At 42.9% G+C, this 144,179-nt stretch overlaps 3 protein-coding genes across 6 annotated transcripts; 1 reads left to right on the top strand and 2 right to left on the bottom strand.

Annotated features, from left to right (window-relative positions):
* Positions 1-33,470: 33,470 nt before the first annotated feature.
* LOC144672017 (uncharacterized) lies at positions 33,471-44,620 on the top strand. 3 transcript variants are annotated; one of them, XM_078533958.1, is made up of 4 exons: positions 33,471-33,549; positions 38,203-38,320; positions 38,420-41,077; positions 41,359-44,620. In XM_078533958.1, exon 3 carries the CDS (start codon positions 38,799-38,801, stop codon positions 39,939-39,941), a length of 1,143 nt encoding a protein of 380 aa, XP_078390084.1. In that variant the 5' UTR covers positions 33,471-33,549; positions 38,203-38,320; positions 38,420-38,798; the 3' UTR covers positions 39,942-41,077; positions 41,359-44,620. The 3 variants fall into 3 exon arrangements, 2 of the variants coding, with proteins under 2 accessions (XP_078390084.1, XP_078390083.1); XR_013574055.1 differs by lacking the exon at positions 38,420-41,077; XM_078533957.1 differs by lacking the exon at positions 38,203-38,320 and having other exon boundaries at positions 33,491-33,549.
* Positions 44,621-45,631: 1,011 nt separating this feature from the next.
* LOC144672018 (uncharacterized) lies at positions 45,632-49,889 on the bottom strand. 2 transcript variants are annotated; one of them, XM_078533959.1, is made up of 2 exons: positions 49,815-49,889; positions 45,632-47,113 (listed from the first exon to the last, which is right to left on the bottom strand). In XM_078533959.1, the coding sequence occupies exon 2, from the start codon at positions 46,764-46,766 to the stop codon at positions 45,657-45,659; it is 1,110 nt and encodes a 369-aa protein (XP_078390085.1). In that variant the 5' UTR covers positions 46,767-47,113; positions 49,815-49,889; the 3' UTR covers positions 45,632-45,656. The 2 variants fall into 2 exon arrangements, with proteins under 2 accessions (XP_078390085.1, XP_078390086.1); XM_078533960.1 differs by having other exon boundaries at positions 49,717-49,861.
* A 7,480-nt stretch (positions 49,890-57,369) lies between these two features.
* LOC144671996 (NACHT, LRR and PYD domains-containing protein 3-like) lies at positions 57,370-103,588 on the bottom strand. Its single transcript, XM_078533931.1, has 11 exons — positions 103,436-103,588; positions 98,714-98,885; positions 98,541-98,606; positions 90,335-92,075; positions 88,225-88,395; positions 87,800-87,970; positions 83,134-83,304; positions 82,743-82,913; positions 82,437-82,607; positions 82,121-82,181; positions 57,370-57,456 (listed from the first exon to the last, which is right to left on the bottom strand). Exons 1-11 carry the CDS (start codon positions 103,586-103,588, stop codon positions 57,370-57,372), a joined length of 3,135 nt encoding a protein of 1,044 aa, XP_078390057.1.
* Positions 103,589-144,179: the final 40,591 nt, after the last annotated feature.

Genomic DNA, 144,179 nt, shown 5'->3' with positions numbered 1-144,179 from the left:
GGCTAGATGGGCTGAAGGGAATATTGTGGATAGGTGGAACGTCAGGCTTAAGAAAAAAGGCGTTGAGGCCCTGCTGAGAGATTGCATAGTGCGGAGGTGCTGGTGAGAGACTGAGTTGCTGGTGAGGGGCTCACGTGCTGGTGAGGCGGCAGTGCTCGTTGGACAGCTGTCTTCCTCATATGGAAGATGGACCACAGGAGGAAGATCAAGAAATCGAGTGAAGAGTTTCCTAACACTTTGAGTAGAGAGCGGAATGCTGTTATCACAAGCTGTTACGTATACATTTATCTGTCTCATTAGTTAAAATATCATATCTAAACTGTTGCTTCTTAATAAACTCAATAACCTATCTTAAAGTTACATACGAGTAATCGATTGCTTATTTAGGTATCTGTGGTCCCGAATTCAGAAAAAAAAATACAACACTTATGACAGGCTGAAGGGAAAACTGAGGATAGATGGCACGACAGGCTGAAGCTAATACTATGGATCTAGATTAACCGATGATCCTCTCCTGCCTGAAGCCACTATGATGTTTTGTCGCCAATTGCGATGTATGCATCCTGTTAAATCTGTTCCCAGGACAGCCTCTGACCAAATTAATTGTCTAGGACTTTTGCTGCTTTCCTCCTCAGACTCTAATTTTGAAACATGTCATTGACTTTAATGAACTATCATCATTTTGAACAGGCAGTGGTTATTTGGCATTATATATGTCAAACGTTTTAATTTAAATGTGTGCTTAGGATATGGTTGATATAGTCAAGGCTACATTTATTACCCATCACTCATTGCCGGACAACATCTGTTGTTTATTCTTTAATTGTTGCAGCGGTTAAAGCTGTGGTGCTGAAAAAGTCCTGTTTGAAACGATGTCCGGAGGTTTGACTGGAGATGATGAATGAACAACAATGACGCATAACCATGTCAAAATAGTTTCTGGCTTGAAAAGAAATACTCAACTGAATTTTGAAAAGCAAAGACCACCGTCAACACTCCCACTGCACCCCCACCCCTCACCATCCCACCCCACAAATTAGTTGTTCATATATCTGCATGTACAGCACCTGTTTCCGAGAAGGAGCTGAGGGGCGTGTATGCTCAGTTAATCATATATGTATTGCTGACTACACATCTTTATTTTTTTTATTTTCTGAAGGAATGTAAGAACAAAATCGTCATCATTTTATTTGGACTATATATTTCTTTCTCCTTGACTGTTTGTTAAATAACTGTAACTAATATTGTTTACTATGTAACCAGTGCAATTGCCTCACCGGAGAGTTCCCTCGAATATAAATAGCGGCTTTGTCGAACATGCAATGTTAATTGATCAGACGGAGTCCCCATTATACTTACCTCACAGAAAATGGAATTTCCATTAATCTTTCAGATAGAAAGAATCTTCTACCCTGTTCTTGCAGCTGTTGGCGTTACTGGTAAGGCTTTGAAACCAGTATTAATGGTGCTAAGCAATGTTAAAGAGTTACTATTTTTTTCTCCCTGCCTTGTACAGGAGCTTACTCAGATTGCTCTGTCTGTTATAAAGTCACAAATTCAATGTTACCAGATTAGGCAAGAGTAGTTTTATTGTTTGCTATGGGAGGATAATTTAGAGAAGTGCTTTATTATCTTCTGTGTTCGATACAGTTATTGTTGCTGGCATCTTTCCTTTTATTGACACTTGTACAGTCTCATCTTCAGAGCAAGTGCAACTGTCCGAGTCTAGGTATTTAATAAATGCCATTTTAAATTATTACATAATGTTCAGTATATTGAATATTCAAACCAGGTCAATGAACTTCCTATTTTGGTTATATTCTTTTGTCAAATTTTTATTTTTAGTGAATGCTATCAATTAACGTTTAATTTGTATTTTTTTAATTCATTCGCGGCATATGGGCTTCGCTGGCTTGGCCAGGATTTATTGCCGATCCCTACTTGCCCTTGAGAAGGTGATGGTGAGCTGCCTTCTTGAACCTCTGCAGTCCATATCGTGTCAGTGCACCCAGAGTGCTGTTAGGAAGGGAGTTCCAGGATTTTGAGCCAAGGACAGTGAAGGAACGACGATACATTTCCAAGTCAAGATAATGAGTGGCTTGCAGGGGAACCTCCGGTGGTGGTGTTCCCATCTACCTGCTGCCCTTGTCCTTCTAGATGGTGGTGAACGTGGGTTTAGAAGGCGCTGTCTAAGGAGACTTTGTGAACTATTGCATTGCATCTTGTAGATGGTACACACTACTGCTGCTATAGGTCGGTGGTGCGGGGGAGTGAATGTTTGTGGATGTGGTGCCAATCAAGCAGACTGCTTTGTCCTGGATGGTGTCCAGGTTCTTCAGTGCTGTAGGAGCTGCACTCATCCAGGCAAGTGGGGAGTATTCCATCAAACTCCTGTCTTGTGCCTTCCAGATTTTGGACAGGCTTTGGGGACTCACAAATTGAGACACTCATCGCATGATCCCTAGCCTCTGACCTGCTCTTGTAGCCATGGTTATTATATTATATGGCTATTCCAATTTGGTTTCTGGTCAATGGTAAACCCCAGGATATTGATAGTAGGGGATTCAGTGATGGTAACGACATTGAACATCAAGGGGCGATAGTTGGATTCTCTCTTGTTGGAGGCAGTCATTGCCTGAAACTTGTGTGGCGTGAATGTTACTTGCCAATTGTCTGCTCAAGCCTGGATATTGTCCAGCTCTGGCTGCATTTGGATATGGGCTGCTTCAGTACCTGAGGAGTTGCGAATGATGCTGAACATTGTGCAATCATCAGCGAACATCTGGTGAGGTGTGATTGTGGACTTCCTCTCATTTGTCGTGGTGTGATTGATTTAATTCTTTGAGCACTGAAAGTAAAATAATACAATAGTATATGGTGTCATCCTACTGTGTAACACATAGGAATTTAATGTCACTATTAACTTAGCGATGAGAACTAGCATGTTAGTATTTCCAGTCGTATTCATGAGATATGTTATGTTATTTCATATGAAATGTTATAATCCATATTTTCTATTACTATGTGTTGTGTAATTTCAAACCTTGAGGGATAGAAATTCATCTCAGAAAGTAAGGCAAAAGGGACGGTATTGGATCAGCCGGCTGCCATATTCAGCATCTGATGTTTAGGACCAATACAGTTAATGTAATTAAATGCCAAGCATTGCTTATAATGGGCGACTGACACGATATAGCTCATTTTGTGCTGCTGTTCGAGATGGTTTTCTACCCCACATTGTTTAACACAACATAAAAATGTATCTGTTCTTGTTCAAATAGAGGCAAGGCAAGTCAAGTGCAAATTAAGTAAATAAAGTTATTTAAGTCTGTATAGTATACCTTGTCTGTAAACACAGTAGAATCCAAAAGTATTGTGTACATTACAGAGCAGAATACTGTACACAACCACTCTTAATGTTGGTTAATGGCTACAAGTCAACTTAAGGTAAGACCTGGAGTAAGTTGTTTATCATCAAACTCTCAGTGTTATACCTAACTATTGAGATGGATGTGCATTTCATGTCTCCATCGTTTCCCTCTACTGCTTATATTGCAGATAAGAAGTTTGCCCCAGAAACTAATTGAGTCTTACTTCAGCACCTTAGTCACATCAGGAGAAATCTGCACCTTGAAAGTTTCCGTTCCATTTTAATACCAGACCTAACACTTGCCACCACACCTGACCTCATGTTCTCAGCGCCATGGATGGACCCTTTGAATAATTAGCTGAAATTGTTTCATTAGGAAACACTATTACTGTAAATAGTGCAATAAAATGTGTCATCTCTATCTCAGTTGGTAGCACTGTCGCCTTTGTGTCAGAAGGTTACCTATTGAAGTCTGACTCCAGCTCCTGGGCACAGATATAATGGCCCAAACTTCAGTGAAGTATTGAGGGATCGTTACACTGTCTTTCGGATGAATCGGAAAATGGAGTCTCCTTCAGCTCTGTCAATATGTTGTTCAAGATACCATGACAATATTTCATAAACAAGGAGGGTTACCCAGATGCTCATGATGGTAGTTCAGGGTGATTCTGAGGAGTTTAAAAATGAGCAAAGATTAACACATTAAACCACTGGAATGTACCATTCCCGGCATTGTCTAAGCATTCCAAACAAGCCAGTACAAAGGATAGTAGCCAAGGCATTTGTACCAAACAGCTATGGACAAAGGCAGAGCTATTTTTGACTCCTGATCTCCAAAATTGCGCTAATAGTTCGACGTTACCTGTTCATAGCAAATTGGGTTTCAATAAGGGGCCTCGTTAGGTGAATAATTTGATTTGAAACCACCCTTTCACATAGTCGTGACTCAAAATGTTTGAATTGCTTTAATTATACAGTTTTTGGATTCCATCTGTGGTCTCTGTTTAACATGAAAATAGAATTAGGATTCCGGCTTGCAGCCTGCCTCTGTCTACCATTTACCACCTAAAAGGTAGAAACAGAAAGAGCTGCCCAGTTTAGAATTGCCTGGTCCTCGTCTACACTGTGTACCACTGGAACATCTGAACTTCTGCATGAGACTAATACGTCCCTTCTCCCATTGTGGAAGTCATACCACCTGGAAAATCTCTGCTACAGTTTCAGCCTACTCACTTCTGAAGAAATTCACCATTAGGCTTTTGGATTCTGATTCTAGACTCTATGGAAAACATAATTCTTATTTTTGTCTGTGGTCTAGGCCCGAAACCCTTTCCTTCCATGATCCCCCTTTTGCTCTATGAATGCAAAGGTGAGGAACGTTGTGAACTCGCTTCCTGCATTTTGACTGTGTGTGTAAAAGAAAGTAACCCTCTGGTTTTACTCGATCTCATTTTTTGGGGGGGTTGTTAATAGAGGATTGGATCACTCCACAACTTAAGAGTTTGGGAGAAAATATGCCACCACTTGACAAGGGGGAAATAAAAAAAAATCAAAGACACCTTTCTGTCTGTGGGCAAGTTGTGAGTACGGAAATTAGGCTTGATTCAATTAATCCCCCTCCTGTCAGTAACAACAGTTTACTTGACTCACAACGAAATTCCTATTCACCATATCACTTCCCCTTTTATGTCATGAATTTCGATTTTGAGAACAGTAGTTATTTTTAAATGAAATTCAAATTATCTAACTACCATTCAAGCTTGGACTAGCCCCACAATATTATCTCCACACTACTGTATCTATTATCATACACCACATATCCCTAATCGTCTAACGTAATACCTCTCGTATGCACCTCTCGTTCCCAAATCCCTTATCCATTCCCTGCCAGCAATGTTTCTTTTTCCCCTGGCAGTCCACGAGCAATGGATGGAAAAGGAATAAAAGGGGAGGGGAGGAGAGAGACAGGGGGTAGGTTTGTGATGTAGTGGAACGGGTGAGAGAATAAATGACGATAGGGATGACGGATCAAGTTGAAGAAACAGTTGCTGTTGATGCCATTTCCATTCACACGTCTTCTAGTCCCATCCTTTATTCTTCACTTATACCCTTATCATCTGCTTCTAATGAACACCTTCATTCCCTTAGTCATCTAATCTCTCCTATACTTTATTGTGTTTATCTCCGCTCATCACTTCCCCTGCCCCTATAGTTGCTTAAAACCTGTTGCATTTCTAATTAGGTTCAGAAGAGGAGAATTTCTCCTCTCAGAGGGCCGTTAGTCTTTGGAATCTTCTTCCCGGAGAACAGTGGAGGCTGGGTCATTGAATAGATTCAAGGCTGAGTTAGATAGATTTTCGATTGAAAAGGCCGTTCGGAGGGTCAGGCAGGAAAGTGGAGCGACAGCCACAGTCTTGTTGAATGGTGGAGCAGGTTTACTCATTCTCCTATTTCTTATGTTCTTATGTTAATCCAGTTCTAATGAAAGTCCATAGACTTTCGGCTACTGATAACATGTTTGAGGCTGTCAGTTCAGATGAGACGACAGTTCCTTGCCCTGAGGATATACTGAAGCAGTTTTATTTTTATGTCATGCTGTCAGTATCCAAGATTTTGCCTGGTTCCACTTCACACATGAGCAGCTTTATTGAATTTAGTTTTACAGCTTGAGATTTGAAATCATAACTTTTGACTTGTGAATTATTCTGTGATGTCATCCTCCATCCAAAACCTTTAACTTCGTTACAGATCATTGTTATTCTTCACCTCCGCATTCAAATTTCTCTGTTCACTATTAACATTTGTCATTAATCGAAAAGCTGTTCCATTCATTTAATTGAATTTTTGTACACTTTGCATAATGGCATCTTAATGTAGCATTGTATTGTTATGTGGAATGACAATAGCTGTGTTGCAGTTTGTGCATAATTGTAACTTTTACAGTAAATCCTGTTGAACTGATATCATTTTTGTCTGGAATTTCCGACTGAGATCGTGTTGTTTAATTCTATTTCCTGCAGTTAACTTTGCGGCGATTGTGATCCTGAAACGAGGGAAGTGTGGCCTCTCCAAATGTATCACTCAGTACCTAATGGCAATGACAACAGCAGATCTTCTGCTCGTCATCATTGATGTCATACTGAATCGAATTAATAATATTTATTTCCCAATTAATTTCTTATTCATTACTCCAGTGTGTAGGCTGAAAATAGTTCTGTTTCTTGCAGCCGTGAATTGTTCTGTCTGGTTCACAGTAGCTTTTACCTTTGATCGGTTTGTAGCCATTTCTTGTCAAAAGCTAACAGCAAGATATTGCACCAAGAGAACTGCAACTGTGGTTATAGTAATTGTAAGCATTGTTAGCTGTGTGAGGTCCATTCCCTGGTACTTTGCCTTTGTTCCTTCAAAAATTATCGGTAATGTACCGTGGTTTTGCATTGAAACAGAAGAGTATTATACTTCACCCTTTTGGATAGTGTGTGAGCGGATTGACAGTATACTAACACCGTTGCTCCCAATTGTTTTGATTTTGGTGTTCAACTCTCTGACGGCGAGGAACATTATTATTGTCAATCGTCTACGGAGGGCTCTCCGGGGCCAAGGCAAAGCAGAGAATCATAGTGACCCCGAAATGGAGAACCGAAAGAAATCCATCATTTTACTTTTTACTTTGTCCATCAATTTTATACTGTTGTGGATTACATATGTTGTACACTCGTTAAACTGGCAAATTGTAAACTACAATTATACAGACAAAAGTTTTAGCAATCCAATATATGTCGCGCAACAATTTGGATATATGCTACGGCTTCTGAGCTCGTGCACCAACACCTGCATTTATGCACTAACCCAGAGAAAATTTAGAGAAGAGGTAAAGAACGGGCTTAAATATCCATTTATTCAAATTGTTAAATTCTTTGAACGGCAATGTAAATTGGAACATCATTAACAGTTGCATTTCTAGCGTTACAACTCAGTCCTCCTTCAAATTTCATCCCACACTGACACTGTAGAGTCAATATGACATATTCTATAACAACTGTGACGACGGTAAACTTCCATTATCCTCCTGCACAACTTTGCAGGCTTCCAAGCCATTAACACACAATCCATCTGAAATATCACTTTTCCATTGACCAGCTGAGTGAGGCGGCACTCACCTGGTTCCATTCTTACATATAAAGTTATAAAAAGAACACATCCACCGATAGCTTCTCGCCTCGTCCTTGCACTGTTAACTGTGGTTTCATCCAATTATCTTTACTTGGAGCCCTCCTCTTTCTCATCTGCGTGATGCAACTAGGTGATATCATCCCAATTGATGGGAGCAGATACAGCTATATGCCGACACCATCTTTCGGAGCATGAATTGCCTTTGGATTGTCGAGTTGCCTGTATGATATTGAATACTGGATGTAATTCAATCTCTTCTAGTTAAACATTGAAGAGACGACAGCTATCAGTCTTGGCTGCTGCTACAAACTCAGAACCCTTGCCGCTGATTCTGTCCTGCTCCATGGTCACTGCCTCATGCTGCCCCACACTGTTTACAATGCTGACATCCTGAATGTCAGTCCACTGAGGTCCTGGTCTTCATATCCTCTTCATGGCATAGACAATCCCCTTTCTCGTCTGTAACATGGCCTGTCCCTGTGTTAGTCCATCTGCTGCTGAAACACTTTTCCTTGGAGGTGTTACTTGTAGATGCATCTATTCCAATGCTCTCCCAGTCATACGTTTCATGAACCAAGATGCAGTCACAAATCATTTCTAATATTGCTGATCTGCATTAACATCCAGTTCCCACAGTGTGTCCACTTACTAACTCCCAACATTGTGTTTAGTTTGCTCCATGGCCTTGTCCCTTCCTAAGCCTGTAACCTGCTCCAGTCTTAGAGCCCCTACCCCCACTCTAAGAACTCGCTGTTCCTCTACCTTTAGCCTATTTTCTCTTGCCGCCGTCCTTTGCTCACTATTTCCAGGCATGTCTCCAATCACGTGGCCAAGAATCTGGAAACTTCTCTATAAACCCCTATCCTCTCAATCTATCTCGCTTCCTTTTAAAAAAAAACATCCTTTAAACTCATTTGTTCAAACCAGTTTCTTGTTTGACAACTCTGCTAACACAACTTCCTTTGACTTGGCATTCAGTTATGTGGGATCATGACTCTGAAGTTTCATGGGATGTTGGGATTTATTTTCTACATTAAAAACGACATATTAATGCATGTTCTTTTATTATTATGTTTCATTTCATACATCTAAAACTTTACAGCACAGAAGGAAGTTATTTACCCACTGTGCTGGTTCCCTGAAGAAATAACATGGTACAAATTGTGTTTGTTTTATGCCTGAGCAACACTCTGAATGAAAATAGCTGTTCTTACATTCTTTTGCTGAGAATGTTAAATTTATACTCTCTAGTTTTGGCCTCCACAGATATTGGAAATTACCCGATTCACTTCTTCAAAAACATTTACAACATTAAACAATTTCACACCATCGCAAAATTGTTACGGTGTAGAAAGAGGCCATTCTGCTCATCGTGTCTGCACTGGTTGTCCGAGTATTTTAAATTAGTCCCAATCTCCTGCCTTTTCCCCATAACCCTGCAGAAGTTTTCTAGTTAAAAAAATCGTTGAATGTCCTCCTGAATGCCTCAATTAAACCTGCCTTCACCACACTTCCAGGCAGTGCATTTCACCTCGCATTTGCTTCTTTTGTGCAACACTTTACAACTGTACCCTTTTGTTCTCGATCTGTTTACGGACAGAACGGTATATCCCTACCTACCCTGTCCAAACCCCTCATGATTTTGTAAACTTGTATCAAGTCTCTTCTTAGTCTTCTCCTCTCCAAGGAAAAGAGACCCAATTTCTCCAATCTTTCCTCATAACTAAAGTGTCTCATTCCTGGAGCCATTCTCGCAATCCTTTTTTCTTAGCAAGTTAGCAAATTTTAGCAGATCACGTCTTAGTTCTAAAGAAAGGATTGACAGTAACATCACAGTTTTGCAGATCAGTGCAGTTAGTCATGTTACTTCTTATCTTTGTGTGAGTGCTGCTGGAAAGGCCAGCATTGATGCATATCTAGTTACTCTGAGAAGATCGTGTTGTAACTCTGCAGTCCGTGTGATGATGCTGATGCTACTGCCATAGCGTTGATAGGGACAGAAATCCAACATGTTGGCTAATATATATATATATATATATATATAAATAAATAAATAATATATATATATATCTGTTACTTGGAAATGAACTTGTGAGACAACTTGGAGGTGACGTTTTCCCATCGTATTTCCAGTCTTGATCATAGTGCTTGCAAGGCAGTGGTGGTGGTGTTGATGGTGGGGGATGGGGGTGGGAAGGTGGCGCTGGTGGGTACTGCTGAAGCCAACTCGTTGACTTGCTGCAGTGCGTCCTGTCATTTCTCCATACTCCACAGTCAGTACTCTGGTGATGGAACATGGCTGTTTGTTCAGACTGGTGACAGGGGTGTCAATCGAGCAAACTGCCCTTTCCTGAATTGAGCGGAGCTTCTTGACTGTACTCATCCAGGTTATTGATGAGTGCTCCATCACAGCCCTAACCTGAGCCTTGTATGTGTTGGATAGGCTTTGAAGGGGTCAGGTGACGAAGCAATCTATGCAGAATACCTGGCATAACTTGATGTTCAAGGAATTCGCCCTGAGGGGAGATTGTCTGAGTATAGTGTACAAACATATTACTGTATCAAGTAGCTTGATGTAGTGGCAAGATTCATCTTACCAAGAGTACTTGCTGGTTCCACAGGCTGTCCTTCACCATCCCCTCATGATGGCTAATCTCCCGCATATACTTGTAGGATGTCTCTGGACAAAATCTTCAATGCCATCGACAATCTCTCATGTTTTGGCAGCGTTCACTTTTTGGGAGCTGGGCAATGAAAATCTGATTTTATGACCCCACTAACTCTGTTGGAGGCTCTTTCAAAGCCGGTGATTGGGTCTTTGGTCTGCATCTGCTACCTGCTCCGGCCCTCAATGCTGTCAGTCACCTTCAATGCTGATCTGCTGCTGTGTATTTCGGGGGTCAACCTTCTGGGTTGATGTCTCCAAAAATGGATTGGTAATCGTGTAACATGTATCAGAGTGCTGGTTATGGTATCACCACAACATTGCAAGGGGTTGCTCACTGACAAAGCCAGAACTGATATGACCAACCCTGGAGCCAAGGAAGACCTTGGAAATAGGTATACAAAGTTAAGAAAGAACTTAGACTGAGAGTGCAAAACTAGAGAGGAAATAAAATCATATGGGTAGCTGCTGTTGTATGACATCCTCAGAATCATAGAAAACTTACAGTGCAGAAAGAGGCCACTTAGCACAGCATATTTATGCCGGCCAGAAAAAGGTGAAAAAATAAACTAGCTGCTCATTCTAATCCCACTTTCCAGCACCTGATCCATTGCCTTGTAGGTTACAGTGCTTCGGATGCAGGTCCAAGTAACTTTTGAATGAGTTGAGTGTTTCAGCCTCAACCACCAATTTAGCCAGTGAATTCCAGACACCCACCACCCTCTAGGTGAAAAGGTTTTTCCCCATGTCTCCTGTGATCCGGCTACCAATCACCTTAAATCAATGTCCCACGGTAATTTATGCCTTGGCTACAGGAAACAAGTCTGCTTTGTCTACCCTATCTATGCTCTTCATAATTTTGTACACCTCAATTATGTCATGCCACGGCCTCCTCTGTCCTAAGGAAAACGACCCCAGCCTATCCAATCTTTCCTCATAGCTGCAATATTCAAGCCCTGGCAGCATTCTTGTAAATCTTCCTTGTACTCTTTCCAGAGCAATTGTGTCCTTCATGTCATTAGATGACCAAAACTACACAAAATCCTTGCTGTGGCCTAACCAGGGTTTTATACAGTGCCACCATTGCATCCCTGCTTTTGAATTCAATACCTCATCCAATAAAGGAAAGCATTCCATGTGCTTTGTTTAGCACCTTGTCCACCTATCCTGCAACCTTCAGGAATCTGTGGACATGCACTCCAACGTCTCCCACCTCCTCATCCTCTCTCAATATCATCCCGTTTATTGAGTATCCCCTTGCTTTGCTTGCCCTCGCCAATGCATTACCTTGCACTTTTCTGGATTGAATTCCATTTGCCACTTTTCTGCCCACTCAACCAAACCATTGATATAATTCTGAAGACAACAGCTATCCTCTTCACTATAAACTACACGTGTTATTTGCAAATTTCCAAATTATTCCTCCCACATTTATGTCTAAATAATTAATATATACACCAAAGAGCAAGGGCCTCAACACTGACTCCTGTGCAACACAACTGGAAAGCGTTTTCCATTCACAAAGACATCCCTGGACCCTATGTTTCCTGTCGCTGATCCCCTGTATCCCACGGGATCTCACATTTCAGACCAGCCTGCAAGTGGGACCTTGTCAAATGCCTTACTAAAAATCATGTGGACAGCAACCACTGCACTACCCTCATCAATTATCCTTGTTACTCCCTCAAAAAAATCTAAGTTAGGAAGACACGACATTGCCCTGCAGAAGCATGCTGACTGTTACTGATCAACCCGTGCTTTTCTAAGTGATGGTTTACCCTGTCTTTTGAATTGATTCCAGTAACATGCCCATCACTGAAGTCAGCCTGTCCAGCCTACAATTTTCTGGCCTATCCCTTGCACTCTTTTTAAAATAATAGCGCTACATTTACAGACCTCCAATCCTCTGGTTCCTCTCCTATACATAGTGAGAATTGGAAAATGATCCTGAGAGCTTCCACAATTTCTTTGCTGGCTTTCTTTAACAACCTGGGATACAATCCACCCAGCCCTGATGACGTATCCACATTCAAGGATGTCACTCACTCCAGTACTTCATCCCTCACCATGCTTAAAATGTCTAATGTTTCACACTCCTCATTAACTAGAATGTCTGCATCATCTCTCTCCATAATGAAGACGGAGACAGAGTGCTCATTAAGAAACCCCACCCGCATCTTGATCACCAATGCACAAGTTGCCATTTACATCTCTCAGACAGGATGCTAGTTTGCAGTGTTCTGGAAGGGGCTTTAGAATACAACGCTGTGCTGTCATTGATTTCTACTTTGCAACTTATAGCCTCCTTCCAGTTGTTTCATGGCCTTCTGGAAGTGTTTGAGTTCATCGCTCAATGCTTGGCTCCTCTATTACAGGGACCCTTCTTTGACGATGTTATGGCTTCTGCTGTAAGGATGAAACAAATTCTATGGTCAGCAGTGCCACAGACCAGCAGACTTTCAGGAAAATGCTAAACAATGCCGATTTGGAGGGTTATAAACTATTGAGATGCAACCAGCAATCTGTTCTTTGGTGGAAAGCATGGCCAGTCTGTGCCCTACTTTTCCACTTCTCATAAGGTGAATCAACTTCTTCCATGTACATACAGCACTCTCATTGGGCATAGGGATAGAGGGACGCCCTATGTCTATTCCTCTATTCAAGCAATTCATGCTCGCTCTACACTTGGGCAGTTCTGTTTCATTTGTTCTCTGGATGTGGGTGTGACCGACAATTTTAATTGAATTTTTCTGCTCCTACTACCCTGAGAAGGTAGTAATCGAACTCATGCTTGAATGATTCTGCCACAATGGTGTTAGGGAGAAATAGCCCAATTCCAGTATATTGGTCCAGTGATCATGGATAAAGAGTGAAATTTGTCCACGTTAGTGTTTGTGACTAGGAATGGGACTTGAATGCGGTTGTATTTCCACATATTGTATGTCCTTCTCCGGGTTAGAAGTCACAGGACAAGAGGATGCTAGTAAATGAGCTGTGGTGAGTTGCTGCAGTCCGGCCTGTAGTAATGGGAGCAGAAATTTTACAAAAGATGGGTCTAGGACAGACGTTCCCAAGCTTTACCTGTTGTGTCATCATTTGTTCAGTAAATTGGATTCTGAAGCATAACAACATTTTTTTCTGCACTCCAGAATGACATGAACAAAAGTATGGTTAACCCTCGGCACTTGACAACCCCCCCACTCCAACCACCCCCCACCACTCACCACACCCCACCCCCCCCTCCAAACCAAACTCATGAATATTCTACTTGGTCCGTCATCACTGTGCTGGTTTTCTGAAGGAGCAAATCGCTAACATCACTCCCCAGCCTTTTCCCCGACCCCCTGCACATTCTTACTTTTCAGGGCTTCTCTTTGTTTGTATTCTCTTGAATATAGAAGAATGAAGAGTGATCTGATTAAGGTTTCTGTCCATTAAAATGAGTTCCCTCCCAGGGTTAAAGTAGCAGGAAATGTGCGGAAATGGATTCTGTCTGTATATTGAACCCTCATGTTATTTCACATTGTTACACTGAAAAAAAAATAGCCTATTTTTAATAATAATAATAAAACGTTTTCCTATATTGCTTGGATATTTGCAAATTTTCCCAGTGACATTTTACTCCAGGTTGAGCAGGATTTTAGTCTGATTTCTCGGGATATGATTTCCATTGCTTCAAACAAAACATTAAACTTCAGAAGCCCCCTTTTAACTTTGGGTGTCCTTAAGGTCCGGTAACCGCTTGACATCACACCACCGCCACCACCCCACAACCCCGGCCTCGCCCCTGGCACCCCAACCCTCGTGTCCCCGTCGTGTCCACTGCAGCTTCTGGCACTGCAGGTTATAGAGAGCTGCTGGCCAATCAGATTGCCCAATAGCTCTCCGAGGCAGGACTTCCTCCCAAGCGAGGGGCAGAATCCTTGCCTGCAGCCAGTGGTTGTTCATTAGAGCCTGAAATGGCTGCAGGGGAGGCAGAGTTGGCGGTGTTGTGTTCCCTGCTGGCTGTTCCAATGGCGAGATGGGGAACCCCACCATCCTAAAAATCCTGGCCTATGAGGGGCACAGATAGTATAGATAGGAAGGACACATTTCATAAACAGAGATGTTAATAACTAGGAGCATAGATTTGAACACTTAGTGGAAGGATTCAAGAAGAGTTGAGGATTTTTTTCACCCACTTGTGCTTCAGCAGATTCATTTTGCTTTTAAATCTCTGCTCACAGATCTCTGAAAGTGTTTCTTGCCAGTGTGAACAAGTTGATGTGTATTGAGATGGGATAACTGAGTGAATCTATTACCACACATGGAACAGGTGAATGGTCTCTCACCAATGTGGACCCTGAGTTCACATGATAATCTGAATCCAGTCCCACAGTGAGAGCTCCTGAATTGTCCCTTGTCAATGTGAACATGCTAATGGCACGTCAGCTCCACAGAACACTTCACGCAATCCAGAAACTTTAAATATCTTCCACTAGTCTGAATCTGCTGGTAGGTCAACATGTTGAATGAATGAGTGAATCCTTTCCCACACATGGAGCAGGTGAATGACTTCTCCCCAGTGTGAGCTCGCTGGTGTTGCTGCAGGATGGGCAATCACTTGAGCCTCTTCCCGCAGTGAGATCCTATGAAAGGAGTGAAACTGGACAGAATGCACTGGTGCACCATCAGCCAATTTGACTTTTTAAAGCTCTTGCCACAGTCTCAGTTTCTAAACCCTCTCCCTCGAGTACAAACTCGCTGGTGTGCATGGAGGCTGGATGGAGAAAGATGTGGTTTCAGGGTTGAGACATGGGGGATCTTCAGGGGCAATTTGGCCTGTAGGCTAGTGGAAGGGAGGGAAGCAGAAGAGGCAGCTGATGCAACTCTCTCTATCTTAGTGACAAAGAAGCTCCATGAGCTCCTCACACTTGTTGGAAGCGCAAATGGAGGAGAAAGGGGAGAGGTAGAGCCCTTCAGAAGGAACAAATTAGAGGTGTTAAAAAGTCTCAATGGACAGTATTTAATTTAATTTAGTTAACTTTTATCCAGAATATTAACTGAGCTATAACTGAGCTGGTGCGTATTAACATTGGCAGAAACGGACCCGAAAGAACATAGTTCAGTCAGAGATGTGATTAACGGCAAAATACAATTACTGGAGCCATTCGCTCATGTATCAGCAGGTTGAAAGAATGCGTGAAACCCTTCTCACACTCTGAGCAGGTGAATTGTCTCGTCCCAGTGTGAACTCGCTGGTGCCCAGTGGGGTGAGATGATTGCCTGAACCCAGTCCCACAGTGAGAGCACCTGAACGGTCTCTTGTCAGTGTGAACACGCTGATGGGACATCAGGTGTGCAGTGAGGGCAGATGATGCCTTGCGCCCAATGCCACAGTGACGGCATCTGAACAGTCTCTCATCAGTGTGACTACCTTGATGGTGCATCAGTTCCCCACAACTTTTAGACCACTTCCCACAGCCTGCAAATTTAAAAGGCCTCTCATCAGTGTGAACTTGCTGATCTCTCAGGAGGGTGGATGACTGACGTAATCCCTTCCCACATTGGGAGCAGGTGAACGGCCTCACCCTATTGTGAACTCACCGATGTCTCAGCAGGCTGGATAAGTGAGGGAATCCTTTCCCATATTTGGGGCAGATGAATGGCCTGTCCCTAGTGTGACAGCGCCGATAAGTTTCTGGTTCAGATGGGTAATTTAGTCCCTTCCCATCGTCCTCACATTTGAATATCCCGTGAAATCGATTAAAAACTAAATAATAAAGAGAGAGAGAGAGTGAGAGGGAGAGAGTTTTATGCCTTGAGCAAACTTGGAAATTCTACATTTGGTTCCCTCACCCGAATCATTGAAATGTATTGTGAATGGCTGGAGTACAAGCACTGATCCCTGCGGTATGCCACTAGTTACCACCTGCCACGCCAAAAAGGAGCCAATTATTACTGCTGTCTGTTTCCTGTCTCCTAACCAATTCTCAATCCACACCAATACATTACTTCCAAACCCATGTGTTTCAATTCTACACACGAAGTATTGGTGGTGGCACAGTGGTATTCTCACTGACTAGTATTCCAGAGAGCTGAGCTCCACAGACCAGCGTTCAAATCCCACCATAACAGATGGTGAAATTTGAATCCAATTTAAAAATCGGAAATCAGTCAAATAATGATCATGAAACCATTGCCAATTGTCTTAAAAACCCATCCGGTTCACTAATGCCCCTTTAGGGAAGGAAATCTGCTGCCCTTACCTGAATACGGCCTAAATATGACTCCAGAGCTCAGGATGGGCAATAAATTTCACATTTGGTTCCCTAACCCGAATCACTGAAATATATTGTGAATAGCTGGGGCACAAGCACTGATTCCTGCGGTACCCCACTAGTAAACGCCTGCCACTCTGAAAAGCATAGCCTAGTCAACGATCCCACATCGCATGAATGAATAAAAATAACGCCATCAAAAGCTTTCCGAAAATCCACATACATTGGTTCTCCCTCATCTATTCTGGTTTCAAGGTTTGTCAAACACATGGTTTGTCCCAAAACAAAAACAGAAATACCTGGAAAAACTCAGCAGGTCTGGCAGCATTGGCAGAGAAGAGCAAAGTTGACGTTTCGAGTCCTCATGACCGTTCAACAGTTGAAGGGTCACGAGGACTCGAAACGTCAACTTTGCTCTTCTCAGCTGATGCTACCAGACCTGCTGAGTTTTTCCAGGTATTTCTGTTTTTGTTTTTTACACCTGGTTTGTCCCTTTCATTTATCCATGTTGACTTTGTCTAAACCCATTGATATTTTCTATATGTCCCGTTACTACATCCTTTATTATAGACTCTAGCATTTTCCCTACTACTGATATTATGCTAACCGATCTGTAATTCGCTGTTTTTTCTCTCCCTCCTTGTTTAAATAGTGTGGTTACATTTACCACCCTCCAATCTGCCGGGGCTGTTCCAGAATCTACAGAAGGTTTGACAATGACAACTTGGCCACCTTTAGTACCCTGGGATGTAGATTATCGGGCCCTGGGGATTTATCGGCTTTCAGTCGCATTAATTTCTACAGCACTATTTTTTTAGCAATACTAATTTCCTTCAATTCCTCCTTCTCACTAGGCCCTTGGCCCTTAGTATTTCTGGGTAGTTATTTGTATCTCCCTCTGTGAACACAGAACTAAAGTAGTTTTTCAATTGCTTTGTCATTTCCTTGTTCTTTTCGATAAATTCACCTGGTTTGGACTGTGAGGGAACTTCATTTGTCCACTAATCTTTTTCTTTTTACATACTTATACAAGCTTTTACAGTCCACTTTTTTGTTATTTGCAAGTTTACTTATACTCTATTTTTACCCTCTTAATGAATCTCTTCGTCCTGCTTTGCTGAATTGTAAACTGCTCCCAACCCTCAGGCTTGCTACGTTTTCCAGCAACTTTATGTGACTCCTTAATTCCTTTTGTTAGGTATGGTTAGGCCACTTTTCCTGATCTGCTTTTGTGCCTGAAAGGAATGTATAGCTGTTGCAATGCATACATTCATTCCTTAAATATTAACTATTGCCTATCCACCATCATGCCTTTTAATCAAGTTCCCCAATCTATCTTAGCCAACTCATGCCTCATACTTTCATAGTTTCCTTTGTTTAGATTTAGGTCTCTAGTTTCACCTAGTGAAGGATTCTTTCGTGTTAAGGCCACTGTTCACTAAAGGAGCCCACATAACAAGATTATTAATCAACCCTTTCTCATTGCACAATACCAAATCTAGGATAGCCTGTTTCTTAGTCGCTTCCTCGAAATACTGATCTAAATAAAATCTCATACATACTCCAGGAATTCATCCATCACAGTATTCCTGTTAATTTTGTTTTCCCACTCTATATGTAGATTAAAGTCAGCCATGATTACTGTAGTATATTATTACATGCATCATAGGTTTGCACAGTTTAAAACAGTGAGAGGAGAGTCGGGAGTTTCACAGTTTAAAACAACAAGAGGAGAAACAAGATTATTACAGGTTAAAACAGCAAGGGGAGAGCTGGGAGTTTCACAGTTTAAAATAGCGAGAGGAGGGTTGGATTTTCACAGTTTAAAACAGCGAGAGGAGAGCCGGGAGTTTCACAGTTTAAAACAGCAAGAGTAGTGCCGGGGGTTTCACAGTTTAAAACAGTGAGAGGAGAGCCTGGAGCTTCACAGTTTAAAAGAGCGAGAGGAGTGCCAGGAGTTTAACAATTTAAAACAGCGAGAGGAGATCCGTGGTTTTCATAGTTTAAAAGAGTGAGAGAGGGAACCGGGAGTTTCACAGTTTAAAACAGTGAGTGGAGAGCAGGGAGTTTCACAGTCTAAAGCAGCGAGAGGTGAGCCGGGGGTTTAACAGTTTAAAACAGTGAGAGGGTGGCCAGGATTTTCACAGTTTAAATAAGCGAGAGGAGAGCCGGAAGCACATGGAGAGCGGACCTGCATGAGAAGCGCAGTGGCGACGGGAGATAAAAACCGATGGCAGAGAGGGAGGCCCAGCACATGGAGCGTGGACCAACGGGAGAAGGGCAGTTGTAGCAGAAAGCCCCTTCAACCTGTTTTTACCTCTCAGGGACGAAGTGTGACGCCACAGGGAAACAGGTAGGTGATTGGTGGGTATCTGTACCGTATCACTTTTCATTGGCCAGTTGGTTTAAATCAGGAGATATTATGACAGTTGTAGAGTACAGTTAAGAAATTCATTTTTAAAGTACTTAACATCCAATTTAATTAATTAAATAGAATAGGGCTTGCTGGGCAGGCGATGTGTTGCAGCTGTAGTATGTTGGTTCTTGTGGACGACAGTGTGATCCACGGTGACCACATCTGCAGCAAGTGTTGGCTGCTCGAGGTACTTTGGCTCAGAGTTGATGAGCTGGAGTCCGAGCTGTGGACATTGTGACACATGAGGGAGGGGGAGAGTTATCTGGACATTGTGTTTCAGGAGGTAGTCATGCCCTTAGGTTAATTACATCAAATTTGGTACGTGGTCAGGGGCAGGAGGGTGTGACTGAGAGTGAGGCAGGTATGGGGATCCACAATTTCGCTTTGGAGGTGGCTCAACCAGTGCCCTTGTCCAATACGTGCAAAGTTCTTGCTCCCAGTGCGGATGAGGGCACAGGCTGCAGGGGGGTAGAGCGAACTGACCACAGCATGTTGGTACACTGCACAGTTCCAGTGCGGGGGAGAAAAGGAAAATGTAGTAGTAATAGGGGATAACATAGTTAAGGGAATAGGTACTGTTCTCTGCAACAAAGACAAAGTGACTCAGAGGCTGTGTTGTCTACCTGGTGCCAAGGTTAGGGACATCTCTTCTGGGCTGCAGAGGGACTTGGAGTGGGAGGGGAATGGTCCAGTTGTCGTGGCACACATAAGTACTAATGACACAACGACATAGGTGGGATTAGGAAAGAGCTCCTGCTGAGGGGCTACGAGCAGCTCGGTGCTAAATTAAAAAGCAGAACCAGAAAGGTAATCATCTCCGGATTACTACCTGAGCCAAGTGCAAATTGGTGAAGGTAAATAAAATGAGAGAGGTAAATGCATGGCTAAAAGATTGGTGTGGGGGTAATGTGTTCTGATTCATGGGGTACTGGGGAAGGAGAGAGCTGTTCCGTTGGGATGGGCTTCATTTCAACCATGCTGGGACCAGTGTCCTGCGATTTGCATAACTAGTGTTATAAATGAGGTTTTAAACTAATTAGTGGGGGGGTTGGGGTGGGGGGGGGGGTGGGGGGGGGGTGAGGTTCAATTGAGGGGGAGTTTAGAAAATCAAAAATAAATGAGAGAGCAGAAGTGCAGGGTAGTGAAGAGGTGAACGATAATCAAAGTATGACAGGAAGGAGCAGAAAATATAAGCATAAGAATGCAGCAGAAATTAGGACCAGAATGAGTGATAATGGTAAAAAGTCAATGCTTAAGGTTCTTTATCTGAATGCACGCAGCATTTTTAACAAGATAGATGAGTTGGCGGCACAAATAGAAATAAATTAACATGACTTGATAGCTATTACAGAGATGTGGTTGCAGGGTGACTAAGACTGGGAACTCAATATTCAAGGGTATTTGATGTTCCAAAAAAATGGGCAAAAATTATAAGGAGGTCGGGTAGCTTTGTTAACAAAGGAAGGTATCAGAGCGGTGGTGTGTAGTGATTTGGTTGCAATAGATTGGATGTGGAATCAGTTTGGGTGGAAATAAGGAATAGCAAGGGAAATAAGTCACAGGTGGGAGTCGTCTGTAGGCCCTGAAAGAATTTCTTCAATCTAGGACAAAGTATGAATCAGGAAATAATGGAGGCGTGTAAGAAGGGCGCTATAATGGTCATGGGTGATTTTAATCTGCATATTGACTGGACAACTCAAATCGGCAGCGGTAACATGGAAGGCAAATTTGTCGAGTGCATCAGGGATTGTTCCTTAGAGCAAGACGTTGCAGAACATACCCGGGAACAAGCTATTTTAGGTCTAGTAATGTGTAATAAGGTAGGATTAATAAGAGATCTCATAGTTAAGGATCCTCTAGGGGGTAGAACATGGTAGAATTTCAAATTCAGTTTGAGGGTGAGCAACTCGGATTTCAAACCAGTGTCCTCAGCTTAAATAAGGGCAATTACAGAGATATGAAGAAAGAGCTGCCTAAAGCGAGCTGGGAAAATAGACTAAAGGGGCAGTCAGTGGATGAGCAGTGGCAGACATTTAAGCAGATATTTCTTAATGCTCAGCAAAATTTATCCCGGTTAAAAAGGACTCGATGAGAAGGATGAACCACCCATAGTTAGCAAAGGAGGACAAGGAGAGTATCCAGTCAAAAACTAAGGCATACAAAGTGGCGAAAACTATTGGTAGGCCAGAGGATTGGGATTTTTTTAGGAACCAACAGCGGTTGACTAAAAAGCTAATAAAGAGGGAGAAAGTTGATTATGAAAGTAATTGGCAAGAGATACAAAAGCAAACAGCAAGAGCTTCTACGGGTATACAAAAAGCAAGAGCGTAGCTAAAGTGAGTGTGGGACCCTTGGACGATGTGACTGGAGACTTGATAACAGGGAACAAGGGAATGGCAGATAATTTAAACCAATATTTTGCATCTGTCTTCACAGTGGAGGACCCTATAAACATTCCAAAGATATCAGGTAAGCAAGGAGCTAATGGGAGGAAAGGTCTTGTAACAGTCTCTATCACAAGGGACAAAATATTTGACAAACTAAAGGGACTAAAGGCAGACAAGGCACCAGGACCTGATGGCCTGCATCCAAGATTTTAAAAGGAAGTGGCTGCAGAGATAGTGGGGCCATTAATAGAAATATTCCAGAACTCACTGGATTCCAGGAGGATCCCAGTGGACTGGAAAACCACTAATGTGACACCCCTGTTCAAGAAAGAAGGAAGTCAAAAAGCAGGAAACTATGGGCCAGTCAGCCTACAATCTGCTGTTGGGAAAACGCTGGACTCCATTATTAAAGAAGAAATAGGACATTTAGAAAAGGTGAACGGATTCAAGCAGAGTCAACATGGTTTCGTGAAAGGGAAGTCATGTTTGACAAATTTGCTAGAGGAAATAACAAGCAGAGTTGGTAAAGGGGAACCAGTAGATGTTGTATATCTAGATTTCCAGAAGGCATTCGATAAGGTGCCAGATAAAAGATTATTGAACAAGATAAGAGCTCATAGTATTGGGGGTAATATATTAGTATGGATTGAGGATTGGTTAACACACAGAAGACAGCGAGTCAGGGTTAATGAGTCTTTTTCAGGTTGGAAAGACATAACTAGTGAAGTGCCATGAGAATCAGGTCTAGGGCCTCAATTATTTACTATCTATATTAATAACTTAGAGGAGGGGGCAGAGTGTAATGTATCCAAATTTGCTGACATTACAAAAATAGGTGGCGGGGGGGCATGTTGTGATGAGGACATAAGGAACTTGCAAGGGTTTATAGACAGGTTGAGTGAGTGGGCATAAACTTGGCAGATGGAGTTTAATGTAGGAAAGTGTGAGGTCATGCACTTTGGTAGGAAAAATCAAAAGACAGGCTATTATTTAAATGGAGAGAGACTCCAAGAAGGTGCAGCACAGAGGGATCTCGGTGTTCTTGTGCATGGAACACAACAAAGTTAGCATGCAGATGCAGCAAGTAATTAAGATGGCAAATTGAAGTTTGAACTGTATTGCTAGGGGGTTGGAGTTTAAAAATAGAATAGTCTTGTTCCAACTGTACAGGGTGTTAGTGGGGCTGCACCTGGAGTACTGTGCACAGTTTTGGTCCCTGTATTTAAGAAAGGATATACTGGCATTGGAGGCAGTTCAAAAGAGATTCACTAGGCTGATTACAGGGATGAAGGGGTTGACTTATCAAGAACGGCTAAACAGGTTAGGCCTTTATCCATTAGAGTTTAGAAGATGAGGGGTAATCTCATCGAAACGTACAAGATTCTGAGGGGTAAAAACAAAAAACTACTGCGGATGCTGGAAATCCAAAACAAAAACAGAATTACCTGGAAAAACTCAGCAGGTCTGGCAGCATCGGCGGAGAAGAAAAGAGTTGACGTTTTGAGTCCTCATGACCCTTCAGCAGAACTGAGTTCTGCTGAAGGGTCATGAGGACTTGAAACGTCAACTCTTTTCTTCTCCACCGATGCTGCCAGACCTGCTGAGTTTTTCCAAGATTCTGAGGGGGTTTGACAGGATAGACATTGTGAAGGCATTTCCACTAGTGGGGGAATTTTGAACTAAGGGACATAGTTACCGAACAGGGGGACACTCTCAAAACAGAGATGCAAAGGAATTTATTATCTCAGAGGGTAGTGAATGTCTGGAATTCTCTACCTCAGTGAGTTGTGGAGGCTATATCACTGAAAGTGTTTAAAGAGGAGGTAGATAGATTTTTGAAATATTGTGGAGTTAAGGGCTAGGAGGAGCTGGCACAAAAGAGGAGTTGAGGCCTGGGACAGAGCAGCCATGATCTTATTGAATGGCAGGGTAGGCTTGAGGGGAAAAATGGCCTACGCTTGCTCCTATTTCTTATGTTCTTACGTTCTTATATTTAATTTCCTATTTAATGTCGTCCCCTACCTTAGCAATAATGTTTGGAGGCTTATAGACAACTCCCACTAATATTTGGAAAAATTCAGCAGGTCTGACAGCATCTGCGGAGAGGAATACAGTTGACATTTCGAGTCCGTGTGACTCTTCATCAGGCTCTGATGAAGAGTTATACGGTCTCGAAACATCAACTGTATTCTTCTCTGTAGATGCTGTCTGACCGGCTGAGTTTTTCCAGGTATTTTTGTTTTTGTTTCAGATTTCCAGCATCCGCAGTATTTTGCTTTTATCCCACTAATGTTTTCTGTCCCTTGTTGCTTCTTAGCTCCACCCAGACTGATTCTGCATCTAGATTTTCTCAGCCAATACTCTCTCTCACTATTGCACTAATTTCACCCTTAACTAGCAAAGTCACACCACCTCCTTTTCCTTTTTGTCCGTCCTTCCGAAAAATTGAATACCCTTGCATATTCAGTTCCCAGTCTTGGTTACCTGCAGCCTTGTCCCCGTAATCACAATTAAATTGTACCCTTTTACATCAATTTGCACTGTTAATTTGTCTACCTTATTTTGAATGCTCCATGCATTTAGATACAGTGCTTTTAGAATTGTCTTTTTAACATTCTTAAACATTTTATTTTTACTATGGCCTTATTAGTTCTAACCCTTGTTTCCTCTGCCTTCCAGTTTTGCTTTCTACTTTCTGTCTTTCATTTCTATCTTTGTTTCCCTCTCTTGCATTGCCCGCTTGGGTCCCCATCCCCCTGACAATGTAATTTAAACCCTCCTCCACAGCACTAGCAAAAACACCTGCGAGGATATTGGTCCCAGTCCTGCTGGGGTGCAACCCGTCCAGCTCGTACAGGTCTCATCTTCCCCAGAGTCAGTCCCAATGCCTCAGAAATCTAAATTTCTCCCTCTTGCACCATCTCTCCAACCACGCATTCATTAGGCTTACTCTCCTATTCCTGATCTCACTAGCATATGGCACTGGGAGCAATCCTGAGATTACTACCTTTGAGGTCCTGATATTTAATTTATTTCCCAGCACCCTACATTCTGCTTAAAGGACCTCATCCCTCTTTTTACTTATGTCGTTGGTGCCGATATGGACCACGACCTCTGACTGTTCACTCTCCCCCTTCAGAATGTCCGGCAGTTGCTCAGTGAAATCCTTGACCCTGGCACCAGGAAGGTAACATACCATCCTGGTGTCATGTCTGTAGCCACAGAAACGTCTATCTATTCCCCTTCCGATAGAATCCCTTATCACTATTGCTCTTCCTCACTTTTTCTCCCGCACCCTGACTCTCCCCACCTTTTCCCATGCAGCTGAGCCACTTGTGGTGCCACGGACTTGGCTCTTGCTGTAGTCCCATCTATCCCAGCATGATCCAAAATGGAAAATCTGTTAGAGAGGGAGGTGGAACCAGGGCTCCAGCACTATCTGCCTGGCGGTCAGCAATTCCCTTTCTGCCTGTGCACTCTTTATCTGCGGTGTGACCACCGCACTATACTTGCTATCCACTAAGACCTCATCCTTCTGGCTGCTCCAGAGTGATTCCAGCCGCAGCTCCAGCTCCAAAACGTGGATTTCAAGTCGCTGCAGCTGGAGACACTTCCTGCACACGTGGTCACCCCGGACACTGAAAGTGCCCCAGACTTCCCACATCGCATAGGGGGAGCATTCCACTCGGCCGAGCTGCCCTTAAGTTACTCCCTTTAACTTACTTCCTCTAGTTTGGAGAATATTAAGGACAGGAGAAATAATCACCAGCTCCTACTTACCAAGGCAGCCGCTATTCATACTGAGGGAAGGTAGAAAATGAAAGGATCCTTCCTTTCCCTTCCCTTTTCATGGAACTCCCTCTCTCACCAAACTCCAGCTTAAGCACTCTAATGAAGACAAAAGCAGCACTGTAGATGGCTTGCTTTTATGCTGTCTGAATCAAGCTTCTGGAAACCTGTTCAAGCAAGTTAGCTAATTAGCTAGCTTCAGCTACAAGCAGAGCCTGTATAAACCCTGTTTTAAAGCTGGACTAAAACTCATATGAACAAGGAGCAGGAGTAGGCCATTCAGGCCCTCGAGCCTGCTCCACCATTTAATACGGTCATGGCTGATCTGATAGTAACCTCAAACCTGCATCCCACCTAACTCCAATAACCTATCAGTCTCTTGCTTAACAAGGATCTATCCACCTCGCCCTTAGAAATATTCAAAGACTCTGCTTCTACTGCCTTTTCAGGAAGGGAGTTCAGAACCCTCTGACAGAGAAAAAAAATGTCTCATCTCTTTTTTAAATGGGCGACCCATATTTTTAAACAGCAACCCCTAGTCTAGTGTCTCACAGAAGGGGAAACATCCTCTCCACATCCAGCCTGTCAATATCACTCAAGATCTTATATGTTTCAATCAAATCATCTCTAACTTTTCTAAACTCCAGCGGATACAAGCCTAGCCTGTCCAACCTTTCCTCATAAGACGACCCGCCCATTTCAGGTATTAGTCTGGTAAATATTCTCTGAACTGTTTCCAATACATTTACATTCTTCCTCAAATAAGGTGACCAATACTCACCTTCTCCCAGCCCAAAAAGCAGCTTTAGTAGCTAAATTAAAGAAAGATTTGACATTTGATAGAAATTAACAATTAAAAGTTCCTCTCTCACCAAACTGCAACATTAGTTGGGATAGACATAGTGTTAAGGGCTTGGATGAAGTAGATTTCTTGAAATGTGTCCAGGAGAACTTTTCAGGTCAATATGTAGAGGGCCCAGCAAGGGAAGGCACAGAGCTGGACCTAATTCTGGGGAATGAAGCCAGCCAGGTGGCTGAGGTGGTGGTGGGGGAGCATTTTAGTGATAGCGACCACAACATGGTACAATTTAAGCTTGCTATGAACAAAGAAATAGACAAATTGCAAAAAAAACTGTTTTGGATTGGGGGAGAGTGGATTTTAGTAAAATAAGGCAGGATCTGGCCAAAGTAGACTGGGAACAGCTACTTGTGGAGAAATCTACAGAGGAGCAGTGGTGGGTGTTCAAAATGGAAATGGGGAGGGTACAGGCTCAAAGTGTCCCCTCTAGGGTGATAGGAAGGAGTAACAAGCCCAGAGAACCATGGATGACCGGGGATATTCAGGATACGATGAGAAAGAAAAAAGAGGCTTTTAGGAGGTACAAGTACAAATCAGTGGAGGCATTAGTGGAGTACAGAAAGTGCAGGCTGGAGCTTAAGAAAGTAATTATGAGAGCAAAAAGGGGATATGAGGAATCTCTGGCTGGTAAAAGTAGAGAAAATCCCAAGATATTCTATAAGTATATTAACGGGAACAGGATAACCAGGGAAAGGGCAGGGCCCATGAGGGACCAAGGGGGCAATCTATGGGTGGAGCCAGAGTACATCGGTAGAGTGTTGAATGAATACTTCACATCCTTCTTCACCCAAGAGAATGAGGATGAAGGTATCGAACTTGGGGAGAGAGACTGTGAGGTTCTTGAGCAAAGTGATTTAGGGAATGACAAGGTATTGGAAGTGTTGGCAGCTTAAAAGTGGACATATCTCCAGGTCCGGATGATTTGTGTCCCAGACTGCTGAGGGAGGCAAGGGAGGAGATCGCAGGGGCTCTGACTCAAATTTTAAATTCCTCCTTGGCCACGGGGGAGGTGCCAGAGGACTGGAGAACAACTAATATGGTTCCCCTATTCAAGAAGGGTTGTAGAGGTAGGCCAAGGAACCACAGGCCAGTGAGTCTCACGTCAGTGGTAGGGAAAGTATTGGAGAAAATTCTGAAGGAGAGAATCTATCTCCACTTGGAGAGGCAAGGTTTGATCAGGTATCATCAGCATGGCTTTGTCAGAGGGAGGTCATGCCTAACAAATTTGATTGAATTTTTTGAGGAGGTGACCAGGTGTATAGATGAGGGTAGTGCAGTTGATGTAGTTTATATGGATTTCAGCAAAGCCTATGATAAGGTTCCACATGGGAATCATATAAAGAAGGAAAATGCACATGGGACACAGGGTAATTTGATAAGGTGGATTCAAAATTGGCTTAGTTGTAGGAGACAAAGGGTGCTGGCAGAAGGATGCTTTAGTGACTGGAAGCCAGCGTCCAGTGGCATACCACAGTGATCTGTGCTGGGTCCCCTATTATTCGTCATTTATATAAACGACATAGGTGACTATGTGGGGGGTAGGATTATTAAGTTTGCGGATGACACAAAGATTGGCCGGGTGGTTAACAATGAGGTGGAGTGTCTTGGGCTGCAGGAAGATATAGAAGGGATAGGCAAATGGGCAGATAAGTGGCAGATGGAATTTAAACCTGAAAGGGGTGAGGTGATACACTTTGAAGGAGTAATTTGGCAAGGAAGTATTCAATGAACGGCATGACACTGGGAAGTTCTGAGGAACAAGGGAACTTGGTGTGTGTGTCCACACATCTCTGAAGGCAGAGGGGCATGTTAGTGGGGTGGTGAAAGAAGCATAGGGGACACTTGCCTTTATCAATCGAGGCATAGATTACAAAAGTAGGGAGGTCATGGAGTCGTATAGAACATTGGTGAGGCCACAGCTGGAGTGCTGTGTGCAGTTCTGGTCGCCACATTATAGGAAGGATGTGATTGCACTGGAGGGGCACCAGAGGAGATTCGCCAGGATGTTGCCTGGGATGAAACATTTAAGCTATGAAGAGAGGTTGGATAGACTTGGGCTGTTTTCGTTGGAGCAGAGAAGACTGAGGCGTGACCTGATCAAGGTGTACAAGATTGAGGGGCATGGGCAGGGTGGATAGGGAGCAGCTGCTCCCCTTAGTTGAAGCGTCAGTCACGAGTGGACACAAGTTCAAGGTGAGGAGCAGGACGTTTCGGGGGGGATGTGTGGAAAAGCTTTTTTACCCAGAGGGTGGTGACGGTCTGGAATGCAGGTTGCCTCACATCCTTTAAAAAGTCCCTGGATGAGCACTTAGCACATCATAACATTCAAGGCTATGGGCCAAGTGCTGGTAAATGGGATTAGGTCGGTGGGTTAGGTGTTTCTCACGTGTTGGTGCAGACTCGAATGGGCCGAAGGGCCTCTTCTGCAGTGTATGATTCTGTGAAGCAATAATGCACCCCAAAGCAGCAGTCCAGTGCAGAGGGGGATGTTACATATCTACAGCTCAGCCAGAAACCTGACAAAATATCCCAAACCCCCAAACTCTACCACTTAGAAAGACGAGGGTACCAGGTGTATGTGAACACCATCACTTCTAAGTCACACTCCATTCCGACTTGTCTGACATTCAATAATGGATAAGCAAAATTTTCCTCCATTTATATATTTAGAAGACCCTGAAGCCATTGTCTTCAGTCCCTGCTATAATCTCAACTCCCTAGAGACTGACCCCATCTCTCCTTCCTGGAAACTGACTGAGGTTGTTTACAAAGAAAAAGGCAAAATGCTGCAGATGCTGGAAATCTGAAACAAAAACAAAAAATGCTGGAAAAACTCAGCAGGTCTGACAGCATCTGTGGAGAGAAAGACAGAGTTAACATTTCGAGTCTGTATGGCTCTTCTTCAGAGCTAAAGAGAAGTACAAAAGTGGTGAACTGTATACTGTTTCAGTGGGGTGGAACAGGTGAAGCTGGACAGAAGGCCAGCGACAGGTGGAGGCAAAGGAGAGATTACAAAAGATGTCATAAACAAAAGGTCAACTGGGTATTAATGGTGGTGGTACTGCCTAAAGGAGGTGTTAATGGTGACATTAAGAGTATAAAGCACAATGTGATAATAGCCAGATCAGGGTAAACACTCTGGAAAGGACAACATGAGCAAGTGACAGATGGCCCTTGTGGGGTGGGGTAGGGGGAGGGGACATGGTGGGAAAAAAGATTGAAAATAGGCTCAAAGATGGGGATGAAACAATGAATAAAAATGGAAATGAAGCTCAACGCAAACTGGGGGAACAGCACCTCATCTACCGATTAGGCACTTCACAGCCTTCTGGACTTAACATTGAGTTCAACATCTTCAGGCCATGAACTCTCTCCTCCATCCCCACCTCTTTTTGATCCCCTTTTTTCAATACTTATTTTTATTTATTATTTTAATTTATTTTTTCCACTTATTTTTATTGTTATTTTTAAAATATATTTCCATTCTTGTTCATTGTTTTATCCCCACCTTTTAGCCTGTTTTTGATCTAATCCTTATTTTACAATTCCTTCACGGCACCTCTCCTTCTCTGTAATACCCTCCTGCCTCACAACCCTCCCACTTATCTGCACTCCTCTAATTCTGGCCTCCCGAGCATTCCTAATTTAAAACTCCTGGAAAAGGAGTTTCCAACTTCCATCACTGTCAGTACAGGATAGAGATTCACAATATTCTCTCCTCCTGCAACCTTGGACAGTGATAAACGCGCATGCGCCCTGATGCACATTACCTGCTTTAAACGTGGCGGCCGTTAATCCGGCCCTTTCATTTGCAGAAACGCCAATTGCCATCCCGACTGGTGCAAACTCAGGACCGAAAGTTTGTTCTGGATTTGAGGACTACACTGGGTGTTTATAAATTATTTCTGCCCACCCGCGCTCTCTCGAACACGCCGTAACCTTACCCGCTGCAGACCCAGGTGACTAACAAATGGGTCCCCCACCTCATCGTATGCGCTGCGCATACTCCAAACACTGGTCGATACTGCGCCTGCGCAGTGCTCCCCTGTGGCCTGGATAGGGGACATTCGCCAACGCATTGAATACTGGGTAAAGTACCTGCCATCGAAGATGACAAATGGTTATTCGGGATTTCTTTGCAGTTCTCGCCTGAAATCTGAAGCTGGAGGACCATTAATAACATTAACAATGTATATCAAAACCCATGTGCATGGAACACTATACGCTCGAGAGAAGGAAAATGGGTAAAAGCAAAATATTGTGGATACTGGAAACCTGAAACAAGAACGGAAAATGCTGGATAAACTCATGCGCACTCGAAACGTTAACTCTATGTCCTTGCTCTCCACAGATGCTTTAGACCTGCTGAGTTTTTCCAGCACTTTCTGTTTTTGTTTCAGATGGAGAATGGGTATTGGATGGAAATCAAGAGTCCTCCCAAAAATAGAAACAATAACGGAATCCATCCTCTATAATCAAATCCCTTATGATATAACATGATTTATCACCAGGTGAGATGAGCAAGTGAACCCCTTCTCACACATAAGAATTGCACAGCCTCTCTCCAGTAAGAATGTGCTGATCATGAACAAAACCCTTGATAGCATTAAACTAGGTTGTGCACAATTGTAAACACAGCTAAATACTTTCGCTTATGTTAAATAATTAAACAGTCTCTCTCTTTAGTGTGAATGTGCTGCTCTCTCGCTAAGTGAGATAACCGAGTGAATCTGTTCCCATTTTTAGCTGCTGAGCGGTCAATCTCCGGTATCCATGAGTTTCCAGCTCAGACAGGGAACTCAGTCCATCGCACGGTCAACAACTTATATTTATATGGCACCTTAATATAATTAAAAATGACCCAAAGCCCTTCACAGGAGTGTTAATATTCCCCACATTTTCCTGACATCTCTGTACATGTGTCTTCATTTTCATCCCCAAAACACTGCTGTAACTTCCATACAATAAAAACATTGTACAGATTTTACCAAAATAAATCACTGGCTCTGAAAAATGCTCTGTAGCATTGCATAACATCCCTATGGTTGTAAAACCACAGATCCTCTTGCTACATATAATCCATGCCTTGATTGATGTACTAAAATATGAAATAAATGGGAACTATTTGTCCTTTTCATGTTTGTTACATCACACACATTTGCAGTTGATTGTCTCCCAGATACATTTATTCCAGAGACCATAAAGTGTGTTCTTCTCCCCATTTTGTTTCGACTGCTCCCATAGTCAGCCATTCTCATTCTTATTTTTCTGGACCCTACTCACTCGTGTTTTCTCTGTTAGTTTCTTCTCTGTACTGTTTCTAAATCCGCTTCCCTTCTGCTATATGTTTCTCGACTCTTCATTGTTCCCAGAATTGGTAAGGATGTAAGATGTACCAAGCAGCATGGTATATACTACATTTTATCTGCTATGTGTCTGCCATTTTCATCGCCTCTCTATATTATATTAATATCCTGAAGTATATTACTATACTCCTCACTGTTTCATGTTTTTTTCTGAGTATTATATCATATACAAATTTTGAAATTCTGCCCTGTATATCTAAGGAATGTTATGAGTCTCAAAGTTGCTGACAAGACTATTGTGTGGTACTGTATGAAAAACCATTTGAATGTCCATATTCAAGGCAGCAACTCCTTTACCCTCATACACACTCACCCTCAGAAATTTAGCCAAACACGATTTGCTTTTAACAAATCAATTCTGGTTATGGCATATTAATCCATACTTTTCCAAGTGCTAACTGGTTTTGTCCCGAATTATTGGCTCAAATATTTCCAATCATGTTAAAATTATTGCCCTGTAATTAGTGTGTTTTGAATAGGCGTGTAAAATTTGCAATCTTTCAGTCCTTTGGCATCACTACGATATAGGGAGGAATGTGACCAGAGCTTTTACATGTTCCATCTGATGGGTCCTTTCTATCACAGGGCAGCAGTCCGTCAATGTCATGCTGGGGAGTCAGCCTAGTTAACGTGCTCAGGCTTATTAATATTTCCTGTTGCTAATCCAGTGGATAATTAAGACACAGAGGACTCACATGATGTCATATAATCCTGGTGTGGTGATGTTGTGAAGACTATTAAATTATAGTGGAGCCTTAATGGAAAAAATATTTTTGTACGAGATGGCAGCAAGCCAATTGCTTATAGATCTGTAAATGAAATTAATGGCTAAGAAAACGAGGCAGCACATGAACATCATGAATAGTGTTGTAAATTATGATAATGTCAATGGTACCTGCTGGGTATGGTGCAATAGATGCCCAAGATATTTGAACAACAATGATCAAAGTCAGGTGAATATTCTACTACAGAGTCAAAACAGCATTATATTATTTCTCCTTGCAATCTGTCTTGTAATTTTCTTTATCAACTAGATGAGAGGATTCGACCTTTTCTGTAATTCCAAGAGGAAGGTTAGTGGCAATAATTATCCTGGGATTATGCCCTGTATTGCATACTATCTTCCACCAGAGTTGGTAATCCTGGGCATCAACAGATCACTCAATCTTCATGTCTTGTTGTTGTCTCTGTCCTAGATGTTGTTCAGTGTAGATTTAAGGTTCAGAGAAAGAGGTGGAATTGGATGATCCTAACTGTCCATAGTCTTTGAAGGATAATGTTTCCTTGAATTTTTCGATTTCATTGTGGCCCTAATATTTTATCCCCAGTATTAATCAGTTTGTTTGGTGTTAGCCAACCGATAGGGCAGGAAGTGTCCCCTGTGTGTCTGTTTGTGGGCATGTTGGTGCGTCCATGACTGTTTGTGTGTGTGCCTGTGTATGTATCTGTTGGTGTGGGAGTGTATGTATGTGTGTGTGTCTACATGTTAGCGTGCGTGTGGCTGTGTCTGTGCATGTGACATACAATGTGTGTGTGTGTGGGTATCTGTGTATGCTGTTTCTCATTAGCTGTAACACTAATCTTCCTATCCAAGCAGACAATGGGACTCCCAAGAAACCCATCAAATAATTTGAATGGTACAAGTGGGAGATTCTTCCACCAGCTGAACGTGTGCTGTGTAAAAGCGAAATACTGAGGATGCTGGAAATTTGAAACAAAAACAAAAATAGCTGGAAAAACTCAGCAGGTCTGACAGATTGCCTGATATAGAAAACATACTTTAAACCTGATTTAGCACACCCCCTTCACACAAACTACAACAGTAGTTTGAGATCGGTTGATCCTTTATAGCTAGTGTTGTTCTGAATAATAGCAATATTAACCTTCTCCCTAACATGCATAAAACCTTCTGTCGATTCATTCATTGAAACCAAGGATTTTCCTTGTTATAATTGTGACCTTCCCTGTCAGAGTTTGATCTGTTCAAAGTCACAAACCAAAGGTCCAGTTTTCCCCTGGAGTTTGAATCAAATCAGCATTCCAAAACGGTGTCTGATTTCCGCCAATGAGGGAGATCCAGGCTAAGCCCCGCCTCTCATTTACTCCGATTGGTGGGAGGACCAGCAGCTTCAATTCAGTCATCCAGTCTCCCCCTCTTCCAATTGGTACGCAGCTACCGTCAATCACATAGGCATTCTGAGTTGGAGCATGCGCAATACGTGTATGCAGCTGGCCTGAGACGTTTGAGTGGAAACGCGGAACGGGTGAGAAACTGGCGGGCGATTCGGGAGGGACAGAGCCGGCGGGCGGATCAGAGGCTTTTTAAATGTACTGTAAAGGCCTTAGTTCCCGAATAAGGAGCTACGAGCCCGGGGTTTGACGGGTGGCAGCTACCGCGCCTTGCTCCGGAGTCAGGCCCGTGGTAACGCCATCGTATCAGAGGCAATGGGCGCCAACGCGCATGTGCAAACAGGGAAATCCTGGACCAGTCCTGCCGCTCATCGTATGAGGGTGAAATATTGGCATGGATAGAAGATTGGCTAGTTAACAGGAAACAGGGTATGCACAGATGGATCATTGCTGGTTGGCAAGATATAATAATAATGTGTGCCACAGGGTCAGTGCTGGGGCCTCAGCTTTTTACAATTTATATAAATGACTTGGATGAAGGGACTGAAGGTATGGTTGCTAAATTTGCTGATGATGCAAAGATAGTAGGTAAGTAAGTTGTGAAGAGGACACGAGGAGGCTACAAAGGGATATAGATAGTGTTAAGTGAGTTAAAAGCAAAATACTGTGGATGCTGGAAATCTGAAACAAAAACAAAAATACCTGGAAAATCTCAGCAGGTCTGACAGCATCTGCGGAGAGGAATACAGTTGACGTTTTGAGTTTGTATGACTCTTCATCAGAACGCTCTGATGAGTCATACGGACTCAAAACATCAACTGTATTCCTCTCCCCAGATGCTGTCCGACCTGCTGAGTTTTTCCAGGTATTTTTGTTTAGGTTAAGTGAGTATCTGGCAAATGGAGTATAATCTGGGAAAATGTCAAATTGTCTATTTTGGCAGGAACATACAAACCAGGAGCAGGAGTAGGCCATGTGTTCCCTTGAGCCTGCTCTGCCATTTAATAAGCTCATAGCTGAACTGATAGTAACCTGAAATCTGCATCCCACCTACCTATCATCCCCTTGCTTGCCAAGAATCTGTCCACCTCTGCCTTAAAAATATTCAAAGACTCTGCTTCCACACCTTTTCAGGAAGAGAGTTCCAAAGATTCTCGACCCTCTGAATGGGAAAAAAAATCACCTCATCTCTGTTTTAAATGGGCAACCGCTTATTTTTAAACAGAGAACCCTAGTTCTAAATTCTTCCACAAGAGGAAACATCCTCTCCACATCCGCCCTGTCAAGACCCCTCAGGATCTTGTATGTTTCAATTCTCTCTTACTCTTCTAAGCTCCAGCGGATACAAGCCCAGCCTGCCCAACCTTTCCTCATAAGACAACCCATCTATTCCAGCTATTAGTTTAGTAAACCTCTCTGAACTGCTTTCAATGCATTTACATGCTTCCTTAAATAAGGTGACTATACTGTAAACAGTACTCCAAATGTGGTCTTGGTAGTGCCCTGTACAACTGAAGCATAACCTCCCTACTTTTATATTGAATTCCCCTTGCAATAAATGATAACATTATATTACCTTTCCTAATTACTTGCTGTACTTGCATACTAGCCTTTTGTGATTCATGCACCAGGACACCCAGATCCCTCTGCACCTCAGAGCTCTGCAATCTCACACCTTTTAGATAATATGCTTCTCTTTTATTCTTCTTGCCAAAATGGACAATTTCACATTTTCCCACATCATACTTTATTTGCTGAATATTTGCCCACTCACTTAACCTATCTATCTATAAGTGTTTCTCACCTCCTTCCATCCTCTTCACAACTTAATTTCCTACCTATCTTTGTGTCATCAGCAAATTTGGCAACCATCCCTTCACCCAAGTCATTTATAAAAATTGTAAACAGTTGAGGTCCCAGCACTGATCCCTGTGGCACACCACTCGTTACACCTTGCCAACCTGAAAAAGATCAATTTATACCTACTCTCTGCTTCCTGTTAGCCATGCCAATATGTTACCCCCTATACCATGAGCTTTTATTTTCCACAATAATCTTTCATGTGGCACTTTATCAAATGCCTTATGGAAATCTTAAGTACACTACATTCACCAGTTTCCCTTTATCCACAGCACGTTACTTCCTCAAAGAACTCCAATAAGTTGGTTAAACACAATTTCCCTTTCACAAAACCATGTTAATTCTTTCTGACAACCTTGAGCTTATCCAAGTGCCCTGCTATAACTCCTTTATTAATAGCTTCTAACGTTTTCCCTATGACAAATGTTAAGCTAACTGGCCTGTAGTTTCCCACTTTCTGTCTCTCTCCCTTTCTGAATAATGGAGATACATTTGCTATCTTCCAATTTAATGGGACGTTCCCAGAATCTAAAGAGTTTTGGAAAATTAAAACCAATGCATCAACTATCTCAGTAGGTGCATTTAAGAACCTAGGATGAAGTCCATCAGGACCCGGGCTCTTGTCAGTCCGCAGCTCCAACAAGTTGCTCAGTACCACTTCTCTGGCGACTGTAACTTTCCCGACCTCCTTCCGCACTTCTGTTTCCTGGTTTATAGCTGCTTCTGGGATGTTACTTGTATCCTCTACAGTGAAAACTGATGGACAATTTCAATTCATCTGCCATCTCCTTGTTTTCCATTAACAATTCTCCAGACTAACTTTCTATCGGACCAACACTGACTTTGTTGACTATTTTCCCTTTTTAAATATTGATATAAACTCTTATGATCTGGTTTTATATTTCTGGCTTGCTTTCTCTCATGTTCTATTTTTTCCCTCCTTATTAGTCTTTTAGTCATTTTTTGTTCCTCATATATCCAACCTTCTGACCTGCCACCTGTCTTTGCACAATTATCTGCTTTTTCTTTAAGTTTGATATTACCTCTAACCTTTCTAGTTAACCACAGCTGGTGCGTCCATCCCTTGGAATTTTTCATACTTGTTGGAATGTATCTATTCTGTGCATTCTGAAATATCCCCTTAAATAATAGCCACTGCATTTCTATTGACCTATCCCTTAACCTAATTTTCCAATTTACTTTAGCCAGCTCAACTTCCATGCCCTCATAATTGCCCTTATTTAAATTTAAAAACTTAGTCTCAGAACCACTGCTCTCTCTCTCAAACTGAATGTAAAATTCAATCATATTATGTCACTGCTACCTTCACTATAAGATCATTAATTACTCCGATCTCATTGCACAATGCCAGGTCTATTGTAGCCTGCTCTCTGGTTGGCTCCAGAACATAATGTTCTAAGAAACTATCCCAAAAACACTCAACTTACTCCTCATCTAGACTATCTTTGCCCATCTGACTTTTCCAGTCTATATGTAAATTAAAATCTACCATGATTATTGCCGTGCCATTCTGACAAGCTCCAATTATTTCTTCCTTTATGCTCGACCTTACCATGTGGGGACGGTTAGGGGGCATGTACACAATTCCAAAAAAGTATATAATCTGAATGGTGACAGATTGCAGAGCTCTGAGATGCAGAAAGATCCAGGTGTCTTAGGCCATAAATAGCAAAAGTTAGTATGCAGGTATGGCAAGTAATTGGGAAGCTAATGGAATGTTATCATTTATTGCAAGGGGAATTGAATATAAAGGTAGAGTTCAGTTATACAGGACATTGGTGAGACCACGTCTGCAGTTTTGGCAGTATTGGTCTCCTTATTTAAAGATGTAAATGCATTGAAAGCAGTTCTGAGAATGTTTACTAGGCTAATACCTGGAATAGGTGGGCCATCTTATGAATTAAAGTTGGACAGGCTGGGCTTGTATCCACTGCAGTTTAGAAGAATAAGGGGTGACTTGATTGAAACATATAAGATCCAGAGGGGTCTTGACAGGGTGGATGTGGAAAGGATGTTTCATCTTGTGGGATAATCTAGAGCGAGGGATCACTGTTTAAAAATAAGGGGTCATCTATTTAAGACAGAAATGAGGAGATTGTTTTTTCTCTCAGAGGGTTGAGAGTATTTGGAACTCTTCCTTAAAAGGTGGTGGAAGTAGAGTCTCTGAATATTTTTAATGAAAAGCTACATAGATTCTTGATAAGTAAGATGGTGAAAGGTTATGTATGGGGATAGGTGGGAATGTAGAGAAATGAGATCAGCCATGATATTGAGTGGTGGAGCAGGCTCGAGGGGCCATGTGGCCGCCTCCTGCTCCTAACCTGTATGTTCCTTTCTACATCAATTGCTTGAAGGACCAGCGATTCCACTTGGTCCTCCAGCCCTGTCCCTGCTTCCTGTTAGTCTGGAGGTGCCATTAATCATCCCATGAGCATTTTAAACTTAGCATGTGCAATGGTGGTGATGGAGAGTCGCTTTTATCGCATCTGCAGCCAATAGAGGGAGTGATGGAGCCGGAGGATGGATGGGGAGGATTTGTAAACAATCTGTGGAGGACGCAAACCCTTAGTAATAACTGTCAGCTCCCTAGCTTGCAGCTGTAGGGCTTCTCCTTCATGGGAACAGGCCCAGGTTAAGGTTACCCATCGTGTTCAGCAAGTGGAGGATGGTTCATACCAGAGGAAGGAGGGAAACCCTGGGAGGTGGGCAGGGTGGATTCAGAAATACCACCCAGAGGCCGCAAACCTCAAATAAGAAACTGCAGAACCCGTGTTTGCAGTTCCGGGGCTTTTTGCCTTATGTGTGGCCATCTTGGTTGAGCCAACAGAGGGGGGTGGGCCTTCAGGATTCCAGTGACCAGGAAAGAAAATAATTGATTCATTGATTAATTATCACTCTGCACACAGGGGCTTGAGAACTGAACCCAGGCAGAGGTGAAGGAGGGACAAAACTGGAAGTGGAGGAAGGAAATGGTGGAGATGGTGCAAGTGGTTTGGATTTCAGCACAAAGAAGAGGGACAGTGTGTAAGCCAAGGATTTAAAGTTTTGGGGGAACAAGGGAGGAAAAAAACATTCCGTGAAATCTAGTATTGTTTGTTCTGAATTTCTATCTTGTACTTACAGTGAACACTTTGGTGGACTCCTTATACAGGGTATTAGAAGGGAAGGATTTTCACATGCAAAACTGAAACCAAACATCATGGTTGATCACCTGATTATTCAGATCTGAATATCATCAGACTTTGAATGTGGAAGAAGAAATGTTTGTCCTTTCTGTCCGTGGGAAGAGATTTCAAACATCACTGTGACTGGAAAAGCACCGAGACACACACACTCAAGTGAGAGTGTTCCAATGCACTGACAGGGGAAAGAGCTTTAACCATTTACACAGCCTGAAAAAACATCACACCGGGGGAGGGGGGAGAAACTATACATGTGTCGTGTGCGTGGACGAGGTTTCAATTAATTGTCCAACCTGGAAAGACACAAAGACATTGGCACCATGGAGAAGCCGTGGAAATGTGAGGACTGTGGGAAGGGATTCAATTATCCATCCCTGTTGGAAATCCATCGACGTATTCACACTAGGCAGAAACCGTGGAAATGTGAGGATTGTGGTAAAGGCTTTAATTATCCTGAGCAACTGGAAAACCATCGACGCAGTCACACTGGGGAGAAACCATGGAAGTGTGAGGATTGTGGCAAAGGATTCAATTATCCTTCCCTCCTGAGAAACCATCAACGCTGTCACATTGGAGCCAACACCACGGAGAAACCATGGAAATGTGAGGAGTGTGGTAAAGGATTTGACTATCCGTCCCTGCTGAGAAACCATCAACGCAGTCACACTGGGGAGAGGCCATGGAAATGTGAGGACTGTGGGAAAAGATTCAATTATAGACATCTGCTGGAAGTCCACCGACGGAGCCACACGGGGGAGAAGCCATTCATCTGTTCTGTGTGTGGGAAGGGGTTTATTAAGTCATCCTGCCTCATGTTACACCAGCGAATTCACACTGAGGAGAAGCCCTTCAGCTGCCCTTCCTGTGGAAAGAGGTTCAGGCAGTCATCAAAGCTCAATGCACATCAGCAAGTTCATACTGGGGAGAGACTGTTCACCTGCTCGGTGTGTGGGAAGGGATTCAGTCGGTCAGCGTATCTCATGATACACGAGCGAATTCACACTGAGGAGAAGCCCTTCAGCTGCACTTCCTGTGGAAAGAAGTTCAGGCAGTCAGCCAACCTCGTTACACATCAGCGAATTCACACTGGGGAGAGACCGTTCAGCTGCACTTACTGTGGAAAGGGTTTCAGGAGGTCTTCCAGTCTGAGCACACACCAGCGAGTTCACACTGGGGAGAGACCGTTCGCTTGTTCTGTGTGTGGGAAGGGATTCACTCAGTCGGCCAGCCTCGTGTCACACAAGCGAATTCACACCGAGGAGAAGCCCTTCAGCTGCACTTCCTGTGGAAAGAGATTTAGGCATCCTTCCACCCTCACTGCACACCAACGTACTCACACTGGGGAGAGGCCATTCCCCTGCTCCGTGTGTGGAAAGGGATTCACTCAGTCACGATATCTGCTGAAACACCAGCAGGTTCACAAGCAGGGGTTGGATTCTAATATTAAACATGTCCAGAACTGACAGTCTGAAAATATTAGGTTTGTTTCAGCTGATGTTAGCACCCCTACGACGAACTTATGAACTTTTACTTCAATCTTGCAGTGACCTTTGGTGCAAAATCTACAATTCAGGGTCTGAAAGGTTCCACTGATTAACATCTCCAATTAGAAAGTGCTGATAATTCCTACTGACTTACACATTATAGAATTAAATTATCAAGGAACATTAGCTAAAAGAATAAAAATATTTTACAGGCACATGAATAAAAGCTTCATCAATCAACACTGATATTGATGAAGCTTGGAAGTCACTGAGTTCAATTATTTGTGACACAGCAGCAGCAATATTTAGAAAAGGTGGCACCCACCACAAGATTGGTTTAAGACCGACTCAGCAGAGATGAGATCTGCAAAAAGCAACATAAACCCAACAACTAGTACACTGTCTTGGCTACTTTCAAATTATGTAGTTGTGCAAAAGACGGGGAGATACTGCGTAAATAAACACTGGAACAGCCTACATCAAGAAATCCAAATTTCCTGTAATAACAGAAATCCATGTGCTCTGTGCAATATCAAGAGGACACTTGGTCCAACCATCACCAAAGTTACCCCCTGAAATGTGAAGTACTCACCGACAGAGGTAAATAAATGTTGCACTGGATTGAACACCTGTGAGGCGGACATCTCCCAATCTCCGTTTGACGCTCTCTTGCAGCTTCCTGTCATGGTTGAAATGCACGAGGAACCCTCATCACCTGAGCTTGAAAAGGACGTTGATTGCTTAGCAAGCAGGCTCCCAACAAAGATGAAATTCCAGCTGAACTGCTCAAGCACGGAAAGTATCATCCACTGCCACACCTTCATGATGTCCTTCTCCTCTGTTGGAAGATGTGATCTGAGGATTATCAGATCATTGAATGGCGGAGCAGACTCGATGGTCCGAATGGACTACTTCTGCTCCTACGTCTTATGGTAGGGTCCATTCCACTGGATATGTGTGATGCAAAGATCATATAACCAAGCTGACGCCTTCGCTAGGCTCATACTTGAAAGAGCTCATCTACTTGCAGACTGAATGTACGCAGAAGCACAGTAGGATGTCTGTGCTAATCATCTACAGTGGACGTGATGTTCTCCATATGCCAGCTACAAGAGGTGCACAATTGGTATTTAATTTAAAATGCTGTCAGCTTCTCCTAAGAAAAATGAAGCATTATAATTATTGGCTGAAAGTAAACCTTTTTGTAAGAATTATAATGCACTTGTACAATTGTAAAGGCATTGGAAAGTTTGATCCCCTGAAGATAAGCTTCAGCCTTGAAGTTATGATCTGGAGCTCAAAAGCTGCGGGAAGCTTCATCCTCTTAAACTCTTTTTCTCTATGCAGGTTGAAGTTTCTGTAAAAGCTAACTTTTTTTTGTTTTTTGTCCCTTCAGTTTTATTACAGTCATGTGGAAAGGTGCCTGAAGGAAAGTGAAAAAACCCCATAACAATTGGGCAAAGCTGAGAAAAATGTCAGAAGAATTGGAAAAGCAAAGTTTAAAACAGTGTTTGGTTCATCTTTGATCTGAAAATAAAATTTATGTGAAGTTGACAAAATTGTGCACATTTAAGAATGTTTAGTCTACTCTTCTGCAAATAGGCAGAGAAGTTAACCCTTTCCACTGACAGCATTGTGACGATTTGAACTAAAGATTTTGCCTTTTAAAGATTTGACTTTCTCCCATTTGTTATCTTTCAAGACCAAGTCCATGAGAACAGGAGATATGGGAGTTATCTCAAAACTGACTGCAAGTACATGTGTCTCTTAGCTGAAAATACAATTGGCCAATTAAGTTCCTCTAGCACATATGAAGAGATAGAATGGTAATTAACGGCACTTAGAATAACAGAGAAAATCACAGCAGCAGGCGGGAATTAGAATAACTCGCCCTGGGGATAGTTCAATAAAACATATCAACCTGCATGTACATTCTAGTGAAGGTCAGGAAAGTGTAGCAGACAATACCAAATTGATAGCTTTCTCTTGGAGAAGATTGTTTCCTTCTTAATTTTTTAGGAAAACTGCATTTGATATTTTCTGGTCACTCCCTGCAGCGTTGGAACCCACGAAGGGGGAGAAAGATCTTCAGACACTGCCCTGATCTTTTGGTAAGATCATCTGAATGTCCAAGACTGGCTTGCATCAGATGACACATGTGGTTTGATGTTGGGATACCAGTGTGTGTGTGCAGATGTGATTTCTTACTGAAGTACATGCGGAAACACATTGTGAAGCGCCATTGAAGACCGAGTCCCAGACATGCTCAGCTACTTGTCAACAAAACAACATGATGTAATTGAGGTGGTCAGTGGAGTGAGACAACATTTTACATCTTCCGAGGCATTCACATAGAAAAACTGACTTTGAGACAGTCAGGATAGAATTAAACACACTGTGGTAATAAATGGGTCTTTTACGGAGTGACAGGCAGTGAGTAGTGGGGTAACGCAGGGATCAGTGCTTGGGCCTCAGCTATTCACAATGTATATCAATGATTTGGATATGGGAACCAAATATAATATTTGCAAGTTTGCTGACAATACGAAATTTGGTGGGAATGTGAGAGATATGGGTGTTAAGAGGCTTCAAGGTGATTTAGACAAGTGGGCAAATACATGGCAGATGCAGCAAAACGTAGATAAGTGTGAAGTTATTCACTTTGGTAGGAAAAACAGAATGGCAGAATATTATTCAAATGGTGATAGATTGGGAAATGTTGATGTACAAAGGGACATGGGTGTCCTTGTACATCAGTTACTGAAAGCAAGCAGGCGGATGCAGCAAGCAGTTAAGAAGGCAAATGGTATGTTTGCCTTCATTGCAAGAAAACTTTGAGCGTATAGGAGCAAAGATGTCTTACTGCAGCTGTACAGGGCCTTGGTGAGACCAAACCTGAAGTATTGCGTGCAGTTTTGATCTTACCTAAGAAAGGATATACTTGCCATAGAGGAAGTGCAATGAAGGTTCACCAGACGGATTCCTGGGATGGTAGGATTGGCATATCAGGGGAGTTTGGGTCGACTAGGCCTTTATTCACTGGAATTTAGAAGAATGATAGGGGATCTCATTGAAACGTCCAAAATTCTGACACGGCTTGGACAGACGGGATGCGGGGATGATGTTTCCTCTGGTTGGGGCGGGTGGTCTAGAACAAGGGATCACAGTCTCAGGATATGGGGTAAGCCATTTAGGACTGAGATGAGGAGAAATTTCTTCACTCAGATGATAGCGAACCTGTGGAATTCTCTCCCACAGAAGGCTGTGGAGGCCATGTTACTGAATATATTTAAGAAGGAAATAGATTGATTTCTAGACTTTAAAGGTATCAAGGAGCATGGGGAGAGTGCGGGAGAATGGTGTTGGGGTAGAGGATCAGCCATAATTATATTGAATGGCGGAGGAGGCTCGAAGGGCCGAATGACCTACTCTCGGTCCTATTTTCAATGTTTCACGCTGGTATCTATTAGAGGGAGTATAATTAAAGTAAAGAGGGGTTATAAAATCTGGATTTAGAAAATATCCACAAGGTGGATGCAGGTGAACAGAGAGGAGAATCTTTAAAGCACATGTTTGAACTGTAGGTATTTACAATATGCCAATAATTTAGAATTGTGTAAGATGATCTGCAGGTGGGAAGGATGAATCTAAGTCAAAAGTTATCACTTTTTCCTGGCACGTTTTTTGCAAATATTCTTGGTGCAGTTCAAAGGTTTGTGTTGCTGCTTCTGATAATTCTGGTAGCTTTAGTATGTTATCTATGGAATGTAATCAAGAAAATAGGAAAACACGCTCATAGCTGGGTTAGCCAGAAATCAGTTCATGAGAAATCAGTAGGCATGTTTATTTTTTAAGGTTTGGAGATCTGTAAGAGATAAGGTCCAATAACCTTACAAAATCTTCAGAACTTTTACTGGATATTATGGAAATATCTCTCACTCTTATAAAGAAACCTCCCGGGTTGATAAACACAGGACAGTGTAGGCCTGTTACCTCTGCCAAGGACATGTCTCCAACACAGACTCTGAAATAAGATGAACTTGATAGGTTGGGAGATCTCATGACTCATATGTAACCAACTGTCTGAGTAAAGGTTAAACAGGATATCCTAGAAAGTGCTGAACCAGGAAACTAATTCATGGACTGCCGATGGAAATAAAGGGGTTTCTTTGAATATCTGTCCCTTGCTAATTGACAATTGAATAAGTGATTAACGTAACACCCCCAGAAATAAGGTGTATTGACGGGCTTTCAAGAGGGAAAATCATTTCAGACAAATATATTCTCTCAGTGATATATGCTGGCTTCGGCCAAATACTTTGGCTCAAGTAGACTGAGAAAAGATGAAACTGCCATGTCCAGCCATGGAGATCAGATTTGTCCCTCCGTTTTTCTGATCTGGGGAGGATAAACCATTTCGGGGAGGCTACCACCCCCATCCATGGAGATCAACATCCCCCTGATCCGGTACCAGTGAACCATTCTGAGGAGACTGCAACCTCCAGTCATGGAGATGGGCATCGCCCTCTCTTAAACCATTTGTCCAATCTGGGACCAGTGAACTGTTCTCACCCATTACAGGGTGCATGTCTTTTCTGCCTATTTAGCTTATGTATCATATCAACATTGTTGCTTCTTAATAAAATGGTTTAAAATCACCTTTGACTTTGAACACCTTTTTGGGTAATCCGTGACTCCCAGTCTAAAATCCTACACTTGTCCATGGATTAACCGTACGCATGAGAACTGAAATAGTCCAGAGTAATGATGAGGTGTTAGTTGTGGCTCAGTGGTTGCATTCTTATTTCTGTGTTAGGAGGTTGTGGGTTGAAACACACATCCAATAACATAAGCATTAAGTCCAGATTGCAATTTTGATGCAGTACCGAGGGAGCACTGCATTATTGGAGGTCCTGTCTTCTAGACCAGACCTTCAACGGTAGCTCACCTGCCCTTTCAGTTGGTGTAAAAGTTCCCATGAGGTTATTCCAAAGGGCAGGGGAGTTCTCCCCAGTGTAATGATAAATATTTATTCCTCAACAAACATCACTGAACACATTATCTGGTCATTCATATTTCCATTCGTGGGATCTTGTTGTGCACAGTTTGATTACTGCAATTCCTACATTACAACAGCGACTACATTCCAAAAGAATTTCATTGGCTGCAAAGCACTTTGGGACATCCTGAAGTTGCAAAATGCGCTATATAAATACGAGTCTTCCATTAACAAAGGAGAAAAGGCCCAAAAATGGAACAGTCGGTGACAGAACATCAATCAGACTCCTCTTAGACACAAACTGATTTCACTAACAGTCAGAATGAATATGGTTCAGTCCTGGCTGTCATTAACAGCAGCAAAAACAGCAGAATCAAAGCTGTAGTCACTTGTGAATATGCTGGTGTCTCAGCAGGGCGAATGATAGATTAAATCACTTTACACACAGAGAGCGGGTAAACAGCCTGTCCCCAGTGTGAGTACATAGGTGTTTCAGCAGATAATACTTGTGCATTTAAAGCCCTTCTCATAGTTCAGACAATTAAATGGTCTCTTATCAGCGTGAACAAGTTGATGTTTACTGGGTTGCGATGACTGAGTGAATCCCTTTCTACACACACAAAGGTGAACAGCCTCTCCCCAGTATGAATGCAGCAGACCCCTTGCGGTTTTAAATCTCTTCTCAGTCCGAATATTCAAACCGTCTCTTTATCACTGTGAACCAGTTGATGTGAAATGAGGGTGCTTAACCGAGCAAACCCCTTGCCACACACACAGCAGCTGAACGGCCTCTCCCCAGTATGAGTGGGTTGGTGTCTCAGCAGATTCCCTGTGCTTTTAAAACTCTTCCCACAGTCAGAGCATTCAAATGGTCTCTTATCAGTGTGAACAAGTTGATGTTTGCTGAGTTGCGATGACTGAGTAAATCCCTTCCCACACACAGAGCAGCTGAACGGTCTCTCCCCAGTGTGAATACGCTGGTGTTTCATCAGTTCATTTCTACTTTTAAACCTCTTCCCACAGTTTGAACATTTACATGGTCTCTCATCAGAGTGAACAATTTTGTGTCTCCTGAGATAGGATAAGCATGTGAATCCCTTCCCACACACGGAGCAGGTAAAAGGTTTCTCCCCGGTGTGAATACCCTGGTGTTCACTGAGGTGAGATGAAGTGCTGAATCCCTTCCCACACATGGAGCAAGTGAACGGTCTCTCTCCAGTGTGAATACGTTGGTGTCTAAGAAGGTGTGATGATTTAACAAATCCTTTCCCACAAACGTTGCAAACAAACGGTCTCTCTCCAGTATGAACACGCTTATGTTCTGTGAGGGTGGAATACTGCCTGAACTTTTTCCCGCACTGAGAGCAATTGAATGGTCTCTCCCCTGTGTGAACACGCTTGTGTTCAGTGAGGTGCGAAGCACAAGTGAATCCTTTCCCACACACGGAGCAGGTGAAGGGCCTCTCCCCCGTGTGAACACGTAGATGTTCAGTGAGGTGAGATATTTGCCTGAACTTCTTCCCACACTGAGAGCAACTGAATGGTTTCTCCCCAGTGTGAACTCGTTGGTGTTGAATTAAACCTTCAGAGCTCTTAAAGCTCTTCCCACAGTCAGAGCATGGAAAAGGTCTCTCCTCAGTGTGAACTCGTTGGTGTGACACTAGGCTAAATGATTGAGCAAATCCTTTACCACACACAGAGCAGGTGAATGGCCTCTCCCCAGTGTGAGTGCGTCGATGAATTTCCAACTGAGACGGGGATCTGAATCCCTTCCCACAGTCCCCACATTTCCACGGTTTCTCCATGGTGTGGGTGTCCTTGTGTCTCTCCAGGTTGGGCGATCAGTTGAATCCTTGTCCACACAGAGAACATGCGTATGGTTTCTCCCCACCGTGAATGTTGTAATGGTTTTCAGGCTGTGTAACTGGTTAAAGCTCTTTCTGTGCACTCAGTCAGGCATGTGTGTCTCGGTGCTTTTCCAGTCACACTGATGTTGGAAAACTTTTCTCACAGACAGAACAGGCAAAAAAATTCTCTTTCCACATTCAAAGGCTGATGATATTCAGGTCCTGATGAATTGAGTGACTCTGTCAGGTCTTCATGTTATACTTGGTTTGAGTTTCCCACCTGGAACTCCTCACCTTCCAAAAACCTGGAAAGGAAGTTCACAGAAGTTATCACTCTAAGTCCAGGATAGAAATTCAGAACAGACAATTTGAGTTCATACAGGACATTTTTTCCCCAAACATGTGGTTCCCCAAACAAAAAGGAACAAAACTCAGCAACAAAGCCCAAACAAAAGCAAAGGGGACTTTTCCAACTAAACATAAATGTTCACAGTGTCTATGTGACACTCTCTACCCTGAGGTGTCCTCTGGTCATGGAATGTATCAACTGTTCCGGTTGACACCGTATGCTCAGAGCCACACAGGCACAGACGTGACCACAAAAGTGAGGCTAGCAACCAGAATGACACCTAGCCCCCTCCCCTGCCATGGATTCCATTCACCATGGATCTACAAATTCCTGTTCTAACCAGGCCCATGAACTGGGCCAGAGGATCGTCATCCAACCTATCCACTGCCATTCCACTCCACCACCCCTCACCCCCACCACTACCACATTGGCAGCCAAAGATTAGGAGCCTGGGGCTGAAATATGACTATACGGTGAGCAGCAGACCCTTCAAGTGTACAAGGGTTGCAACACTCACACTGAATATATACATGACCGATGGACACCTCTGGGTTGTAAACTTCACCTGCAGCCTGGAAGCAAGTGACGCTGCTTAAAAACCTGTTGCACATGATACCCAAGGAAGGACGGGGGGGGGGGGGGGGGGGGGGGGGTGGATTTAGGAAAACAGCGGGGGAAATGTCAAGGCTCTAGAGCACTTTGCGTGAAAATAAGCAGAGACGGTGGAAGAGTAACAAAGGGGATACAGCATTAGTGACAAAGGTGATGCCAGAGATAATTAGAAAAATGTCAAAGCTAAAGGCACCAGATCTAAATGTATGAAGTATTCACAACAAACGAGATGAAACAAAGCGCTGATAGAAATTAATAGGTTTCATTAAATAGCTATTATGGAGACATGGCTGGAATGTGGCCAATGTTGGGAACGAAATCTTATAGGATGTTTATCTTTTCGAAGAGGCAGGCAGAATGGAAAAGGGGGGAGTAGCTCTGATTAGAAAATATGGGATAAAGGCAGTCGAGGGAAAGGATCTTAGCTCAGAAAATCAAGAAGAAGGATTAATTTGGATGGAGCTAAGAAACCACAAGAAGCAGAAAATATTGGGGGCAGTTGTTTATTGCCTCCCCCGAACCCCCAACCCCCCCAAACAGAGGGTGTAGTGTATATGGGATCAAATAGATCTGACAAGAATGAGGAACAAGAACACAGAACAAAGAAAAGTACAGCACAGGAACAGGCCCTTCGGCCCACCAAGCCTGCGCCGATCATATTGCCCGTCAAAAACATTTTGCGCTTCCGGGGTCCGTATTCCTCTATTCCCATCCTATTCATGTATTTGTCAAGCTGCCTCTTAAACACCACAATCGTACCTGCTTCCACCACCTCCTCTGGCAGCGAATTCCAGACACTCACTACCCTCTGCGTAAAAAAACTTGCCCCGCACACCTCCTCCATAGTTTTCTCCTCTCACCTTAAATCTATGTCCCCTAGTAATTGACTCTTCCATCCTGGGAAAAAGCTTCTGACTATCTACTCAGTCCATGCCACTCATAATTTTGTAAACTTCTATCAAGTCGCCCCTCAATCTCCGTCGCTCTAGTGAGAACAATCCAAGTTTCTCCAACCTCTCCTCATAGCTAATAACCTCCAGACCAGGCAGCATCCTGGTAAACCTCCTCTGCAGCCACTCCAATTCCTCCATATCCTTCTGCTAATGTAGCGACCAGAATTGCACGCAATATCCCAAGTGTGGCCTAACCAAGGTTCTATACAGCTGCAGCATGACTTCCCAGCTTTTATACTCAATACCCCTGCTAATGAAGGCAAGCATGCCATATGCCTTCCTGACTACCTTATCCACCTGCCTTGCCACTTTCAGTGACCTGTGGACCTGTACACCCAGATCTATCTGCCCGTCAATGCACTTAAGGGTTCTGCCATTTACTGTAGGAACTTAAAGAAACTAGTTTTTGTAAAGGTATAATACTGCAGAAATTAAGGGCACTAAATTGGAACAAATCTCCTGGACCAGCCGACCTTGCATCCTAGGATTTTCAAACAGGAAGCTGCAGACACAGTGGATCCATTGATTTTCATCATCCAGAATTCCTTGGATTTACTGGGACCCTGAAGCCCCGCCCATTCCCTCTTCCCTCACCAGGCAGGAGTTAGAGTTTGGAACATGCACTGCCTGGAAGTGTGGTGGAGGCCGGTTCAATTGAGGCATTCAAGAGGGCATTGGATGATTATTTAAATAGAAACAACGTGCAGGGTTAGGGGGAAAAAAGCAGGAGATTGGCACTAAGATAAAATGCTCGGAGGGCCAGTCATGACACGATGGGCCGAATGGCCTCATTCTACACCGTAACAATTCTGATTGTGGCCAAGATGGACGCCCATGTGTCCCGCTCACTGACAAGGCACAGCCTTCCTCTCTCAAGATGGCGGCCGATTACCCGGGTAACGCTGACCTGTCAGCGGGGCCCTAGCCACGCCTCCCTCCTACGACCTGATCCCCACTCGTAAGATGGCGGCCATTGCGCCCGCTCCCCTGGGACCTCTCACCTTGGGTAAGCACGGGGCCTATTATTGGGGGCCTCAGGCCTACCCCGGAAATATATAAACTTCGCAGACCATCCGCGGTTTCCATTCCTACCCCGTGCGCACAATCTCCTCCCGCTTGCCAAACCGTCCCTTCCGACTCAGTCAGCCGCCATCACTGACAATGAGCATGCTCAGAGCACACGAAGCCCGCACCTGCGCACTGGCGTCCTATAGTCATTTATAGGGGACTTTCTGCATCGCGGTCTGTTCTGGGGAACTGATCTGCCATTGACAACTTGAGGTTCATATTTTGGCATTCCTCTGGAGATCGGAGCCAGAGGCACAATGTACAAAATTAGCACACAAAGGCTGTAGAAAACTGAGTACCTGAACCTTCATTCCTGATGCAAAATTTGTGGCGTAGATGGGATGGAAGGTATGTCATGTGAACACCAGTTCAACCGAATTGTCTGCTGCTGGACTCTAAATTCTCTGCAATTCAATGTAAGGACCCAGCTCCTGATCATCATTTTTCACATCCATGGGACGTTGCTGGCTATGTCAACATCTACTGCCCATCCCTAAATGCCCTTGAGGATGTGGCGGTGAGCTGCCTTCTTGAACTGCTGCAGTCCATTTGATGTAGGTACATCCAAAGGGCTGTTAAGGAGAGAGTTCCAGGATTTTGACCCAGCAGAGGTGAATTAATGCTTGGATCCATACAGCTAAACCCCCGGAAGTGGATTAATACTCCAGACCACATAACTCCCCGTCATAAACTATTTATTTTATCAATGACTCCATCCCACTCCCTGGCCGTGGTCTGAGGCTGAAACGGACCATCCTGACTTGTCTGACATCCAGTACTGGGTGAGCAGAAATGTTCTCCAAATAAATATTGGGAAGAGGGAAAACACTGTCTTCAGGCCCTGCTATAAATTCCACTCCCTTGCACCGACTCATCCCTCTTGCTTGCAGTACTCTGAGGCTGAACCAGATTGTTCATAATCGTGTTGTTATATTTCACCCCAAGCCGAGCTTCGGGCTACATATCACTAAGACCCCTTATGCCAACCCCTGTAATATTGCCTATCTGTGTCCCTGCCTCAGTTCATCTACTGCTGAAACTGATCCGTTCTTTTTTATTCCCTCAAAAGTGGACTATTCTAATGTGCACCTTATTGGCCTCCCAGATTCAACTATAGAAACTTGAGTACAGTGTGAAGTTTTAGTAGCCTTACCTTAGGAAGCATATTATTACCATAGGCGGAGTGCGAAGAAAGTTCACCAGACTTGCTCCCAGGATAGTGGGGCTATCATACGAAGGCAGATTGGGAGAACGGGGTCAGTATTCTCTAGAGTTTCGAAGAATGACAGGTGAACTCACTGAAACCTACAAAACGCTTAATGGATAGACAGGGGAGATGCATGTAATATGTTATCCTAGTTGGGGAATCTAGAACCAGGGCACACAATTTCAAAATAAGGAGGAAGCCACGTATGACCGAGATGAGTAGAATTTGTACTTTTACTCAGAGCGTTGTGTCTTTGGAATTCACTGGCCCGTGGGGCGGGGGGGCAGAGTGGTGGGGGCGGGGGAGGCGGGAAGTGGCGTGTTGGGGGCTGTGGATGTTGTCATTGACCATGTTTAAAGTAGAAAGTTACAGATTTCTATATACCAATAATGTAAAGGAAGATGGGGATAATGTGGGAAAAAGGCACTGAAAAGCCATGATCGTATTGAATGGCGGAGCAGGCTTGACGGGCTGAATGGCCTACTCCTGCTTCTATGTTCATATGTTGAGGTCATCCAAATCTCAGCTGCTCATATCCTTATGCACACCAAGTCTTATTCACCATCACTCCTGTGCTCGCTGCTGACCTCCGGCCCTACAACTCTCTGGAATCTTCAGGGCTCATTGAATTCTGGCCCAGCCAGACTCCTGTTCCTTCCCCGTGCCCACAATCGCCTCCCACCTCCCGAGCCGCCTGTTTCTCCTCTGTCAGTTCGCACCAGCTACGTTGAGCACGCTCCGAGCACCGCCCAGCCCCGCATCGGCGCTCTGGATCCCTGCCCTCAATGATAGGAGACTTTCTGATCCATGAGCAATCCTGAGTAAACCAGCCACCATCAAGACCAATCAGCGAAACAGGCAAAATGGAAAATCCATGCAAAAAGGGGAACCTTGGGCAGGAGGCAAAATGAGAGGTTCGAACACATTATTACATACTCTCATCAGAAACACATTAACCTGATAGCAGGTCACTTCCACGTGATCAGCCAGTGGCGCGGAGCCTCCTGAAATTCCAGCCTCTTTAAGGGAGCTGGGACGTGGAAACGAGTCTTAGTGAAATCAGGGGTTTAATTGTTCACCGTTTTACAAATTGGTCCGGGGTCACATTCGAAGTTTGTGGAACCTGTCACTCCAAGGTTTATTAACCCTTCACCCTCCATACCATTTGAGCTCCCTATTGTTGGACACTCTTTTGTTCTTCAACGTCCTCCTAGTTTTGTTGTACCTGATCCAATAAACATCCTCCTAACATCACACAAGGAATGGCTTTAGGATTCTTCTGACTTTTCACGTCAGTCTTATTCTGCTGAATTGACCGTTGCTTTTTTGTCTATTAACTCTTTTTTGGGGGATTTTACCCCTTTTTGTTCCAGCATTTCATCTTTCTGCCCTTTACTTTTCAACCATCATTATAAAGTGAATTAGCTTCATCTGTAATACCAGTAGGACAGCCTAAACTGGGATTAAAGAGAGTTGTTTTTTCTGCATCTCTCTTCTACCAGCGATAATCACCCAGGGTGACAACAGCCAATATAATTATTGTTTGTTGTTTCCTGTGCCCAGATGTTGATCAATATTAAGTTAAGGTTCATAGAAGGTAGTGGAATCGTATGACCAAAACTGCTTGCAGTCACGGAATGATAATGTTTATTTGAGTTTCTCTAACTGATGTTAACTGATGACTAACAATTAACATGCTAACTTTCTTTAAATTCAAAGCAGGCACGTTCATTCTGGTTTGTCAATTTATTGCCCGGGAATGACCTAGGGTATAGCTGCCGCTTATTTTGTTCAGTTGAAACAGATACAGTTTGCATACATGTTCTTTATGTCTGTAATGAACAGGGCTATGTTTATTAGCTTCCTTCACACATAAGGGCACCATACTGCTAACTTCGCTGGTAATCTTAAATTAGTAGACGGTGTAATTCTTAGAGCAGTAAGCATTGTTGAGCAAATATTGGTCAATTGCGGAATCACATTGAATGTTGGATACTGGTGTTTTGAATTTTGCAAGCACGAGCTGGTTGGATACATTCACTACCAAAGACGTATTCCGTTTAATATCAGCGGCCAGTCTTTGGATCATACAGCATACATAACTAGCATTGTGCCAGCACTGAAATTCAAATATCATATTGTTCATTTATGTGATAGGCAGAACTTTTTGGCTGGAAGGCAACATCCTGTTAGGAGCAAACAGCGGTCATGATGCTGCTGCATGGTAGCAGCTTGAAAAGGCTAACATCCATCTATTGTTCAATATTTCCTGGGTAATCTGAGGTAGATATAGCACATTTTAGTACTGAAAGTGGTGGCACTCGGCTCATTTATCCATTTGCGTGATATATAGTAATGACCTGATCAGGGTAGTCATTATCTCACAGGTTAGATTTGATGCATCAAATTTCAACAACACGTTTGCATAGTGAGCAAATGACTTGCACCCTGTTTTCGAAGTGGTCAATAAGGCCAATCATGTGGTTCGTTGAACTGTGGGAATCCCAACATATATTTTGACCAATGACGATAAGCTTGCGGTGAAAGTTAGTAGAGAACACCTGGCAGATTTTTTTCAACTAGCTCGTCAGGGAAAGGGAGTTCATTTGACTGCTCGATTTCAAAGTGCAGGATGGGGCCCATTAAGCTGTGTAATGAAATTCCAGCGTGCAGCTGCACATTCAGATATAGCAAGTGTATCATTTACTCATCGAAAATATTGAAGGGATACGAGGCTGGGGGTCATGCCATCAAATATGCATTTCTCGTGGAACCAAACAAAGCTGTTTGCGAGAGCTGGACCGAGAGGGTACCCCATGGCGACACCATTTATTGGACATTCATAGCGTCCTAAAACTTCAACTCAATTGCGCGAGGTGCTGAGTTTGTAGGTTCAATGGATACTGATTCGCACATTAGTGGCGGGTCTAGATCGCCATGATATAGCGCTGCAGTCCAAATGCCTATGGCTTCCTTGAGCTGTATAATGGTGAATACGCTGGCAATGTCAAATGACCACACAGGACTTGCATATCGACAATAATGACATGTCGATGTGCTTATTGGACATTGCTAGCCTATTGCCAGCCGCTCCTACCCGGTTCACCAGACCCGCCCCCTGTTCCTATTGGTCCGCAGTTGCCGTCAATCACCCGGGCATTCAGAGCTGGAGCATGCGCAGTATGGGAATGCTGTCGGACTCAGGTGGCGGCGACGAAACTCCGAGGGAAGGCCGAGCAGTGGTATCGTACTGCCGGAGTGCTACTGTGTATCATTCTCTAACCAGTGGCAGCCGCGGTCGTGAGTCCCCCAAACAGCCCCCTGAGCTGTGACTCCCGTGGAAACACCCTGCGAACCCTCCCAAACAGCCGACTCCCGTCGAGCCTATAAGAGCATGAGACATAGGAGCAGAAATTAGGCCATTCGGCCCATCGAGTCTGCTCCGTCATTCAATCAAGGCTGTTAAATTTATCAAACCCGTTCTCCCGCCTTCTCCCCGTAACCTGTGATCCCCTTACCAGTCAAGAACCTATCCATCTCGGTCTTAAATACACTCAATGACCTGGCCTCCACAGCCTTCTGTGGCAATGAATTCCATAGATTCACCACTCTCTGGCTAAAGAAGTTTCTCCTGATGTCTGTTCTAAAAGGTCTTCCCTTTACTCTGAGGCTGTGCCCTCGGATCCTAGTCTCTCCAATAATGGAAACATCTTCCCCATGTCCACTCTATCCAGGTCTTTCAGTATTCTGTAGGTTTCAATCAGATCCCCCCTCATCCTTCTAAACTCCATCGAGTATAGACCCAGAGTCCTGAAACGTTCCTCATATGTTAAGCCTTTCATTCCTGGGATCATTCTCATCAACCTCCTCTGGACCCTCTCCAGGGCCAGCACATCCTTCCTCAGATATGGGGCCCAAAATTGCTCACAATATTCTAAATGTGGTCTGACTGGTCTTATTGCGAGAGGGCGGGGCCAGCTCGGGCTGTTGTGTGATTGGTTCTGACTCTCTTCGTGAATGGAACCTGGAGACAGGTTTTACACCCTGGTTGCAACTCATCAGTTGCTGTGACCGCGGGCTGGAGCTGGAGTGTGCAGCTGAAACTGTGAATGAATTTAATTTATATAAAATTAGGAAATTTAAAGTGCATGTCTATAATTTAAATTAAATCAGGTAATTCAAAAATCGAAACCTGGCTACATCAACAATACAACACTCTCTTTATCTGAGACGACAGCAGATTGTGGAGATTCATTTATTATCAACAATTAAGGAACTTTATTAATCCGTTCAGTAATCTGTCTATCTAATACTGTTGATTACAGGATAGCTTTGCATTGGGATTTTGCTGATAATAGGGGATAGTAAATCTGCCGCACTTTTTGTACTCGGCCCAATTCTCTTTTCCATTGACTGTCGCTTTCACTGATGAGGTGTTAATCCCTCTGTTCAAGTGCATACAACAGATCCCAGCCGCTCGAAAGCAAGAAACTACGGGGGTGGGGGGAGGGGCTTCCCGATTTCTGCATGGACATCCATTCCTCAGCTTGCTGCTCTGGTAAGAAACTGGCATTAGGAATCATCGGCCTCACATAAACCTTTCAATTTTCATTGCAAGGAAGTGAAAAAAAAAAACAGCAATGCACCTGAGTGACAAGTTTTTTTTGCATCCATTTCCCAGCTGTGGCTCTCACTGGTAAAGTCTGTATAATTGTGAGTCTGTATAATTTGCCCTGAGACGTTGCTTTTGGACCGTCTTCTTGAATCGTTGATGTAGCTGTTTGATATAACTAAACGAATACTGAGGCACGTTAAAAGCAGATAACATAACAGTGAATAACACTGGGGAGGGTCTGGAGTCAGATACAGAACAGGCCAGATAAGGACGGCACATTTTATTTTTTAAAAAAATCAGACAGATTAATGATCACTGACAACAGTTTATTTTCGCAATCCAGTTTCTCTTCAACTGAATTAAACTTTTTGAATTGTAAATTGAGCTCGTGTTCTCTGGGTCATTGACACAACCCCTGGATTGTTCGTCCAGCAACACAACAAATACAGTACCCTCCCCTGATAGCTGAAATCTACTCCGTTACATGGCCATTTATCTCATTGCAACGTGTGGGTTATGAGCGTTAATTGGGTGTCAGTTACTGTATCACAAAAGCATGTAACAGCAGTTATGAGATGTGTTTTTATTCTTCCTGTTACCCGTTCTTTCCATTATATATGTATCAATTCCTCACTACTGTATGGTGATTAACTTGACATTTCTGAGTTGTGATTTTTATATTAAAGCATAAAGTCTTGACCCTCTATCCCTTGATCTGTCAGTCTTTAGCTCCAGGTGATTTCGAATACTGCGTCATCTTTCTTGCGTGAGCTTGTTGTTCTAATCTGGTCATTGTTAATTACAAATTATTGATTCCCATCCCCTGATTTTTGAAGTCGGGTGAATACAGTGAAATTTCACTATTAGTATACCAGAGTGAGGAGAGAATAAACAAACTGTATTTTTTGGAATAAAGAAGGAAATAATGCAATGTACAACATGCCCATCAGTATCTGGAAATAGTATCAATACAACCGAGTTACATCATGTGGACCCTGACCCAGAACATTAAACTATCTTCTCCCTGTTTAAATGCTGATTATCCTGCTCTGTGTTTAGGCCACAGTTCATGCATTAGGCCCTCAGTGTTTCATACTGTGGTCCCTACATAGATCCTATAAATATAGTGTAATGTAGTTTACACTGGGTCACTCAACTTCCACAACTTTTTACTCTTTGAGCTGGTATGTGCACTTACCATGTCAACCTCTTTATTTCACACACAGCAGTCCCGTGTGTCACCCCAGCTGGTTAAATGTGCAAATGACAGCAAATCGATAGGGCAGAGTCTGTACTAAATACACTGTTTCAACAACTGTCGTTTTCTTATTTAGGGAAGACAGGAAAACACTGATACTTCCACTCCAATTCCCGGTTATACAATCTGCTGGAACTTCCCAACAGGACATCATCCCTGAGTCACCCCATGCAGTGGATGTTTGTCCCTATTGGATGGTGGGATCTATCCCAGCTGATTAGACAGTTCTCCCATCCTGAACCCACAAAGGTTCACTTCCCAGCAGGGTCACTGGGCAATAAGATTGAGCGGGAACCCTGGGAACTTTGCCCTCAAACCCAGAAATACTAAGTGCAATTGTCAGTGTCCCACTGCAGCCTAGACTGAACGCCACCCTGGGTCCTTCCCCAGTGCCCCATTGGGTAAATTGAGAAACGGCTAATTAAAGGGGTGGTGGTAGACAGAAAATCGGCCCAACATGTTCATATAATGGGGACAGCAATGCTGATGAATTGAAATGTCATACTGTCATACTTGGTTCGGTCCGGATTCCTTCAGAGACTCCAGGTGTCTGCTTCCATTTGTACGGATCCAATTTCATCTCAGCCTGAAACAGATTAAAGATTCATCAGGAAATAAACAGATTTAACAACAGTGTAAATAACAGGGACAGTCAAACAATTAAGGACAAGTATTAACCATAAAGGTGACTGAATCATATTTATATTGTATTTATTACCGTAAAAATTAACACAAGCATTCACTCAATCTCCATTAAATCCTAGCAGGTCTGTATGAGACACTGGAGATCTGGGAATGTTCGGTCTGTGAAGGAGTTTTATTCCAGTTACAGATTATTTAGTGACCGGTTTGTATTGAGGGCAGAGGCGAGATCCTCAGCACAAGAATCTTTTAGACCGGCGCCGCATAGACTGGAGACCAGAGGGAGAAAATAATAGGAATCAACCTGTGCTATTTGACTGAACCACACAATGTTGTAATGAGTTCCTCATACTCACCACTATCTGGGTAAACAATTTTCTCCTATATTCTCAATTGGATTTCATAGTAATTGTTTTATATTTATGACTCAATCAACTCCTCTCTGGCTACAGGACCGGAGGGTCTCGAGCAATATATTGTCATTTAGAAAGGGAGAAAGGGATAGACCCAACAATTATAGGCACTCCGTCTAAAGTCAGAGGTTGGCAAATTATTCTGAAACATTTTGAAGAACTGTGTTAATCTCCACTAAGAATTACAGAAATTAATCATGGACAACCAACATGGATTTGTTAAGGGAAGGTGGTGGCTGTCTAACTTTCATTTAATTTTTTGATAAGGTAACAGAGTGGGTTAACAAAAACGCTGGAAAGGTCACAGCTGAAACAGAAGCTCTGCTTACCCACAACTGAAGCAGCCCGTTTTCCTGGACAACATTCAGGCTCGGGGACAGATAAATGGCAAGTAATATTTGCGCCACACAAGTGCTGGCAGTGACAATGTCCAATAAGAGATAATCCAATCATCTGACCTTGCTATTAAATGGCATTCCCTTGCTGAATACTATCGTCTTCCTGAAGGTTACTTTTGACCAGAAAATCAACTGGACTAGCCAAGTATATATTGTCACCATGAGAGCAATTCACAGGCTGTGAATTCTGCAGCAAGAAAGTTACCACCTGCCTCCCCGAAGTCTGTCCACCATCTATCTACAAGGCATAAGTCAGGGTTCTGTTAGTATAGTCTCCAATTGCATGTATGGCTGCAGCATCACTAATACTCAAGAAGCTTGACGCCATCCAGGACAAAACATCGCATCCATCGCATTACACGTTCACTCCCTGCACGACCAATGCAAAGTGGCAGCAATGTATGCCATATGTGAGGGGCACTGAAGCAACTCGCCAGGTCTTTCTTCGATAGCACCTTTGAAACCTATCACTTAGAAGGAGAAAGTCAGCTATCTCATGGGAACACCACCTCATGCAAATTCCACCCTAAGTCACTATCCACCCTGACATGGATCACATATTAACGTCCGATCATTGCTGCTGGGTCAAAATCCTGGAACTTCCTTTCTAACAGCACGGTGGGTGTACCTGCAACAAGGAGACTGTAGGGTTCAGGAAGGCGGCTCAGCACCACCTTCTCAAGGGCAATTAGGAATGACAAATAAATGCTGGCTTTCGTAGGATGTGGGCCCGCATCCTACGAAAGAATAATAATGATAAAAATATGTTGCCTTACCTACTGAACATGTCTAGCATTTTCTGTTTCCATTTCAGACTTGCAGCACCTGCATTTTTTTTTTTAAATATTGAATTATTTGTCTCTTCGACAAGATCTTTAACAATGTTCTTGACAAGGTCCAATGCTGATAGGTAGGAACAAAGCTATAGATTGTTGGAAGATAGCAATAAACTGGAAATGTAGGCAAATAAATGACAAATGATATTCGACCTGGAGTTGTTGCTGGAATTGGAGAATTTTAATTATGAGGGAAAAATGGTTGTTAGACTGGTTGTTATCGTTGGACAGTGGAAGATAATTGTAGATTTATTTCAGGTTTATGGAATGATGAGCTTCTTAGCTGGATTCTGAGCTTTGGTCACTGCGACACACCAGGGAGGGTGAGAATTACCAGTACGCTGTGTTTTAGGGGACAGTCACACCCCTTAATTAACTTCCTTGCATTCGGTCAGTAGCCAGGGACAGGAGGGTGTCACTATGAGTAAGGCAGGTAGAGGTATCCACGAAGTAGCACTGCAGGAGCCTCAGCCCATGCCCTTATCCAACAGGTTTGAGATTCTTGCTCCCTGTGTGGACGAGAGCGGGGACTGAAGGGAGGATGAGCAAACTGACCATAGCACCGTGGTACAGGGAGCCATTCAAGTGGGCGGAGAAAAGAGAAATGTAGTTGTAATTGGGGATAGTACAGTTAGGGGAATATATACTATTCTCTGTAGCCAGGGTCGAGAGCCCTGAAGGCTGTATTGCCTACCTGGTGCCAGGGTTAAGGATATTTCATCTGGGCTGCAGAGGAACTTGGAGTGGGAGGGGAAAGATCCAGTTGCCGTGGTCCACGTAGGTACCAACGAAATAGGTAGAACGAGGAAAGAGGTTCTGCTGAGGGAATACGAGCAGCTAGGGGCTAAATTAAAAAGAAGAACCAAAAAGGTAATAATCTCCGGATTACTACCTGAACCGCGAGCTAATTGGCACAGATTCAATAAAATTAAAGAGGTGAATGCGTGGCTCAAAGGTTGGTGTGGGAGAAATGGGTTCGACTTCATGGGGCATTCACAATAGTACTGGAGAAAGAGGGAGCTATTCCATTTGGAGGGGCTCCACTTGAATCAGGCTGAGACCAGTGTCCTGGCGAATCGCATAACTAGGGTTGTAGATAGGGCGTTAAACTAAATATGGTGGGGGGGGGGGGGGGGGGGGGGGGGGAATGTGCAGTTGCATGGAAATATAAAAAAAAATCAAAGTTTAAGGTTCAGAGTGCAGGTTAGTGACGAGGCTGATTGTTAACAAAAAGTGAAAGAATGGGAAATCGTATGTGAATGCCATATTGCACCAAAGAATCATATAAGAGTAGGGAAAATTGACAATAGGGCAAACTTAAAGGCTTTGGATCTGAATGCGTGTAGCATGTGGAATAAAACCGCTGAGTTAACAGTGCAAATAGAGATAAATAGGTATGATTTGGTGGCGATTACTGAGACGTGGTTACAGGGAAAACAGGTTTGGGAGTTGAATATCCAAGGGTACTCAGTGTTTCGGAAGGATAGGCAGGAAGGAAAAGCAGGTGGTTTAGCTTTTTTAGTAAAGGAAGAGATCAGCGCTATAGTGAGGAATGATATAGGCACTTGAAAGCAAGACATAGGGTCAGTCTGGGTAGAAATAAGAAATAGCAAGGGAAAGAAGTCCCTGTTAGGAGTAATCTACAGGTCCCCAAACAGTAGTTCAGCAGTAGGGCACAATATAGATCATGAGCATGTAATAAAGGCACGGCAATAATCAAGGGTGATTTTAGTATGCATATAGGCTGGACTAATCAAATTGGCAAGTGTAGCCTCGAGGGAGCGTTACCAGAGCGTATTAGAGATTGTTTCGTGGAGCAACATGTTGTAGAACCAACCAGGGAGCAGGCTATTCTGGATTTGGTTTTGTGTAATGAGAAGGGATTAAATAATGATCTGATTGTAAAGGTTCCTCTAGGGAAGAGTGATCATATCACGCCAGAATTTCAAGTTCACTTTGAGAGCGAGAAACTTGAGCCCCACACTAGTGTTCCGGAATTAAATAATGGTAACTACATAGGCATGAGGACAGATTTGACCCTAGTGGGCTATGCAGGAAGATTGTAAGGTAGGACAGTTGATGAACAGTGGCAGATATTTAAGGAGATATTCAATTCCTCCCAAGTAAAATATATTCAAAAGAGGAATAAAGATTGTAAGGGGGTGGGGGGAGGGTGGGAGGAATGTGGAAGCATCCATGGCTGAGAAAGGAAGTTAAAGTTAACATAAATAAAAAACTTATACATACCAAATTGCAAAGTTCAGTGGCAGGCTGGAAGATTGGGAAACTTTTCAAGATCAACAAGAGATTACAAAAAAAAAGTACAAAGAGCAAAGGTAAATTATGAAAGAAAACCAGTGCAAATGTAAAAACTGATAGCAAAAGCTTCGACAGGTGCATAAAAGTGAATATAGTAGCTAAGGTGAATGTTGGCCCCTTGGAGGATGAGTCTGGGGAGTTGATACTGTGGAATGCAGAAATGGCAGAGACGTGTAATCAATATTTTGCCTCAGTTTTAACGGTGGAGGACTTATTACCACACCAATGGTTACAGGTAGTGCAGAGGGTATAGAACAATCACCATCGCTGTGGAAAAAACATTGAGCAAACTATTGGTATTAAAGTGTAATAAGTCCGTAGGACTTGATGACCTACATCACAGGGTCTTAAAGGAAGTGACAGCGGAGATAATGGATGCATTGGATATAATTGTCCAAAATTCCCTGGATTCTGGAAAGGTTCCAGTGGATTGGAAAAACACTAATATAACACCCTTATTCAGAAACGTGGTGGTGGGGGAGGAGGGGGTGGGGGGGCAGTGGGGTTAGTCAGAACATAGGAAACTGTAGACCACTTAGTTTAATGTCTGTCATTGGGAAATTGTTGGAATCCATTATTAAGGACGTAGTAATGGGGCACTTGGAAAATCAAAATGCAATCCATCAGAGTCAGCATGGTTTTATGAATAGTAAATCATGTTTGACTAATTTACTAGAGTACTCTGAAGAAGGGACAAAGTGGATAATTGGTATCCTGTAGATGTAGTATATCTGGACTTCCAGAAGGCCTTTGATTAGGTGCCACACAAAAGATTAATACAAAAGATCAGATCACACAGAGTTAGGGCTAATGTATTAGCTTGGATAGTGTATTGGCTAACCAGCAGAAAGCAGAGAGTGGCAAAATGGGTCTTTTTCTGGATGGCAAGCTGTAACTACTTGTGTGCCACAGGGTTCCATGCTTGAGCCCGAACTATTTACAACCTATATTAATGACTTGGATTCAGGGATAGAAGGTACGATAGCTACATTTGCAGATGACACCAACATTGGTGGGAAAGTAAGTTGGAATGAAGAAATAAGAAATGTACAAATAGATATGGATAGGTTAGGTGAATAGGCCAAAATTTGGCAGGTGGAGTTTAACGTGGATATGTGTGAGGTTATCCATTTTGGTCAGAAGAATAATAAGGTGATTTAATATTTTAATGGAGAGAAACTACAGAACGCTTCAGTGCAGACAGATTTGGATTTCCTCGTGCATGAATCGCTGCAAGCTATTATGCAGGTACAGCAGGGAATAAGGAAGGCAAATGGAATTTTGGCATTTATTGCTAAAGTCATAGAGTTTAAAAATAAGGAAGTGTTCTTGCAACTGTACAAAGCATTGATGAGGCCACACCTGGAGTAATATGCACAGTTTTCGTCCCTTTACTTGAGGAAGGATGTAGTTGCACTGGAGGCGGTTCAGAGGAGGTTCACTAGATTGATTCCAGGGATGTGGGACTTGTCTTTTGAGGAGAGACAGCAGTTTAGGCCTATACTCGCTAGAGTTTAGAAGGATGAGAGGAGATCTAATTGAAGTATATAAGATTCTAAAGGGGCTAGTTAAAGTGAGGTAGAGCGGATGTTTCCCCTTGCGGGGCATTCTGGAACTAAAGGCCATAGCTTTAGGCAAAGTGATGGGGGTAGATTTAAATCAGAGATGAGGAAGAATCGCTTTCCTCAAAGGGTAGTGAATCTGTGGAATTCACTACCTCAGAGTGCAGTGGATGCCGGGACGCTGAATAAATTTAAGGAGGAGATAGACAGATTTTTAATTAGTAACGGGTTGAAAGGTTATGGGGAGAGGGCGGAAAATTGGAGTTTGGGCCGAAATAAGATCAACCATGATCGTGTTGAATGGCGGAGCAGGAGGGGCTGGATTGCCTACTCCTGCTCCTCGTTCTTATGTTCTTATGAGAGTAATACATTACATTAAATTGTTAGATTAATCATGATAACCAATACATGGTCATAAGGTTGTAGTCAGTTGCTATGTTGGACATGATAACTACTCCACAGGGCATACAGTCGCAATTGTTTCTTATATTGAGCGTGGTAATCAATGAACACGTGAATAAACTTGCGCATAAATGTTAAATTGAGATTTATAACCAGTGTACAAGGGGAATAAAGTTACTATTGATTGTTGAATTGCATATAGCAAATTCATTGTCCACTAAATTTAGTTAGGTGCTAAATTGTTCTTGACAATGAGTCTGTGGATTACAAAGATACAGTTGTTTGTTGAATTGGAAATAACAATGCAAAGACGGGAATAATGTTGCAGTTCATTTTTACATTGGTCCAAAAGTCCAATACATTGTCCTTGAATAGGAAATGTTTTTTTTTGTAGTGGGGATTCGAGTTAGAATTCTGATCAGCCCATTTCCACGGGTTTAGCACAAGGATGGAGCAAGCTGATTTCCTTGAGTGGCTTGTGGCGGTGCATCCGCCGATTTCCTAAAGGCCCCTTTTCAGTCGGGATATTGGCATGGTTTTGCCATGAATAAGGTTGTTTCGCGGGGATGAATAGCTGCGTCGGAGAATTTCCCCAGTATTTCTCCCTCCATTTTATCGGTCTGTTCTGTCCCTGTTCTAGCAGGTGGAAGAAGGAGACTGCGATGATCAAGTGTTTGCAGGTCTTCTGCTTCGAGTGTGTGGAGATCGCTAGGACACGCGGCAGCAGAAACGCTTCTGGTGACCCATTGTCATCGGCGGTTCCAATTCCTTCCAGTTTCTCAACATCGGCTCCCCACCTCCCCAGCACACCACCACGCCCACTGCAACCCGCACTCCCGGAAGAACGGGCGAGCAGGGTGGTGGAAGTGGTTTGGGTTGGTTGGGGGTTGGGGGGGGAAGCGGAGTTGGCGGTGGCGGGGTTGCTTTACATGGCAGCCTGCCTCACAACGTCAAGGATCATTTCCGTGATGACTTCTCTTCTCTCATCTTTCTCCAACACGGATTCCCCTCCAGCGTTATCAACTGAAGGACACGAAGTGTGGAGGAGGATGTGCAAGGGTACTGGTGGGGAACAGTTTGTGGTTTTTTTTACGTTTGAAGTGTTGACAATCAGGATAAATGATTGAATTGGGAAATGAGGCCTGGCGCTTTTTTGTATTGGGCAACATGTTGCTCTGTCGCTTTGTAGTCTCCGAATTCTCAAGGGCCACTGTGAACTGTTTCATCCTCCTCACATAAAGGGCGACATACTTCCCGTAAAGGGGGTGTAACGAAATTTCAATAGGTTGATTCCCGTACTAAGGGTCTCTTCCTATGAGGAGAAATTGAGTAGAGTAGAGTGATATTCTCTGCGTAAGCATAAGAGGTATTCTTATTGAAAGGTATAACATCCTTGGCCAGCCTGACGTGCGAAATGCTGCGAGGCTGTTTTCCCCTATATAGAGAACTCAGAAATAGGGATCATAGTCTCAAGGTGAGGGACGAACAATTTTCGACTTAGGTGAGGAGAATTTTCTTCACTCATAGGGTTGTGATTCTTTGGAATCTTCTACCCCAGAGATCGGTGAATGTTCAGTCTTTGAGGATATTCGAAACTGAGATCGATAGATGTTTGGTTTCTGACGAATTAACGCTATGTTGGGGTAGTGTGGGAAAGTGAAGTTGATAAGCGATCTTATTGAATGGCGGGACAGGCTCGAGAGGTTGATAACCTTCTTCCTGCTCCTCCTGCACTTGTCAACAAACAAAGCAAACAATGGTGTAAATGAAGAAACACACCTTCAGGAGTGAACTTTCCAGCGTTGACTGAGAATCTTTCCTTATTCTCATCAACTCTGGATGCCAGTGCCGATTGGACAACGATCTTGCCTGTTTGAAAGCTTCTCCCCTGGGGAAAGGACAATTATTCTCGATAGGCTGAGAGAAATATAAGTTTAAGAGAGAGTTTGGTGTAACATTTAATCTCCAGGTCTCGGTATTGACAACAACATCGCCTGCATTAGTACAGCGCCTTTACTCCGATCCAGATTCGGCTGCACCAATGCTCTGGCTGTCGCACTCCCACCATCCATCCTCTATAAAATTCCCCTCATTGGAAACTGCTGCTGTAGTTTATCCTAATTTTAAAAGTTGCTTCCGCACTCCGTGCTCACTGACCTACATTTGCGGCCGTTCCAAAACATACCAATTAAAAAATTATAATGGTCCTGTTCAAATCCATTCATGGATTTGTCTGCCTTCCCTATCTCTGTCTTATTCTCCAGTCCCGCCAACCGTCCTTATCTCTGCAACCTCCTCCAGTTACATTATGCCTCGCTGTCTCTATAACCTACTCCAATCATATCAGTCATTATCACCTTGCTGTTTGTAGGAGCTTGTTGTGAAACAATTGGCTGTCGCATTTGCTACATTATTGCTTATTATAACACTTCAGAAAGTAGTTCATTGGCAATAAATCACTTTGGAACGCCAGCTGTATTGTTGGTAGTGCGAGAGAAACGCAAGCCTTTCTTTTACCACACAATGACTGTGAAAACACAACATTAAACAAAGTAGGAAATACGGTTATGCCTTTTATCAACTAATTATTAGATCTAGGCTAAATTAGAGGTAGATTGAGGTAAATGTTTGCTTGTAGGACCAATCACGAATGAAATGGAGGCAAGGAAATAAAAACAGATTTCCCTTCAGCATCAAATTCCCACATTTTTCACACTGTTTCTGAGGCTTTCCAATTCAGACCACACCATGCTGAATACTCCAGACCAGAGCTGGAATACTATGTATAGTTCAAATCACCACATCACTGAAAGAACATGATCTCATGCACGAGATCATGAGGTTTAAGAAGTTGTTGCCAGAGCTGGAGGATTTTAACTCTGGGGTAAAATAGAATAAACGAGGCTACTTTCTTTGGGACAGAGGAGGCTGGAAAGAGATTTAGTTGTGGTTTATGTAGCCATGACGGGCCTAGAAAGAATAAATGGAAAGATCCTATTTTCCTTTGTCGATGTGCCAATAATTGGTGGTGGCGGTGGGTAGATTAAATTAATTCGTAGAAGGATTAGATGTAAAATTAACAAATGACTTTCTCACCTAGATGTTGGTGAACATCTGGCCATACAGCCAGAAATTCTCGTCGCATTTTAAAAATAAAGCACTTGGATATGAATATGGAGTGCCTTGACGTGCAGGGCTAGGATTCCAAGGCTGGAAAGCAGGATTATGCAACTTTTTTTTTTCTTCCTTGCAAAAAGACACGATGTGCTCAAGGCCGTCATTCTCCGCCGTAAATTTCAATGATTCTGTCTCCCTATGGTGTATTAGTTCGGCGTACTGCATTAGTTTTTAGAGTTGTTTCAGTTTGAGGTCCTGTGCCATTTTGAGGTATTTGCTTGAGATACATTATTAACCGCAATTCAAGCATGGTTTGAGGCCCTTTCTTTGTCATTTCATTATTGTGAATGGTTGTACTAATTTTAGCAATAGGCTAAGGTCTGCATTAGTTTCAGGTGACCTATTATTTTGAGTTGTATTAGTTTGGGATGTTGTTTCCGCCAGAGGAGCTGAATCAGCTAGACTGTCTGTATTAGTTTTAAAGTTTGTATAGATTGGAGGACCTGCATCGGTTGAAAGATCTGTAACAATCGGATTGTCTGTGTCAGTTGGAGCGACTGTAAAGTTTGAAGGTATGCATCATTTGGAGCGTCTGTAGCAATTAGTGATTATTTATCAGTTGGAGAGTCTGTGCCTGTTGGAGGGCCTGTATCAGTGAGGGACTGTAGACGTTGGAGCAACTGTGTCAATGAGAGATTGTAGACGTAGGAGGGGTTGTAACAATGGATGTGTCTGTAAAAGCTGGAAGGGCTCATTAGGTTGGAGCGTCTGTATCGCTTGGATGGGCTGTAGAGTTTGTTTCAGCTGAAGGGCCTGCAATTCTTGAGATATTCTTTTGCTTTAATCTTTTTAGTATTACTTTTCGTTGCTGTATTAGATTGAGATGTAATATCAGTTTGTGCTTTTCAGTAAATTCTGGTGCTTTATTCGATGAGTTCTGCATTGTATAGTCATAAATAACCGATTTTAATTGCATAACTAAATCTCCAAAAAGAAGCAGCTGCATCCCAGAGTGAATAATAGCCCTGAGCCAAACGCACTAACATTTGGAATGTAATTACTGAATGGTCACAGTCAATTGAAGGACATAACTGAAACAAGGTTCGATTTGGAGATGGGACTGATGGCGTTTGAAAAAACAAACTCTTTGCCTGGAGAGTACAACTCCTCTTTATTATTATTATCAGTGTTATTGTTATTAGCTGCTCAACGTGATCAGGCTTGTCCAATCTTTGCAGTTTTCCGAGTCGATTAAAGAAATAATTCTATTATATCACAAGTCAAGCTTAGCACAATGATATAATCTGTTTATGCAAACTGATGAATAAGAAGTTGCGACCTAAACCTCCCTGGAGATCCCACAATGTTTCAATTAAAGGCCCAGGGAGTGTAATGCGACAGACTTTAATACAGAGAGATTGGCTGCAGCACGAAGAGGCAGATCACTTGACATAGAGAATGCATTATCCAAGTGACAGTATCCTGAAAATATACTACAATATTCTTTCTGTTCTTGGTGTCCTTGGTAAGTGACAATGACCATTGAAGTTGTGTAAACCTGTGTAAGAGCTGGCCTCTGGTTTTACTCTGTGCCTGTAAATGTTGCATTCTGATCTAATAGCCACCATCATGCAGATATCCGATTCGGGATATTACTTTGTTGCGTCAAATATCCTGAATAATCTCCACAGTTTTACATAATTGCCTCAGTTCAAAATGATATATATTTGCAACTCAGAGGGTCAATGAAATGCCAAGCTATTGGCATGATTGATTCATGGAGTCATTTATGGCACAGAAGAAGGCTGCTCGTCATATTGAGCCCATGTTGGCTCCCTGCAAAACAGCCCAATCAGTGCTAATCCCCCGCTTGAACCCTGCAACCCAAGACGTTTATTTCCTTGAAGTAATTATACAATCCGTGTTTGAAATCGTTGATTGTTTCTGCTTCCATTGCCCTCTTCAACAACGAATTCCAGGTCTCTATCACAAGTTGTTAAGGAAAAAAAAATCTTCTTTCTGACATTTATTCTGTACCCATGCTGAAAATATTAAATATGTGTTCAATTTGGAGGATCTATATTAGATTATGCCTTACTCTTCGCCATTACTAATTTGTCCCTTATAACATGATGATAACTTATCCAAATTTTCCTCTCAGGCACGTAGTCCACACGGTCCAGCTTATTTATCAGAACCAGATCCAGCTATTCCTGCTTTCTAGTTGGGCCGAGAGCCTAAAGGTCAACTAAGCTCTCATGAATACATTTCAGAAATGCATTCCCCTCTTTATCCTTTAGCTTATCACCTCCCAAACGATATTTGGATTACTTAAATCCCCCAGTATCACCACTCTTCTCTGGACAAGGGTTTAAGACCAGGGAGATCCAATTCAACACCCCTGGGCCTGGGAGAAGCCTGATGCAGTGGGGTGTCTAAACCACAACTCCGGAGGAAGAGTGGATAGTGACATCACCGGACATTGATCTATCTCATCCAAAATCGCGGGAATGGACATCCCATATTAGCCTCCTTAACACATTTAAATTGCCAACATGCTTCCTGAGAGCTGTTGTCCTCTGCTCCTGCCCTGACTCTGCTAAAACTGGAAGCGGACAGCTTGGAATCAGAGTTGCGGGGTTGGTGTTGTGATTTTTAAAACCATAATCCATTCTCCATTTCCAATCATTCTGCTTTTAACGCTAAATTCATGCCCTTGCTGTCTCTGTCAGTTAATTTACAGTCCGTTTTATTTCTCTCTCTTATAGTGAATTTCTTGGCGATCGTGATTTTATCCCGGGGTAAGTGCGGCCTCTCCACTTGCACCAGTCACTATCTGGTGCCCATGGCAGCGGCGGATCTGCTATTCATTATCACTGATGTTGTTCAGTGGAAGATTGGCTATTATTATTTCCCATTGAGTTTTGTTTACATCACGCCTGTCTCTAGCTTTATTAATATCCTGCGTCATGCAGCCACAGGCTGCTCTGTCTGGTTCACCATTACATTTACTTTTGATCGATTTTTGTCCATTTGTTGCCAGAAGTTAAAAACAAAATATTGCACCGAGAAAACTATTGAACAGAGCAGAATGCAGGTTGTTGCTAGAACCAGATCTGCAGTTTTCTAGCAACAACCTGCATTCTGCTCTGTTCAATAAACATCCCCTTCTATTTTGCTCTTGAGCCTGAAGAAATAATTGACAATGGACGCTGGTCCTGTTATATTGAGCCAAGCTATAATACAGAGCTTGGATGGGTAGTATTTGACTGGGTTGACACGGTTTTAACCCCATTACTGCCATTCGCTTTGGTGATGTTGTTCAACGCTCTGACCGTCAGACACATTTTAGTGGCCAGTCGAGTCCGTAAGAGGCTGAGGGGTCTGAGCAAGGTGGAGAATCACAGTGACCCAGAGATGGAGAGCAGAAGGAAATCTGATTTTGCTCTTCACCATATCTGGCATTTTAATACTTCTGTGGTTGGTGTATGTTTTACTTTTCTTATATGATAGCATTTGGACAAGTCGGATTTATGGTTCAGAATTTAAGTTGCTGCACAATCACATTTATTTATGGGGCGACTCAGTCAAAATTCAGAGATCAGCTCATGAGCGCGGTAAAATATCCAGTTGCAACAATTATTCAATTAATTAATAAATATAACAAATGATAAAACCGAGCAGTGGATGCCAATGTGCCTAATCGATTCAATTAATATTTATCCCCGCACTCCAAATAGACAAGCAGAAGTGCACATGAGGAAAGATATGACGACAGGAGGATCGATGGTCAAGGGAGCGGAAATAGATACAGGGATCCCCCTACAGGACAGCAGGGGAAACAACAACCGCAGCCTCCCAAAAACGTCTCACGAGCTCAGGGAAGAAACAAAATTGTTGCTTCAGAAGCGAAATGCTTCAAATCGTCTTGTGTATATGTTTTTTTTTGTTTTGGCACACGTTATTAAATCCGTCTATTTTCAAATCTCTCTGCTATATCACCAGCGTCTCTCTCTCATTCTCTTTCTCAAACTTCGAGTCAGGCGGTGGCAGGGTGTGGGTGGGTTCATTTCTGAAGAAGGCAAACCGACGGGCTGGGGCGGAAAGATGGATACAGTTCAGAGGGAACGGGGCCAGGCTTGCCAGAGTAACAGACAACCCCGGAGTCGCAGCTTCTGGTTGCTCCGAAGGATGCATCCTAATCCCTTCCTGGTCCCCATGTTAACCGATAGGTTGAACGGTTTCCTCTCTTCTGTTGCTATCGCTCTCTTTCAACCCTGCTGTCATCACTTTTTTTTATCGAAAGACAACACTTGACCCCACTGTCTTTGCAATCTAAACTGCCCACTCCAAACTCAATTTCTTCTCCGAAGTCTTTAAACATTTCGCCCTCACCAGTTCATGCCCATATTCCCCAGCTCCCCATGTTTGCCTCCCTCCAATCAGAATTCAGCCACTGTCACATTACCGAAACAACTTTTATCAAAGTCAGAAATGGCATCCTATGTTACGCTTACAAAGGTAAACAATTCATCCTTGTCCTTCTCGACCTGTCTGTATATTTTAAATCTTTTTACACGGTTCACGATACTATCCTCCGACAACACTTCTCCACTGCCGCCAACTGAGTGAGACTGTGCTCGACTTGTTACATTCTTACCTTCATTATGGCTTGTAAAGCAGTTGCAATAGCTTGTCTTCCCTTTCTCAGAGCGTTACCCCTGATTTCCACCCAAGGATCTAACCTTAGCCCCTCACACTTTTCATTTACATGCCGCCCCTTTGTGACATCTCCAGAAAACACACTTGCCATGACCATAAGTAGAATGACACCCATAAAAGCTATCATTGGGGAACGGGTTGTCAGAGGCAGGGAGGGAAAGAAAAAGATAGAGAGAGAGAGACGTGTTAACGAAGGGAACAGTATGAAATAAAGGGTGCAGTTCTAACTGTGTTGCAGGAACAGAGGGAGCTGAGCATATATCTGTATCTCACGAACACCTTCCGTAACCACTGAACTATATCTTCATTATCAGTTCGCCTATCTGAAATTCACTACTGGGTGAGAGGAAAGTGAGAAGACATTCGTCGAAGCTCCGTGAAAGCTTCTACCACTCTTGATGTGCAAAAGTGTTCCCTATTGTCACTTTTGAATGTTTTCTTTGGAACATTTTTACATTTTGAGACAAGGCCCCCTCCCCTAATTCTCAATAATATGCTGAGAACTCATTATTCTTCTCATTTCCAGAAATGCAGAACAAATACTCATCTAAGCCGCTCCCTCAACACGTTGAGGCTAGGTAGATCATGGGTTGACATGGAAAATATATCCTCGTCAAAAATCTCCATTCAAACACTCATGGTGTCGAGCACGGGGTGCGATAGGAAATAAAGCTACCTGTACATATGCCTCCCTTTCTCGTACTCCATCCAGATAGAACAACAGAGAGATCTATGGATAGAAACATTGAAACTGAAAAGGAGATGGATAGATGCATAGACGGATAGATAGATAGAATGATTGATAAATAGTTAGATAGGTATATAGATAGGTAGATAAATGGATAGGTAGATAGGGAGAGGGAGAGAGAGGCCGATAGAATGAGAGGAACATATAGATACATAGAAAGAGTGGCAGGCAGATAGAACGAGAAAGAGAAAGAAAGATAGGTAGGAAGAGAGAAACAGACAGAATGAAAGGAAGGACACAGAGAGAGGAAGGCTGAGAGAGAGAGAGAGAGAGAGAGACTGAGGGAGGCTAAGGCCGAGAAGTGTGGGGTGTGGAAACACACAACCACACACACACACATACATACACACACACACACACACACACACAGACACAAGGATAATAGAGTGAGGGTGATGTAGGTAATAAGGAAGGTACAGAGAGTTAGAGGGACAAAGAGTGAGGGACAGACAGAGAAGAAGATAGAGTGTGAGAGCGGGACAGATAATCAGAGGTACGGAGAGTGGGGGTGAGACAGAGAGAAGGGTGAACGAAGCGAGACAGCATGCAAGAAATTGTGCAGCATCAGAGGAAGCTGATATGTAACCAAATCATGGAAGATAGCAGGACAGATTGAGGCACTGCATAATAAACCAATACGGCATCGTGGGCTTTATGAATAAGGAATTTCAATAAATTGTAAATAATGCAACGTGGTTGGGGTTCCGTCAAAGCCGGATAAAGCACTGGGCAGCACACTTTCGGAATCATGTTAAGACACTAGAGAGGGCATAGAAATGATTCATGGGAATGGTTCCAGGAGTGAGGAACTTCAACTATATAGAGAGATGAGGTAATTTGGGGCTGTTTCCATTGGAGGAAATGGGCTGAGAGGATATTTGAAAATAAGTTTTGGTCTCGAGAGAGCAGAGAGGGAGGAACATTTTTCCCTTTGATGACAGTATGGAGAACCAAGCGGCACAGATTTAAGATAACTGGAAAAAGTAGCAATAACAGCATTAGGGGAAAAGTAAACATACACATTAAATGTTTAGGACCTGGAATACGCTGCCTGAAAATGGGTTAGAGGCATATTCAATGGCGACATTCAAAAAGGTTCATTATCTGAATAGTAAAAATGCGTAAGGCTACGGGGAAAAAGCAGAGGCGTGGCACGAGGTGAATTGTTCCTGCAGAGATCCTCCGTTGAAAAGATGAGTTCGAAAGACTTCCTTCTGTTCTTGAACAATTCCATATTCAGTGGCCTGATTAGCAAGTGAAGGGGAAACATATCGATGGCAATTCGTGGAAGAAGTCAATTGTTTAACTCAGTCGTTATAACGAGTGTATGGTGAGCAGAGCGGCAGTTATATTGGACACCATATCTAGCCAAGAGATAAGGGAATTGCAGTTAATTACAACATTTGACATGTTAAAAAGGCAGGTAGTTACATTTTGGATCTGCACACTATTCCCCTATTTATAAAGTTCAGGTTCCTGTATAACTAATACACATGTGGATGCACTTGTATTTAGTTGTTATATTAGCCTTGATAACCATTAAGCCAGAAATAAAGTTATCGTTAATTATTTACTTCTGCATGATAACCAACACACAGGAAGATATTTTTTCAATTACTTGTTTAATTGGAATTAGTTTCTAAATAGAGAAGAATACATTTATTGTTATTTGTTAAATTATCCTTACATATTGCGCGATTTATAAACTCGCACTGGTTGTTTATTGTGCTTGATAACTAATGTATGAGGAATGCAGTTGCAGTTAATTGTGAAATTGTATAGGGCGAACTCATTGATGGTTATTTGTTAAATTTGCCTTGCAGCTAGCACACATTGAAATAAAGATTCAGTTGGTTTCACGTTGGACATGATAACCAATGCACAGGTTAATAAAGTTCTGATTACCTATAAAATTGGACACGGTAACCAATAACAATAGGAGTGACGTTGTAAATTATTTTCAATTGTTTAGGCGGTAATCAATGGATTGTACTAATTGTGACGTTTGTCGAAAATAACGACTTCCTTCTCCATAGATGTTGCCAGGCCTGCTGTGTGTTTCTAGCATTTTCTAATTTTATTTTAGACTTCTAGCATCAAGCAATTTGTTTTTGGTGGAACAATTTAAATCAGGAGGTGGTCCCAAAAGAGGCCAACTTTGGAGGGTCGCAGAGATCTCTGAGGATTGTAGGGCTGGCGATGTTCACAGAGATAAGGAGAGTTGGAGGGGTGGGGAAGGTGACAGAGCTAGGTAGGTTTGCAGGGTTGGAAGACGTAACATAGATTGCAGGGGGTAATACGATTTGGAGGAAATTAGAGAGATAAGGAACGTTTAATGAATAAGAGGTCGCAAAAAGAGCATGGATTGTAAGTAAGGAAAGATTTTACAGAGGTAAAGAGGGTTGTATTGGCTGCAGTGTGTTGCCGGATATTGGGAGGGTTGAAGAATCTGTAAACGTTGAACGAGATCGGGAGTACTGTAGAGGCTGGAGGTGTTTAGATAAGAAAGGCGTCTGAGGCCAAGGTGACATTGTAGCTTGAGGTTGAGAATTTTAAAACAGAGATGTTGATGAACCGGGAAACAATGGACACGGGGAGGTGTCCATTGAGAACTTGCTGTGAGCTAGGAAATCAGTTTACAGGGATGAAGATAGAGGCCAGCCAGGAGAATTAAGGAAATAAAGGCATGCATGAGTTTTGAAAATTCATCTATTCATTCAACGATGTGGGCTTCGCTGTCTAGGCAAGCATTTAATGACAATCCTTAATTATACTTGAGAAGATGGTGGTAAGCTACCTTCTTGAACTGCTGCAGTCCATGTGGTGTAGATGCAGCCAGAGTGTTGTTAGGAAGGGAGTTCCAGGATTTTCACCGAGCGACAGTTAAGGAGCGGCGATATATTTCCATGTCAGGGTGGTGAGTGGCTTGGAGGGGGACTTCCAGGTGATGGTGTTCCCATGTATCTGCTGCCCTTGTCCTTCTAGATGGTAGCTGTTATGTCTTTGGCAGGCGTTGCTTAAGGAGTCTTGCTGATTTCATTCAGTGCTTCTTGCAGATGGTACTCTCTACTGCCACAGTTTGTCGCTGGTGGAGGAAGTGAATATTTGTTGAAGGGGTGCCAATCAAGTGGGCTGCTTTGTCCTAGATGGTGTAAAACCTTTTGAGGTTTATTGGGGCTGCACTCATCGAGGCAAGTGGAGACTATTCCAACACATGCCTAACTTGCGCCTTGCAGATGGTGAACACGCTTTGGGGCGTCAATAAGTGAGTTACTCGCCTCAGAATTCCTAGCCTCTGACAGGCTTTTGTAGCCACAGTATTTATATGGCTAGCCCAATTCAGCTATTGGTCAATGGTAACACACAGGATGATGATAGTGGGCGAATCGGCGACACTAATGTCATTGAATGTCACGGGTCGATAGGTTAGATTATCTTTTGTTGGGGATGGTCATTCCCTGGCACTTGTGTGGTGCGAATGTTACTTGCCACTTAGACCAAGTCTGGAAGTTGCCCACAACAAGTTGCTGCATTTAGCCACAGACAGCATCAGCTTGAGCATTGTGCAGCCATCATCGAAGCATCACTTTATATCGCTGTAATCATCATCAATCATCACTTCTGACGTTATGATAAAGGGAAGGTCTTTGATGAAGCTGCTGAAGATGGTTGCGTCCAGGACAGTACCCGATGGAACTTGTGCAATGATTTCCTGGAGCCGATAGGGCTGACCTCCAACCAGCACAATCATCTTCTTTTTTGCTAGGTATCACTCCAACCAGCCGAGAGTTTTCTTCCTAATTCACATTGACTGCAGTTTTACTAGGGATCCTTGGTGCCACACTCGGTCAAATGCGGCCTTGTTGCCAAGGACAGTCACTTTCGCCTCAACTCTGGAGTTCAGCTGTTTTTTTCCATGTTTGAACAAAGGCTATAATGAGGTCAGGAGCTGCGTGGACTTGGTGAACCCAAAATGGGAGCCTGTGAGAAGGTTATTGATAAACAAATGCCACTTGATAGCACTGTTGATGGCTCCTTCCATCACTTTACTGATGATCGTCAGTAGACTGATGGGGGAGCAATTGCCCAGATTGGATTTGTCCCCCTTTTGGTCTGTAGGACAGGATTGGGCAATTTTCCATATATTTGGGTAGTTGCCAGTGTTGTAGCTGTACAGGAAGAGCTTGTTCTGGAGCACAAGTCTTCAGCACTTTTGCAGGGATATTGTCGGACCCATAGCCTTTGCAGTAACCAATGTTTTCAGCTGTTTCTTGATATCAAGTGGAGTGAATGGAATGGGCTGAAGTCTGGCATCTGTGATGCTGGCATCCTCCAGAGAAGGCCGAGACGGATTATCCCCTCGGCATTTCTGGCAGAAGATCGGAGCAAGTCCTTCAGCTTTACCTTTTGCATTAACGTGCTGGGCTCCTCCACCATTGAAGATAGGGATATCTGTGGAGCCTCCCCCTCCAATCTTTTGTTTCATTGTCCACCGCCGTACATGGCTGGATCTGGCAGAACTCGAGAGCTTAGATCTGATCCTTTGGTTGTGCGATCACATTGCTCTCTATCATTTGCTGCTTCTGCTGCTTGGCACGCAAGTCGTCCCATGTTATAGCTTCACCAGGTTGAGACCTCATTTTTAGGAATACCTGATGCTGCTCCTGGCATGCACTCTTGCACTTTTCATTGAACCAGTGTTGATCCCCTGACTTGATGGTAATGGTAGAGTTGTGGATATACCAGGCCATGAGGTTACAGATTGTGTTCGTTTACAATTATGCACCTGCTGATGGCCCAGAGCGCCTCATGGTTGCCCAGCCTTGAGTTGCTGTATCAATTCGTAATCTATCCCACTTAGCACGTTGGCAGTGCCACACAACATGATGGAAGGTATGCTCAATATGAACATAGGACTTCGTAGTGGTCACTCCTACCGATGCTGTCTTAGCAGGTTGGTGAGGGCGAGGTCAATTATGTTTCTCCCTCTTTTTGGTTCCCTCATCACCTGCCTAGCAGCTATGTCATTTAGGACTCTCCCAGCTTGGTCAGCAGTGATGCTACCAAACCACTCTTGGTGATGGACATTGAAGCCTTCCCACCCCGCCTTGCCCCCAAACCCTCACCCCCTTCCCCTCCATCTCCCCTCTCCACCCAGCCCACATCCCCCCCACCCTACAACCCTCCATCCCACCCACCCTCACCCCAAACCCCCAGCCCCCACCCCCACCCCATCCCCCAGCCACCAACCGCGCCCCCCCTTCCCCAACGCCAATCGCTGGGCCAGCATTTATTGCCCATCCTTAATGGCTCTTGAGAGGGTAGTTGTGAGCTGCCTTCTTGAACCGCTGTAGTTCCAGGGCTTTGACCCATCGAAATTGAAGGCTGTTTGAGTGTGTGAGTGCCTGGGTGAGTGGCTGATTGATTGGGTGCGCATGTGACTGGCCCATTGAGTGGATGGTTGAGTAGATGTATGAGTAGGTGTGTGGGTAAGTGTATAGCTCGATGAGTGGGTGGGTTCGTGGTTTGGTGAGTGGGTGGGGTTAAGTGGGCGTGTGAGTAGGTGAGTGGATGAGTAAGTGAGTGGTTGTGGGGGTGACTGCGTGGGTGAGTGGTTGAACGGGTGGGCGTGTGACCAAATGGCAAAGAACCGTAAGACCATAAGACATAGGAGCAGAAATAGGCCATTCGGCCCATAGAGTTGCTCCGCCAATTAATGTCTGATCTGATAATCCTGAACTCCGCCTTCCTGCCTTTTCCCCGGAATCCTTGATTACCTTACTGATTAAAAATATGTCAATCTCCTCTTTGAATATACTTAACGACCCACGTTTTACAGCCCTCTGTGTTAAGGAAGTGCATGTATCAATTAACCCCTGAGAGAAGAAATTCGAAGAATCTTATATGTTTCAAAAAGGTCGCCCTCAACCTTCTAAGCTCCAATGAGTACCGGCCAAAACTACTTAACCTGTCCTCACTAGAAAGTATCTCGGAATCAGCCTAGTGAACTGTTTCTGGACTGCCCCCAATGCCACTATATATTTCCTTGGATAAGGGGACCAAAACTGTTCGCAGTTTTCTAGATGTGATCTTACTAGTATCTTCTATAGTTTTAGTAAGACTTCCCTCTTTTTATAGTCAATTACCTTTGAAATAAAGGTAATTCTATGTTCCTTCTCTATTATCTATTGAACTTGAATGATAGCTTTTTTTCAGTATTCAAGGGCTTCCAACTCCCTCTGTACTGCAGCCATCTGCAGTCTTTCTCCATTCAAATAATATTCAGCATCTTCTCCCTGCCAAAGTACCTAATCTCACATTTTGCCACATTATATGCATTTGCCACTTTTTTGCCCATATATCACACTGTAGATTCTTTCTGTCATCCTCACCACTTGCTTCCCAAATATTTTTTATCACCCACAAATTTTGCGATAATACATTCACTTCCCTTATCTAAGTCATTAATACAAATTGTAAATAATTGAGGCACCCACACTGATCCCTGTAACACTCCACTAGTTACAGATTGCCTTCCTGAAAATTCCCCCCTTATCCAAACTCTCTGTTAGCTCTATTAGTTAGCCACTCTTGGATCCACGCGGAAGATACTACCTCCAAAACCACGGGCTCTATTTTATTAAGTAGGCTTACGTGCGGTACCTTATTGAACGCCTTTGGAAATCCGAATATATTACATTTACTGGATCCCCTTTATCTATCCTTTTAATTACCTCCTCAAAGAATTGTAATATATTTGTCAGGCACTATTTCCCCTTCATGAAGCCATGAAGAACAGAGTTCATGAGATGAACTGCTAAATTGAGGTTTGAGCGCAAAAGGCTATAATGTGACTAACTGGAAGACTAGTTTCTGTTCCTATCACATGTCTACCTTCACGTCGGAGAAGATTCATATCCGACTGGAATCGTTAAGTCTGGTTATCTCTCAACTAATGCTGCCAGGCCTGTTGAGTATTTTCAGCACTTTCGTTTTTTATCGGATTTCCAACATCCGCAGCATTTTGCCTTTATTATACAAACGGTGCCTTGTTCCTACGACCGATTAGCTTCTGTGCAAAGTTGTTATGTTTTGCATACATTCATGAGGCATGATAATCGCTGGCAAGGTCAGCATTTTACCTTTGAACTGATTGTCATTTGAAAGGGCAGTTCAGAGTCAACAACAGCACTGTGGATATCGAGTTGCATGCAGGCCTGGTCAGGTAGGGATACGAGTTCCCTTTCTTAAACGACATCAGTGAAACAAGTGTTTCTTAAAAATCTACGATAGCTTCATGGTCACCATTACTGAGACATGCTATCAATTCCACGTTTTGTCATTTACATTCCAATAGATGACATGGCGGGCCTTGAACCCATGGCCATTAGACAGGGCCGCTGGATTACGAATCCAGCGACATGACTATTATACCACCGATTTCTTTTTCATACAGCACGAATAGGGAGAAATTGTTTTCTCCGACACATGGGTCTTTAATTACATTTAAAGTAATTGGCAGAAGTGCTAAATTGGAAACGAGGAGGCTATTTTTCGCATAGAAGTAGGTCAAGTACTCAGGCGCACCATTTAAAAACGTGGTGTAAGCAGATTTCTAGATGAATTCCAAAAGCAAATAATGCCTGCACTTGGGCGGGACAGATTTTCATGTTATTTGGAAAAAGCTGAGAGGTGCAATGCATTGGCAGCTCGTTCTAATATCCGCACAGTGACGATAGGCCGAATAATATGCTTCTGCCTGGTATAATATTATAATTCCAAATAAGAGAAAAGGGTGCACAGACGTGACTTGATTCAACAAGAGTTTTGGTGATCAATGGATGACTTAATTGAAGTGTTTAAGATCATATCGGTTTGCTAGAGCCGATAAACATAAGTAATTTCTTCTGCCGGGAGACTCCAGAACAAGGAGACATAACTTTTAAAAGTACAATTTATCAGTTCAGGGATGGTTCCCGGTAATAAAAACCAAACATCTTCACACAAATAGTATGGAAATCTGTAATACTCTCTTCCCAAAAAGCTGCTGATGTAAGGTCCATTGAACAGTTGAAAATTGATATTCATTAACATTTGTTCGAGGTGTTGAAAATGTTATCATATAAAGGAGAATAAATCGAGTTAAGATAGCGAATGCCATGACCTAAGTGAATAACGGCGATGGCTTGAGGGCCTTTATGGTCGACCCTTGTTCCTATGTCTGTCATGACAACGCATTAGTTAAAGGTTTACTTAGGGTTGTGGTGTTCCCGGGACACTGTGGAATTAAGGAGTGACAGAATTATTGTGTAGCGATGGGTTGCAAAAAAACAGTGTAGAGATTGAGAGTTGAGTTAAAAAAGATAAATTTCTGATGGGACAATAAATGGCGAAATTGAATCATTGCAATTATTGCAGGATGGACTGAGAAAAGTGTTCTTTGAGAAACGGTCAAAGAGAAAAAAAGAGATAGAAACCATAAAAATAACCCTAAATATAATGACGAGATCTCCATTTGTGTTTCACTTTGCATCTCCTGTTTATTCATGTGTTTGTGGAAGTGTGTGCTGCTTGTCAGGCAATTTTAAACTATTTCACCATTTTGGAACGTTTACTTGCACATGTGGTGTGTAAAGCCTAAGTCTGCTATTCTGCTGAATAAAATCCCCTTCTCCATTGAGCAATCCCAATTCATGACACTGTTAAGATAACTGGAAGTTTCAAAATGCAGAAATGTCTAAATCGAAAACACACTTTCATCTCATGCTCATGCATACAGACCTAAAAATATTAGAATTGGGGAATTTAGCTTATCTTAACGCATTCCCATCTATTAATTTAAGATGCAATATAGTTAAAAATAGGCCACAGGAATGGGGCTTGTCGTTGTTTTAGTTTAAAATGATGAATCAGAAATATTTCTGAGTGTGTTTCAATCAAAATTAAATGAGACAAATAAGACATAGAGAGAGATAGGGCCCGTGAAAGAATGAGAACATAATTCAGTGATAAGGATATACACAGAAGCAGAGAAAGAGGGAGAGGAAGTGAAGGATATAGAGGAAGAAGATAGGGAGAGAAATAGCGAAGCAGCGGTAGGGGAGAAGGGCGAGATACAGGTGGAGAAGACGACAATAAATGCAGTGGAAGAGATCAAGAAAACAGCAAAGGGAGATTCACAGGTTAAAATAGAGGAGACAGAGACATTAAAGGGCATCACTGGCTTGAATATAGAGGGAGAGATCAAGGTCTGGGAGTCTACAGTACGTTGACACTGTCTAGATTGCAGCCTTTACTGAAGGGGCTCGGCGTTACGCCCTTCCAAAGCTTCCAAGTATCCTAGGACTTTGACTATAATCAGCAGGTTATTCATAGTTTGAAGTGGGGTTCGTATTTTGCATCTATGTGTAGAATTGATCTGTTTCAGGGGACCTCATCACTGAACAGTTCTGTGTAAGGCCTGTGAGCGGGATCAGTGTTCTATGTTTTTAAACTACGGCAATATTCATAAAAACGAAACATGACTTTAGCGTTCAACAATTCAAATGAGTGGAATAGGTTCCAGACATGTTCAAATTTCCAACAAACAGAGCTCGGTATGTTGTATGTGGCAATAAGCAGTGGCTGTAACAGGATCAGCACACGTCTCTAAACACAGATCGCTTGAAGAAACCAAGTCCCAGCATCTGAGATCCTGAAGTGTTGAACATTCAAGAAACAGGCATCCCAACAAACATCATCCTCACATAAGGCGTCTCCGCCATGGATCCAAATGGGTGACATTGAATTCACTTGCTTTCAATCTTACTAATTCAGATATAAGTTAAAATATTCACACAATCAAATTCAGTCTAGCTCTGGATGCCCGCAGGGAATTCAACCCACTCTGTCCCGTTGAACTGAAGTGATTCCAATTCAGTCTGAAAGAGATTGATGGTTGAACAGGAAATGAACAGAATGAACAATCATGTTAATAGCAGGGTGACGATAGATTATAATAAATAATAATTTCAGGTAAAAAAACATCATACAAGTGACTGACACTATTAATATTTTAGTTAGTACATTAAAACATGAATTCAAACACTCACCGACTCTGCTCCAGGCTCCTGCATTTCTGTATGAGGCGGCGGAGTGAGGGGACAGATTGGTCTGTGAAGCAGTTTGATCCCAATGACAAAGCTATCAATGACCCAAATGTAATGAGAGCCGACGTGAGGTCTTCAGTGCAGCAATCTGTTATTCCAACATTCGATAGTCTGTGAATCAGAGCGTGTGCATAATCAAAGTCAGCAGCAACTGACATGACTGATAATAATATTAATTATTAAATAAGTATTAATAATCCTATCATTGATACCAGTAGTAATATTCGGTGTCAGATATTCAGCGAAAATCTTTACTTACTGTAGCTCCTGTAATTTACAGGGCGACCCCTTCAGAGCCAATGACAGTGCTTTCACTCCTGAATCTCCAAGTCTATTTTTTCCCAAGTTCAGAACCGTTAGTGACCTGTTTGTCCTTAGGACAGAAGCAAGATCTTCAGCAGAAGAATCTGTGAGATGGTTGTTCCAGAGCCTGGAGATCAGGGAGGCAAAATACAAACAGGAGTCACGGTGTTTATCGAAAATACTATTGCGGATATTGAATGATAATGTATAATGTCAGACATCCATTTATTATTAACACTATTTCACACAAAATGTTAATTACCGTAATTCCTGTATTTTCGAGTCCGGGTTCCTCAGGACTTCAGACAATAGTTTCACTCCTGAATCTCCCAGTTTATTATTACCCAGGTTCAGAACCATCAGTGATTGGTTTGTACTGAGAGTAGAGGAGAGATCCGTAGCACAGGAATCTGTGAGGCCATTATTCCATAAACTTGAGATCAAAGAGAAAATAGGCATTAACATACATACCAGTATACATGTATGTATGCATGTATGTATGCATGTATGTATTATTATTATTACTAATGCAATGTTCAGAAATAAAACTGTGTGTAGCACAGATAATAACACTATTTATTAATTATACTAATAATGTTCATTGTCAGTCATCCAGTTATTATAAACAGAAACTCACACAGCCTGGCACTTACTAGAGTTTCTGTATTTTGCAGTTTGGGTTCTTCAAAGCCATAAACAGCAGTTTAACTCCAGAATCTCCCAGTTGGTTATTATCCAGATTCAGTTCCGTCAGTGAATGATTTGCACTGAGAGTGGACGATAGATATTCGGTGCATGTACCTGTGAGACCGTTATTATCCATCCTGAGGATGAAAGAAAAATATTGCTGCAGTAAGTGTCAATATACAGTGACTATTAATAACAATATTACTGACAGTGATGAAAATCTACAGCGCGGGCTGTTGAAGAAATGCAAATTGCATTTACATAGCTCGTTTAAAATTGTAAAGCAAACCGAAGTGCTGCACATGTGACTATCAGGCGAAACGCGATACAGAACCAAATCAAAATGTTTCCATTCCATCCAGGAAAAAAGTTCAACAAGTGTCTTAAAGCACAGAAATGGGGATCCGGAGTGGTTTAATGAGGGAATCCCTGAGCTGTATGTACGGCACGCAATGGTTGAACAAAGGAAATCTGAGACAAGCAATAGGTCACAGTTGGGGGATTGCAAAGAACAAGAAGAGCTGCAATGGATTGGGTAGATACGAAATGCTAGGGTCATGTCGGGATTTAAATGCGAATCAAATGTGAGCTGGGGAGTGCAGCGGTTATGGTTGAAAGAAACTTGGTGCAAGTTTCATAGCATGCAGCAGAGTTTCCGAAGATCTGAAGTTATTGAGGGAATACGGCGAACGAACGCCCAAGAAACCTCTGAAATAGTCCACACAATGCAATGTAATACAATGGCCATGGTCTCAGCAGCAGATGGGCCGCGGCTGGGACAGTGTCGGAAGATGTTCCAGCTGTGGAATATCGTGTCTTAGTGATGGATATAGAGGTAAAATGAATATGGAGTTAAAATGGTTCTGTACGGGCGGAAATCTGCTGTCCTTACCTGATGTGGCCTATATGTGACTTCAGACCCGCAGTAATGTGGTTGATTCTTAAAAGCCCTGAAAAGAAGGGCAATTAAGGACGGGCAATTAGGGATGGACAATAAATGTTGACCTAATCAGAGATGCCCACACCCCATGAATGAATAAAATACAAAATCGCAGATAATGGTCAAAAATGCGGCCAATATTGTGAATGGTCTGCTTCTTCCCCGGATTATCATGAAAAAGGGTTATGGAATCAATAAGTCACCGAACGAGAGTGTGGTGTTAACTGAAAGCACTGTTGATTTTCTGAGTGTCTGGAGAAGCAGCATTAAATTTAAAAAAAAAACAGCGGCAAAGGAGAACCCGATTGAGCTGTTGATGATTTAGAGCACAATATTTACTAATGACGCGGAGGAATAGCATGAGGATGAGAAATAGGAAACGCCCAACCTTGGATCCAAGGTGTGGTGCTTCTGCTGGGAGGGCGGGGTGCAAGACAACGGAACAGAATTGGGGCAATGTGGAATTGGAGCCCATGCTCTGGCTGTGGCAGGATCGGAAAAGGCTATATACATCGAGCTGTATGAGAGAGACGAAAACTTACAGGAAGATAGGATGGTCAACCGAGCAAAAAGCTGCAGAGAGGCCAAGGGGGATGAAAAGGGGATAGTTCAACATGGCAATATGAAATGCCATTTGGGATTTGGATAAAGGCTCTTTCCATACTGCGGCGTGCAGAGAAACCTGGTTCAAGGTGTCCAAGAGGGAACTTTGGGGAAGAAAACTATTGATTGGGGAGGCGGAAAGACAGTCAAGGGCTTTGTATAGGAACGGGAGGCTGGAGATGCTGTAGCAGTTTTCAAATGCGGAGGTGGCCAAAGATATTTGTTTGTAAGAGGTATATAACAAAGTTGAATGGGCGAGGCAGTACCTGAATAGAGGGAACTGTTTACAGATCAGTTAGCTTGATGAAGAGGAATGGCAGATTGGTGATTTTGAGATCAGTGCAAATGAGATAGCAGGGACTGGGTCTCACGGTAAGTTGAGCTCAGAGATAGTATTACTGGAGACAATAGACAAATTAGAGGCAGCGACGAGTTAAGGGCTAAGACAAGGGCTCCGTGGAAGGAGCTTGATCCAGTGGGATAAGGCGAGTGCGAATTAGCCTTCGAAAGTCCCTTATTTGTTGCTGGAGATGAGTATGTAGATGGAAAGGGAGAAGGGATCAGGAAAGCTATTTGTCCACGGTGAAGAGAACAGATGAGTTATTTTTGCACAGCAGAATTGTCCTGAAATATTGAACAGCTTAAGTAGGAGAGTTGGAGCTGGCAGTACATTATGTGGACCAACGAATCTGGGTAGGCTAGCTCAAGCAGTTGCCTGTTGTCAATGTTTAAATCTCTGTTACTTCAACTCAAGGGATCCGAGAATTGGGCCAAAGCAACAAATCGACAATGGTGGGGACAGCATGGAGCCTACTGGGGACAAGGGCACGGAAGCAGAGTTGCAAATGTGATTTAGGCAGCCTCGTAGCTACTGTTGAAATAATATATGAAATGGAGAACCGAAGGGCAAAAGTTGTGAATCTACATTTTATCTGAGAAATCAAATACACTGCGTCTTCGGCCAGCAGCAAGATGGCCGCGAAAGATTGTCATCTATACGCTCCGGCGACAGCGCACGGGTCCGCGCACACGCAGAGAACCGATGACGTCACTTCGCAACGCCCAGCATGATACAGGGTCCGCAAAATTCGGAGACTGGTTGTTGCGAACATGGATATGATCAGCGCCCACATTGACCAATAGTAAGTTCGTATGGCAGTTTGAGCGATGTGATTATGCCAATCAGAGCGGCGGGCGCAGCTCCCATTTACCAGCACTTGGCACATAGCCTTGAATGTTATGACTGCCAAGTGCTCATCGAGGTACGTTTTAAAGGATGTGAGGCAACCGGCCTCCACGACTCCCCCAGGCAGCGCATTCCAGACTGTCACCACCCACTGGATCAAAGAGTTTTTCCTCACATCCTCCATAAGCACCCTGCCCCTCACCTTGAACTTATGTTCCCTTGAGACTGACCATTCAACTAAGGAAGTATTCTTCTAATCTTGTACACCTCGAGCAGGTCGTCCCTCAGTCTTCCATGCTCCTACGAAAACAACCCAAATATATCCAACCTCTCTTCATAACTGAAATGTTTCATCCCAGGCAACATCCTGGCGAATCTCGTCTGCATCCCCTCAAGTGCAGTCACATCCTTCCGATAATGTAGTGACCAGAACTGCACACAGTACTCCAGCTGTGGCCTCACCAAGGTTCTAGACAACTCCACCATGGTCTCCCTACTTTTGTAATCTATAACTCGATTGATAAAGGCAAGTGTCCCAAATGCCGTTTTCACCAACTAACATCCCCCCTCCCCGCCTTCAGAGATCTATGGACACACACGCCAAGGTCCCTTTGTTCCTCAGATCTTCCTAGTGTCATGCCATTCATGGAATACTTCCTTCTCAAGTTATTCCTTCCAAAGTTTAACAACTCACACTTATCAGGGTTAAATTCCAACTGCCACTTATCTGCCCATTTGACAATCCTGTCTATATCTTACTGACGCCCAAGACACTCAACCTCACTGTTAACTACCCGGCCTATCTTTATGTCACCCAAAAGCCTAACCCCAACAAAGTCATCTATGTCACTTGTATAAATGACGAAAAATAGGGAAACCGCACAGATCCTTGGACACTGCATACTGGCTTCCAGTCACTAAAGCAGCCTTCTGTCATCATCATCTGTCTCCTACAACTAAGCCTTTGTTGAATCCACCTTATCAAATTACCCAATATCCCATGTGCATTTGCCTTCTTTATAAGTCTGCCATGTGGGACCTTGTCAAAGGTTTTGCTGAAATCCATGTAAACTACATCAACGGCACTGCCCTCATCCACACACCTGGTCACCTCCTCAAAAAATTCAATCAAATTCGTTAAGCATGACCTCCCTCTGAGAAAGCCATGCTGACTATCCCTGATCAAACCTTGCTTCTCCAAGTGCTGATATATTATGTCTTTCAGAATTTTGTCCAATAGTTTCCCGACCAATGACCTGAGACTCACTGGTCTGTAGTTCCCTTATCTCTACAGCGCTCCTTAAATAGCTGAACCACATTAGCTGTTCTCCAGTCCTCTGGCACCTGATCAGACCGTCATTAAGTACCCTCCTCGAGATTGTGAACTGTAGGGTGCACATTATTTGGCGCAATGTTATTATTTTACTGGTTTTGAGACCAAGTCTTGTCTCGTGTTCCCTTATATCGTCTGCATTTGCTTAAAATATATTTAAAAACTCATGGGAAAACGTTTCTACTAACTGCCCGATAATCATCTCTGCTCCTGGCTGCTTCGTGCTGTGTCGGTCGCAATGCCGCAATAGAGTAAAACGCTAGAACTGCGTATGCAGGGCGTTGGCATAAAGGGCAGTCAATGAAAAATCCAGGGTGCAGGCTCATTGAATTGGGTTTGGTGAGCGATTGGATGTGGGTGGTAAGAGAAAGAAAGGCGTGATCACAGATGCCCTTATCTATGATTGAGGCGAAGTAATAGAAAGGCCTCGTGAGATGCAAAAATCGAAGGGTAGGTCATGAATTGGCTGAGGAGAACTAACACCGCGCGAGGTGTTATGTTGGATGTTATGCCGATAACGTAGAGATGATGCAGGTTTTATAAACATGACCTCACAAATTTGGCACTTACTGCAGTTTCTGTATTTTGCAGCCTGGGTTTGTCAAAACCATAGTCAAGACTTTCATTCCTGGAGCTCCCAAATTATTTTTACTCAGGTGCAACTCGGTCAGTGATTGGTTTGAATTGAGAGCGGAGGTGAGATCTTCAGCACAAGAATCTGTGAGACCGTTGTCATCCAGGCTGGGGATCAGAGAGAGGGAAAAAGTCGTAATATTTGTAAATCAAAACGTAGTTCAACATCACGATTACTGTTACAGCATTTTTTTTTTGTTCGCCCGTGGGATGTGGGCTTAGCTGGCAAGACTAGAATTTAATGTATATGCCTAATTTCCTTTCGGAAGGTCGTTTGCAACATCTTTTCAAGCCCATTTTTCATGGCATTAATGCTGATTCCACGAATATTGTATTCCACAATTTCACAATTTGCTATTTACCCTAGCTCCTGTAATTTGCAGTCTGGATTCCTCAGAACAACAGTCAGTCGTTTCATTGCTGAATCTCCCAGTTTATTTTGACGCATGTTCAAACATTTCAGCGACTGGTTTGTGCTGAGTGCGCAGGCGAATTCCTCAGAGCAAGCATCTGTGAGGCCATTGTTATCCAGCCTGGGGGGTCAGCAAAAGAGAAAGACAACGTAATTCAGGGTTAAACATGACGAGGAAGCAGAATAGGTCGTATCACAACAATCACCTGTTGAATAGTCTGCCAGATATTAAATTGCATCAACCGCAAGAGGTATGAATGCCTGGAGTATTTATAATAATCAGGAAATATCATTCTGTCTTCTTCGCATCCCAACTTCTATCCATTTCCACAACCCAATTTGATAATTCATATAATTGATAATCATTTTGCATTGGTATTACTGATGAGAATAGAGTCAGTGTTTATTAGTAAAATTACCAATGGCGTTAATATTACTGAGCAGCGTGGATGAATGGCACCATTGCTGGCACTTAATACAATATACAGTACTGAATAATACTAATGCTGATTAATACTTATGTACAGTGCTTAAGAACATATTAGCGAGAATCATAATAATTTGCAGTGTTTATTAATAAAGCTATCACTGAAACCAATAATCGCATAAACGCTGATATTCATTATAATCTCGTCGTAACTGGTTCCCCTTCGTTATAGGTCTGTAGGACATCAGTTGTGCAGTGAGTGGTTTCCCATAGTGCACCAAGGATGATTGATTGATATTGTTAGCATTGCCCGCTCTGCACGGGTTCCCTTTTGACCTGAGCTGTCCGCATTTTTTTTTATCGATGGAAGGTAACAACTACGCTATTTGAAATTGTTTTCCAGATAGGGCTTCATTTTGCTTTTCTCTCCTAGACCCTGATGAAACTGGTGCTTTCTCTGAGGTTCACCTGCCGCTTGAACCTTAACCTCGGCCTATTTTTCAGGCTATGTCATTGCTAAGTTATGAATACATGACTGCCTTAGGGATTTTATTGCCGATCATGCATAGTACATGGCTATTTCATCTGAACTGGGCTCTAATGACGAATGATTCAATTCCAGACATTTCTGTTATTTGAAGCACCTCATTGCTGGACAATTTCTCCTCCCATTTACTGTCCATGATGTTCTCAATTGATCCCTCGTGTAATCTTTCCAACTGCTTAATATGTATATATTACTATTCATGTACAGTGCCTAATTATACTACTACTGTTGCGAGTAATGTATCGTGGTTAGTAACAGCACTATTACTCTTAATGAGAATGCAATGATTATCAATGACACCATTGCTGATAAAGTAATAATCAAGCCCTTTTTGTATTGATAACATATTATTCATACCAACAGGGTGGCCCAAGAGTCAATAATAACAATATCACTGATACGAATAAAATGTACCATACTATAAATGCAAATATTAAAAACGCAATATTGCAGTACAGAACTTACCTTATACTCTGTATTTTACAGTCTGGGTCCCTCAGAGCTGTAGACAGTGGTTTCACTCCTGAATCTTCAAGGTTGTTGCCCTGCAGACTAAATGCAAGCAAACAGTGATGACAAGACATTAAGTCAACCACATAAGGGAATAAACTGTTGAGCTCCTAACATATTAGTAAACATGGAAGGAAAATTATGATATCAGTGAAGAGGTATTACTGTTACTTAAAATTAAACACAAAAGGACAGAATTCCGTCTCGTTGTCAGGTGCAAATCTAATCGTACTCGACAGGCCGTGTGCTTTGGACAGTTCCTAATATTTAGCTCTGTGTTTGTCAATTTAAGCAAAATGGCTCTACATTTTTTCGGGGTGTACTTATTTCTGTATCTTTGGGGAATCTCCTGTCTCTTCACGTTCACACTCATTCTTCGCATAATGTGGATAGGTTATTAGGAACCTTGGATAAAATTTCCACTCATGCAGTGGCACCAATTGGCGGTATCCAACCAGCTGTTATACAAGGCACCTGATATTCGCAAAAGTGCTTAATTCTTTTCACTATGGAAGAACAACAAAATACACGAGCCTTCAACAATATGCACAACATTTCTCCATTGAAAACAATTACCTCAATGCCCGGCACTTTTGCAGTACAGGTTGGAGCCGCTGAATCCCCTCACACTGAATGTAGCAGTCCCTTAAATGAAGTTCTTGTATTACATTACAGAGTTCTATAGCATGAGATAGGACTGCACAGTCAATTGGGGTTAATCGCAATCCCCCAAAAGTGAGCATTGTCATTTCTCCCACTGTGGCCTGAACCAGTGCTTTATTCTGAGACTCAAACAGGTAGTGCAATGTGTTCAGGAGGTTTCTTTTACCAGCTTCGTTTTCTGCCTTTTGACTCTGTTCTTCAACAGTCGCCCTCACCCAATCAATCACTTGACATGTTGTTCGATGAGGAAATTTGCCCAAAATCTGCTGCAGGGGCTGAGCTGACTGTGGGGAGGAGAGACCAGCAACAAAGCGGAGAAATATCTCAAATCGTCCATCTTCCTTGCCGTGGGCTTCATTGAGTAGCTTCAAGATATCTCCAGAGCTTGGAGTCAGAAGTTGTGAAAGCGCAGCTACAAACTCTTGGATGGTGAGGTGTGGGAATGTGTAAACCACGCTCTGGACAGACTCATCCCTCTCCAGAAGTTCCATCAGGAATCCAGACAGGAACTGGGAAGGTTGCAGATTGTACTTGATAAAATCTCCATTTTCAAACACAATCTTCCTCTCTGAGACCCCTGTGAAGGCCATCTCACCAAGCTTCAATAACACATCACGGGAGCTTTCAATCTCTCGGCCATGGTTTTTCAGAATGTTGTAAATATAGTAGGAATATAGTTGGGTGACGGTCTTGGGAAATTGCTTCCATTTTTGGTCACTTTGTGTAAAGAAGGGACCCAGTGACAGACCGAGGATCCAACAGTACGCAGGGTTATAACACATTGTGTACAGGCACTCGTTCTCCTCCACGTGTTTGAAAACAGCTGCTGCCACCGCTTGATCTTCAAAAAACTTGTTGAAATATTGTCTCCGTTCATCACCAACAAATCCCAGGATTTCTGCCCAGATGCTGATCTCAGCCTTTTCTAATGAATGTAATGCAGTGGGGCGGCTGGTCACTAGTACTGAACATCCTGGGAGCAGCTTGTGCTGTATTAAACTGTACACAATGTCAGATACTTCACACCTGCATTCAGGATCTGTGCACATGGACTGAGGTTCTGTATTTCCCTGGTTGCCAGAAAAGTCAATACTGCCCTTAAATTCATCCAAACCATCGAATATAAACAGCAATCCTTCTGGGTACTTCCAAAGATTTTCCAGATTATTCCGCAAATAAGGATACGAATTGAGTATCAGATATGAAAGGTTTATTTTACAGTTAATAGTGTTCAACTGCTGAAATGTAAAACTGAAAACAAATTGAAAGTGTGGATATGATTTCCCAGTGGCCCAGTCATAAACAATCTTTTGTACCATTGTTGTTTTTCCAATCCCTGGCACCCCTGTCACTGCTGCTGAGCTCCCAGATTTGGTAATTGTTGCTGGGGTAAAACTGCTCTGGAACAATTGATCAGTTCGGATTTTCTCTAATTCTCCCCGGAGATGTTTCTTTCTGCATTCTTCGTGTTCTCGGCCTCTTGCCAGCAGTTCATGTTCTACAAGTGTCCGATCTCGAACATTGGAGATGATCGTTAGCTCAATGTATCGATCAACCAGCTTGAAAACCTTAAACTTTTCCTTTATTAGGATAGTGTTTACTCTCAGCATTCTAGTTTGTACCTGGAGTTCTTCCTTGTCTTTCTTTTGAACATCTTCAATTAAAACAAACACAAAATATTAACTGTTTTGACATCAAAATAACTGCTGAGTCCTATTCCACTATTTATTAGCATGCTGCAAAATTTAATCACCAGCTTCACGAGAGGTGCGAACAGGGTGGACTGAGCATGAAATTCATAAATAGTTAATGGATTGTCCATAAGACCATAAGACATAGGAGCAGAAATTAGGCCATTCGGCCCATCGAGTCTGCTCCGCCATTCAATCATGACTGATAAGTTTCTCAACCCCATTCTCCTGCCATCTCCCCGTAACCTTTGATCCCCTTACCAATCAAGAACCTATCTATCTCGGTCTTAAATTCACTCAATGATCTGGCCTCCACAGCCTTCTGTGGCAATGAATTCCATAGATTCCCCACTGTCTGGCTAAAGAAGTTTCTCCTCATCTCTGTTCTAAAAGGTCTTTCCTTTACTCTGAGGCTGTGCCCTCGGGTCCTAGTCTCTCCTACTAATGGAAACATCTTCCCCACGTCCACTCTATCCAGGCCTTTCAGTATTCTGTAAGTTTCAATCAGATCCCCACTCATCCTTCTAAATTCCATCGAGTATAGACCCAGAGTCCTCAAACGTTCCTCATATGTTAAGCCTTTCATTCCTGGGATCATTCTCGTGAACCTCCTCTGGACCCTCTCCAGGGACAGCACATCCTTCCTGAGGTACGGGGCCCAAAATTGTTCACAATATTCTAAATGTGGTCTGCCTTATGAAGCCTCAGCAGCACATCCCTGCTTTTATATTCTAGTCCTCTCGAAATAAATGCCAACATTGCATTTGCCTTCCTAACTACCGACTCAACCTGCAAGTTAACCTTAAGAGAATCCTGGACAAGGACTCCCAAGTCCGTTTGCACTCCAGATTTCTGAATTCTGTCCCCATTTAGAAAATAGTCTATGCCTCTATTCTTCCTACCAAAGTGGATGACCCCACACTTCCCCACGTTGTATTCCATCTGCCACTTCTTTGCCCAATCTCCAAATCTGTCCAAATCCTTCTGCAGCCTCCCCGCCTCCTCAATACTACCTGTCCCTCAACCTATCTTTGTATCATTGGCATACTTAGCCAGGATGCCCTCAGTTCCTTCATCTAGATCATTAATATATAAAGTGAAAAGTTGTGGTCCCAATAGTGACCCCTGTGGAACTCCACTTGTCACCAGCCGCCATCCTGAGAAGGACCCCCTTATCCCCGCTCCCTGCCTCCTGCCAGACAGCCAATCTTCTATCCATGCTAATACCTTGCCTCTAATACCATGGGCTCTTATCTAACTGAGCAGCCTCCTGTGTGGCACCTTGTCAAAGGCCTTCTGGAAGTCCAAAGAGATAACATCCATTGGCTCTCCTTTGTCTAACCTACTCGTTACATCCTCAAAGAATTCTAACATATTTGTCAGGCCCTTGACGAAACCATGCTGACTTTGCCCGATTTTACCATGCACTTCCAAGTATTCTGAAATTTCATCCTTAATAATGGACTCAAAAATCTTACCAATGACCGAGGTCAGGCTAATCAGCCGGTAATTTCCCATCTTTTGCCTCACTCCCTTCTTAAACAGGGGGTTTACATGAGCGATTTTCCAGTTCTCTGGGACCCTCCCTGACTCCAATGATTCCTGAAAGATCACCACTAACGCCTCCACTATCTCTTCAGCTATCTCCTTCAGAACTCTGGGGTATAATCCATCTGGTCCACGTGATTTATCCACCTTCAGAACTTTCAGTTTTCCTAGCACCTTCTCCTTGGTAATGGCCACTATACTCACCTCTGCCCCCCGACTCTCTTGAACTTTGGGGATGTTACTCGTGTCTTCCACTGTGAAGACTGATGCAACGTACCTATTCAGTTCCTTCGCCATTTCTTTGTTCCCCACTAAAACTTCTCCAGCGTCAATTTTCAGCGGCCCAATGTCGACTTTTGCCTCTCTATTACCTTTTATATAACTAAAAAAACTCTTGCAATCTTCTTTTATATTACTGGCTAGTTTACCCTCATATTTAATCTTCTCCCTCCTTATTGCTTTTTTAGTTGTCCTCTCTTGGTCTTTGTAGGCTTCCCAATCCCCTGGTTTCCCACTGCTCTTCGCCAAATTGTATGCTTTCTCTTTAGCTTTTATGCTGTCCTTGATTTCCCTTGTCAGCCATGGTTGCCTCGTCCTCCCTTTAGCATGCTTCTTCTTCCTAGGAATGAATTTTTGCTGTGTCTCCCAAATTACTCCCAGAAACTCCTGACATTGCTGTTCCACTGTCTTTCCTGCTAGGCTCATCTCCCAGTCAGTTCTGGCCAGCTCCTCCCTCATGCCTCTGTAGTTGCCTGTATTCAACTGTAATACCGTTACATCTGAATCCAGTTTTTTCCTCTCAAATTGCAGGCTAAATTCTATCATATTATGGTCACTTCCTCCTAAGAGTTCCTTCACCTTAATCTCCCTTATCAAATCTGCCTCATGACTCATCACTAAATCTAGAATTGTCTGTGCCCTAGTGGGCTCCACCACAAGCTGCTCCAAAAAGCCATCTCGTAGACATTCCACAAACTCCTTTTCTTGGGATCCACTACCAACCTGCTTTTCCCAGTCTACCTGCATACTGAAATCCCCCATGATCACTGTAACCTTGCCTTTCTTACCCACCTTTTCTATCGCTTGGTGTATCTTGTGCCCCACATCCTGACTACTGTTCAGAGGCCTGTACATAACTCCCATTATCCTTTTTTTTTACCTTTGCGGTTCCTTAACTCTACGCACAAAGATTCTACATAATCTGACCCTACATCATTTCTTGCTATCGATTTAATTTAATTTCTTACTAAAAAAGCAACCCCACTCCTTCTGCCAACCTGCCTATCTTTTCGATAGGATGTATATCATTTGATATTTAGCTTCCAGCCCTGATCGCCTTGCAGCCATGTCCCGTAATGCCCACCACATCATACCTGCCGATTTCAATCTGCGCCACAAGCTCATTTACCTTATTTCGTATACTGCGTGCATTCAGATACAACAACTTCAGTCCTGTACTTCCCGTCCCCTTTCTGATTGTCATCCCTTAACTCTTTGTAGAGGGACAGATTGTGGATGGAAAGAAGTTCAACTGTATCAGGCCTTGGATTTTATCTCAACATCTCGTGTCTAAGTGAACAATGGGCAAGCAATTTCTCAAATCCTCAACTGATTTTCTTTTTATTCTTCCTGGAGATTACTATGAAGATTATAACTTCCCGCTGATGGTTAATATATTCTGGCTGCACTGTGCTCTGGACATCACATTACAATTGCACACATTGTTTTTACAAAAATTTAGGTTCCCCTGAATCAATCGTTGAAACAGTCAGTGGTGATTACCTCCTGTGTAATTCGTAAATAGTTAATGGAATGTCTTTGGAGAGGGACAGATTGTGGATGGAAAGAAGTTCCACTGTATCAGGGTCTTTGAATTATATCTATGAGTTTTGGGTACTGGGAGAATAAATTACTTTTCCACCCGGTGACCTAATTGACCCTGAGCCCGGCCTGGAAATTTGAAAAGATATCCTTTCAATTGCTACTACTTTCCGCCTGCACTTTTGTTACATCGGCCGCTTTCATCCCGGGCACAGCTCACCTACTCTTGAAATGACCCGCTCCTACATTCAGACTCAAATACGCATATGTTTCTCTGTTGGCTTGCCACTATGCACAGTCCGTAAATGAAAATAATTTAAACCTCTGGAGCCAGTAACCTACTCCGAATCAAGACCCGTTCCTTATTACTCCTGTGTACGCCGAACTACATTGGTTTCTTGTGCGGCACTATTTCGTATTTTTTTAAAAAATCGCATTGATAGGTATAAGTCTCCCCATTATCTGACCCAGCCCCATTTCTCTAAAATCCACTCGTCCAACAACGCTCTAACTTATCCGTGCCCCTCACGATCTGGCTTCTTGCCCATCCTCAATTTTCATCACTCCACCATTGACCAGTTTCCTGCTCCCTGCGCACGAGAGGATCCCTTTTCTAAGTATTTGAGTTCCTTAGCAAATGTTCCGCTGCTATTGTATCAAAGCACGCTGATTATATGCTGTAGTGTGTGCACTGAGGGGCAGAAAGTGAATTAGATAAGCGTTCAATTGTTATTGTAACAGGACTCTAGTAGGTTATTCAGTTTGTTGATTTCAATTAGAGCAGCACTAGCACCTGATCACGGGTGAAGATTACGGTCGAAATGAAGGTTCAAACTGGAATCAGAAAATAAATAAATAATGTATTATGTGTGTGAAGGGAGCCTTAGGGAGTTTCATATACTTGATGTGGGAAAAACGAATATTAAATGGTTTAATGGAATTTAAAACAGTGGTGTATGAAACAGACTGACAATTACCAAAATAATTCACAACTCGGAAAAAAATGCTGTCAGGATCAATAAGTGAAATCAGCGTGTTAATTCATCCAAAATCAGAAAGTGTGATTAATTATTTACTGGCCGGAAAAGGGCGGTGGGGTGGGGAGGAGGCTGCTATGGCTACTATGGCTGCTTTCTGTGGCTACTATGAGATGAAGGATGGGTGAGTTCCACTATGTAACAGTGGCATATTTGAGCCAAACGACATTTTCCAACTTCCTAATCATTTTGTTTTTATATTATGTTTCAGAAATTCAGAAAAAAATCAGAAGTTTTATACATAAATGTTTATTAGATATGTTCTACCAACAATATTTCCGATTTTTGTTCTTATTCTTCTAGCATACATGTCTGGAAAATTCTATTTTGCTTCCATCATTCATTACGTGGATTTGAAATGACTCCTCTATTAACAAACTAATCTTTGAATGGAATTAGGTTACATATTTCTGTGCCATTAGAAAAGTATCAAATAACTTCCTAGTCATAACGAGCATTGCTTTTCCCCACATTTCCCCACACATTAATTTCCTATTGTGGCAACTGTTGCGCATATTCTCAGATCACACTATCTGATGCATCACGGTGTGCTATAAAATACATTTTGAACTTAATTGTATAATTTCATAATTAAGTTTAACAATTGGCTTAAGGACATAAAATTTGGTTTACTGCCCAAATCCACTATGCAGAAATTATTGGGTTTGCATGCCCTACATTTTTGTATGCAGTTTTGAAGTTTATTATAACCTTGCGAGAAGTGCAAGAGTTTTACTAATTTATCAATAAACATCCACTTGTTAACGTACTTTTGCACAGCAGCAAGTTCGGCCAGGTGTGTATACGGTTTCATCAGGATCATGCCAAGTGTCTATGGGGCTTCACAGTGTCAGGATTGTGCCTAGTATGTACGGGATTTCACAGCGTATCAGGAACCTGCCAGATATCTATGGAATTTCACAGTGTATCAGAATCCTGCCAGGTTTGTACGAGGTTCACATTATATCAGCATGCTGCTAAGTTTGTATGGGGTTTCACAGTGTATCAGGATCCTGTTACATGTTTACGGGGTTCCAAACTGTATCAGGATCCTGCCAGCTGCCCATGGGGCTTCACGGTGGATCAGGATCCTATCAGTTCTGCTTACGATTTCACAGTGTATCGGCAGCCAGCCAGGGGTATATGCGATTTCGCAGTTTATCAGGTGCTTGACAGGATTCGCAGTGTATCAGGATTCTGCCTGGTGTGCATGGGGTTTCACAGTGCATCAGAGTGCAGCGAAATGTGTAAGGTGTTTATCTGTGTATCAGGAACATTCCGGTGCCTACGGAATTTGACAACCAATTAGAAGATATGCCCGGGCATTTACAATTCACTATGAAGTTTGTACGATGCTCCACAGTGTGTCAGGTTCATGCAGGTGTGCTTTGGGCTTCACAGTTCATCAGGATCCCTCGAGATGCCTATGGGATTTCGCAATGTGTCAGAATTATGTCTCGTGTGCTTTAATGTTCACAGTGTAGCAGAATTCTTTATATTTTGTTTCAGAATGCATCAGCACCCTGTCAGGTGTGTGTGGGATTCATCGTCGATCAAAATTCTATTAGGTGAGTTTTGGTTGTCACAGATTTTCAGCCTCCTGCCAGGCTAAGCGAAATGGTACGGGGTCTGTATATTTACACCAAACATCAAAACATAAATTTGGAATCTACGCTGAATAGTTTAAAAATGATAACAAATTCAAACGGAATTAAATCCTGCTTTTCCTGCCATTGATCATCTTGTTTTCGGCTTCTGAAAATCTCAAAATAAACGGCTGCAGTGTTTTATGTTTAGTTTTTGAGGTGATGTAACCTAGGCGAGTTTCCGGCTGCACATTTCTTCACACAACTTACTTCAACCTCAGTATGGGCGTCAGACCCGGTTCCTGTCTCAGAAGATCTGACTTCCACTTGCCCTCACCCATGCCTTTGTTGCCGCTGGACGTGACTAGTCCAAAGCATACCAGGCTATGCAAACTGTATATATGTTTTTTCTAGGTATCGCAGTGTCTACACTTACCTTTCAGGTCACTGGCTACTTCTGGTAAACCTCTAGCGATGTCCTTGTATGAAAATGAATCAGAACCTGTTGAAATCATTTAAAGTTGTTTGTAATCAGATCACTGTAATGTTTTTCTTAAATTTTGCAGTATTTGAATCTTCATTTGGATTCATCATATGATTTGACCGTACCGAGATCCCGCATTTCTTTCAATATTTTGTCCAACTTTGGACATGCGTGGCACATTTTCACAAAGGATTCCCACATCAGCCTTCGGGGCCGAGAGCCTTTCTCCATCACCAGATTCAGGAGGAGTTTGGAACTGTCTGCGCGATTTCCCTTCTCCACCAGCTCAATGATTTTCTGTAAAAAAAATAAGGTTTAAAATATTGAGGATCGGAGTGAATGGTAAATAATGATATTGAGAAGGAAAGGATCTGCTTTTGATAATATCTCCACATAAAACAACCAGTCGGTCAGGTGTTAATGCACGGACAGAAAATAAATCAACTAAAACTATAATAGAATTCAAAAGCACTATCACAATAAGGCCTGAAATATTCAGCAGGGAAAGCAGCATTTCTGCAGAGAGGAACCGAGTTCACTTTTCAGGTCGGTGACCTTTCGTCAACTTTGGAAAATTTATACACGCAAGAGGTTTTAAAAAATTACAGCGACAGGGAAATACGGGTGGAGAGGAGAAGGGAAGAAGAGGCAATATATTTGAAAGGATGTAAAGCAGCTAGAAATAGGAAATGATATTCTAGGAGTGATGAATTACGGAGAGCTAAATTTATAATTTGGTTAGTTTGCTCTGTCCTGCGGTGTTGGCATGATATCAGATTACCGACTGACAATATGATCTATTTGTTGCTCACACTGGCGTCCTGCTGTTACACTTTGTGCTTTACTCAGAAATAAAACAACAGCTTATCAGGAATCAAGAGGCAATGTAGGGCTGATTCTGAACTGTGTGAAGCAGTTAGGGGGAAAAAAAGCCTTAGATACTACTACAGACTAACCTAAGCAACAACTGTTAATTTATCAGTCAGAAACAAACGGGAGGAACTAACTAATAAACTAGGATAAAGAGCCTGAGAGAACACTGAACAAAATTTTGTGGGTAGCAGTGAATGGCAAGTGTCAGCCACTCGTTACATTTGAAATCCCATTTACTGGGGTTGGCTCTGTTCCATTTAGTGAATTTTCCAACAATCGCAACAGAGCGATTGGGATTTGTGTAAACAGGGCAAGCAGCAGTGCAGCACTAAATCGGTCCCAAGAATTGTTGAAGAAAAACAGCGATTGAGCCAGGAAGTGTCAATCCGAATATTTAATTCGATGTCAAATTAGGTAGCGGAGTGATGGCAGTGAGATTAAGATTGGATTAAGAGAGAGAAAAGTAAAAAGAACAAAAAAAAATTCTGTAATAATGTAAATCTCGAAGTATAATTTGAAAGCGCATGAAAGTTATTTTACAACAGTAGAGGTTAATTCCAAAGCGACAGAGATTGTTTGGTCGCAATTAAGTATCATCACGCCGTCAAACATTAGTTCGAATGGTCGCCCTAATTTTCTAGCCGATTTCTTGTGTACCTACCAGTGAAGTACAGCAGCTTCACAGAGTTGAACCTACTTGAACAGAGAGGTCTTCGTCAAGATATCATTCGCGCAGATTTTGGATGAGCGACGCAGCTCAGAATGCATTCCTTTTATTTACACAATTAACTTAGGTCACTGGAAATTGTTGTCCACGATACACAACAATTACGGCGGGTGCTTTTATCATCGTCATTATTTACGCTGAAAAATCCTCCTGATAATAAAAATATACAACCACCAAGATGTTACCCTCCATTCACTCACTTCTTGTCAAAGTGGAGCACAAATAGACGCATAGAAAAGAACTGAAGGGAAGTTATATACTGAATGAACTCGACTTTCCGATATTACAACGAGGATTGATGTTCCACAAAGCAAGAGCGACAGGAAATTACAAGCGACATTATGTCAATTTTCTGATGTGTATCCCAGGGACGCTATAGTGCAGTAAAATGAAACGCATAAAGGTAGAGAATGTGGTCAGGTGTGTACGCCTTTGTGTACCCCGTGTGTAGGAAGTTAACGGAATGGAATAAGAAACACACTGCACCCACTAGGGTGTTAAGAAGCATTTGAAAACTTAAGGACCATTCCGCAATAACAGAACAGAGTGAGAACCTCCTGCACATTTAATATTCCGAATAGTTATTATCAACTTAATGGTTACTGATCGCATCCACTGATTTTATAAGTCGGATATTAATGATAGGCCAATGGCTTACGATTCGACTAAGTTCGATATTAATGGTAGATATTATACTTAGGAGTCGTAACTGTAAATGGTAAAGAGCAGCAGCTTGACACTAGACTAGATTAATGATAATTTATCATGAGCAGGAGTTTGGGATTAGATTAGGTGAAATATCAATGGTACTGATTAGTAACCAGGGTTGGGGGGTGGGGGGTGGCGGGGTGGGGGGAGAGGGGGTGGGGGGCGGGGTGGCGTCGGGGGATGGGGAGGGGCGGTGGAGTTGTGCGGTTGGGATTATAATAGATGAAACATTAATAGCTATACTAAGTAAGCATAAATTTGCGATTAAGCTAGGGGGCTATTAATGGTTTTTAACAGTGAGCAGGATGGATTAATCTGGATGTGTTGTTAAAGGTAGTAAGTAGTAAGCAGAGGGTGGCATGGAAATCGGTTGGTTACCAACAAAAATGGATAGTGACCAGGAGCTCGGGATTAGTTTAGGTTGAATATTGGTTACTGGTTACTGGCTCTTCAGAGGAGTTTGGGATTGGAATAGATATAATATTGGTGCTAATAGTAAGTAAACATGCGTTTGGGACTGGAATAAGAAGTTACTAGAAGTGATTTGTAATGAGCACGAATATGGGATTACACTAGATGGGTTTTTAAAGGTAATGGTTAGTGGGCAGGTGTTTGGTATTGGCCTCGATGGGTTACCAATGGTAATGGGTAGCGAGCATAATTTGGGTATTATAATAGTAAAGAGTAATGAGCAGAATACTGGGTTTTGACTCGCTGGAATGGGAACAGCTCAGGCCAATGAGTTTAGGTTACGTTGGGAGTTAATGTTAATGGGTAGTGAGTAGCAGTAGACTGGTTTGCCTAGATTTTCGACTTGTGCAGATAGTAACGGATCAATCGTCCATTGTACTGCTTGCCCGGTTATCAATTTTATTTTATTCTCTATCGCTAAAGGGAATTGACAGCACATCACAGGCTGCTTTCATGGAATTTCCTAAAGGGATTTTCCCGGTAGTGACGGCCCACAGAAAATTCTACGGCCTGGGTTACACCTTTGGCGGAACTTGAATAAACCTAGACCACCATCCACACCTACTCCCACCCCTCCCTCTACCCTATGTATGGGGGAAGCATTAAGTGAACAGAATATCGAGTTTACAATCCTAAAGCTTGTTTCTGGATAGTATTCCTGTTCAAGTTCTATACATTTTAAGCATTCAGGTTTCTTTTTGTTCTTGCAATGCCTCTCATTTACATCGCAAATACTTGTTTCTTACCGGCCAGTTCTTCCATTTCCTATAAGCCATCTCCAGTTCAGCCAACTGTAACTCATTGCTTTTGCCTCTGGTCTTTCCTTTTCCCTGTCCCACTGAAACTGTTTCTGGTTGCTTTAATTCCACAGAGGAGTGTGAAGAAGGATGTTACTTTTTAAAATATTTTTGAGAATGCACTAGAATTCTGTAAAGAATGTTTTGTGTCGGCGTGTGCCCATGATTAAATAATCTGGGGGAAGGTTTGTAAAGCCAGCCTTTTCTGTGGGAACTGAGAGAAGAAAGATGCAGGGGCTAGATGCATGCATTTTTGATGAGAGGCTATGGTGAAGCTGTACAAGTAAATAGATTACATTTTAAAATTTGCATTAGGTGATATATTGGTACTTTTACATCTTACAAAGGTTTCATATGTTAGCAAGGAGATGTTACTAGATTTTATTTGAGCCGAAAGTGGAGGCAATAGGATGGCATGAACAGTTGTTTTTTTTTGTATTTGGGAAAAGTTGAGTCCAAAGAGATGCTGAGGACAATGGAATCTAAGATGAAAGTGAAAAGGGTATTTAAGGAAAGATATTGAGAGGAGTTATAGGTGGCTACGTGTTGGAGGCGTAATGACACCAGCTCTGTGCTTAGAAAAGTTGCGAATTTGAAGCCGCCATACAGTTTCATGCGAAAAAAGTATGGGTGTTTAAAATGCAACTATTAGTGATCCTCGTTCCGGTCCAGAGAAGAGTGGAACAGAATGATAAGTCGTGTGGTATACTTTACTATAATAACACTAGTTCATGCCTCGGGTATTATTACTGGATGTTTATGGTTGATATGCTGTGATTGATGTGTCATTTCCTTATGTATTTGGGGGGAATGTTTGATAAGGCTGTTTAACTGTGCAACGTTAACCTTGTCAGCTTAAGTTTCTTTTCCTCTTGTTGTTAATAAATGCTTTAATGTAAAAGTCCTCAAAGTGTTACTGGGGTTCTATGCCTCTGGGATCAATAGTTTTTCCCTCGTTTTCAAAACACAAAAACAAATGTTATGATCAGTAAGACAAGTTTCCTCATGGATTTGGCTTGCTCAGCAAATAATATAGGCTGCAGTCTTAACAAGAGCTATAATCGGACAATTCCATTATTCTTTGCACAAATCCTGAGGCTCAGGAGGTATTGTCACTTCTTCCTATTATCGTTTCAGATTCACATTATTTACAATTTCGTTTAATTCTTTTCACTTTGCCTTATGCCTCTTCTGCAGCTTTCGAAGATCGGGTATCCTGTCATTTCTGGTGTTTAAATAATGCAAATCCATTTTGCATCCTTCCGTTTTACCTGATGTTCTTGTCCACTGAAAATCCTCTCGTATGTTAACAATAAACTGACTCCTTCCACCACTTCTTCAACCGCCTGTTCTAATCTGTCCCGGTAGAATTTTGTGAACCAGAACAGCTGGAAATCGTCGCAATTTGTCAGAATTTCAGCCATTTCCGCTTTCGAATCTGTGAAAGAATGTAGAGAGATTTAGCTTCAGTCAACGCTCTATCCATGCGGCTCAATTTCTTCCTTAAGTAATTAACTGAAACCTCCTGGAAGTCGCATTATCAGAACTCATCAACCGCAATGCACTGTAAAGTTTACCTTCTATCGAACGACACATCCACTATACAAATACATGCCGTATTTAGAAATAATCCGTATTTATAATATTATATAATATATAATCATAATCCGTAGATATTGTATAATAATCCATTCCCCCCTCATCATAGCGTGTACCTTAAAATATTAATTTTTTTGGACTGTCGTTGCAAATTAGAGGTTTCCCATAGCTGATCGAAATTACTTGATATCTATTTAATAACGTTATATTCCAAGCTTTCTATGACATTAGTTGTGTTTCTTCGGTTCATTTGTTTATTGTTGATATTGAGCTGTAGTCAGAGCTCCTCCTACCTCATCTCTCAATTGCTTTAATATTAACTCCAGCCTTAACAATGTTGGCTATGAAACTGCGACCCAAATTTATAATTATATCAAGCAGTAGTCCCACATCTTCCTCTAGCACTCAATAATTCGAGGGAGATGTTACATATCCAAAAAATGCAATGTGTCCATCATCATCCCTCTTCAAGATGTTAGATCTTCTCCCCTGTTTGAACGTTCAGCTGTGGAGGTGACAGGGTCTCCCAAATCCTGAAGCTTTGCAATAAATTACATATTAATAGCAGGCTTATCGAGAATATAACATTAAGGAGGAGAACGTTGCCTTGTTAAACGAGACATCGTTCCCTCCTCCCCCATTAGGACAACAGCCGTTAACTCAGGGACAGGGCGTGGTGTCATGGTGCGGCAGGGGCGGTGAGGGTTGCGGATGTTGGGTGGAAGATGCGCTGTAAATGAAATCATCTTAAATATAAACGGTACAGGAAAGAAGAACATTGAATCACATAAATTAACGGAGGGATCGGATGCCTTGGGAATGGACTGAGTTATGAAACTCTGGCCTGAAAATAAATGGCTATAACCAAAGTAAGAGGAACCAGTTATGCTCATTTTTGAACACTTTATCCGGTTCCCGTAATAAAATAGGAAAGCATTGCGAAACAGATAGTCTGGAATATTGCGTGATAGGTACATTAAAAGCGGGACTGGACATTTTATAAATCCTGGTATAATGCACTTAGCAAAGATAGAGTGGTTAAACAATTAACGTGTAGAAGTTGTATTTCGTCGGGACAACACAATGGTGGTATAAGAAATGGAGTGGCTATCAGCAAGCCATAAATAGAATGCTTATGGTGAGGGATAAATATATATTACAAGATAAACCACATTAATAGGAATAATCGACAGATGGCTTAATAGTTGAAGGGAGATGGAGGGGGTAGTGTACGGGAACATTATGGCAATGGGTAAAAAAGCGAATGCGTTCCCGGTTATTGATATAGAGAAATTTAAACACCGTCCACGCTCTATCCGTGCGATTACATTTTTTTATTAAATCAATTGATATTTGGGATGGTGGATGGGGACTTATCTTATGAATAAAGGTTGGAGGGGCCGGTCCTGTAACCATTGGAGTTTAGGACAATGAGAGGTGATCTTATTGAAATTCATCCGATCTTGAGGGGAATTGACAATTCAGGTGCTGAAAGGATGTTTCCCCTTTTGGGAGAGATTAGAACTAGGTGACACCTAGTTTAAAAATAAGTGGTCGCCTATTTAAGGCGGAGATGAGGTTTTTATTCTCTCAGAGGTTTGTGAGTCTTTCGAAATCTGTTTCCGGAGAGCAGTAGAGACAGGGTGATTGAATGCCTATAAGACAGGATTAGATAAATTGTTGACTAAAAAGGGAGTCAAAGTGTATCAGGGGTAGGCGTGAATGTGGAGTTGAGACCAAAGTCAAATTATCTGTGATCTTATTAAAGGGCGGAGCAGGCTCTAAGGAGCCGAATGGCCTCCTACTATTCCTAATTCGTGCGCTCGTATGCAAGAACAATAATCACTATTATATACTTTCCTATAATAATCGAAAAGGGCATTAATAAAATGAAGACCAAGATAATAAATTGGAGGAAAATCAACATTGAGGTGCTAGGAATAGGACTTGCGGAATAAAATGGCGCACAATGTTGAAAAACTATCTAATGAACAGCTTTTAGACGATGTTCAACAGGGTGCATGAAAACATAACCTGCTGAAAAAAAGACGAGGTTAAGACTAACATCAATGAGTTACCATACAGGAATAGGGAATTAAAAAATTGTATGGAAAGAGACCGACATTTAATGCATGGACAAATGGGGGAGAGCATAACAAAATTGGATACAAAGAGATTGAAATAGATGTCAAAAAGGAGGAAGGCAAAGAAATGGGACGCAATTAAATTATCAAGAAGCATAAAACGAAATGGCTAGATATTTTAGAGACACCTTAATAATATTCAAAAAATATTTAGACTATTAACCAGGCCACGTATTGCTGGAAAAAAAATAATATCATAGATAGAGAAATGGCCGGAAAAAAAAAATGTTTCAGTACTTACAAAGAAACATTGGCTGTCAATGCAGCATGAGCAATAAGTTTAAAGCGAAAAAGCTGCTTTTAAAATAAGAGTGATAGACCTGATACTTTACAGCCTTGGAATCCACCTGCCATAAATTTGCCGTTAGAGTTCCAAAGGAAGAAAGTTGTGTACAAACGTAATGAAACATTGGTTATTTGCAATCTGATTATTGCTGGTACCACTTTGAAGAAGTCTCTCAAGATCTTGCAGAGGGTGCGTAGTAGAGTTGTCAAAAGGATAACATAAATAAGGTCCTTCAATTACTTGAACACGCGTTCAAGTAATGAAGCATGAATGGCTATCCTTCGAGAAGGTAGCGTTAAGGGGAGTTTAACTTAACTGCTCAAAATCATAACTTGTTAAAAAAATCATAACTTAATTGAAGAGGAACTATTATACTGAGAATGATTGCTAACCTGAGGACGCATTTAATATAACCGAAAAAAGAGACACGGATTGAGATAGCAAGAACTATTTTAGGCATCTAGCTATTGTGACCTGGAATATAATGACTGATATGATACTTGGAACTCGTTAAATAATAATTTTAAAAGGAAATGAGAAAAATATTGGAAATGGAAATTGTACAATAATGGGGGCAGTGCAGGCGGGTGGGTCTAATTTGATTATTATTTCAAAGAATGGCCACAGCTGCGATGGGCCGAAAGGCTTGCTTCTGTTCTGTATAACTCTAACATATTGGCATCTAACTTCTTTGTCTGTAAACTTATAACATATGAATAATGCATTTCAGTACCGTTTCGCATAGAAACATTTTCTTCAACATCTCAGATTACATTTGGTGTTTCTATTCCGTTGAAAGAGAGGTCAGAAAGTCATCAATTTGTCAAACAAAAACAAGTGTCATTATTGATCCTACACCTTTTCGAAAGCATTGAACTGGCACTCAAATTAATGACAATTGGTCAGTTATATTACATGAAAAGCTATAATGGTGTTCAGTATAATCTGAATTTTTACCTTGTGCTGTTTTTCCTGATCTTGGTTCTAGAGAGTCTTGGTAAAGTAAAGTCGTGGGTTCTGCACATTAATAATCACACCCTGTGTAAAGATCAGTTACAAAACATTGAACTATGAACACAACCTTCATCCTGAATCGTTTAATCTCTCCCTACCCTCTTCTCTGATGAAATGGTCGATCAGTATTGTACACGATTACTCTCAGTTTTCATTGTTCCGATAATTTACTGATCTTTCATTCAGCTATTAATCATGTGCCTGCTAATAGTGACCGAACATCCCCACAGTTGTTCGATTTAAGGTTTAGAATACTCCACAGTGAAAGAATATTTGGTATTCAGAATCAGTTTTGTGTCCTCGACTAGATTTTATTGTTCACTTTGAACAATCTTTATTATCGTAGCAGAGGGCAAAATTTGAAACTGGCAACGATTGCTGATAATATTCGCGGCTAGATAGCTGAAACTTAATGATGAACAGATTAAGATGATGCAGACTTATGAGCATCAAATTCCATGTTTAGGTAACTGGAACTGAATCAGCAAAGTGTGTAAATAACAAATACACAAGTTACTTTGCTGCATCATCAACGTGTTAAACTTCACTGGGCATGATTTTAGGTCAAGCTTTTATTTAATCTTTGATTCAACAATATGCCAACGGATTTATATGCTTACAAGGCTGAGAAAATCTAAATATTACCTTTCTTTCCTCGTTAACAATTGCATTTAATACTAGCATTATCAGTTCGTGCTCAGAATTACTGCTCCTTCATGTTAATTGCCCTTTCCTGCTTAATTGTGCCATTCCTTCCATCCTGTTCCACCATCACTCCCCTCCTACCCCCCACCCTTCCTCAAGACGCCCTGCCTGAAATGTTTTATTTTCCTTTCGCTATTTCCACCAGCAAACCCCCAGCTACAATTTCCATCCCACCTGATACATGTCTGAATATCGCCCTCTGCCTTTAATAGGCTCCAACACTACACACTCCCTCTGCCCTAATTCTCCCCCAAAAAAACTTTTATTCCTTCCCTGCGTGCTATAAACCTAATTTTAACAATTTCCTTCCTTGCACCCTACTGCATGACCGATATTCCCCATATCTGTTCACCCAGTAGCTCTATATGTTATTAAACCTCAACCGCCCCTCACACCACAACTCCACAACCCTTGCCCACGGACATACAGACACAAACACGTCCCTTTCCACCTGCCCAATGCCTGATTATATTCTCGGCTTCCTTCTCCATCCTGCTGATTCCATTACGATTCACAATACTCCGCAAAGGATAAATCAAATCCGTTTCAAATGACCCAGCATTACAATGAGTTCGACAATGAGCCTGCCCGGTGCCAGGGTGAGGGACATCTCTGACCAGCTTGAAAGGATATTGGAGAGGGAGGGGGAGGATCCAGTTGTTGTGGTCTACGTCGGGACAAATAACATTGGTAAGACTAGGAAAGAAGACCTGTTTGGGGATTATCAGGAACTAGGAAGTAAATTAAAGAACAGGACCTCAAGGGTTATAAACTACGGATTACAACGCGAGCCACGTGCTAATTGGCATAGGGACGCGAGAATAAGGGAAGTAAGCACGTGGCTAAAGGAGTGGTGCGGGGAAGAGGGTTTCCATTTCATGGGGCACTGGCATCATTATTGGAACAGGAGGGATCTGTATCGTTGGGAGGGTCTCCACCTGAACCAATCTGGGACCAATGTTCTAGCGAAAAGTGTAAATAGGGTGGTCAACAGGACTTTAAACTAGAAAGTGGGTTGGGAGGGAAGGGTAAAACAGCAAGAAGTATGACTAATGGGAAATAAGGCAGCAGGTTAGCATGTTGGGTGGTGGGGGGGTGGATTCAACTTCATGGAAAATTATGAAAAAAAACTGAAACAGAAGGAGAGCCCAGGAGAGGCTATTAAAGTCTCCAGAACACAAAATAGGACAGAGTGTTTGGAAAGGGCTAGGAATCTAACTTCAAGCACATCAGATAAAAGGACAACAATGAGAAAGGGGACGGGAAATACAGGACTGAAGGTGTTGTATCTGAATGCACGCAGTATACAAAATAAGGTAAATAAGTTTGTGGCACAGAATGAAATTGGCAGGTATGATGTGGTGGGCATCACGGAGATATGGCTGCCAAGGGATCAGGACCGGGAGCTAAATATTCAAGGCTATACATCCTATCGAAAAGATAGGCAGGTTGGCAGAGGGGGTGGGGTTGCTTTGTTAGTAACAAATTAAGTTAAATAGATAGCAAGAAATGACGTAGGGTCAGATGATGTAGAATCTGTGTGGGTACAGTTGAGAAACCGCAAAGGTAAAAAAAAAACAACATAATGGGAGTTATGTACAGGCCTCCGAACAGTAGTCAGAATGTGGGGCACAAGATACACGAGGAGATAGAAAAGGCGTGTAAGGAAGGCAAGGTTACAGTGATCATGTGGAATTGCAACATGCAGGTAGACTGGGAAAATCAGGTTGGTAGTGGATCCCAAGAAAAGGAATTTGTGGAATGTCTACGAGCTGGCTTTTTGGAGCTGCTTGTTGTGGAGTCCACTAGGGAACAGGCAATTCTAGATTTAGTGATGTTTAATGAGGCAGATTTGATAAGGGAGCTTAAGGTGAAAGAACGCTTAGGATGAAGTGACCATAATATGATAGAATTTAGCCTGCGATTTGAGAGGAAAAACCTGGAATCAGATGTAACGGTATTACAGTTGAATAAAGGCAACTACAGAGGCATGAGGGAGGAGCTGGCCAGAATTGACTGGGAGATGAGCCTAACAGGAAAGACAGTGGAACAGCAATGCCAGGAGTTTCTGGGAGCAATTTGGGAGACACAGCAAAAAAGCATCCCTCGGAGGAAGAAGCATACTAAAGGGAGGAGGAGGCAACTATAGCTGACAAGGGAAGTCAGGGACAGCATAAAAGCTAAAGAGAAAGCATACAATGTGGCGAAGAGCAGTGGGAAACCAGGGGATTGGGAAGCCTGCAAAGACCAACAGAGGAGAACTAAAAAAGAAATAAGGAGGGAGAAGATTAATTATGAGGGTATACTAGCCAGTAATATAAAAGAAGATTGCTAGAGATTTTTTTAGATACAAAAAGAGTAAGAGAGAGGCAAAGTGGACATTGGGCCGCTGGAAAATGACGCTGGAGAAGTAATAATGGGGAACAAAGAAATGGCGAAGGAACTGAATAGGTACGTTGCATCAGTCTTCACAGTGGAAGACACGAGTAACATCCCCAAGGTTCAAGAGAGTCGGGGGGCAGAGGTGAGTATAGTGGCCATTACCAAGGAGAAGGTGCTAGGAAAACTGAAAGTTCTGAAGGTGGATAAATCACGTGAACCAGATGGATCACACCCCAGAGTTCTGAAGGAGATAGCTGAAGAGATAGTGGAGGCGTTAGTGGTGATCTTTCAGGAATCATTGGAGTCAGGGAGGGTCCCAGAGGACTGGAAAATCGCTCATGTAAACCCCCTGTTTAAGAAGGGAGTGAGGCAAAAGATGGGAAATTACCGGCTGATTAGCCTGACCTCGGTCATTGGTAAGATTTTTGAGTCCATTATTAAGGATGAAATTTCAGAATACTTGGAAGTGCATGGTAAAATCGGGCAAAGTCAGCATGGTTTCATCAAGGGGAGGTCATGCCTGACAAATTTGTTAGAATTCTTTGAGGAGCTAACGAGTAGGTTAGACAAAGGAGAGCCAATGGATGTTATCTACTTGGACTTCCAGAAGGCCTTTGACAAGGTGCCGCACAGGAGGCTGCTCAGTAAGATAAGAGCCCATGGTGTTAGAGGCAAGGTACTAGCATGGATAGAAGATTGGCTGTCTGGCAGGAGGCAGAGAGTGGGGATAAGGGGGTCCTTCTCAGGATGGCGGCCGGTGACTAGTGGAGTTCCACAGGGGTCAGTGTTGGGACCACAACTTTTCACTTTATACATTAATGATCTAGATGAAGGAAATGAGGGCATCCTGGCTAAGTTTGCAGATGATACAAAGATAGGTGGTGGTAAAGTGTATATTGAGGAGGCGGGGAGGCTGCAGAAGGATTTGGACAGGTTAGGAGAATGGGCAAAGTAGTGGCAGATGAAATACAATGTGGGGAAGTGTGAGGTCATGCACTTTGGTAGGAAGAATAGAGGCATTTACTATTTTATAAACGGGGAGATAATTCATAAATCTGGATTGCAAAGGGACTTGCGAGTCCTCGTCCCGGATTCCCTTAAAGTTAACTTGCAGGTTGAGTTAGGAAGGCAAATGCAATGTTGGCAATTATTTTGAGAGGACTGGAATATAAAAGCAGGGATGTGCTGCTAAGGCTTTAGAAGGCTCTGATCAGACCACATTTAGAATATTGTGAGCAATTTTTGGCCCCATTTCTCAGGAAGGAGAGGGTCCGGAGGAGGTTCACGAGAACGATCCCAGGAATGAAAGGCTTAACCTATGAGGAACGTTTCAGGGCTCTAGGTCTATACTCGATGGAGTTTAGAAGGATGAGGGGGGATCTGATTGAAATTTACGGATTAGTTACGGAAAACCAGCGTGGATTAATTAAATCATGCTTAATTAACGTGTTTGCGTCCTTTGCCACAGGGAGGTTGACGAGACTAACATGGGTGATGGGGGCAAGTGAACTTCCAAAAGAAGTTTGATAAAAGCAACATAAAGGGCTTGCCAGAAACGTTGAAACCTGTGGAATGAAAGGTACGGGGGCCACTAGGATACAGCTGAGTCACAGGAAAGCGAGTAGCGGTTAACATTTTTTTTTATTCGGACTGAAACATTGTAGACATAGGAATTTCCCACGGGTCGTTACTAGGACCACTACCTTCCCGGTATATAATAAAGACCTAAGCCTTAGTGTGCAGGACATAGTTCCAAAATTTGCAGATGTCAAAGTCATTGAAGAATTACACAAGTAAATTGCGCTGCATCTATTCTGGTACATGAAAGTAGTATAATAGTGCACACATCATTGCGGATCCCTACCTTGTGTCGGAGCTTCAGAGTTTCTTTACTGACTGTCATGTCAAGTTAACGTTGCTGACTTTGCAGGTCAATGAACACACCCTGGGGAAAGGTCAGTTCCAAATCATAATCATAAACACGACCTTCAGCTTGATCATTAAAATCCCTCCAGCCCTGTTTTCTAGTGCAAAGTTGAATGGAAACTATTCCCGTTTTCATTTCAATTGTTCTGATGAATTACTGATCTATTAACCAAAACCATTAAAAATAAACGTGACACCGGTCACTAATCTCCCATTTGCAATTCAGAAGACCACATAGAAAATTTGGTTCTGCAATCGTAATCTGATCCATAGCCTCAATTTTATTTCCTTATCTAACGTAAAATATCTTTATTATCCGATTATAAAAGCTCAGAGACAGCAAAGCACAGATATCACAATTGCTTTATTGGGGTGAACAATCAAAGAGCAGGACAGAGTGCAATTTCTAAATAAATGCTTCTAAAAAAAATAACCTGTAACAACCAAATGTTTCTACGAATCAATTCGAAACCACAGTAGATGTTATTTAATAGGATAGTAGAGCTATTTATCTGGGCACTAAGGATTTTTCAAAAATTCACCTGATCTGCAATACCGCAAAGATTCTCAATTCCTTTTGATGGGTTGCCTAGTCTTCAAAGGTGGTCGCTTATTAACAAGACAGCAATGGTTATAAAATCGACGACATAGTCTCCAGTAAATTATTAATCAACTCGACTTTGATCAGGGTTTACGCATTCGCGATCCAGGTGTGGTTCATTGGAAATTAATCATCGACCAAGTGTGACAAATAAGAAAATTGTTTCTGCCATTTACTAGTTCACTTTTTTTGTGGTGCTGCAAATGCAACTTTCTATTTTGAAAAAAAAAAACAACATTGCCATTGAAATCAACTTACCATGAAACGGAGAAAAGCTACAAAAAATAATGACCTTCAGAATGATAATTTGCATTTAAGAAGGTAAGAAAGAGGAGCAGTAGGCCATTCGGCCCGTCAAGCCTTTCCCGCCATTCAATACGATGATGACTGTTCAGCCCCAGGCCTCAACCTTCAACTTTCGTGCCAGCTCCCCAAATCTCTCAACTCTCCCGATATTTCAGAAATCTATCTACCTCCTCTTTAAATACCCTCAGTGACCTAGCCTCCACAACTCTCTGGGGCAGAGAATTGCAGACATTCACTACTCTCTGAGAGAAGAAATTCATTTCCATCTCAGTTTTAAACGAGTATCCCTTTAATCTGTAACTGTCTCGCCAAATTCGAGTTTCCCCCACTAGTGGAAACATCCCCTCAACATCTACCCTGTCAAGCCCCCTCAGAATCTTGTAAGTTTCAATAATCTCACCCTCATTCTTCTGAACCCTAATGAGTAAAGGCGTAACCTGGTTAGCCGTTCTTCATAAGTCAACCCCTTCATCCCAGGAATCAGCCTAGTTAATCTCTTTTCAACTCCCTGCAATATCCTTTATGAAATACAGGGACCAAAACTGTACAGAGTCCTCCAGGTGCGGCCACGCCACCACCCTGTGCAGTTGTAACAAGGCTTCCCTATTTTTAAACTCCACCCCCTTAGCAACACAGACCAAAATTCCATTTGACTTTTGACATGCCGCCTTTTGATTCTTCCTACCAAAGTGAATTGCCTCATACTCTCCTACATTAAACTCCATCTGCCAAGTTTTTGCCCATTCATTGAACCTATCTATATCCCCTTGCGGATTCCTTATGTCCTCATCACAATATGCGTTCCCACCTATTTTTTTTATCGTCAGCAAAATTTGGATACATTACACTCTGCCCCCTTCTTCAAGTCATTATCATAGATAGTAAATAATTGAGGCCCTAGGAATGATCATTGTGGCACTCCACTAGTTACGCCTTTCCAGCCCGAAAAAGACCCATTAATCCCGACTCCCTGTTTTCTGTGTGTTAATCAATCCACAATCCATCCTTTATCATTAACAAAACTTTGCAAAAAGATGTCCACACGCCTCTTTGTCTGATTGATTGCCTTTCCTTTTCTCCGTGTTGCTTCTTGTAGTTTTATTTTTCTATGTCTGATTCTCCAACTATTCCATTCGTGACTTCTGGTGTTGGATTTTCAATCTGGGATCCGAAACCGGATGCAGAACTATTTCACTTACTTAACCTCACCTGCGTCAGTGTCGGTGTTGTGACTCTATTTTCCGATGTGAAACACACAATCGGCCCAGGAGCCAGCTTGGCGCCCAAATAGTAGCGTCAGGAGCAGATTACCGGAAGGACATAGAAATCAAGGATTAATTGAAAAGGCGAGCGGCAAGCATAACTCGGATCGCCGCTTGCTGAGGGCTTGTTACGTGGCGGGAGGGGGGTTGCTGGTCAGGCCAGCGATGGTAGAGGATGGCATGGTCTCAAAATAAAGGGTAGGCCATTTAAGGCTGAGATGAGGAGGAATATCTTCACTAAAAGGGTGGTGAATCTTTGGAATTCTCCAGCCCAGCGGGCTGTGGAAGCTCAATCATCGAGCATGTTCAAAACAGAGCTCGATTGATTTCTGTATACGAAAGTTATAGTGCTGAAAAGTAGTGCTGAAGTAGATGATCCACCATGATCTGGCTGAATGGCGGAGCAGGCTCGACTGACATAATGTTCTACTCCTGCTCCTGTGTTCCTTTGTTCCTCTTCGTCTGTCCTCCCAAATGCATTTGTAATTCTACTCCTGATGTTTCAAACCTCACCCACACCGCCCACCCTGCTACAAACCCGTTACAGCTCCCATTTCTCTTGCACGGTTCCAGATTGTGTCCCTTTGTCCATTTTCCACCTGGTTCTTTAGTTAACCCTGTGTGTCCTTTCATATCCATGGACGAGATCATCGTGTTAGCTGTGGAATGAAGCCGCGTGCTGCTGACCGCGTTACAAGCTACCAAATTACCTTTTTATTACACTGGAGCCTTTGACCTGTAGCCTTGGCTACAGTTTGGATCAAATAAGCAACAGGTTGTGGAAGCCCCATGGCGAAAGGCAGCTGAATAGAAGACATGCCACTTTTCTTATTACTAAATGAAAGTACGCCCTTAAAGTTTTGCCTTCATTTAATTTACTTGCATGTCTTATTAATTATCACTGACAACTCCAACAGCGCTCAGATATGCCCATCACCATCACATACTTCAGCACTATCGCGACTACGGCACAGGTCACCTCACCCTGCCACAGCTCAGCACTCCCCAGCCGCGCGACACAGCTCAACGTTTCTACAGATATCACTTAGACACATTCCCCCTTCAAGGCGCACTCCCTCCCTCACACCAGACATATCACACCCTCCCTCCCACAACCTCTGAAAATGCTTAACCTCACTTCTTGTTCACCGTCCTTCCAGAACTCGCCCCCAATATTGCTCACCCTCCGTTGCGCTTCACAGAAAATATTTCCGGCTCACCCTGACATTAGTTACCCCCCTCGTACTTGGGCCAACACAGCTCGCCCTCCCTCACTCATACCACAGCAATGCTCACCCTCCTTTCAGGCTCAACCACGCACCCCTTCCAAAAAAAAATCAACTTCCTGCTCTCTGCCTCCCCAAAATGCACACCTACCCATCTTCTCAGCCCCACCAACAACAATGCTCACCCTCCTTCTCACACCGACTCCCCCCGACAATGCCCACACCTTCCATAGACACCTGACACAGTTCCCCCTCCTACCCACAGCCCCACCCCCAATAATTGTTAACCTTATGCCAGCCTCATACATCCTTTTTTACCCCCTCAACAATGCCCACTCTCTCTCCTGCAAAGAGCAGAAATTGCACCATCCTTCCAGACTCAACTTTCCTCCTAACCATTTCAAAATATCTCACCCCGTCTCCTGAACGCCAAATAATACTCACCCTCCCGTATGTCTCATCCTGCGTCCCACAACCCAGACACGGTTCACCCAACGTGCCTCACCTCTACAAGCATTCTTATCTTCCTTCTCGGCTCACTCTCCATCAGACATCTCGTGACAATGTTCATCACTTCCCTGACCCGCAGTCCATCTTCCCTGCCTCATCCGCAGCAATGTTTACCTTTCCTTCCCGTTCACGTTCCCCCTCGTATGCTTAGCAATGTTCACCCTTCTTTCTTCACCACCAACATCGCTTCCATTCCCTTCAGGCTCACGATCTCTCTTGCACCCCTGACAATATTCCGTTCCAGCTCACGTTCCCCCCCTCGCACACACGAAAAAATACTCACCACCAACCGGTCACACAGAGCCCAAGCACCCACCAACAATGCTCACTCTCCCTCCAGCAGCCCCTTAGAAAACCCGCCATGGCTCTCCCTCCCTCACACCGGGAAACGCAAACCTTCCCTCCCATACCCCGTTGCACGGCTCACTCTCCCTTCATCATGCCCCGACGCTGCTCACCCCCCTTTCACAGCTCTCCCTACTGTGCTCATTCCACGCACACACACCCTTCCCCCGTGTGCTTAGGATGTTGAATCTTCCAACAATGCCGGATTGGAGCCATGGGTTCCAGAACACAGGGAGAGCGTGCAGCGTGGTTCAACGTTGCCGTGAGTTGACAGAGAGAGTGTGAGCCGGGAGGGATATGCGAGCATTGTCCATGCACCTAATAGGATGATGTGTATTGTCACGCAGCTGGGTATGCTGAGCATTGCCAGTATTTCAAGGGAAGGGGCTTAGTATTTTTCTGTGGGCTCGCGGGTGCGGTGAATGCAGGAGAGGCGGTGAACATTGTCACGGTTTCAGGGGAGGTGTGAGCATTTGAGGAGGTGATGTGGAGGTGGCTGAGTACTTTCGCGCATGCAGTGCAGGGCGCTGAGTACTGACCGGGTTCGATAAGGTGGGGATGTGTGCTCTGGGCGGTGTTGAGCATTATGGCGATACAGAGGAGGGGGTTAGCATGGCCGGCGTTGCTGAGGAGTGAGTGAGCGTTGTGGGGCATTTTCAAAACAGTGGAGGGGTCCCGCGTGCATTGTCGGCAGGTGCGGGACTGGAGGGTAAACATTCTTGAGGTGGGGGGTGGGGGGGTGGGGAGCGTTGGAGGTGAGCATTTACGAGGAGTGTGAATGTCTATGTGCATTGTTGAGAGTGCACGAATGGAATGGGCATCCGCGGAGAGTTTGGGTGGAGGGGGGGGTGGTGGTGGGGGGGGGGGGGGGGGGGAGGGGGGGGCGGAGTGGTGTTGGGGGGGTCGTAATGTTCTTTAATACTTTACAACAGCAGCTTCCGCTTTTGTATCGCTATGTTATGCGTGAGATTAGCCATCGGAAAAGTATTGGGCAAATACTTAGCTAAGTGTAGGGCATCAAGGACAAGCCTCTGACATTTCGTACAGCGTCGAAGCCATTCACGGAGGAACCTGGGCAACGTCATTCAACCCAGTAGACGTTTAAACTTCCCGCATAAATTATACGCATGCACACGCGCCAGATCATTCCCGAAGTGCCAAAGCGCAAACGCAGCCAACGTCTCAATGTTCATCACTGTTGCCATCGGAAGATTCTGCCCCAGCCCTTAAATGGCTGAAAGTCATCCCAGCCTCCCCCTTCAGATTGCTGCATGCCTGGTTTCCCATCCACCAGCAAGGCTACATGAAACTTATGGCAGTACCCCAGTGGTAGACTGAGACCACGGTCGTCTTCCAAACCCTTCAAACACCATCTCAGGACAACACCACTGGGGAAACATTGTGTCTACCGGTTGACGAATATTCCTCTTCAATGTTTCTTTCAGAGATCTGTACATTGAAAGTGATTTATTTTTTGCCATTCCAACCGCCCCTTTTCATTTATCGTCTCGATCTACCCATGGAGGTCCTTTTTGCATTGGTGCAATACTTAGTCCTGGACTGCAAAGATACTTAGGCTGCTTTTGTCTACTGCAAACCATCTTCTTACGAACCTCACCTCTGCCTCCTCATTTTAATTATTTCGTAGGTGGAGCTCATTCGGTCCTTTGTCACTATGATTGAAACCATCCAGTCAGTCGCCAATGTCACTTTTCTACCTTTCCATGAGCTCACAGGGTCAGACTTCGTCCAGAGTTGCCCCTGTTCTGACCCTGAACTCCCACTTTTCTCGAGTTTATCTCCTCTCTCCATCCATACCCTATCCGAGCTCGCCTTGTTCATGAAAACAATATCCGGCTGACTAAGCATTGTTCCCTTGAAACTACTGACTGGCCAGCTTCCTTTCCTGGTCCCCGTGCTAGTTTATATTGTTAGCGGATTCTTCCCTCGAAATACTGCCCGTTTCTACTCGCGAAAATAAAGAACAAGCGGTGTCGAAACTATGACCAATCTGCAGCCTACCTTTCACTGCCAGTGTCCTCTCAAATCCGTTTATTAATATTCCATGTATGCGTCGCTCCGATCAGGCTTCTGTCCCTGTCACAGTACTGAAACGGCTCTTACCAGAGTCACAGATGGCATACTATGTGATTGTCACAAAGGTAGACTATCTCTCTTCGTCCTCCTCGATCAGTCTGGGGTGATTAACACGGTAACCACACCAACTTTCTCCACCACCTCTTCACTGCTGTTCAGCTTGACGGAGCTCTCCTCCCCTGGTACTATTTGTATCGATCAAATTGTAATAATAGCGTCACTCGTTTTATTTTCCAGTCCCCTAACTGTTATCTCTGGTGTTCCCCAAGGATGTATCCTTACTCGGCTCAAATTTCTAACTAAATGCCAACACTGTGGATATAATCCAAAACTGGTCTTACTTTTGAGATGTTTAACGAAACCCAGTTCTACTCACCAGTACCTCTCTGGGCTCCCTCGCTCTTATTAAATTCATAGCGTAATTCTCTAGAATTTAGTGATGTATCAATAGATGTTTCTTCCAATTACATATTCAATAGTACAAAGCAATCGTCTTCCAGTTCTGCCAGGAACTCTGTTCCCTTGCTATCGACTTTATCACTCTGTCTGACAACGGTCTTGGATTAAACGAGATAATCCAAAACATTGGTATCATACTTGACCCGGAGATGAGCTTCCAATAACATATCCGTGTCATCACTAAATGGTCTATTTTCATTTGCGTAGCGCACCGGCATCCGCCAATATTTGGGCTCATCTGCTGCCTAACCATTCCATTCATTTGTTATCTCTAGATTTGCCAGTTCCAAAACACTTCTGGTCGGCCATCCACATTCTTCACCCCATAAACGTGAGTTCATGCTAAGTCCCGATGCTTGCGCCCATACTCACATTAAGTCCTCTTCACCCGTCTTCCCTGTGCTCGCAGACCAACAACGGCTCCCAGTCATGCAATAACATTGATATTAAAAAATTCCATCATTGTTTACAAATTCCTTCATCGAGTCGCCCCTCATAAATTCATTAATCTCCACACAACCCTGAATTTTGAGTACGCCAGATTTAATTTGCTCCACAATTGACGAATGTGTGTTCAACTGCCTAGGCCCTAAACCATGGAAGTCCCTCAACTCCCGCCACTTCACCCACCGACCCCCTTATGCTCCACGCCCCCCCTCCCCTCCCCTCCCCCCATCCCCCATCCCCGATAAAACCTTTCAGCTTCTCTACTTACCTTTGTTCCCTTATGAAATTCCTTAAGGCCCACCCCTTTACTCGATTTTCGCCATCTGCAGAATGTTGCCTTAGGTGAATTGCTGGCAGAGTTAGTTTTATAATGCTCCAGTTAAGCAAATAAAGTAGTTCTATTATTTTATAATATAAAGGTTATATATTATACGTTAATATATTATACGTTATATAAATATAATGTTATATCAATACAAGCTGCTGTTTTTGTCAGTGTTATGGCAATGAAGCCACCAGAACTGCACTGAAAACACAACTGCAAGATATGTACTCATTACAAATAATGGAAAAGAGACATGTGTGCAAGTGAGGATGGCCTTTGAAATGCAGGGACAATTGGAGATGGAAACTGAAATTAGTTACTCCATAGGGTCTGACGAAGATCTACATAACTGAGGTATAATCCCCTCCCCTCTATACTATTACAGCTGGATATAAAGGCCATTTTTCTATTCAACACGTTGATTAATTTTTGTACTAGTCTATTAACTTTGAATAATCTGTGCATCCAACAGCCAAATGCATTTATCTCGCTGTGCCTAGTTTCATGCGATTTATAATTTGCTTTGACTTACCTTTCTTCAGTATCATTCTTTTGGAATATCAGTTCTTTAAAAAAAGATATTTCACCGGATGTGGGCTTCGCTGCCTGGGACAGCATTTTTTGCCAATCGGTAGCTGCCCTTGAGAAGGTCGTGGAGCTGCCTTCTTGAACCTCTGCAGTCCAGGTGGTGTAGGTGCACCCACAGTGCTGTTAGGAAGGGAGCTGCAGGAATTTGACCCAGCGACAGTGAAGGAAAGGTGAAATATTTACAAGTCAAGATGGTGAGTGACATGGAGGGTAAATTCCAGGTGTTGTCGTTCTCTGATACTTGTCGTGGGTTTGGAAGGTGCTGTCTAAGGAGCTTTGGTGAATTCTTGCAGAGCATCTTGTGGATGGCGCCCGCTGTTGCTACTGTGCGTAGGTGGTGGAGGGAATGAATGTTTGTGGATGTGATGCCAATCAAGCGTACTGCTTTGTCATCGACGGTGTCCAGCTCCTTAAGTGCTGTAGGAGCTGCACTCATCCAGCCAAGTGGGGAGTATTCCAACATATTCATGCACCTTTCAGATGGTGGACAGGCTTTGGCGAGTCAGGAGGTGAGTTACTCAACACAGGATTCCTAGCCTCTGAACTGCCCTTATAGCCACAGTGTTTACATCGCTCGTCAATGGCGACCTCTGGATGTGGAGGATTCAGTGATGGTAACGCCATTGAAAATCAAGGGTCGCTGGTTGGATTCTCTCTTGTTGGAGATGGTCATTTCTTGACACTTGTGTGACGCGAATGCTACTTTCCACTTGTCAGTCCAAGCCTGGATATTGTCCAGGTCTTGCTGCATTTGGACATGGACGGCTTCAGTATCGGATGAGTCACGAATGGTGCTGGAAATTGTGCACTCATCATCGAACATCCCCACTTCTGAACTTCTGATGGCAGGAAGGCTATTGAAGAAGCAGCTGAAGATGGTTGGACCTAGGTCGCTATCCTGAGGAACTCCGCCATTAATGTCCTGGAACTGAGATGAATGACATGCAACAACCACAACCATCTTCATTTATGCGAGGTATGATTCCAACCAGCGGAGCGTTTACCCCTTGGTTCCCATTGACCATCGTTTTGCTAAGGTTCTTTTATGCCATACTCGGCCAAATGCTGCCTTGGTATCAAGGGTGGTGACTCTGAACTTACCTCGGAGTTCAACACTTTAGTCCATATTTGAAGTAATGTCATATTGAGTGGCCCTGGCGGAACACAAACTGGGCATCAGTGAGCTGGTTATTGCTAAGCAAGTGCCGCTGAATGGCACTGTTGATGACCCCTCCCATTACTTTACTGATGACCGAGAGTAGATTAATGGGGTAGTAATTGGCCGGGTTGGACTTGTCCTGCATTTTGTGTACAGGACATACCCGGGCAATTTCCCACATAGCTGGGTAGATGCCAGTGCCTTCAACCGTTTCTTGATATCACGTGGAGTGAATCGAATTTGTTGAAGACTAACATCTGTGACGTTGGGGGCCTCCGCAGGAGGCCGAGATGGATCCTCCAGACGGCACTTCTGGCTGAAGATTGTCGCAAGTGCTTTAGCCTTACCTTTTGGGCTGCTGTGCTGAGCTCCTCCATTAATATTGGGATATTTGTGGGGCCACCTGCTCCAGTGAGTTTTTATTTGTCCAACACCATTCACGACTTGATGTCGCAGGACTGCACAGCTTAGATCTGAACCTCTGGTTGAGGGATCGCTTACTTCTCTCCATCACTTGCTCCTATTGCTGAATGCCTCACAAGTACTCCTGTTTAATATCATCGTACAGTTTATTTGAAGAGAACACGTTTTCACTCCCAACTGGAAATTAGTTTCAAAACGTGTGGGTAAATAATACCCACATTACATGAACGCGCAACTCAATGCCTGCTAGTCAGCAACAAGCAATTGTGTTTCGCAGACAGATCTGGGGTGCAGGTTTTAGTCTTCCAGGGAACACTCGTGCCCCATTTAGCGTTGCTGTGTTGCCATCTCCATGGCGATGACGTCTTAATGCGGCTTGATTTGTCTGTGGGAGAGTCATGGCAAATTGACAGACCCGCCTTAATTTGTGTGAGTAGGACTTTGTTATATTATTGTTATTTTGTGACGAGATTTGAGAATGTCTGGTTGTACGGCTCAACAGAAAATTTGAAATCTAGATGGAAGGGGAAGGGGCGAGGGCAGAGGTGCGGGAGATGAGTCAAAAATGTTTGAGGGGCTTGTCCGCTACAGCCAGGTCTGTTGGAGGGGGGTGGGGTGAGGTGGTGGGGGAGGACCCTCAGTTAAGGGAATGATGAAGACACGTCAGAAGCGCCGTTTTGGAAGGCAGAATCTGCAAGGACAGATGCACCGAGGATGGTGAAACTGAGAGAACGGGATGGAGCCCTTACAGGAAGCAGTGTGCGGACGGATGAAGACGAGGTAGCTATTGCAATTAGTGGGCTTGTAATGCATATTAGTCGGCGCCTATTGCCAGAAACGGAGACAGGGACGGCAGGGAAAGAAAGGGCAATGCCGGAGATGGACCATGAGAACGTGAGAGGGTGGTGGGAATTGGAAGCAAATTCGATATTTTTTTTCAGGCCCAGACCAGAGCATGGAGCAGCACCGATGCAGTCGTCGATGCACTGGCAAAAGAGTACTCTGTGCACACGTGTGTGTGTGTGTATGTCTGTGTCTGCGTGTGTTTGGGGGTTGGGCGTAGGAGGTTAGGGGGGGGGGAGAGGAGGTGGGGGCAAGTGCTGTGTGGGACTGACAGATGAAATGTCCCACATGCCCCACAAAAGGATAGGCATAACTGCTGCCCACGTGGGTACCCATCGTCACATTACTTCTTTGGAGGAAGTGAGACTAGTTAAAGGAGATACTGTTCAGCGAGAGAACAAGTTCAGCGAGTCGGACAAGAGTGGTGGTGGTTGGGGATTGTTCGGGCCTCTGTTGGAAGAAGAAGCACAGAGCCCTTAGACCATCCTGGTTGGGGGAGGGGGTGGGAGTTGGGGGAGTGGGGGGTGGTGGGGAGGGGGGTGGGGCGGGTGGGGTGGTGGAGGTGTGGAGCGATTGGTCTTCCCTATTGAAGAGGAGGCGTTTTGTGCCAGGAAACTGGAATTTGTTGCTATGGCATAGGCCATCAGAGGAATTCTGAATATATAAGGGAAGAGACTGCACAACTGGAGAGAGAATAAGTTAAAGATAAAAACAAATGAACTCCGTGGAACTGGAGCAGGCTGCCACGATGGGTCTACTAGGGCAGTCCTTCTTTTGGATTTTGGAAAGGAGGTAGAATTGGGTTGTGTGGCGTTGGGAGACTATACGGTTGGAGGCTGTGAAGGTCTCCAAAGGGGATGAGGTCAATGATAGTCCTGAACACAGACTTGATGTTTGGCAGTGGGGCCATCGTCCGGGGGCAGGTAGGATGAAATGACTAAGAGTTGGCAGCCAGCCTCTGCAAGGTAGAGATCAGTCTGCCAGAAAACAACACTTTGAGAGAGCACAGTGCTGCAAGTTCAGCAGGAGAAAGTTCGGAGTGGGTGAGAGGAGTAGATAAATTAAGATAAAAACAAAAAACTACTGCGGATGCTGGAAATCCAAAACAAAACAAAAACAGAATTACCTGGAAAAATTCAGCAGGTCTGGCAGCATCGGTGGGATGGTTCAACAGTTCTGTTGTAGGGTCATGAGGATCCGAAACGTTGACTCTTTTCTTCTCCGCCGATGCTGCCAGACCTGCTGAGTTTTTCCAGATAAATTAAGATGCCTGATTTCACGCCGACAGTTCTTAATGAAAAGATCAAGAGCTGGTAAAGAGCCAAAGGGCGTTGTCCAGGTAGAGGGAGAATATTGGAGTTATGTGAAAATGACGGTGGAGGAGGGAAGGAGGGTCGAGATGGGAGTCGTGGTTGGCGGGGGGGGGGGGGGGGGGGGGCGGGGGTGGGGGGCGGGTGGACGACTCCTGACAAACAAAGTGAGAAAAGAGATGAAGGCAATGGAGGAAAAGTACCCGGATGAGCACTTGGCACGTCATAACATTCATGGCGCTGGGCCAAGTGCTAGTAAATGGGATTAGGTAGGTAGGTCAGGTATTTCTCACGTGTCAGTGCAGACTTGCTGGGCCGAAGGGTCTCTTCTGCACTGTGCGATTCTGTGATTCTGCGAAGAAGGATTCAGCATCATGCGGAGCCTGCAATTCACCTGAGGTGAGGGCTTAGGGGAATGAAACTGAGTCTTTGGTTGAATGCAGAACATTCAGCATTAGAGAGGGTGAGGACAGAGGCTATATGGTCAGAGCGTCAGAGAGAATGCTTTATGTTTCAGTTAGACCACTTCATTCTTCTAAACTCCATATAGCATAAGCATGATTTACTCAGTCTCTCATCGTAGAACAACTTCGTTACCTCAGAGGTCAATATAGTGAGCTATCGCTGTACTGTCTTCCACACAAGTATAGAAGTAAATCCTATCTGAAATGTAGACACCCAAACTGCACTCAGTATTCCAGATGTGGCCTCACCGAAAACATATAATATAGTAAACAAGACTTTAAAAAAAAATGTTACTCCAATTCCCCTGCAATAATGGCCAGTATGCCAACTGTTTGCTGCACCTGCATGCTAAAGTTCGTCTTTCCTTCTACAAGCACAACAAACTCTCTTTTAATATCAACAATCGTAAATTTCTCGCTTTGAAAAAAAACCTGTTTTTCCACTCTTGCGACCCGTCAGAAAGATACAATAATGTCTATAATGTTATTGGAAAATATTTTAAAATGGAGCTCTAGACATGGCTGTGTCATTGTGTGTATATGTGTGTGTGTCTTATTTGGATTCAATCCAGGTGGTCTAGAGGCTTTGATGTATAGAAGATAAGTAGGCTTGAAATGATAATTAAGTAGACATTTGGAAATTAGAAGGTGAAGTGTAAAGGTGGCTATTTGTATTTTTTAAACAACCAATTCTAAAGAATGGGTGAAATATTACTCCTAACCAGAAGAAGCCAAACAATGTGTTTTTTTTTCCACATAGGTTGTTAATAAAATTGGTGCTACGAAAGGGTTTTACGGTAAGAAGAAGTAAAGTTCAAGAAAACCTTGTGATACAAGGAGAATTTGCATTCAAAAGGAAAATATGTATAAAGGATGAAAAGACTGTTGGTAAAAGAACAGGTGCTAAAATCTAAAACCTCCTGCCTGTATGATTCAAGCAGCTGTCGACAAAGACCTAGAGCAGAAAGAAACTCATTCTGAATTCGACTGCTCAGAGTGCGCTTTGATAGGGGTCTGTTTAAATCTACACGTTATACTGTTGCATTAACGGAGGTGTAACTGAGGGTCAGATTAAGTTGGGGATTTTTAGAGGTTATTATGGTAGTAATTTGTAGACATATATACGTTCTTACAATCTTTTAATTAATACATATTTAACTTTATAAAGAAACCTCTTCAGACTCGGTGGTCTTATTATATCTGATTTGCAAGCCTTCGTCTCGAAACATACAAATTGTAAAAAAAAAAATGGTGATGACAGTAGAGTCAAGTTTTCCTCAGGCATTTGAACAACTCAGCTAGTACCATGGGCTGTGTCAGAATACGACCACAGTGAATAACTTCACACTTTCCTATATTATATAACGTGTGCCATCCAGTCGCTATATCGTTTAGCCTTTCTGCATATTTTGGCAGATGCTCTGTGCCTTTCCCCCATCATACCTTTCCACCTAGCTTGGCATCATCAGCAAACTTAGATATATTACCCTCTGTTTCTTCAGCTGAGCCTTAAACATAGATTGTAAATAAATGAGTCCCTAGCACTGATAATTGCAGAATTCCATTATTCACTGCCTACCAAATTGAAAAAGCACCACCCATCCTCCCCCCAGTCACCGCACCGCCCCCGCCCCCAACAGCCTCACATACGTTTCCAGTTTTATTGATGTGCACGTGCGTGCAATTTCCATATCTCACCCCGAACTCATATATTTAATTAGTTTTCCCACACAGTGTCCATTTCCACTTCTTCTGCTCGAATTCATTCCGGGGGTTTTCACAAGAAATATTATCTACCATAAGTCTGTCAATCCCCATCGTTGCCATTATTATTCCTCACACTGCACTTCAAAACAAAACTTTCTCCCACGTTATTTTCCTGCTTTGCATTAGTTACAAACCCGTGCTACCGAAATATATTCTTTAAACCTAATTTACGATTGCACCCCATCACGTTTCACAGGGATCTCAACCGTGGATATTTCATTTCTAATGATACTGCCATCATCCAATTGCCTCAGTGATGAAACATGGGTTAAGTTCACTTCACCCTCAACTTCCAAACTCATCACTAACTTGATCATTCTTTCTCGTTTTCCTCGCATTCAGCTAAGGCGGCTGCTGAACTCATCTTGCCAGCAGTTTGTAATAACTGCTGCACATATCCGCCCACCTTCCACTGCCACCATCCTATGCAACTAAAGCAGAAGAAGCACATGCCGTTTAACCTCTCCACTTCCTATCACCTAGGGCCCCAGGTAGATTTCTTGATGAAGCAGTATCTACTTGAAATTTGGTTCACTGTATTTGCGGCTTGCGATGCCATCCGTGCACGTTGGGGAGAACGAATGTCACCTTGAGAGATTTTATTTTTGTTTTGTTTCTGAGGGCATCATTTGATCTATAAACTTGAGTCTGACCTGTGCCTTGCTTCCCAATGTAATTCTGTATCCAAACCCACTCTGACCTCTCTATCCTCGACCTTATAGCCCACTGCAATGAAGCTCTAGGCAAGATAAAGGAATCCAGGTTATTATTAATTATATTTTTCTTCTTCGCATCGTCTTCTTCTCATTGTAATAATGATGGTGATAATAATAATAAAACCAATAATAATAATAATAATTGTTATTACTACTAATAGTGATAGTTGTAGTATGTGCTTTATTAACTGCCAGGCTCAACACTGAGCTAATAAATATTAGAAAATTGTGTACAATTCTGCTCTAATTTTAACAGAAGATATACCAGCTTCAGAAGAATTTCAGGGAATGGAACATTCCAATCATTGATGGAATGCAGGGCTTATGTTATTAAGAAAGTTTGAACAGGTTGGGTCTAAAGCCATTAGACTTTGAAGGATAAGAGGCGATGTTATTAAAAGGTCTTCAGAGGGCTTGAGAGGATGGATGCCTGGAGAATGGTTTCTCTGGTGGGGGAGACTAAAATTATGGCTCTCAAAATCATGTCCCCATGTCATGGGTGTGGCAGAAGGAAGAGGAGATAGGGAGTGTGCGTCCCGATACCGGGGATTTCCAATTCACAAAACCAGTGATTGAGAAAAGTCATGCCATCTCTGGGCACTTGGCTGTCGATCGATAACGATTGGGAGAAGTGTGCTGACCTGGAGAATATTCCAAATCCATAGTGATGAATGTGGAAAAGTAGTCGATGGGGCTGTCTTAAAGCCAGTCACTGGAACGCGTCTCTTATTTTGGGGTGATGCCCTCCGGGGGCAGGAGTCGAGGGGTAAAGATGTTTTAGATTCCTAACTCATGGGAGCGTTTCCTTTCTAGCAGTCTTGTCCGAGTCCAAGGTGTGGTAGAGGAGGAAAGGGTGAGAGTGTGTCCCATCATCTAAAATCTGGACGGGCTTCCTGTTGTAAATGCACTTTGAGTCCGGAGAGGGGGACAAGGATTGAGTGACCCATGTTCAGCAGGTGGGCTGAATGGTGGGAATTCCAGTAGCCGGACATATACAAAGTCCCTGAGTGGTCTGACACTGGGGTAGGGGACTGAACCTGAGATGGTTGAAGAGTATAATATTGGGAAGCTCATGCCATTTATCCCTTGGTGGGGGTGTGATCGTACCCAGAGGAGCTCTACTACCAGGGCATCCATTGTTTTGGGGTTGTGGATCTGGTATTATGCCGGATGCAAACCAGCATGCTGCTGGTGGAAAATAATGTGATACTGGGGAAAGTATGATTTCCGACGAGTGGGTTTCTGAAACGGGTTGGGAGTGAGGGGAGGAGGCATGCAACATTATATCCCAATTGCTTTTCTTTGGCAACAGGGCCTGATTGGGAAACCCAGGCTTGAATGCTTTTACGTGTACAATAGATCGAATAATAGATTTCCAGCAATAATAAAACATTTATATTGCCAACAGTGCTCTTGGCAGTTGATACCTCCACTGAAGGTAGAAGTGGCCGGCAGATATTCAAGTTTGAGCATTTTTTTATCTTTAAACTCTGACGCGTCAAAAATCTAATGGCTTTGGTTTCTGCAAGCCTGCCCCTATTGTCTGAGTCAGCCAGGAGATTTCTTGATCAATAATTTCTAATCTGTTTCCGTTTCTCTCTCGTATAGTAAATTTACTGGCGATTGTGAGCCCGTCGCAGGGAAAGTGCGGTATCTCCACCTGAACCACTTGCTACTTATTTGCCATGTCAACGGCAGACTTAACAGTCATTATTACGTAAATCATGCTGTGGTAGATTTACCCCGCGGGATCATTTCTGAGCATCATTTCTGTATGCAGCCCTCTCTTTGTCCGGCTATGTGCAGCCGCAGACTGTGCTGCCTTGTTCACCGCCCCTTTCACCTTCGATCGATTTGTGGCCATTTGTTGCTAAGTGCTAAAACCTAAATATTGCACTGAGAAAACTGCCTCTGTGGTTCTCACAACAACGTGCATTTTCCCTGTTTAAGAAGTGTCCCCTTCTACTTTACATTTGATCCTGTGGTGACAATTAACGATTTACCGTGGTTCTGCTGTACAAAGTCAGGCTATGATACTGAGCCCGAATGGGTGGCATATGATTGGTTTATTACGGTTTTACCCCCTTGCTTGCATTTGCGTTAATTCTGTTGCTGAACGCTCTGACAGTTGGACACATTTTAGGGACCAGCTGTACCCATAAGGCACTGACGAGGCGGAGCAAGGGAGTGAATCGCAAAGACCCAGAGTTGGAGAGCATAAGGAAGCCTTCACCATATCCGGCAGCTTCATACTTTTGTGATAGCTCTTTGTTATAAAATACTTATATTGCAACATCACAGTAATGGATTACAATGCATCCGAAGATATATTTCAACAAGTTGGAAATATATGCTGTGGGATTTCATTGCTGCACGAACACATTTATTTACGGGGCGACTCAGTCCAAATTCAAACAGCAAGTCAAGGTGTGGTGAAGTACCCAGTTACAATACGTATTGAATTAATGAGTAATCGAATCAAATGAGATCACCCCAGATAAAAGCAAAACACCACGGATGCTGGAAATCTGCAGTAAAGACAGTAAATGCTGGGAAATCTCACCAGATATAACAACATATGTTAACGTTATGAAACAAAGTTAACAATTCGAGTCCGGAGGATGAAGAAGAGTCATATGGACTTGAAACGTTAACTCTGTTTCTCTCTCCCCATATGCTGCTGGGCTTGTTGAGTTTTCTCAGTATTTGTTCAGATAATCCCAGAGGCAGGCCCTAAAATGTCTGTGTAATGAATGTAATTTTCATCCACGGATTCTCAATAGAGACATGACGAAGATTAGTTGACCATCGAGGAAAGGGTGGCAGTTGAAGGGCCGGACGTAAAATGGAGATGAAGAGCGTCTGAACGCCCCCTGTAAAATAGGAGGGAAAACAGTAGGCACAGGTTCTCCTGATCCTACGCTGTTTCAATTCTTACATCTGCTTAGGAAAAAAAGACAAAAACGTGTTCAAACAAAAGCTGAAGCGTTGCAATTGTCGGATACCTTCATGTGTGAATTCATTTTAATTGTTTTATTATGGAGGAAAATTTTTTGGCTTAATTTCCTTTCTATTCGTCCTGCCTTGCCATTGCCCACCCTTGCTCTCCCCACTCTTTTCCAATTCAGGTATTGGGTTGGGGGTATGGAGGGGAAGGAAAGGTGCAATTGAGGATGTTGGCATCTGGAAAACCCCAGTCAAGAGAATTGGGTGCATAGACGGGACACGGGAAAGAAGGATAAGAGCGAGGATCAGCACAGCACCTGTCAAGCCCAATGGCTCTGTTTGACAGCTACTCGGTACCTAAACGCTTCCTGCTGCCCAATGTTGTTGATATTGTTAGTGGGGTTTTACTTTCAGGCTCCGTCCTTCCCCCTTCAATCTGCCATGATTACTACTGCGCACAGAAAAATATTCATGGACAGCCTTAACGTTGCAAAATTCGGCCCCTTTTCCAAAGTCTATTTAAGACCCAATATCTTGCAAATGTAGTCGACTCTTTAATCCCTGACCATTTTTCCTGAATATACATTTTGCAATCCAGCCAGCCCAGTTTCCATCCCGGTGACAGTACTGAAACGGGTTTTATCAAAGTCACAATGGATATGTTTTTTGACTGCAACAAAGGTAAACATTCCCTCTTTGTGCTTCTCGGCTGGCTTGCAGTTTATGGCACGTTTGACCACACAATCCTCCTTCTTCACCTCTCCCTTCACCCCCCCAGCTAGGTGAGATTGCCCTCGCCTAGTTCGATATTTATCAATCTTATCACAGCGTGAGTATCGCATACAATGTCTTCTGTGCCATTAATGCTTTGTACTCAGCGATTAATGCTTGCCTCCTCCAATTCGTCATCTACATGCTGCCCCTCGGCAACATCATCCATAAAATAATTGGGCATTACTACATTTCCGCTGATGGCAACCAGGTATACTTGACCACCACCTAGTTCAAGTCCACCTCTCCCCAAATGTGTATCCAAATTAAAAGACAACTCATCCAACATCCAGTTCTGGAAAACTCGCCTGCAAGATTTTTAGAGAATTGCATTATAGCATTTTCAGGCAAAATAGCCACGGCCAATAAAAAGCCTATGAATATAAGAAACAACTATAGGCCTTGGTCACTCGCTCTCTCGGGCCTATTCCGCCACTCAAAGTAAAGGCATCGTTGTTCTGATGCGGCTTTAGCTCCAGTTTCCTTTCTGCCTCCCCATAACCCTTGACTACCTCTTCAGCCAAAAATCTGTCTAAATGATCTTTCAATACATTCAATGACACAGCCTCCACTAGTTAGCTGGGGAAGAGAATTACACACAGTCATGACTATCTGAGAGAAGGAATTCAGCCTCATCTCTGCCTTAAATTGGAGATTATTATTTTTAACTGTGTCCCTGGTTGTAGATTCCCCAACGAGGGAAAACATCCTTTCTGCATGACTTTCGGTTTGCTTCCCACTGTAATTCTGTAGTCCACTCCCAGCCTGGCCTCTGTGTCCTCGACTTGCTACTCTAATGTAGCGAAGCTGAAGGCAAGCTCAAGGAACAAAAGTTATTATTATCATTCTTCTTCTTCTTCTTCTTCTTCTTCTTCTTCTTCTTCTTCTTCTTCTTCTTCTTCTTCTTCTTCGTCTTCTTCTTCTTCTTCGTCTTCTTGTTGTTGTTCTTCTTCTTCTTCTTGTTCTTCTTCTTCTTCTTCTTCGTCTTCAACTTATTAACATTATTATTACCATTATTGTTATTATTATTCTTATTATAATCATTATTATTAGCATTAGTAGTAGTATTAGTTGCGTGCCAATACAACATTGCATTTATAAAAAATGAGACTTCTTTGTAAAGTCTTTCTCTCCATATTTGAAAAGAATAAAAAGGATGTAGCAGCTTTTGCAGCCGCTCAAATAAGTTGCATTCGAGTCTTTCATGGGATGAAGTGTTACCTTATGAAGAAAGGTTAAGCAGTTTGGTTGTATGCCCATTGGAGTTTAGCAGAATGACCTCTGGCCTTATTGACACATACGACCTTTAGAGGATTGACAGGATGGATACCCCGAGATGTTTCCTCTTGTGGAGAGAGTAAAAATGGACGTAGTTTAAGAACAAGATGGCTTTCCATTTAAGACAGAGGTGAGAATATTTTTTGTTCTCTTGCAGACAGTTGTTAGTCTGTGGAATTTTCTACACCAGGGAGAAGTGGAGGCTGGGTCTTTAAACTTATTCAGGGCTGAGTTATTTACATTTTTGATTGACAAAGGGGGTTACCGTTATGGGGGGTGGGTTGGGATCGGGGACATTGGATTTGAGACCACAGCCAGACAATTCATGATATTATTGAATAAGCGGAGCGGGCCTGAAGAGCCAAATGGCCTACCCATTCTCCTGAGTCGCGTAAGCCTTTGTTCCTAGATCATAACAAGGTCTCAATTTATTTTTTTCTCCCATGACCGCATTTGCTGGTTATGGGAGATCGCCAGACCACGGCCATTGGAGGTGGAGGAGGTTTGTGTTGGTGCTTGGATGGGGACCCAATATTGGTTCACGACCATAAGGCTCTTGCGCACCATTTGGCTCTAAACACTTATCTCATAAACATTGCCAGGACACTGTGGCCTTCTCTTTGTCACATTTCCCATGCTTGTCTTTTTGCCACTGAATCACTCCTGATCTCCTCCCCACCCTCGACCCCCCTCCACCACACCACCCCCCACCAAGCAATTGCAAACCCTCGCGTTAATAATTTCCTTTCTTATCCATTTCTCTTTTTATCCTGCCATTTCTTTAAACCTATTAATCTTCAAAGTTTTCCTGTTCTGATGAAACTTTACCAAGCTGAAACATAAACTCTAGTTCTGCCTTTGCAGGCACTGCCTAAACCACACGGATTTTTTTTAAATCAGGGTTAAAGCATGCTAGGTATTTTATTTTGCTTGAGTGTTTACAATTTCAGCTAAGGCATAGGCATTCTTTGATCAACAACTTTCTGATAGTTTCCCCTTCTTTTTCTGTACTTTCTTTTGGCAAGTGTAAATATGCCTTGGAAAATGTGCAGAGACTCCACTTGCATTATTCGCTACCAGGTAGTCATTGCAGCATGGAGATTATTGGTCAGTATCTTCGATGTCACGGTGAAGGATATCAACAATATAATTTTCTGAAAACTGTACTTATAAACAATATTATTGCTGTCGTGACTGACGCAGTCGCAGGCAGTGCTCTTTGGTTCAGTATAATTTTCCCTTTGGATCAATTTGTGACCACAAATAACACACTGCATTGAAAAAAACAGTTCTACTGTTCATATGCATTTTGGAAACCAAGAAAGTTCAACATGTTAAAATTGACAGAGAAAAGATACATGCAATATCATTGCTATTGTCTGTTTCTCTGAGAAATTTGCTCAGTCTGATGTTAGAAGCTAGATAGATTTCGAGACTGTCAATCATCAAGGGTTATGGTTGCAGAGCCGCAGAATGACGCTAAGATCATATTGAGTGGCGCAGCAAGCTCAAATGGCCGAATGGCCTACTCCTGCTCCTAATTTATTTGTTTCTATCTTTCTATCAAATAGAATCAGCCCCGGCACGAAAATAACACTCTTCACAGAGACTGCCTCATGTAGCCACCCATCCATGTGCAGGAAGGCCAAATACAACTTCAGAAGGGCTTAGAGGCATTGATAGAACCATTCCATAGTGGAAAAAATTACTTTTAACACGAGAAAACGTCAAACAATTCATGCAAGATACAGACAAGCTATGATCTTCATATAGAGCATGATGGGAGTCAGCCTTATGTTTGCCACACACAGCCTGTAATTGTTGCCCTATGATCTAGTGATGAGGTGGTTACACCACATAAACCTCGCTGCAAATGATTCAAACGACACCCTAGGATTTGTAATGAGGCAGCTAACCAAATGTGACAAAACAGCAAAGAATGATGCTTACATGGCTTTGCAAACGGGACCATGAAGCAACAGTTTAGGAATCCACCAAACCTACCTCATAAGAAAGTTGGTTCAAAGACACGTAGCAAGGGCCGTTGTTTTAGGCTTTGCTGGAAGATCCATTCTTACCTCTATTTTGAACTCAGTGTAGTGGCCTACACTGGAACAACAAAGACAGATTGGTAGCCTTGCACTTTGCTACAAAAAGTTTTACCATGAAGTTAGTATATGTGTTCCACCATATATTTAAAAAGCATTCTGCTGCAAGGGGAGGGGGGGAAACATCAACCTTGTCAAGCCTCTCTAATGCTGCACGCAATCATTTCTGAACAGTTTCATATCAACTGCCATAAGGGACTCAATTAACAAACCCCAGAAATAACGAAATAAACTATGTGACCAATCTCGACGATTAGAGAAAATGAGAGCAGAGCTGCCAGGTAATGAGGTAAACGTAGGATTTGTGGAAAAGTGAGAAGGAGTACGCAGATGCAGGGATGTAGGGAAGGAATTGTAGCCACGCATGCGGGTATGCATAGTAGTCCTGGAAAAAAGGTTGAGATTGTGGTGGGGCATGTTGATTGAGGGCATTGTTGGCTGCAGATGGAGATTAATAGGCATTGTAGCAAGGAAAAAGGATTGGTACAGCTTGTAAATGAACCTGAAGGTTGGTCGAATTTGTTGCTGTAGATTGTGATTGATAGAGATAGTAGGAAGGAAATAATATTAACAACATTTTTGCTGTCAATATCGTTTGGTAGGTTCTGCAGCAGTGCGTAGCAGTTGTTGGGGATTGTAACTGAGGTTGGGGTTGAAAAATGGCAGGTGGAGCGTGTGTGTATTTTCTTCTCTCTCTCTCTCTCTCTCTCTCTCTCTCCAGTTTCTATATCCTAACCAAGCAAGGAAGTTTATCAGCAGGGATGATTACTTTACAAGTGTTAAGCTATCTTTCACGATTCAATCGTATAGAGTGAAAAGGGGTTGCTAAATTGAGTCAAGGTTTTTCTCAGCTCAGCACCCCGAGTTAGTTTTCTCCTTCGCATCCTTTTTGTTTTTTAAATAACCACATCTTGTAGCACAGTACAGCAATCCTGAGGTTTACAATGAAACATTGGGGATTTGGTTACTTTGTGATTATTGCAGAGAATATTAATTTAACAAGCAGAGATCTTCAGATGGAAGTGATGGTTTTCCAATATAAAACTCATTCCTTGGAGAATACAACTTCTAATTTCAAATAATTATGTAATGTGGTCAGAGCTCTCCAGTCTTGGGAAACTTCTAGTTCAAACGTAGAAGTGAATTTATTCTACTAAACACGGGTTTGACTTGATGTCACAATTTGTTTATTCAATTACAAAAAATAGAACGATGTTGCAACGTCAATAAGCCCGTAGAGATCCCACATGGTATGAAGGAAAACCACAGGGAATATATCGTTTCCGAGTTTAACTTGCATAGTTTGTCTGCAGCGTGAAGGGACAAATCACTTTGAACGAAAACAAAATGCGCAAAACATTTAACAATGTTTCTAAAATTTATTACATGATGCTTGCTGTAATTGCTATCCCTGGTAAGTGACTATAACAACTGACGTTTTGCAAATTTGTGTGTATGCTGATCTCTAATTTTACTCTGTTACTGATAATGTTACAAGCTGATCTGGTGCTCAACGTCAAAGAGCCGCCGAAAATGAAAACAATTCCCTCAGTTGAAGTATTTTGAATTATCACTGCGGCTTTATTAATTGTCCTAACTGATAATCAACCTTTGTAATTCAGAAGCTCTCTGAATTTATAGTTAATGGATTTATAGGGCGGTCATGTAATTTTTCATCAGGTCTCAGTGCGGGGTAGTCATTTCTAAAGGCATCAGTCAATAACACTACCTCGTGCTAAATTGGATAGACTTCCAACAGATCCGGCAATTGAAGACTGGGCCACCAGGAGGGGCTGTGAACCACCTCCAGCAGCAGCAGAATTGTACTCAACCAAAATCTATAACCTCATGGCCCGCCATGTGCCCTACTCTACAATTACCACGAACCCAGGAGATCAACCCTGGTTCAATTAAGGATGCAGGGGGGAATGCGAGGAGCAGCCGCAGTTACACCTAGAAGTGAGGTGTCAACATGGTGAATTTGCAATACAGGACCACTTTCTCCCTAAACAGCATAAGCAGCAACTGATAAACAGGGAGATCACAGATCATTTAAGCTCTGAGCTCCAGCCGTATCTAATCGTGAATTATGGTGGGCAATTAAACATCTTACTGGAGGAGGAGGCTCCACAAATACCCACATCCTCAACGATGGAGGAGCCCATCACATGGGTGCCAAGTTGATGAACCATCTCGCCTACTCCAGACGTCCCCAACATCACCTATGACAGTCTCCAGCCAATTCGATTCGCTCCACGTGATATTCAGAAAGGGTTAAGGCACTAGGTACTGCAAAGTCTATGGGACCTCAGAAGATTCCACAATAACACTGAAGGCTTGATCTCCAAAAATTGCCGCGCCCTAACTAAGTTGTTCTGTGGAGCTACAACACTGGCATTTACCCGGCAAAGTCGAAAACAGCCAAGGTGTGTCTGCACACAAAAAGCACGACAGATCCAATATGGTCAATTACCGCGCCAATAGCCTAACCCCGATCATCATTGAAGAGATGGAAGGGCTCATCAACAGTGCTATCAAGTGGCACTTGCTTAGCACTCACCTGCTCATTGACGCTCATTTAGGGTTCCACCAGGGCCACTTATCACCTGAGCTCAAAAAAGCCTTGAGTCAAACATAGATAAAAATAAACTCCAAAGGTGAAGTCAGAGTGACTGGTCTTGTTATCAAGGCGTCATTTAACCAAATGCCGCATCAAGGAGCTCGAGCACAACTGGAGTCAATGGGAATCAGAGGAAAAAATTATTCGCTGGTTGGAGTCACATCTAGCACATATTAAGATGCTTGCGGTTGTTGAAGGTCAATCATATCATTTCAAGGACATCTCTGCAAGGGTTCCTCGGGTTAGTGTACTGGGCTCAACCATCTCCAACTGCACGACAAAGTACAGTGCGCCTTAGCTCATGAGGTTATGTTTGAATGGTCGGATGTAAAGAGGACAGCGGGTAATCACAGTGACCCCTGAGGGCTGGGTGGAGTAAAAGCAGTGGTGGCCATTGGTTCGATTCTCAGCTCCTCAAAACTGTTCAGCAAAATTTAAAACAAAAAATCATTTTCAAAAAGCTTGAAGTGTTGCGGATGCTAGAAATCGTCTAAAGTGATTGATTGGTTTGGGTTTTATGATTGAAGTTCACTCCATTTCCATTCCATTGTCCTTTCCTGTTCACTGCAATTTGTGTCTCTTGGTCCTCCACCAATTCAGACAGTGTGTGGAGGCGGTGAATGGAGGTGCAGGATACTGGCTTCGAGACAAAACCTGCCAAGGCGCTTGAGCCACCGGGTAAGGTATCTGGGCCAGGCTCAACACCGGATCTAACTGCCCCGGTGCCTCAAGTTGACTGCCGCTCATCACGTTGGCCAATTCTTATTTTTAAACCTCAATCAGATTGTGACTTCCAATGGCCTCTGCCCCTGCTTTAGCACCATTATCCGGATCAATATATATCCCTCCCAGTAGTCAACTGCATACTGACTCTCAGCGAGATCACCCACAACTAAGCATTTTTTAACACATGCAGACTGAGCACATGGTCCAACTCACCACCAGATCTTTCAAATCTCCATCTCCTGCAACTGCGTTTTCAAAGTAATCAGCCAACTTAACCGATATCCATTGCTGTAACACGCCTGTGGAAAAGAAGTGTTTCTTAATTTCATGCCTGCATGACATTTTAGGCAATTATAGTATGAGCTGTTTAGACTAAATGTCCTGGCCCTCTACTTCCAATGCTGTGCTGCTAATTTCTGCCTCTCTATATTATCAATTCCAATTACTATCCTGAAAAATCTCAACATGTCACCACTTAGCATTCCAAATCCTGGAAATATAGTGTAAAGCTCCATCTAAAGTCTCCTGCTAAACACCAGCAAAGTTGAGCCCAGGGTTACATGCAGGGTGAATTTCAACGAAGTTGTCCAATCCAATATTCCCAGGGAACACCAAGGGGATTAAATACAAAGCAAAGTTTCATGCACATACTTATCTCTTCCTCCATCTATGTGTAGACAGCAAAGGACAAACGCTAAGTTAGAGGTACACGACTTGTGATAGAGATAAAAGGATAGACATTGGAAGGCAGACTGATGCAATGAATATAATTACGTAAGAGATAGGAACAGGAATAGATCATATGGCCTTTTGCAATATCATCATGGCTAATTGTCATTGCCAAGCAGTTATAAGGATATAGCAAATTGTTTAAACAATTTTGCTTCCTTTCCCTATAAAAAAAAACATGGGTATCACTGAACTTATTAAATCGCTGGCACATATTACCTGGTTTTCAGAACTGCACATTTGCCAACCATCTAGAGGCTTCTAAATGTGGATTAATATCCGAACTAGCTGTGCCCAAGGAAGTGCTAAAATGAACTAGCTGTCGTTTTATTATATCAGTGGCCAGCTGTCACATGGTTACAATTCATGGAATTAAAATGCGCCTTTTTTTTTACAAGCTTTGCTTGCTGCAGACAGCAGAGTAGGCTGCATAATGCAGAAGCAACATTAAGACAGAACATTGCTGCTGAAATCATATCATCACCTCCAGTTCTATTATCAAGTCGCAAGGGTTAAAGTTTTAAAACACCCTTGGAACGTTCTTTCAAAACAGTTTGACTTCGCCTGGAAAAGAAAACAGATCGACTGTCTAGAAGAGTTATTAGAAGAGTCTGCCTGCTATTATACTCTTATGCCAAAAGAACTCCACGAAATCCGGAATTCCGTTTTTTGGACTGGTCTGAACTTCATCTCCTGAGCGAAAGAAGCTGCCTTACTGGGTTACGATACCCAAGTGAACTGTTAACTATTATGCTTGGTGGTGATCATCGTAGAAATGAAACTCCATTATTTTGCTTTAACTTTCGTGTGTGTAGTTCTGGATTCGTGAAAACACTTTCCAGAAGAGCGCTTGTGAATAAATGTTGCTCCTGGTTAAAAAAAGAACATGGAAGACTGCTGTTACTTCCTTTTATAAAGAACTGACAATACGCAATGTTGTTAGAGGTGGGGTGGAGGGAGTTTGGGGAAACACCCTAACCTCATTAAAATAAAACCACACTAATTATAGACTAAAGGATAGGATAGTTGAATTCGTGGTGTTTTCTCTCTTTTTTTCCCCCTGCCTTTAACACAGATATTACACCTTAACACAACTTTTCTGCCAGTTCACCATATCCCTTGATTCCCTGACAAACCAGCAAACTGCTCATCTCAGCCTTAAATGTACACAACGATGGATCATACATCATTCTGGTTAACAATTCTGTAATGATGGAAATTTCGTTGATTTAAGCTATTTATCCCCATCACAGCCCTAAATCGTTGCCCCTTTTACCTTTCGAATGTGCCTCCGTGACGTGGATCCCCCGGCTGCTGAAATAACCTCTGTGTCTACCCTTTCACGACCTTTCAGAATTGCACATGTGGTGATGAAATTGCGTCTTCCTCTTCTGAACTCAACACAGTACAGGCCCCAATTATTCAGCCTTTATTCATCTGGCACCCTCTCACGCCAGGGACCAATGTCGTCCATCTTTGCTGCACTGCCTTCATGTATAAACTACCTTACATATGGAAACAAAAACTGTGCATAATACTGTAGCTGTGGTCTCAAAGTTTTGAATTACATTATTATCCTAGCACTCTGATCACGTTTTGATAAATGTCAACATGCTATTTTTCTCAATGTTTTTGCTTTCTGTAAGAGACTGTCAAATTTCTGAGAGAGGAACAAAAAGCGGGGTGTGGAGAGAGACAGGGGTGGGGGGAGAGAAAGAGTGGCAGCGAGTGGGAAAGGGAAATGGGCAGAGAAATGATGATAGAGGTCGAGGGACAGAGCGGAGGTCAGAGACAGAGAGAGCAGGAGAGAGCAGGAGCCCAGCAGAAAGGACAATGATTATGATAGCAAGAGAGGACAGAGATAGGAACACAGAGAGAGAAACGGGGAGACAAGGCACCTAACGGTATGTGATGGAAGGACGGAGAGAGAGAGGCACAGAAATGAACATACGAACAAGCAGCAGGAGAAGGCCATTCAGCCACTCGAGCCTGTTCTGTCATTAAATAAGATCACAGCTGATCTGGTAGCAAGCTCAATTCTGTATCCCGCCCAGATCCGTTATTCTATTACCCCGATGATTCCCAAGAAACTACCAATCTCTGTCTCAAAAATATTCAAAGATACTGCTTCCATCGCTATCTCAAGAAGAGATGCCCAAAGGCTCGCACCTCTCTGAGAGGGAGCAAATAAAAACGCCTCATCTCCGTTTTAAATGGGCGACCCCATAGTTTTCAAGAGTGACCCTTATTTCTAGATTCTTCCACGATACGAAACATCCTCTTCACATCCATTCTGTCGCGACCCCAAGGATCTTTTGTGATTCAGTGAAGTGGCCTCTTACGGTTCAAAACTCCGGCAGATACAAGTCTAGTCAGTCCAACCTTTCCTCATAAGATAACCCGCTATTCCGGTTATTAGTCTGTTAAACTTTCTCTGAACTACGTCCAACGCATTTAATCCCTTCCAAAATAAGGTGACAAATACTGTACACAATATTCCAGATGTGGTCGTGCTAGTGCTCTGTACAACTGAAGCATAACCTTACCACTTTTGTATTAATTTCCCCTCGCAATAAATTATTACAATAATTAGCTTTGCTATTTACTTGCTGTTCCCCCATAACAGCTGTTTTGCGATAATAGCCGTTTTGCGATTCACCCAGATCCCTCTGCATCTTAGAGCTCTACAATCACTCACGGTTTAGATCATATGCTTCTTTTCAATTTTCCCTGCCAAAAGAAACATTTTCACATTTTTCCACATTATAGCCCATTTGCCAGACTTTTGCCCACTGACTTAACATATCTTTAACTTGTTGTAGCCTCCTTATGTCCTCTTCATAACTACATTTCTTTGGGGCGTCAGGAAATTGGGCAACCATCCCAGCCATCTCTTCATCCAAGTCGTTCATATAAATTGCAAACAGTTGTCGTCCCACCGCTGATCCCGGTGGCACGCCACACGTTACATTTTACCAACCTGAAAAATACACAATCCTGCCTACGCCCTGCTTCCCGTATTTCAGCTAATCTTCTATCCATGCCAAAATGCTGCCCCCTATACCATGAGCTTCAATTTTCCGCAGTAGCCGTTGAGGTGACATTTTATCAAACGCCTTCTGGAAATCTAAGAACAGTACATCTACCAGTACCCCCTCATCAACAGCCATGTTACTTCCACAAAGAACTCCAGTAAGTTGATTTAACATGATTTCTCTTTCACAAAACCATATTGGCTCTGCCAACTTACCTTTAATTTATCCAAGTGCCTTGCTATAGCTTATTTAATAGTAGCTCCTAATATGTTCTGTATGGCAGATCATAACCGAATTGTCCTGTACTTTCCCGCTTTCTGGCTCCCCACCCGCACCTCTCTCCCGTACCCAGAGACAGCGGGAAGAAAGCATTGGGAACAACGTTTTTCTTGTTATATATGCATGTGACCTGGATTTATGTCGGCAGCTTGAAGACCTGGAAAAGGATGTGCAACATATAGGCCTATCGTTCGTGTCGTTGTGGGCCCATCAGCGCCGTCATGTGGCGCACTGCATCTCACCTGAGCTGATCTAACAGCATTTCTTTGTCATGTGAGTTGCAACCCTGAGAAGGACATAAGGTATATCCTGGAAATACCACCATCATCAAGTTCCCATCCAAATCACATACACTGATAAGGACATAGTTCCCTATACTACCTTTATTCTTGGACCAATATCTTGGAATTCACTGGACGAATACTGAGGAATGTCCTTTCTATCGCCATTGTGGCAGCATAAGAGCGACTAGTTCAATGGCAAGTTCCACTATTACCTTCTACAAAACTTCGGCTCAGAGTGCCTCAACAGGGGTCAGATTTGCGCATATTGTCGTGCTTCATGGATGGCGAGAGTTACCTGCACACTCTGTTTCTCCAGGGGGTAGTCACACTCTTAAGTTTACACATAATCTTAGGGTTGCTGAAGGGCAGGAGGGTGTCTCTTCTAGACTGGTAGTTGTCGGGAATCAGCATTTAGTGACGGAGGAGACGCAGCCACTGACTTTGTCCAACAGGTGTGAGATGCTTGCTACTTCTGTGAATGAGGAAAATGACTGCAAGGTGGATGAGCAGTCTGCCCATAGCACAATAGGGAAGGAATACATTCAGTGAGGGATGGAAGAGGAATGTGGTAGTTATGGTGGACAGTATTGTCAGGGGGATAGATACTCTTCCCTGCAGCTGTGACAGGCAACTCCATCATTTGTATTGCCTGCCCGTTGCCAGGGTTAAGGACATTTCCTCCCGGCTTGAGAGTAACTTGCTATGAAGCAGGGAACATCTAGTTGTGGTTCACGAAGGAATAGACGACATAGGTAGAAGCAGGAATGATGATCTGCTAAGGGAATTTGAGGAGTTATGGTCCACATAAAAACTCAGTAAATGGTAAACTCAGTAAACTCATCACGATATTGTCACCTGGCCAACGCTATAACAGGCATAGATTCAAGCAGATTAGGGAATAAGATGCGGGGCTCAAGGAGTCGTGTGGAAAGAAGAGGTTTGGATTCATGGGGAACTGGCATCAGTACTCAGGAAACAGTAATCTTCAATATCTGCTGTATATTTCCACCCATGTTGATTCTATTTCATCAACTATTGAGGCCAGATCCCTTCAGAATAATGTCCGTATGTCGCCCTTTACTATCAGTGTTCTTCTATTGCCAAACACCTTCAAATTCCTCTCCCTCGCCACTGACACGCAGTGGCAGCAGAGACTCCCATCTACAAGGTGTAAAGCAGCAACCTTCTGTGGCGTCTTCAGCAGCATTTTCCAAGGCTGCAACCTCTACAGTCTCCAAGGATAAGTGCAGCAAACGCTTGGGAGCACCCTCTTCCTGCAAGTTACCCTCCAAGCCTAACAGCATCCCGACTTGCAACTTTATCGCCATTGCTTCATTGTTGCTGAATCAAAATCCTCAAACCCCTACCTAACAACAATGTTGGTGTACCTACACCACATGGCTGCTGCGGTTCAAGATTGCGGTTCACCACCACATTCTCAAGGCCAATTGGGGATGGACAATGAGTGATGGCTTAGCCAGCAACCACCAAATGCCATGAAAGAATAAAAACACCATTTGCTTATGGAATCCACTTGAACCTGACTGGGACCATTATACTTGCCAATTGTATTATTAATGTTGTGGACAGAGCTTCAAATTAACAGTGAAGGGAGATTTGGAAATTCAAAGAGAAATTTTGGGGAGTTAGAAGAGTACGGTGATATGGTTAAAGACTAACGGGGAGTGGAGTGGGGTGGGGGTGTCGGGCAGGAAGGGGCAGAGTGTAACAATAATAGTACATCAGCGAATAAGGTTATTTCATGGAAATGAAGTAAAATAAAATAATTTAAGGGTTATTCATCTGAATGCAAGAAACATCTTCAATTATACAGATAAACTAATGGCATAAATAAAGGTAAATATTTGAGACCTCATTGGCATGACAGGCACATGGCGAGAAGGTGATCAAGATTTGGAAATTAGTATTTCAGGGTGCACAATATTTCGGAAAGACAGGCAGAATGGCAAAGGAGGAGCGGTAGTCCTCTTAGGAAAAGATGCCATAAGAAATTTAGTGATAAAGCATATGGCCTCAGAAGATTGTGAAATTCAATCAGGGTTAGAGGAAATTAGGAACAGTAAGAGTGAGAAAACACTGGTGGAAATAATTTATTGGTCCCCTAAATGTAATTATGCTGTGGACAGAGCAGTTAACAAAAAATTGAGTATATAGCAAATGAAATGTTATAATTGTGGGACATTTTAATCTACACGTAGACTGAAACAATTGAATTGGCAAGAGTGGTCAAGAAATTATATTACAGAATGTTTTCATGGCAAGTTATTGGAGCAGTACGTCCCGCAACTGACTGAGGACAAAACTATCTTGAGAA

This window comes from Cetorhinus maximus, chromosome 35, assembly GCF_964194155.1.
Source record: "Cetorhinus maximus chromosome 35, sCetMax3.hap1.1, whole genome shotgun sequence".
Classification (NCBI taxonomy): Eukaryota; Metazoa; Chordata; class Chondrichthyes; order Lamniformes; family Cetorhinidae; genus Cetorhinus; species Cetorhinus maximus.
Note: the sequence above shows the minus strand (reverse complement) of the source record. Positions and strands in the feature narration are given on the sequence as shown.

Bases quoted from the DNA above. Each gene is read 5' to 3' on its own strand.
- LOC144672017 (XM_078533958.1), top strand. From the start codon at position 38,799: ATGGAGAAGCCGTGGAAATGTGAGGACTGTGGGAAGGGATTCAATTAT.
- LOC144672018 (XM_078533959.1), bottom strand. From the start codon at position 46,766: ATGGAGAAACCGTGGAAATGTGGGGACTGTGGGAAGGGATTCAGATCC.
- LOC144671996 (XM_078533931.1), bottom strand. From the start codon at position 103,588: ATGGCTGAAATTCTGACAAATTGCGACGATTTCCAGCTGTTCTGGTTC. The intron at 98,607-98,713 runs GTACGGTCAAAT...TGATTTCAACAG, and splicing joins GAAAGAAATGCGGGATCTCG to GTTCTGATTCATTTTCATAC. The intron at 83,305-87,799 runs GTAAGTGCCAAA...TTTCATCCTCAG, and splicing joins TGCAAAATACAGAAACTGCA to GATGGATAATAACGGTCTCA.